The sequence below is a fragment of the Accipiter gentilis genome, chromosome 10 (assembly GCF_929443795.1).
Source record: "Accipiter gentilis chromosome 10, bAccGen1.1, whole genome shotgun sequence".
NCBI lineage: Eukaryota > Metazoa > Chordata > Aves > Accipitriformes > Accipitridae > Astur > Astur gentilis.
This window is the reverse complement of record NC_064889.1, coordinates 37,799,092-37,927,440: the sequence shown is the minus strand read 5'-3', so window position 1 is coordinate 37,927,440 and position 128,349 is coordinate 37,799,092. Positions and strand designations below refer to the sequence as shown.

The 128,349-nt window shown below is 45.8% G+C and overlaps 2 protein-coding genes across 3 annotated transcripts; one reads left to right on the top strand and one right to left on the bottom strand.

Annotated features, from left to right (window-relative positions):
- Positions 1-10,659: 10,659 nt before the first annotated feature.
- On the bottom strand, positions 10,660-36,316 carry GNA13 (G protein subunit alpha 13). Its single transcript, XM_049812221.1, has 4 exons — positions 35,959-36,316; positions 33,855-34,081; positions 16,216-16,266; positions 10,660-11,507 (listed from the first exon to the last, which is right to left on the bottom strand). The coding sequence occupies exons 1-4, from the start codon at positions 36,239-36,241 to the stop codon at positions 10,935-10,937; spliced, it is 1,134 nt and encodes a 377-aa protein (XP_049668178.1). The 5' UTR covers positions 36,242-36,316; the 3' UTR covers positions 10,660-10,934.
- Positions 36,317-43,235: 6,919 nt separating this feature from the next.
- On the top strand, positions 43,236-74,626 carry RGS9 (regulator of G protein signaling 9). 2 transcript variants are annotated; one of them, XM_049812447.1, is made up of 17 exons: positions 43,236-43,394; positions 49,890-49,986; positions 52,681-52,731; positions 52,902-53,008; positions 53,750-53,801; positions 54,864-54,922; positions 55,319-55,395; positions 57,173-57,254; positions 57,660-57,722; positions 63,861-63,890; positions 64,567-64,628; positions 66,970-67,083; positions 68,082-68,197; positions 68,688-68,775; positions 69,298-69,436; positions 70,475-70,560; positions 71,970-74,626. In XM_049812447.1, the coding sequence occupies exons 1-17, from the start codon at positions 43,332-43,334 to the stop codon at positions 72,139-72,141; spliced, it is 1,458 nt and encodes a 485-aa protein (XP_049668404.1). In that variant the 5' UTR covers positions 43,236-43,331; the 3' UTR covers positions 72,142-74,626. The 2 variants fall into 2 exon arrangements, with proteins under 2 accessions (XP_049668404.1, XP_049668405.1); XM_049812448.1 differs by lacking the exon at positions 43,236-43,394 and adding an exon at positions 48,843-48,989.
- Positions 74,627-128,349: the final 53,723 nt, after the last annotated feature.

Here is a 128,349-nt window from a genome sequence, read left to right as displayed (position 1 = left end):
GGGCTCTGCTTATTGCCATCATATCCAAGCAAGGAAATACATGAGGCCAAAAACACACGGACACAATGTCACCCACAACTGGCAGTACCAAAAAAACCCATCAGTGTGGGACAAAACCACGACACTGAGAAAGGAGCACTGCATCTCCCAAATGGCTGATCAAATATGAGGCAAATAGGTGCACCAGGACTTGGCATGCTGATCTGGTTTTTTTCCAGCGTGTATTTACAACAGGATTGCAATTATTAATTTGTGTGCATGAGAGAGATGGAGCATATTTTATGAATACAGCTAATTTAAAAGTTGCTAATTTAAAAGTTTTAAAAGACCTGTGTGAAAGCAGCAGCAAGCGAAGGAGACCTTCGTAATCTTTGGAATTAGAGCATCACCCTTTCTGGAGGAGAATTTGTGTAGAACTTGCAAAAACGGGAGAAAAAAGCATCGTGAGTGATGAGGCACTGTGACCACACTCTCCTCATGGAGTTGAAACCCCTCGGGGGATTGCCTGCCTCCACGCATGCAACCAGGAGACATTTTTTCTATGAAACATTATAGCAGGAGGTATTCCTGGGCTTACTGGTTTGTATAGGTGTGTCCTCTCTATTCCCCTGCCAGAAGTAGCATTTCCCCAACACACCTAATAGTCCTTTGGTGTTTTTATAAAACAAACAAACAAACAAAAGCTCTAATATTTTACGCTCGTGCGATGCTTTTTGTGTTCAGAAGGTTTTACAAACGTTAGTGAGGCTTGCTGGAAGATACTATGTTCAGACAGAGGAAGAGTTTAGCCCATGGTTCCAACATACATACATTAATGTTCTATTTTTCCCCCTGATAATTTCATTACTCTCTCAAGCATTTCAAAGAGACGCTGAACAGTGACAAGACAGGGATCCTGGGATTCCCGGAAAGCATTGCTGATGTGGTGCTAGAGATTGAATTTCACACCTCCCCTTAGGACGGCATGATTTCTCCTGTAGCCTTGTCCTGAAGCAGGATGTTATCTGCTGGACCCAAAGCCGCTGAGCAAGCACGGCTGCTATATTTAGTGCTCAGATGTTCCTGGAATCCAGTCCTGTGCTCAGATCACGGCAGTTCTCCCTCCGCCTCGCTGCTCCTCCGCAATGATTTGGTCTGAAGCAAGCAGAGACAGCTCAGATGTTCCCAACGCTTTTCAGGGCACATACGTGGCGTAACGCTGGCATCACGCTGCCTGCTTGCTTCAAAATGTTACAGGGCTCAAACAGAACTGCGTGCAGTGAATAATCTTGCCATTTAAGTCAAACAATCCAGCTGTACGTTGCAGATCTGCTGTTTCTCTTATAATATTTTCAGCTCTGGCCTATTTTTCGTAAGCATCGCATTAGGAGCTCTTCTTTTGCTTTTAAGGAACTGTAAAATATGTGGGGTTATTTCCTACACCACTGCCAAGATCTGGAGCTGTTTATTTGCAATGGCTTGCATCTGTTACAAAAGGGAATGTGGAGATGGGACGGGTGAAATCCTGGCACGAAGAGGTACTGGAGGACCCTGCATTGAAAACAATCCTCAGCAAGAAGATAGACTAGACCTTTCCTCCAAGGATCTCGAGAGTGCTCTACGCTAGCACGCTCACGCTGTACTGCCTTTCTTTATCAGGGCAATACAGCACAAAGGTGCTGGGGCAGAGGTGGTTTCATTTCACTGGAAGTATCTGAAAGTGCCATAACCAAGTCTGGGCTGGTCACTTCTGGGGAGTGACTCACCCGACTTACCTGGGACACCATTTCAGGCTGAGAATTGCTCTCTGGAGGTGCTTTTTCCTCCCTACTGATTATAGATGGCTCTTGAAGCTGCTAGCTCCGAGTAATGTTCTCGAAAGGTGGGCAGAGACTCTAATGCTCCCCGCCTGCCCAGGGAATCACTGACCTCCCCCAGGAGAGCCACGGCAGTAAGCGAAGGTGCCAGACTATGTTTTCTCTCTTTGCTCTCCTTACTTTGGCATCATCACAGACATTTGTCTCGCTGCAAACAAATGAGACGGGGTATGGAGACACGGAGTGGAAAGCCTGGCTCCAGCAAAACAGTTGGCTGTCTTCCAGACGCTTTCATATTCGATCGCTGCTTCTGTGAAGAGGGAAAACCAAAACACTTTACCTTGCTAGCCTCTTAGAGAGAAGCTACTTTAGCAATTAATTTGAGTATTAAATGTCCAAATACTCTCCGTGTATCTAACCTACCAGTTCAGACAACTGGGGTTGCCTTTCTAAAGGAAGAAATCTCGCAACAGTGTCAATCAGCGCTTTGGCACAACAAGGGAAAAGGTGACTTACTGCTGACGTCTGTACATGGAAAAATGTTCCCTAACCCCAGTGGCATCCCCAGATAAAAGATCGTAGAGATGATTGTGCACTATTTTATTACAAGTGCAATGAAAGGCAACGTTTCACTGGAAACGAGAGGAGGATTTAGGATTTGCTACATGCTGGGAAAAAGTATTTAGTAATATTTCTCCCTGAGTATTGCAGAGGTGGGAGAAGGAACAACAGAAATCTTTCCTGCTGTCAGCAGAGATGTAATGCCATCGGCAGGGAGAGACATCGGGAGCAAAGGGGGAAGGAGAGCTGGTATGGCTTTGGCTGCAGAGCTGGTGGAGTCATGTAAGGCTGGCATCCCCTTCCCAGGCAGCCACCGGGCTTGTGGAGCACAGTGGACGATAAAATAAACTCTGAGGTCGGTTTGGCTGCGGTTTTATAAATGGCATCACCGGTTTACATCAAGCAGGAATTCCCTGAGCGGTTGGTCCTGCACGGTCCTGGTGCATGCACTACAGCGCCTGCAGCCAGCCTGAGCACACCTGCCCCGCACCAGATCTGACGCCTGGCACTTTGCTGGGCATGGGCTGCATCACATCCCCTTTTCTCCTGAAGTTTTGTAAGTGGGGATGGGAGAGAGGGGGAAGGAGAGTCTGCCTGGGTCATCTGCATGAGTAAAAGAGGAAGTTTTCCCCTTTAGACAATTTTTAGCAAATGCCAGACATGATGTAAGAAGGTTGTTGCTGCTGAAGCCTTGCTCAACTTGCTCCCCTGCAAATCCTGGTGTTAACTCTTTGAAAATACTGGTTTCGCTGAAGTTTTTTTTGTTTGCTTTCTTTTCCTTCAGAGAAAATGGAGGCTACAGCAGGAAGCAGTAATCAATTCACAGCTGCTCCCACCGTTAGACTTTGGATTAACGTAAGAGGATCCAGCTCATACGGAAAAAGTGCAAAATGTTACGCCTAGGCAACCACATAAAGATCTGTTGAACCTCACGTCAGGGCTGGTGATCACACCTACTAACTGTGGAAGTGCTTACCGCCATAACAGCCTGATGTGGTGAGTTGCCAGAGAGAAATTATTCACGGTTGGTGTCATGCCACAAACATCGTTTGCATGGTATATGGTCAACATGGAAACAGTCATTCAGTCTCTCAATTAGCGCAGAAGGCTGTCTGGGGGAGTGTTAACGTTAACATACGTGCCCTTTTTTTTTTTCCCCCCACTACTGCTTCCCCTTTGAATCTGATAAAGGAGTGGCTTGCTTCTACGTAAGAGAAGTTGACTGTCTTCCAGGCTGCAGGTGAAATAGGAGAGAAAGAACATAGGACAGAGCTGCAACGTGGCTAAAAGCCATCCAGGGTTTGGCCTGATGCTGGACAGGAGAGAGAACTGGAAATCAGGCAGGGATTTTGGCTCTATGCATTGTTGCCCGTCAATGGGAAGAAGCCTGGGAAAAGAGTCACATCTTCTATACAGGCAAGATCTAAGATCCACTATATTGACTAGTGGAATAGGGAGTGGCAAAAAAATCACTTTTGCTACTGCTGAATGCACAGGGTCTTGTGCTTCCTCTTGCTCTGTAAGTCCTAAATTAATAAAAAGCAGTCTGCACAGATCAGCGTCATCTTACTGGGTGACCATGTTTCAAACCATCCAGGCAGAGAAATGATATTTATTCACTTACTGCATCAGCTGACAACCATGTTCCTACCTTATTCTCCAGAGCCGTACAGCCCTCATTGCGTGAGGAACAGCAAACGCGCAACTTGCTGCTGACAGCCGGTGGCTGGGACGACATAGGCTTTAAATATTAACCTTCGTATGAAGTCGCAAGCACTGAAGCGGACCTCTGCTCACAGCAGCCTACTCCAAAGCTAGGTTTGTCAGATCTAGTGCTCAGCGATTAATCAAACTCTTGGCTTCCGCAGAGCCCGGCAGAGGCGGTAGCTTGGCTGCACGCGCGGGTGGGGACAGCATCTCCTGTCTCAGCACACATCTCATTTCTGCTGGATGTTTTGATTCCTTATCTTCGACTCATCTGCGGCTTGTTTACTGAACTTGGGCATAAGGACCGACTGCCACAGTGTGCTTCACAAGCTGGAGCACGGCTCGCTCTGTAATCTTGCAGGAGCTTCTTTTGGGAGCAATAATGAGCGAGAATCCCAGAGCCCAGAAAGCTGCTGCTGCTTGATTGCACTCCAGCAGGAATAAACATCTTGCCCCTCATTTTCAAGCACGCATAGAAACACAAGGGAAAAAAAGCAGAGAAGAGAAATTCAGTACTATCTAAAGTTAGGCACAAACAAAACACTACTGCAGAACCTTGTGGCACTCGGTCTATCTGGACCCTTCTTATTAATTTGATCCAGTAATTCACATTTCACACACAGTGAAAACATTTCAGCTTGTGTGGAAAACACAGCTAAGCAGTACATTAAGTAACTTGATGCTATTAACTTTTTGTTTTGTTTTACAGAAAAAAACAGCAGGGTCTGGGCCAGCGCAGACTCTTGTCCTCTTTCCAGCCGCGTTCCCTGAAGGGCTCTGCTCACTTGGCACCCGCTCCTCCAGCACTTTGCCCTTCAGCTGCTGTACAGCTTAATAGTCAGGTCAGCTCCCCTGCAGGAAGGGGACTCCTTAGGTCAGCTCTGAAACCACTCCTGCTGCAGGCAGGGCAGCCAGGGAAGCTCTTTCGGCAAAGCTCTGCTCCATTTTCGTTCCCTTCTGTCAGTTATTGTGTAATCACCGAGTTACTTTAACAGGAAGGAAGAGGCTCGAAAACCCAGCCTACATTCAGTAGTACACGCAATGAGGTGTTCTGTTAAATCAAGAGCTTTGTGAAAGTGAAGAAACTTCCACTTGCTGACATAAATCCTGCAACACGCTCCTTCCCTGCCCCTCCTTCGGCTCTCCCCACCACCGTCAGCCCCCGGGCACATCAGTGCGGTGAAGTTATCAGAGTCTGCGAGTTACTGCTGCACGGACCACCACCACTAACCTATTTCCAATGACAGCTTTAGTCAACAAGAGCTTAACTAGAAGCCTAGGTGAACCTCGATGTAATTACACTTTTAATATCGGGCTTAAAAAAACCCCAAACAAACAGCATCTGTTAAGAAGAGTTCCAGGTGTTGTTAGTTTTACTCCTCAGGTGGCTGACTGCATCTCAGGAAATAAGATGCAAGAAAAAAAAAAAGCTTTCAAAAAACCCTACAGAGATTGGTTTTCAAAGTCAGAGCAACATCACAAATGGTGTTCATTTGATATAACTGTTTCAGTGCAAAAAAGTGGTCTAGAGACAAGGTTGCGATTTCTCAGAAACAACGCCCCTAGGAACAAGCAGGGCCTGGAATCAAAACTGCACTGCTGGGCTGGGTTAAGTTTGAGGGCATCTGACAGGTTTTTAACTCCTAATTTCAGTGAGCAGAGGTGGCTCCTTCCCACAGCGAACTCTGCTCTCCACAATGCGGAGGCTGGGGCAGAGCGTGCATCCACAGCAACATTCACGTACACTAAGACTTTTTACAGTTTTATGTATTCCGATTATCAAGACAAATACTAATGTTGAGCACTAACTCTATAAACAAGCATGACTTGGTCTGAGTATTTTCAGAGATTCAGTGTCCACAGCATGCCAGCCAAATCCAAGGGCTGTTGTGGAAAACGAAGCATCTCAGGCCTATAAAAACTGACATGGAGAAATTAATGTTTTTCTGCAAAACATTGCTTCATATTGCAGCTGATTACAAAAGAGCCAGTGATCCATTTCTAGAGGAGGCAGACGCTGGCTTATTCAGAAAACAGCTTAAAAAAAAAAAGAGTAAAATCTAACTCTGCAATACCGAGATACATAATTTATACAGAGACTTGCCACTTACGCCATAACACACACGGGTGTCATCAATATTTTAAATATTGAGTACCAAACTGGTTGTCAAATGCAAGTCAGCAATTTCCTTTTGCCTCTCTACTGGAGAGAAAGCAATCAGGCTGAACAAGAATCTGGATGAGCCCTTTTAGCACAGAGCTTGCTTGAGACCAGAGACTAACTCTATTACATATTTTATTTGAAACAAAAGAAGTAGCAGGAGCAAAACAGCTGGCCTTAGCCAACCAACAAAAAAAGTCAGTTGGCTGCCTCCACACATCATTAATTTGAAAAAATAATTTCATAATACCAACATGAGGCTGTATATGTTTATTCATCGTCAGTAATTTTTGTACACAAGGCAAATATTAATAGCTGAAAGGCAACACTTTTGGAGAGTATGTACAGAGCAATGTACAAGCAAGTGTAAGAGGTTTTAAACTATTAATCAATTTAACCATTTTATAAAAAGGAATTGATGCTTTTTCTTCTAAGACCTCCCTTAGAAATAATTTATTGCCAATCTTAAACTAAAGCAAGGAGGGAAAAAAAAATTTACAATAAAAAGTAGTCCCTGGAAAGTTTATAAAAAGTTAAACATATAAAATTGTAAGCCACAAACATTTATACAAAGCTAATACAAATCTTGGTTTTGTTAAAGATCTATGAGGTTGTTACAAAATATATTTTTACATAAAGGCTTCACGTAAGGTAAGCTCTCACTGCTACTGAAAGCGCAGGAAAGCAGTTTTAAATAGTCTGCAATTCAACTTATTTTCAAGTACAATGCAAAGAAATTGCAAAATGGCACTGTATTGCAATGCTGTGTAATTAAAAAAACTACGTTAATGGTACCATCAAATAGACAAGACCTGTAAAGTTAACTCGTGAACCATTTGGTATGGCATGAAACTTCTGATCATTTTGAAACAGGAAATGTTATTGTTGGAAAATGAACCTTCTGCAACCGTCCTTAAAGAGAAATAACCAGAGAAGTCTTCCAATGGCAATGGACATGTTAAAAACACACAGTTCTCAGTTTTTCAGCAGTGAGTTGCTCCCAAACATGGTGAGCAGATGCAGTTTGACTAAGCTATCTGGGACTGATCATAAATACTATTACTAGCCAAGTGTCATGAAGCTTGAAACACCTACCTGATCTGAGCAACTTGCTAGAATAATTCTGATGGGCAAAATTTAAAGCTACTTACTAGGCAAATGAGTCCAATACATAGCCTTTGAGATCAATGAACCCACCTGACTTTTTTTTTTTTTAAGAGCAGATATTCTAGAAGAAAGCTTAAGTTCTACACAAACTGATGGCTTACGCTCCCACACACAATATATTAAAAAAGTAAAATTTTTAAAGCCCTGATGAACAGCCACAGTTTTCAGGTATCAATCAACTCAGTTTAACACACTGCAGCAGGGAACAGTCGCTAAACCACCAATTTCACTTTCAAGTACAGGAAGGCTGTACAAGACAGTGGTATATCTCCATATGGTCAGTGATCTTTTTAACAGAGCTCACTCCATCAAAGAGAACTAAGAAAGTTTTGGGAAACTTGATTTTCTACCTGCTTTCCCACCTTCACTAGAAATATGTCCTGACCTTGTACCACAGACTGGTTTACATGAACAAACTTCACTCTTACTAGCCAACTGTGACTCATTTGTTTGCTTCAGGATAAAAATCAGTCTGTTCAAAACATCAATCCTTCAGCTCTTGTACCAAAATGATATCCTGCTATAAAGAAATAATATTTAGAAACCATTCTAAAAAGAAATACAACAGTAGATGCTGTGCTCCTTTTCAGGTAGTTGATGAAGAGTAAGTTTGAAGATGGAAAAGCCAAACGTTGATTCGGTTTGTTTAGCCAGTATGTTAACATAGGAACCATGTAAACAGTTACATCAAGGTTAGTTGCCTCACCCCATCTAAAGAAGTGGGAGTGGGAAACGCAAGTGATTTGACTCAGTCATTTCTTTAAAATAATTCATTTCTGCCTGAGATTCATATAGTGCTTTTCTACCAGGGCCTACTTTGTCAGAAGCGACCCAGCATTGCAGGGTCTACCTTGCTATTTTACAGGCTCTGGTGTTCACAGGGAAAGTGATCTGAAAGGATTAAAACCAGGTTTTTTGTGTTGGTGCAGGGGAGAAGCCTGCTGAATATTTCTCCTCCTTTAGCTAACATCAGAAGTGCCCAGCGCCTTAGTGATACTGACTATATCCTTAGACTGACACCAGTTTTGAGGATCTTTAGTAAATTAACAGGTCCCTTGACACAAAATTCATCAACATTTTACATAAATTTGTTTAGACAAATTCCTGGTAATCTTCATGTCATCCACTATCCAGTCTTTATTCTCTTCTGCAATCATCTAGTCTGACACCCTGCAAAACACATACTACAGACCCTCTCCAAATTAATTATTTTAATCAGAGCAGAGTTTTTATTTTAAAAACAACAACAACAACAAAAACCCAAAAAAACTTGTTCAGACAACTGTCAGCAAAGGAAAAAACCAAAGCTACTACTTCTCTTGTTGACTAACAAGGGCATGGATTTATTCAATTTCTGCTTTACAACACTGGACTTGGCGGCTACCAGACAGAGGTTTGTTGTCTGCTCATGTAGCATTTATAGCTCAACCAAATCAACCAGTCATCCTTCTCCAAAGAGGGAAATGGAAAACTTCCGGACTCCCGTTACAAGCATGTTGTCCCATCTTTAAAACAGCCTCACTATCCTTTTTTGAGGTCTCTAGCTCATCATCCTTCTTGAATTGCTGACATATACCTGAACACATCAAACCAGAAGTAATCATATCCACGTCCACTAAGGAGGCAAAATCTACATTAAACATCCCCATCTAAAGGTTATATTAATCCTCCTGACATCAGTGTTGTACCCAGACTTTATGTTCATGTTTAGATTATGCACTGTAACTTCTCCCAAGCTCTTTCAGAATTCTTTCCTCCCAAAATAGTGCCTTATCGCAGAAATCGCAGACTAATCTATGACTACTCATTGGATGATATAAAAAAATAGAGGTCTTTCAAAGCACCTAACTAAATAAAAATACACTATTCCCCTTCTACTGACAGGAGAATGAGGTACAGAGATGTTAATACAACTTACAATCACAGTAAGTAAAAGGCTAAGTTCAGAAGACAGGCAGCTTTCCTATGTTCTAACAGAGACACTGCTCCAAGCAGTGAGAATACTATGTCACACCGCTTGCCACATGTGCGGTATGTTAATAAAAATTCATTTAAGAAAGTATTGGCCAGCATCACCATCCACAGGAATTGGCCAGTTCCATGGGGCAAAGTGGCAAGCTGAACTGACTATGTGACACTACAGTCTGGGGGAAAGTTGGTAGCGGCAGTACTTTTTAAAACACAAGCTTACAAGCTTACTCTCATTTTGTAGTATGCTGTGTGGTGTATGAGGATTTCTGGGCAAGAAATATTTTTTATTATTTTTTTAATCACATGGCAATGGTAACAACCGCCCCTTAAAAAAAAAAAATATGTAACTGCAATGGAACTTTTGGTAAAATACTCTCAGTCACAAGCAGCACTCTAGAGTATGCTGTGCAACATATTTGGCTCAAGTACACTTAGGATTGCTAGACCCGATTGGTAAGTCTCAGAAAGAACCTCATCAGCTGAAACACGTTCTGCTGTGACATGTTCTTTTTTCAGAAGACAACATTCATCTTCATGGTGTCAGCTACACAAGGCCTCTGCTGGAACACATATGCTCACATAAGGCCACTGAAAATACCGTAAGAGGACAGAACACAAGGAGGCACTTAGGTTTGCAAGTACTTCTATCCGTCACCAAATGCTTACTGATTAAGATGAGGCACACTGTAAGAAGTCACGAAGAAAGTAAAAATAAACCGGTGCTATATGAAAGCGCTTCAAGAACAGGTAAGGTACCTACATGTAACATCTGGTTAGTGAAGATAAGAAATACAAGTTTAGCTTGCTCCCCCTTCCCACATCAGAATTTCAAGAGGACCATATCATAGTGCTCTGTGCTTTGCCATGGCTCTAAGACATACATACAATGCAATAGAGTGAAACTGTGTACTGTGCCATTCACTAATTCCTCGTCATTAGACTTCTGCCTGTGTTAGTACTTCCTGCCAGATATGTCTGAAGCTCCCAATCTAAGTATTTTTAAAGCACCTCCTAGTCAAACCCCATGCAAAGATTTATACTTGAACAGGAAGTATGTTACACGCAGGAATCCTAGCTTCAAACAGATGATTCCAGCAAGTGATTTATGGGATTTCTAACCAACAATAGACCTGAGAAATCGTAAGTCAGCTATGGTATCACAGTCTTCATTATGAAGTTAGATATGAAAAGTTTCTTCCCCCCTTAAATTACTGCCACAGTCTAACAATTGCAACAATTTCACTGAAGTTTGGACTTTGAATTCTGAAGGTGGAATGAATGTTCTAGGATAATATACATGTTTGTAAAAGGTCAAATTTATCACTTTACAGGTAACTTAGACATAGGTCTGCTATAAAATTACAACTCGAGTCAACTTGAAGCTACACTGGAAGAGATTAAGCCTGATTTCTGCAGAAATTGGCAATAATGTGTTCAGCAGCAGCTTTTAGCCACATATCAAGAAGTCTGACAGGATCTGGATTTCTCTACTCCTGCTGTAAACTTCTAGTTAAAAAAAAACAACAAAACAACACACAAAAGTTACTCAAATAAAAATGTCTTTTTGCACATCACTGTAACATAAGCTGCTTGAGGTTGTCGTGAAGGATGGTATCCTTAACATCACGGAAAACTAGCCGGATGTTTTCTGTGTTAATAGCAGTGGTGAAGTGGTGGTAGAGGGGCTTCTGCTGCTGGTCCCGGCGTTTAGTACGAAAACAATCCACCAGGAATTTTTGGACATCTGTTAAGCAGTGGGGATTCCCTTCAAACTCTGGAAAATAGTCTTTGATGCTCACTTTTTGTACTTTTTCCTCAAGCAAGTCCGTCTTATTTAAGAAGAGAATGATTGAGACGTTGCTGAAAACCCGGTTGTTGACTATTGTTTCAAAAATGTTCAGGGATTCTGTAAGGCGATTTGTTTGCCGATCCTCCATAAGCACTTGGTCAAATTCACTTGAGGAAACAAGGAAGAGTATTGATGTGACACTGTCGAAACATTCGAACCACCGTTTCCGTTCTGACCTTTGGCCACCTACATCAACCATTTTGAAAGGAACATTTTTTATTTCAAAGTCGTACTCATGAATCCCTTTTGTGGGTCTTCGTGCCAGCAGTATATCTTGCTGTGAGGGAAGATAATCCTAAGAAAAAAAGAAAGAAAAAGAAAAGGAGAGTTTGCCGATTAGGATAGAAGTCACAGGCATGGTGATCAGAGCTGACTTGCAATCAAGATAAAAGCTTGCAGAGGAATAGCACAAGGTTTTCAATAAACATACACATGTATGTATATTTATACGCTAACACTGAAGCATTTTGGAAAGATCTAGAGTCCAAGGCAGGAAACACACGCAATATTAAATCAAAACATGTATCCCAGAGAACTGAAGCTTTCCATTTGCCACATAACAAGGATCCATAAACAACCTGAGAGGTGTACCATCAATTCCTCATGCCAGTCTCCCTCATTCTGGATTACTTTATGCTTCATTCACCCTCTTCCCACAAAGCTGGGAAACACGCTGGCTGCCAACACTGCAATGCAGCAAACGGGGTCTAAAACAGGTTTCTCAAATCAGTAACCACGGTAGTATCCCATTCTAACTACGTGCACTCAGTTCCTCCCATGTTCTCCTGCATACTGCACAACTGCTCCTAGAAAAAAGAGCTGCTCCACTAAGTAATTTTAAAGGCAATCAGGTCTGCCAGAAAAGCAAAAGCTAAGCAACTTGCTGCGTTTGTGCCACGGATGTTTTGCACCCAGCTGTATCGGTCCAAAAAGTCTCTTCTATTATCTGCGTGCCACACCTGTGCAGCCTTATTTTGTCCAAAAACTTTCTGTGCAATTACTAGAACAGGAGAAGAAACAGGCAGCTGAGGACAGCACTGCCTTCCCAGTAGTACAGCCTAGGAGGGCACCCAAGACAGCTACACCCTGAAGCTCTCCAGGCTGCCTTTTGCCCCAGAATTAAATAAGCAGGGTAAGGGCGTTTTTACTATTTTTTTTGACTGTTACATGAACAGTCATCATCAACGGATGCAAATGCTACCAGGAAGACGAATTCTTATTAGTCAGCTTTCAACAGCATGAAATTCAAAACTCATATTGGGGATTCCTTAATTCTTAGAATTACACTTTTGCACATGGTCCAAGTCTTTCTGCTATTTAAAAAGTGCATCTATAACAGACAGCTGGCTGACGCTGAAGTTTAAAGCTTTGTTGTTCACTTATTATGGAAACTCTTACATTCTTCCAGCATTTCTCACAACTTCAGAGAGAACGACTTAGGTTTCAGAACTGGAATTTTAGTCTCCTCTTAGTGAATTATGTACAATCTTCCTTTAACAGTGCCAGCTACCAGACTTGGAGCTTTTATAAAGATGTACAAGACTACGGTCCAGAAAGTCTGATTCAACTAGTAAGCTGGGGCGGAGGGGACACAAAACCACAACTACATAGCTATTCAAATACTTATATTCCAAGTTTAAGGCAGCTGCAGAAGTTTGATCCACAGCCTTTAAGAAAGCAATTTTAAAAATGATGAAGTGAGCGTAATGTTCCAAAAACTCAAGGACCACTTTGCTTTACTATGCAAGCTCAAAAGTGAAACTAGCTAGAGAGAGACTGTTTTGTTTGAAGTTCCTGGTTTCTTTATTCGAGCTGCCCATGACTAAGGCATCGATTTTTATCATGGCACGAATTACAAAGCAGCTCTCTGAAGCACAGGCTCCCCACCCTGCACTTTTTGCTGCAGTACTATTACACATCCAAAACCTGCACCACCTAAATCTGCAGGGGAGTTGAACTGCTAAAGCAGTTCTCTTACGTTCTCTCCAAACTGAGCAACAGGCACGTGCTGCCACCCCCTTGTCTGATTAAAAGAAGCAACTTTAAAGGGTAATAAGATTTTGCTACATTTATCTTGGGTGTCTTCTACCAAAAATTGTTACAAGGAGAGCAACTGGAGGAATAGAGCACCGACTGTATCAAATGTCAGTGGGCACATGCAAAGGGATTTTGAGCAAATCTGACTGTTAACAATTAGGCAAAAGAATGTTGCAGATTTAACACTTATTCCATCTTTCAAACAGGAACGTATAAATTTCTGTTATTCAGGAAATTAGTCTCAAGTTCTCAGAACAAAATCAGAAAGTCTGCTAAAGTAAGTAAATAAATAAAATCAATTAATATAATAGGCAAAGCCATATATACCTTCAATATTGAAACAAGAGCACAAAGCAAACTCTTTTGGGAGTTCGCATTTAATGTTTATTCAGTAAAGCTTTCAAGAACAAGGAGCTCATCCGTAGAATTCCTGACAAATTCCCTCTCGAGTATTACTTATTTAAAATTCTTCTCACACTTGCAACCACAATTAAAATCCTTTCAAGTGCTTTCAAGTTCTACATGCACAGAAGACCTACCATGTTTTATACCAGATAATGGCTACCCTGATGCAACAGTCTGCAAATGAGCGCACTGGAAGTCAAGTGCTTGGTATACAGCCGTCATTTGGCTACAGGAAACTAAATACAATTCCTAAGAAATCTCCTGGTATTTTAGTTATCTTTTTGAAGGATGATTGTGTATTCTCCCTCATGCCCAGATCCTTGGAATACTAGCAGCTTGCCACTGTAGCAATTATGAGCTAACCCCTTTCTCACTGTTGATCCCATTCTCCATATCTGAAGACCACAGCATTAGGTGAATATTTTCCTTGGATAGTGCCGAGTATTATTTTCAAAGCCCTTTCAATGTTTCGCCATTGTCAATCAGTACTTTTCCTGCAAGCATCCCCAAGTACACTCTCCTTTTCTACACTTCGCCCAATCTTCCATGTTGGCCGTTTTCTTTTTCACCTTCTTCCTTTTTTTTTTTTTTTTTTTTTTTTGCGGGGGGGGGGGGGGGGGCGGGGGGGAAGCAGGCATGGAGCAGGGGGAAGGTTTGTTGTTTTTTTGGTTTATTTTCTGTGCAGCTCTTCCCAAGGATACATATTGACTCCGAAGACGTGCTTTCTTCCCGAATTATGTCCTTCCTCAAATTCACTACAGTCTGTTTTCTTTTAAAGGACTTCTGGTTACCAGGTAGCAACTTTGGCTATCACGTCACTGTTTGCCTAGTTAAAATTAGAATCTAAGGCATGAATAAGATCCAATCACAACATGGAAAGCAATGTCTCTCTGAGATATTTTGAATACATATAGTCTGCACTGGCAGTTGAAATAACAACAAACAGTTGCAAGGAATCCAGCTGATCCCACGTATATATGCCAGCCACCTACTCTTATTTGCCGATCTGATTAAATCTGAATGTTAAGTTCTTTTCCCTATGCACTATTATCATCAGCCTCCTTTTAGCAGGAGGCACATGAATGGCAGGTCTATTTGTTTATAAGCAATTTAGTTGCAGGCCAGCCCAGTTGTGTCAGATAACAGGTAAGAACAGTAAAATACTCCTATTAATACAGTTTGGGGAAACAATCATTAGACAAATCTTGCATGTAGATAAGAATAAACCAGAAGACCCTATCAAATCTTTCACTGAGTAACAAAACTTAGCTAGCACTTTTTCCACAAAGATCTAACATTTTCTGTGACAGCAGATCTTTAAGCATCCCTCTCTATCTCAACACCATTTGGTCTAACTTTAAACTGGAAAAGCTGTAATTCAGAGCTCAGCATTCCTACAGCAACATCAGACCTACAATATGTGTGTGTATGTATATAAAAATGTAAAAAAAAATTAGTGACTTCAAGTTTCACGCTTTAATCAAAGAATGGACCAAGGTTTCTAAATAAATAACTTTGAAAAGCAGCTGCAAATATCTTTACCCAAATGACTGAAAATGTGTGGGGGAAAAAACCCCACAAACACCTTCCAAACTAAAGCAGCATTGGATTCAAAGACCATGAGAAATCCACCATCAGCAGAAAGTTTGGCAGTTCATTAAAGTGAGTGCAGTTCTCATATTGCCTTACAATGCAAGACCAAATCAAAATTCAGAGAATGAGTGCTGGATTTCTCAAGCAAGATATCTGGGAAGCGTATGCATTCTGCAAGATGGTCACCAGCGCTCTACTTAGAAAAATGACAGTTCAAAGGAGAAAAATAGTGTGGCTTAAAATTAAATTTTTATCTGTTAAAGAGAAAAAGAAAAATTAAATTAAGCATGATGTAACAGGATTCAATTGAAGTGGTTTGGATTCCTTCATCATTTGTTAGCCACCAGCTGGAAATGACCATAGAGAAACTGCCTCCCCATGGAGTTGAAGCTAGCATCCCATTTTAAAGGCAGTTTTTCCACATGCCATTTCTGCAATACACGACTAATGAGCATCGGCATACAACTTCATTATTCAAGCAGTAACCAACATTTCTATCAAAAAGTATTCTACAGAAATTTCAGCTTTTTTCCCAGAGAAAACAGATTTTATTCTGTACCAAGTTCATTTATTTTGAAGTAGATACTACAGAAAAGTACCACTGATCTGCGCGCTGATTTAACTTAAGTCTTCCTAACTGAATATGTAAAACCAAAAGCAGTTATTTTTGGATATCAATTAGTGATGAAGTGCTACTTTAACAGTCTTCTGACTGGACAAGCATTTGTAACTTGTTTTTTTGCTCAATTTCTACAGGATTTCTATTTCCAGAAAGTCTCTTGGCCCTTGCATTGCCCTGTGTTTTTGACATGTCAGTGATGAACTGCTGAGATAGTGGGATAGTCAAAGTTAACTAAAGTTATTGGAGTAGACACTAATTACATTTCATCTGTTTAAAACCCAGAGATCACAAAGACTACTTAAAACTCAACAACAACAAATTAAAAAAAAAAGTAAAAAGAACTTACTTGTTCTCCAAGTTTATCCAAGTTGTCCAAGAAATACTTTACAGATTCCCCCTAAAAAAAAAAAAAAAGCAGTTATTTAAATAAGTGGCACGCTTGATCCCAATAGTTTACATTCTTAAGTCCACTTAATTTACCGAAATATAGATTTAAGTGTTTTAAGCATTAATCACTATCATTTCTTTAAGCAGCTATCCTACGAACAAAACTGATGTTTTATTTTAGGCCAGTTAATATTTAAGCATAAAAGCATAGGTAGGAACATTTATAATAGTTAAATTCTTTCCAAGTTTAGAACTGCTAAATAAACCCTACAGTGTTATCCACAGGGAGTATCAACGAAGCAACCACAGCTTCATTATGAAAAGATACATTCAATTCTTCTAACGTTTTGAAGAGTCTGCACATACAGGCATTCAGGTACAGGGAGTAATCACTGGAGATGAGTTAATTTATAACTGCATTGCCATACAATCCCATTCATACAGGTACTTTCCCTGAGCACAGCAAATGACTAGCAGAATGGAGGATGAGAAACCACAACAGATGAAGCATTTTACTGAAGTTTCCTATCAGAGACCAAGTTGGACAAGAACTCACTCTGGGAGTAACAAGAGCTATCTCCGTGCTGCCATACTCCATGATATCACATCTACTATACAGGTTATCTCCCAGATTCAAGCCATCACTGTCCTTGCAAATAGCAACTGCAGTTTTTAATCCCTCCAGTAATGCAGAACTAAAGATTTTATTGTAAACTTGAAATACAGTCAACTCTCCAGAACTCCGTTAGGGTGCTGGGATTAAGGAAGAACTCTTAAAAGGATGCTGCGGAACCTGAGTTCACATGCACAGGTAATGTACTGATTGAATTTATTGCAAAGGAGAGTAGTACGTTTTCTAGTATTCTCAGCATCATCACAGAAGCAGAAACATGCTTTCTTTTGAAAGCTCTTCATTATCAAGCTGTAACTTATTTATTTTATAGTAAATACAGAAAAGAAACCATCTGTGTTTTCTGTGGATGGAAGAGCAAGAATTGTGACTGTATTTTCTTGATGAGAAATTCAAGAAGCATCCAAGGCTGAGCATCTGCCTTATATCTAAGGCAGACAAGTGGATTAGGACAGGAGTTACACCCTGATAATAACCCCCCCCTCACTTGAATTTGAACTCTGCAAAGTTATCTAGGAAGAATATCAAACCTCAATACTAAACTGTGTCATCTAAGCAGCAGTAAAGTAGGGTAGGGTAAATAACAGTCCCAAAAGGGTTCCAACAGACACATAAACCAGGTACCTTTTCAAGTTTTCCAGGTACTAAAAAAAAGTTATGTAATACAAGTAGATACCGTACCTTTAAGTGTGCAATTTGAACATCAACTTTTAATTAGGCAAGAGTGGGACTCTGGTTGAAACATGCCTTGTGCTCGACACACCTGCAAAGAAAGGGTCCAGCACAGTTCTACTACCTTATTTTACCTTCCATTTGCCTTAACATTACCAATTTTCTCTAGGGTGACAAACTGCAACAGTAACACTAACCATTTTAAAGCCTGGCAGCACAGAGCAGCAACTGCTTGCAATGACATCAGTATTTTACACCTACATCTTTTTCAGCACTTCAGAAATCCATTCTTGCCTCAATCCTGTAAGAAAAGTGTATGGGGAAGAGCATTCCTATTTCACAGAAAATAAAATTACAAAACCTGGATACACAGATCCATCAAGCTTCACAAGCAGGAGTAACAGGATCAGAATTCAGGCCTTCCAAGTACTAAGACCACTGTCTGTAGCTGAATATTAAGACAAAATAAAGTTTAAGGTCAGACTTAGTTTCCTTTTCAGGTCCTAGTAGGAGCTGGCAACCCTCTGTCCCCCATAGGACTATGTAAATTTCAGCCAGATTTCAGACTCATTAAGTAGAGGTATTTATTCTAGAATACCTGGGCCTCAGAGGCTGTTAAGTATGCGTGTGTGTGTGTGTGTGTGTGTATGTGTGTGTGCGCATGCATACATGTATTTTAATCTTAGACAGCTCTTTTTTATACTACTTATGGCAATGCCTACTCCCTAAAGAAGCATTAACTCTGCAATACTGGAATGCATGAGTTACTACCTCTTCTTTAAGTCCCAGGGCTTATTGCTACTGCAATGGATTGAGCAGTTGGAGCAGACAAGTAAGCCACAGCCTGTAAAGGTCACAAAACACCCCCAGAAGCAGCTTCCCAAAAGAGGGGATTTCCTGAAAACATGAATACAAAATATATTGGTCTGCAGCAATAGCAACGCTCTAGAGCCACATATCCAACAGTAAAATAACTGCCAGAAAGCACACCAAGAAGACTGCTTAGCTTTCTGGGCTGCCGCGTATCAAAGTCAATGGCAGACAAATATCAAGATGGCTATTCTAAAACTCAAGAGATTGAACTATAAAAACAATCAGTTGCACGCATAATACAGTTAATAAAGCAGTGACATACCAGTTTCCCTCCTCCACATCTTTGGCTCAGTCGCTGGGTTCTTCCCTTATGAAAATCTATTTAGGCAACTAATACGACACCCCAAGCAAGTGCCATCAACATGACTCAACTCTGTGTTTAAGGATAGAAGTGGCTTAGTCATTGGCTTTTATCAATTTGCATGGCATCGAGAACTTACACCACCTTCAAATTCGTCATTTGTTCTTCCATCATGTTCCAGACAGCCCTCCACATCATACAGCTACAAGCCAGTGCCTCGACTAGCGGTAGTTTTCGATCTGACCTGGACATCTTCATTTTAGCAGGCTAAGCTCTGCGAACTACAGATACTCTTGAACAGCAAACTACCATGACTAACAGATTGTTATCAGAATGCACTACCGTAGAACTGAAGAGTTTTGACCCATTTTAAACAAGTGTCAAAAAGGCAGCAATTGTTAAAATTGAGTAAGAAAACAATCTATTCACAACCTTGTACAACAGCTCCAAAGACAGCTTCTGTGTTGGGCTACTTTTTCCTGATATTAGATACACAACTAGATCTCACTCTGTAAATCTATGACAGTGGCTATATTTAAATGGCTGTGTTCAACAGACAGTTGTTGCATTCTAAAATTTCCCTTTAGACAAACTGTAAACTCTCTGGTTTACCCGAGATGACTAGAAAAAAAAATCTGGGTTTCCCCACTCTGCCCCAGTAACTCCAGTGTGGCTCACCATGTCCAGGCCCTGCCACGTGGCTGTTACAGCAGTTAATCTGCTTGCCATCATGCCACAAAGGACCCATGTCAAGGACAAAATCAATAGCAGACTGAGAAACTGCAGGATCTGCCCCTACTAAAAAACTCTATCATTCTCCATTACACTCCCCTTTGTCTTCACACCCACGTTCTGTAAGCCCATACAATGGAAAATTAAATTAAAGGTCTAGTTAAAAAAAATATAATGATGTGAAGGTCTTAAATTAGTCACAGGTGAACTCTTGCATCTTTTTAAATGCAGGTAAACCCTTTAAAGTAATTTTTACGGTTGAGCTGTTCTGAACTGCAAACTTCTGAAGTGTGGTTGAAGGTCACCAATGATCTGTTACCCTGCAGGAACCATACCATTGAGCCTTACTGATCCACTGCTCACTTCCTTCTGCTTAACTTAAACCACAGGCCCAAAGATGCCAGTAGAAGTGACAAAGTCAAACGCAGGCTTGAGCGCATTTCTCATACGCGTGTTGACATACTGCAATAAAGAAAACTTCTTGAACGCACATTAGTACAACAGAATGAATGGCCTACACATTAGCTTCAAAGATCTTCCAGTGTTAGGTGACTGCACTTTTGCTCTTTTAACACAGTATTAAAATAAATCATATCAGAATATCAGATTTAAACAATCACTTTGATTCCATGTAGAAGATGCCCTTTTATTCAGATGGCATATACACATCTCAGCTGCAGCCCTTCAGCCTCCTCCTGATTCAGAAATGCATGTACACCACAGGAAGTTGACTGTTAAATAACTTTATTCATAACTGTCAAGTACTCCATTTTCAGAAAGGTTTGATTCAAAACAGCTTGTGTGCCTCCTGGAGTCTTGTGATCCTTACTGAAAAAAGCCAAACCAAGTCACTTCATCATGAACATATGAGTGATTTACAAGAAAACACAATTAAATCATATTCTTATCAAGGTACTTGATGTTACAACAACAGCTTCCCTTACAACACTGCATTTATTTTAACTAGTCTTGCTCATGCCTGGACAATGAAATATCTCAAGTTTTATGTAATGCACTCTTTCTGCAAAGACAGGATTACAGCACATATTGGTCATTTACCTGTAAGACAACAGTGTATTGTAGCTGCTCACGTGGCCTTCTGAAGTAAACCATATCAGTTATCTTTTATAAACAAAACATGGCACAAACATTACTGTCTAAAATGTTGCTAGTTAGTGCCTAAAGCAAAGTAACCACAAAAATATTTTTGGGGAGGAAAGGGAAAAAAAAAAAAAAAGACTACATGAAATACACAACAGATGAACACATCTTTTAAACCCAGGAAGTGGCATCAATTTATTTGGTTTCCATGAAAACAATGTCAGCAATCTAAATATGATTTGTTGAAACCTTAGCATAGCCAAATGGCTTTTTAGCTGTTCCAGGGGAACAGAGACACTACATTTTTTCCAATAGCAATCACTTAAAAAAATAAAAGAGAGAGAAAGCATCAAATAAAGATTTAGTCAACATAAGGTTTAAAGAAAGAAATTCATCAAACCATCTATATTTGGCTGCAAGTTCAGTGGAACATACTGAACTGACAAGACTTATTAAGTATCTGAAAGAATAAATCAGATGTTTAAAGAAAATATGAGATATAACTTAGTAACTCTAGGTTAGAATTATAGGAACTGCCAAACATTTTCCCTTCCTGACCTTACTTGAATTTCAGGGGGAAAAGAAACAAAGATTTCCTATTTTATTTAATAGAAAACCTACAAAACCACAAACAAACAAAAACAACAAAAAAGGTTTTTTTAAAAGCCTAGTTTAGAATAAGAACAGGTAACAAGAATGTTCTTGGGCTAGCATCTACATGCCTAAACAACGCAAAAAAACCCATCCATAACATGGGAAAAGCAGCTTGAAGGAAGAAAGATGATGGAGCCTTAATAACCAGAGCCTTAAAATTCTGCATCTTACAACACCCTAGTAAGCCTTATAGCATGCACTTCATTATGTATAGTTTTTTTTCCTGTTAGAGCCTTAGTCCAGATAAACCCATATCTGAGGATTCCGGCAAAGAATCCAGAGAAAATAATCTCTAACCTTTATTGACACCCCACCCCAAGCTGATTCAGAAGACTGACTGCAAATCAATACTGCTGCTACTCAAGTTTCACCAGACATCTTCTGAAATTTCAGTGGTAAGCACAGAGGTAATTAATGGAGAAATGTTTTAGTCAAATCAATGCAGATCTCCTAGTGGGAGAGGTATTAGAGAGCATTACAACCTCCTCCCTCTCCCACCCAAACGAGGGATGTCTGTGACATTACACAAAAGAGGAGATGATCCTGGTGATACATTTATGCCATGAATGCACCTAACCCTAATTATATTATTGAGCTCAAATCCACAATTGTCTTGATCATTAGACCAGAGAAGTTGAACCAAGTCTTTATGGAGAGATTGAATTGGTTTGGTTTCTTTTACTGGCCTCAGACTGGGAGGTAAATAAAATAATCTTGGTTCCTTCACAGCTTTCAATGTTCTACAAATTAGCTTCTCTTACCAGTCATTCCTCCCAGTGCTTTCTAATGAAGATTCCTCTTTCAAACATGCTCCAGTCAACAGAATAGGAAAAAACTTCTACACATTCATACCTGCACCTTGTTTATTCAAAAACTAAATTTAAAAAAAGACACCTTCCCTATTTTATAGCAGCAATTCAGCAACGTACTTGGTATCTCCTAAGGTGAGAGGAAACAATTTGTTTCCCAATTGCCACTCCTATGCTCTAATGCTTGATACAGTGCACTCTGTTTAAGCAGCAATTTTATTAGCAGTGTTTTGGGAGTCTACAATAAGCATGTACAGTAAATAATTTTTAATAAGGGTGCTAAAGGTATTTAGGGAGAAATGTCAAGGTAAGCAACAGTATATTTACTTACCACACTGCAAGTCTGGGTCAAAATATTTGAGAGTGTGCTAACACAAAACACATTTCCTGGAGAGAAGTATGTTTCCTTTCTCTCAAGTGTTAATTATGGCCAAAGTTATGTTAAAACCAGCATAAACTGGCACTCCCACCAAAACAGCAGTCCCAATTTATGCCCACATGAGCATTACTGCAGCCATGTGCAGACCAGCCAACTGCTCTGTGTTAAACTGATCCCTCCCTCCCCAAGAAGGAACAGCAAAGTGCTTTAAAATGGCACTGCTGCCAGTGGAAGCATTAATGGACCAACCTTAAAGGGGCTAAAGCACAGACACTGTACATCAAGATCAGACATTTCAGGATCTCCTACCCTCTTTCTCTCCAGCTCAACTATTTGAATAGTCATTTAAATCTGACCTGCCCATTTTCAAAGATAAAATTTAAGTACATTGGAATCAATTGCCACTTCTTTGTAAGACTGGGGAGTTTCAGACATAGGCTACGTTTGCTTATACAGGAGTACAAAATAATCCTGTTCTTCACCAGTACGCATCACAGATGCGTCACAGGTCATCCTACCTCTGAGAGCACTATCCTATTTCCTCTTTTCAGCACTTCCTGCATGCAGCTCGAGTTGTATTTGACTTTTCTCAAAGCAATCAGAACCTGCATCACAGGGTATAGAAGTGAAACCTGTCTTGCATTTGGTCACACAAACTGAGTATCTGTCCTAAAAAAAGGAAAGGTTGAAGTCCTGACTCACAGAAATAATCTTCTGTAAAACCTTTTGGTAGCAGAGCAGGATTTGTATTCAGAACAGCTGGATCACACCGGGTGGAGGGTGCTCAATAGCATGAAGCTACAAAGGCACCAAGAAAGGGAGGAGTCACACTAAGTTTATTTCATGACTGACATTTTTATCTTGCATAATGGCATTAACAAAGAACGGTGAAGAGGTTTAAGAAGGGTCTTAACCCAATAATATCCCTTTAATCTATTATCCCCTATTTACTACGTAATCCAATTAATCCACAATTGTCAAAATGTGGATAACAAATGGAGGAAGGCAGAGCAAGCCAACTTGAGCTCTTGCACTACACCTGGCAGCATCTGCAAGCTGCTGGGTACCAGGAGCATCTGCTACGGCTGCCATACCCAAACAGTTGTGCCGGAAAGAGGGGAGGTAAGCCAAGCCACACGCAAGTTGGTCTAGAACTAAATACGCCAAAGGAGGCTCCAGCCTCAGCCGTTTCTCCTTCTTGCACTGAATTCACTTTTGCACTACCCTTCAAAGTGCCTCATTCACTTACGCAATTCAGACTCAGATTTTCTCCTATCAGTAGACCATTTCCACTGGTTCAGATATAACATGCTATCCCAATAACCAAATGAAGACATGATTAAGCACTAAGAAGAACTTAATCTGCATACTAGTACACCACAGAGCAAACTGTTCTGGTTTTGAATTACTTTCCTAAGAGGGAAGAAATCCAACTTCATTTTTCTTTGCTAGGTATCCCTCCCCTCTCCTGATGAATGGATGCAATAGCCAGATTCTTAACAAAACTTGCTTAAAAATACAAAAACCCACTACAGCTTTTAGGCATGAAACAGCATTCCATTAAAGCCTACAGAACTACGATTTCTTCCGTGCAAGGCACTCTGTTATGATATTTCCAACTAATTCTGAAAGACCACTTGGAAACCAGGATGTGCCATATTCTATGAACAGCTGAGAATTTTAAGAAACTGCATAGCTTTGAGTAGTATGAAGTAATACTCCATTTGTACAACTCAAGAGCAAACCCCAAAAGTCTGCTGAGACTCTTCCCCACAATTAAAAACCCCAGGAATACACAGCATTTATCCTGGTGTGTCATTTCTCTTAGGATCATCAATGCTCCCAAACAGGAATTAAACTCAAGTCTACTGCAGCACCTTCTAAAGATCAGAGCCAGGTTAAGAAATGCAATAAATGGCATATGGGACACAACACAGGCAGAACCAGAGCATCTAATGAATATGCTTCTGTTTGCCAGAACCTGAACAGAAATTAATCCTTGAAATCAAATTAGGATATGCTGTCCACAAGATCAGGTGCACTTTCTTTCTTCAAAGATCTTTTTACTCTCTCCCTCAGTATTTACAGTTCAAAATCCTCTTCCAGAAAGTTTACTTAGGAAAGACACCAATACTTTGCAAAAGATTTTCAAATTTCATTGACAAAACAGATCTTCCAAGTCACGGAACACACGCAGACCTAGAAGTCATATGAAAACATGCACTGACCAAGACGAAAGAGCCACCTCCCAATTACTATTTACACTTTGGGAAGCATCTATATAAACTTCAGATGTTTTGCACACAAAACAGACTGGAACCAGACTGTAAACATTTGTTCTTCTTTCAGTGCACTGACCCACTGGCTCCATGACTTCATATGTTTGCAACTCAAACTGCATTTAATCTAACACTGGAGCAGTAGTGAGTCTGCAAATCTGCCATCCATCATTTAGAGCTTTACTTGCTTCCAAGTTGTACAAGGCCAGCAAAGGCTCCCAAAAACATCACAAATATTTGGCATGTAGAAACAAATCAGCACTAAAACTGGTCATATTAAACTTTTAAGATACTTGAAAAGCCCATTATTGCATAAACTGTAAACTAAATCACAACATTTCAAAAGCAGAACCCTAAACTACATACCAATGCATGCACTGAAATATCCCTAGGATTCAATTTTAAAGTACATTTGGTTTCTATTTCAGCCTCATGAGAAATCCAGATGACCAAAAGCTTTTTAGTTCCTTCCTCTGCCTCACCTAACAGAATCCATTTCAATTAAGTTCTCATACTGCTGTTTGCAAACAGTGACATACTAATATATCAGCTCTTGTTACAAGCTATCTGACAAGATTCAGTGGTAATTTACTAGATGTTCTGAAAGATTTACATGTATCATTAGATGAACATTAGTGTTTTTAAAAATTAGTAAAGGCTGTGTCTAAAGCACTCAAAGTAACTGTAAAGTACACAAGACTCCCTAAACAGCAGCAATATCCAAGAGGCTGCAAACATTTCACATCACTTCTAGAATTTCATACTAGAAATTAACTAAAAATGGAAAACCTATAAATTAATTACTAGAGCAACTATATAACTGTTTGCTAGTGAAAACAGTTAAAGGTCCCAATACCATCCACACGGCAAATTTTAGTAGCTCACCCTGCACTGAGGTTTTGTTGTTGGTGGGTTTTTTTGTTTGTTGGTTTTTTTGGTTGTTTTTTTTTTTTTTTTTTTTTTTTTTTTTTTTTTTTTTTTTTTTACACACTATTTTGTGTAGATATTTTGAATTACAGATGGTGTCAGCGGACTGTGTTTCCTTGCCTGGAAATTCTGCATCCTCTTTATCTGGTCACCAGCAGGTGATCAAATATCATCATGTGCCCAGTGACAAGCGCTTCCAGGCAGTCTGCCGAGACTCCCATCAGTTTGTTTAAATTGATTTCTCCGGCATCATTAAACAAAAGAAAAAGAGTGGGATTATGCATTCCTGTACCTCTCACCCATAAAAAGAATTTGGGGTCTTTTCAGTTCCTTGGTTAAGTCACTGAAGAGGAGCATGACATTCCACTTATTTTAACTGAGGAGACTATAAAGTACTGGGAAAACATTTAAGGCATGAATGACCATGATGGAGAAGTATGGTACAGTGAATTAAGTGCTGCAAAAAGGCAGCTCACTGCCTATTATAGTCCAAAAATTTTCTTCTCTGAATTAGTTGAGGTTGTCAGTTATTGTGATGATAAAGAATTTAGGGTGTTTTCTGTATTTAAAATTCCCCAACTTTTCCAGCTGTATTACCTGATGTTTCTTGTTAATACAGACATGCAAGTGGAAAAGATTTTGGAAATAATTTAGGATCTTCTTTAGCTGCTGACATAGTCTTAAACGTTTTCTTTACTTACCATTTAAATACAATCCATCAAACTACTTTGGTTGTAAAGTATCAGGGTTGTAGAATATAAGGGTTAGCCTCCAGGATTATTCAGAGATTTTTATTTGGATTAAATACATTTATTGTTTGAGGCTGCCAAGTTAACTAATATTGTGCTCTATGACCCATTTATTCACCTTTAAGTTACAAACAAAGGCTTCATATTCCAGAGCAATACAAGATACCACTTGGTATCAGCTAGACTCCATCAGCACTGTCAGTGATACAGCCTGCTGTTCTGCAAAAGGGCAGGCTCTGCACCTCCTGAATTTCTCAACTGACTTGTGGTAAATTTAGATACTTTAAAAAAAAAAGTGCCAGTACACACAATGCTGGTATGGAAATTATCTTGCTTTCTATGTGAAACACTAGTACAATTATTCTTTTGCTTTTCTTACGCAGTGAGGTCTGCTGCTCTTACATTTTCTTAAGCAACTTCCTCAGCTACCACAAGCTAAAGTTTCCTACCACTTTGCTAGTTCTGCATAAGAGGTACAGCATGAACTCAGAACATATAAATAGCATTTATGATTAACTGAAGCTTAGGTCAATAAAGACAGACAAAAGAGTCATCCAAATACAACCTGAGTGTAGTATGTGCTCACTGAGAGCAAACTTAACTAAACTGTAAGGCTGATGTCTTGCTACAGTAAACTCAAATTAGGGAACAGCAGCACAAATCAACACTGCCCCTGGCATCGCACCTTAATCCTAAAGGATCCCATATTTACATATGAAAAAGATCACTTCGTATTCTTTGCCTCAGGTGCAAAATTAATTTCACCTATATAGATGGAAGATCACAGCTGCATTCATACCACATGTTTTGCCAGCATGGAGATTTGCTGACAGCTATGAATACTGGGACTTTGTAGTGTAGATTGGGCTTATATTTAGTAAGGCATTCCTAAATGGACAGAGAATGGTGTAGCCACTGCTACATTTAAATTCTGTGAAGTAATGTAATGAGACAGTTCTACAGGTACTAACATGTAGTATCTTGCAGGTTAGTAGGCAGCAAGAAAATGGGCTCTGAATGAATGTTTGTACCAAAGTCTCACGTTACACTGTAAGCAGCAGAAGCAGCAAAAGCTCATCTAACACATTTGCGCCAATTTAAAAGAATCTGCTGAGAACAGGTTCACACATTGAAGATGTGTGAAAGGCTGAGAAAGTCTCTTCCTCTGAAGTCTTTAAAGGTTGTTGGCATGCACAGCATATTCAGAAGAGCACTTGTATTTTACCTTTTAATTGATGCTCAGTTACAGAAATCCAAATTTTTGCAACAAGTAGGTCACCTTTTAGTCTTCTGCAACAAAACGTTTAGGAAACTAAGGCACACAATTATCAACACGACATAGCTTGTTCAAGGATGAGTATGTATAGGAACACATTGCTCTGCTCCCACACTGCATTGTGAAAGTCTGCATTTTAAAAGCAGTGGTTCCCCATGAACAGATATCTGGATCAAGTTTGAATTAAGAATTCTATCCTCATACGTTGCTCTGAAACCACACCAAAAAGATACGCTTGTACAAGCTAAGTGTAGTGCACAAGACTGCAAAAAGTTGCTAGCATTCTTGGTTGGAAGAAACTCGTCATGCTTCTGCGCGGCCCGTGTGTGCTGGGATAACACATCCACATCAAGACAGCTCCCACTGAAAGAGCTCCCTCTCAATCCAGAGCCACATCTGTGCTTAAAAATAATAATAACAAAAAAAATATAAAAAAGAAACCCAGTAACATTCAGAAAAAAGTACGGCAAAGATGTTCTTTGGTAAAACCAGACCAGCCTGCACTACAACACCAATTGGCAGTACAAGACCACTCCTCTCCAAACACTTCATTATTTTACTGCTAACAAGAAAAGTCAGCAGGCAGGAAGGGAAGAACGGTGGAAAGGGAAGAAGTCAGTCCCACAGCCTTTCAAGACACAGTAACTCAGAGAGGCTGAAACAGAAATCCTAATCCCAATTTAGAAAATGATACAAAATAGCACTTTGTGTTAAATTAGGATAAAGGTTCACTTGATGATCATTCAGCTCAATTAAAATATTACAGTCAACCCCCATTATGAAAGCACTAGTACACACGTTGAAGGGTTTCTGGCCACAAACCAAGAATAAGGAAACTCAAGCCTCTTAATTGTTTGACTCTAGTGTTAATCCCTATACGGAGCCTTATCAATACAAACTCAAAGCCAGCATTATCTTGTCATTGGGGCAGGAAAAACAGCAAATCTTCAAGAACTCTTGAGTCTTTTCTGAGGATTTGAATGACTCATTGTTAAGTATTGTTAAGTATAAATCTGTAGAGCACTTTTCTTTCCATAGTTATAGCAAGAATCTTTGATAAATCCTTTTCACATAAAGACCAAAAGATGGCAAGTAGCTCTGACTTTTCCAAGGGCTTTAAGGAGTCATGCTCACTGTACACATGCCATCCTGTGATTTGATGTTTGGCAGACTTATTGATTAGGGAAAGAGGAGAAAATAGTTTATGTTTCAATGCATACAAAGCAGCAGCTTTTTGTTTTTCCCCACAAAAACTTAAGCAACATTCAGTGTAATTACAATACTGTATTTAAATAAAGTAACTCTGAATTATATAAGTGCCCAAATAGTCAGTGATCATGTTTACAGAAACGCCAGGTGATTGGGTCTCATATCTGTAATGAAGAAGATTCGTCTATCAGTCTGAGAAATTTCTATTGACAGTTTATGCACTCAAGCATGTTCTAGTAGAAGCACCACCTACACACTTCAAGCAGAAACAGAGCACGACAACCGAACACCCAATCCCAGAACCAAGAGGAGATCTGGGAAAGGGAGGGGAGAAAGACATCTCTGCCCCCCAACTTAAGGGTGTCGGGAGGTTGCAGAGGATGAATACTGGGAGGAATATCAACACATTACAAAGAGCACAAGTTGTTGAAAGGCTTCTGAAGTTCAGTGTCACAAATATGGTATAGACGCTTTTAATGAAGGACAGGTAAGATATTCTTTTTCCAGGTTCTACGCTTGTGATTTCAGAGACATTGAAGTACTGACGTCACAACTGCCACACATAAGATGGACATCCACACTTGAGAAAGAGGAAGACCTCAACATCTGGCAACCTAGTCTGGCTTCAAACACAACCAACCTCCACAGGATCTATCTCTATAATCAAACACATTTCAAGGACATGTTGCCTATGCACCCGAAAGAGTGGTAAATTTTGCTAATACTTTGCAGTGGCCATTTGAGAACTCATTATTTCCAGCAGAGCTAATTTAACGTTCTCATGCGTACAAGAGCCCCACCAACATTCATAGATAGAACCCAGAAAAGCCCAACTAGAATAAAACAGTCTTCCAGTAAACTAAACAACACTCTCCAAAAATACTACTCTGCAACAGAAAATGCTACAGAGAAGCTACAGCAAAACTAGCACTAGAACTTGAAGCTGAACACGCCTTTTCCTGTCTTCTATAATCTGATCTAGCACTTGCAGACATGTCACAGAAGTAAACAGGATCCAGAGGTAAATGCATATCCTATCATCCTTACTGTATCATCTATGTCTGCAGTTCTATGCAGATGCAGACAGAATGAAGCGTCATCACTGCCCCTGCACATTGCAGGTTCCTGGCATAAAAAAAACCCCCAACAGTCAGTGTAATTTGCAAGTAGGGTGAAAAGCATCTATCTAAAGTTCAACAATTGCTGGTAGCAAACATCCAAACCCATCCAAAAGTTATCTTTAACACGAACAAACCTTTAACACATTCAAAGCTTATCATGCATCTGAGCACTCGGCTCTCATCCCACTTTTCCATTCTCAGAGAACTAGAAGACTCCTGGAGACTACTTCAAAATGCTTCTCTGTTAATGAGTCTCACAGCAAGTGCAAGAAATGCAAGTTCACAGCAAACGCACTGAAGTGAGAGGCAGCATACAATGGTACTCTTGCTCAGAAGTACTTTCCTTGGTGTTACTAGATACACAGCACCAGCACTAGACACTCCTCAGCTGCCAGTGCCTCAAAGCAAATCTCAAAGAGAACGGCAAACCTTTACAACCACATAATTGAGTAGCTCACGAGTATAAATATAAAGGCTAGGAAATGTCTAGTTAAATTGGTTAGCGTGTTGTAGAATTAAGATAATGGGTATGTTTATCCAAGTAAGTTCAGAAGATTTTTACTGGAAATCAACTGGCAATGAGAAATCTGAAATGCTAATTAGATGTCAGAAAGCATTAGGCTGATTCAGACTAACTCTGTAACTAATCCATGTTAACCATCTCACTAGAGGCCGTAGGAGAAATGGTAGATGAAGGAGAGAAAGCTTCAGGATGACCAGAATCTTAAGTGTAAGTTACAGGAACTGACTTAGCTAGAGCCAAAACAGTCTTTAGTTAACCATGTTTGTGGAACTATCACCTGAACTATTTCAGTTTGTAATAAAATTTGAGGGATTATAATATTAACCACCTGTGAAGTATTGAAGTGGCATATATTGTACTAAGCTGTAATTAGCTCTTTCCAGTTTTAAAGCACTACACAAGCATGAACTAATGAATTTTCATAAATACTGTTGTTAGTGGCCAGAAGGCCCCTATTTTTATACCAAGGAAAATAAATCATATTGACTACCCTCATGATGACTTAACAAAATGAGGAAGAACACTCCAGTGAACTAGGCATGGAAATGCTGATTTCTAATTCCATTAAAATACAACCAAGTTCCGGTTTTTCCCTTCTCACACTGCTATAGAAAGACCACCTTGTTTCTTTAGGCTCCTAGCATCACCTCTGGCATTGTAAGTGAAAGATGATGGAGAAAAACAAAAAAAAAAAGCAAGAACAGCTCAATGATCTCTCACAAATGTACATACATCTTCAAGTTTTAACCATATACATGCAGAAACTTTCATCTTCAACCCCCTTTCTCTGTACCTCCTATCTGTCCAAGCTACAAATGGCTTCTAAACTACACACTCTTGCTTCCTTTCCTGCAGAATTTCTATCTTAATTTTGACAGTTTTCACTCCTTATCCATCACTGCTCTGTTCTTCATTTGCTCACTTCTACCTCTGCCCCAAAGTGTCCTATTCCCATGACAAACAATACTTTCCCAGCATTCCTGCCTGTGCTTTCTTAATATGAACCATGTTTTTCAGTGCGGTGTCAAACTCGGTCCCGTGAAAAAAGTTAAACTCACTCAACAGTCTGAAAAGGAGTATATACAGTCAAATAATACTCTTCTACCATGCTCAGTCCCAGCATTTTACACTTTTTTTTTTTTTTTATATGCTGCTTTTCCCTCTCTCCTATTCATCTAATGATTGCTGGTATCTCTCCTTTCATTACGTTTGTTGCCACAAGCAGCTGAACTGGAAGTAGAACAGTATTGTTTTCTTATTCCCCATTCTACAATGCTAACAATTTTCAGTCTTGAATCCTTACTTCAAGAGTCAGTACTTGACAGAACTGAACTGTCTGTTCAGTTGATCTCTTCCAACTTCCCCCTGCTCTATCTCCTGACTCGGGTATGCCTGTCACTCCCTCTTTAACCATTTGTGCCTTCCTTCCATTTTACAGCACATACCTAAACTCTCTGACCACTCTTCCACAAAGCCTGTCAGCAGGTACGGCAAAAATACATACTGCTTTCAGGAGTTTTCCACCATTCTGCCACTCACATGGAGCTCTGTCATGACTTCGCTGGAAGCCTATTGGGGTAAAACCAAGACTTCACGCTTGGCCAGCACTGATCACACTGCCTGTACCCAATACGACGACATCACTCAGCTTTTTTTTTTTCATGTTTATAACTTGGCATAAATATCTCAGGCTGAGATTTTGAAAGGATTTAGGAAATAAAGCAATGTAAGTATAAATAAAGCAGTTACCTTACTTTTAAAAATTAGCATGAGGACAGTACTCAACTATTAAGAGCACTTAAAAAAATATTCTCAAGTTCTGCCTAAAACACAAGCATGATCCATATGTATTTTTGCAGAGAACATTACACAGACTAAGGAATTTCCAAAAGAAAGCAATAGTTTTTTTTCTGTTGGATTCAGAAGAACACATTCTTCAAATCCTACTCAAAGCGAAACTCTGCACATGCTTCAGTTATGGAAAGAACCTACTTCTCAGAGACTCAAGATGACAGGATAGCAATAGCTCCCTTTGCTACTCAGCCTGAAGTCACTAAACACGCTTCATCAGAGAAAAAACAATTTTTTTTTTAACGGATTTTAAAACAAATCACTCCAGCACAGCAATTACGTCACTAGAAGTCACATCTGCACCAGAAGAGGATCTTGACTATAGCGGAGCAATTACCCTTTTATGATCACTTTGAAGGCAAAACGCAAGGAGCAACAGTCTCATTAGAAACTTAGTTACACAGCTCAGAACTAGGCTGGGCAGGTGACAGGCTACTCAAGCACCTGCCCATTCTGCAATCTCTAGAAGACATTCCGTGATCAGGGCAATACATATTTATAGAGTATTTACACAACCTATTTAAGTCAGAGTATTATGAATGGTTGTGTAATCATACTCAACAGGAGACACCATCAGCTATTGTTCAGATTCACACTAACACAAAGGTTATTTTTAAGACATAAAAACACAAAGCCACTTAGGTTTAAGAGACCTACAAGAACAGATTTAATCTATTTTAAGGTTCTCAGCCCCCACCCCCACAAAACCCTATGCCACTGGCATTTACTACAAAAGTCTATGAACCAATGAACAGCACATTTAATTTAAATCCTTGGTTTCCTTCTGCGACATTTGTGTGGAAACAGAATGAAGGGACTTCAGCTGTCACAGACAGTTAAAGCTCCAGCTCAAGAATCAAGACATGTTTCTTTTTCCTTTCCAACCCCACTATTGAATTGTATACTCCATCTCAAGCCCACTATTAAATTGTATACTCCATCTTCAGCTGAGAACTTCAATATAACAAAAATCTCATTACATGAGTATTAACACAGACATTCAAAATTAAACAGGAAGTATACAGAGGGAATGTTTGCTGGATTGCTCAAATTGGAATAGAGAAGGGAGTGGTTTTTAAATTCTTCTCATTAACCCATGCATATCTTTTCTTTAAAATCACATTACTATTAAATCTTCCTTTATTGCAAACCATTTTTTTGTTTGTTTTTTTAAGTCGATGCACTAGCTAACAAAGGGTGGAAATAATCATATGGTAAAAACACTACACAGCTACCAGCTTTGTTACAAAACATAAAAGCCCTCTATACCTCAGCTTTCTCACATATGAAATGAGGACAATTATGTCAGAAGCTCTTTATTAGTCTTGTTTTTTAAAAAAGGGAGGGAAAGAAGCTAAATGCATCTGTTTGCAATACCACAGTGTAACAGTCTACCATTCAAAAATGCTTAAGATCCACAAGGAGGCTGCTTGATCAGCATTTTACGGAAAAGCAACACAGGAACAAGAATCATACACGCTCAATTAAAAACACTGAAACACAAATCTTACCAGCTGGAATTCCCTGCGCCTGTCGTACGCGTGCTGGATACCACTATCCGCCCATAGAGCTCTTATGGCTGGAAGGTACTGCAAAAAAACTGCCGTCTCCACCATGCCTTGCACCACTGTGACTGACCGAGTATCAAAAGCCATCATCGTATCTCCATTACTCTGGTTAGCAGGATCTCCCCAAGGGATATGAAGTTTCTCTCTGGCATCGACGAGGACTCTCACACCTTTAACAACATGAAAGAGCACTGCAATTAGAGTTTCTCAGCATCTACTATTTCACTAGCCTACAAATCTGCAAAGATTCAAACAACGCACCTACTCTGTACAGTCAAAACTCAATAGGACTATCCACCCAGTAAGAAATCAGAGAGTTTCTGAAAAATTGACTCAAAGCACTACATTTTCAGGTAATATCAAAACGTGGATATTTGCTGTCAGAAAAACATGGCCATGATCAACAGTATAATATCCATAGTACAAGTTTAACTCTTGAAAAAGAGCTATTTTTAATTACTAAATCCCCAATCTGTGCTACCAAGCAAACTCTCTTACTTGGCACAAATACGAGACAAATGAAGTATGTTTAAAAGCTTATTTCAGAATACGTTAAACCATCTGACAGCTTAATTTAAGGTTCCCTAGTCTTTGTATTCTTATGAACTTGGTGTCTAGTTATATCAAATTGTAGAGAATTATCACTGCCTTTCACATTTGCAGAGATACAAAGACAACATTTACTAAAATCATAGCACTTTCTAAAAAATATGTTTTTACTGCTTAAGTGCAGAAGGAGTTGTATCACCTAGACCTCCCCCCACTTTTTTTGTTGTCGTTTTGGTAAATATTCTCTAGGAGAAACAGCATTTTAAACTTCTGTTATAAAGGACTTCAAAAAACGCCCACTGTGCTCATACTGATAAGGGAAATGCAGGGAAATTAATTCTAGCACTAAATTTACTCATGAAAAAATAAAAAGAATATTCCAGAAAGAATAAGCAACTGTAAAGCCATGGGGAGAGGTATAAGAAAATTAAGATGTAGTAACAAATGACTGTATAACAACATACTTGTTCAATGCCAAAGTATTTTTTCAAGCTTCATTCTCTTTCCATAGCTTTTCTCTGTCAAAAGAAACAACTGCAGGAAAGCTGCCTCCAAAAAAGATCTGCAGTTCCTACATGTATGCTTTCACAGAGCAGAAAGTACCTTACTTATGAGTAAGCTATAACCTGGTCAACGCACATGCTCGTGATTTCTACTGCTCTGCTATTTATAGTTTTTTCCAGGCTTGATCCGTAAACAGTTTTGTAAAACTATTCTCTTTGAGAACCACTGGACCTCAGCCTTCTTCAAGAGCGGGACCAAGGTCTGACACCGCTCCGCTGTTTTGAGAAACTTAGCTAAGACTTTGTCCAACTGTTACCCAGTCCAAACCGAAAATCTGACGAGCGATTTAGATAAGAGAGGAAATAAGTAAGGATGACAGCAGTGAAAATCAAGAGCCCGCTCCTAAACCGTGTGGGGAGGTTTTGGCAATGCATCTATGAAAAGTGGCTCTGGTTTCTGTTAATTGATGTCCAACACGACGGCAACGTTTCTTCCACCGAAGCGAAACGCAGAGCGCGCTTCCTCCTCGGGCACAGGACACGTCTCATCCTCACCCACTTTCAGGTGCATCTTCCCCCCCATCCACTGTCGCTCACGACTGCGATCGCGTTACCAGGAAATGGCAAAGCTCGGGACCTTACGGACTCAAACCGCCGCTCCCGGGGCGAGGGCTGAAGGCGCCCTCCGCAGCCCGGCGGGCCGCAGCCGGGCCAGCGCCCACCGCGGGGGACGCCCCGTCACGGCACGGGTGACATCCCACGGGCCCGGAGCGGCGGGCTGCTCCTCCTCGGCGGGAGGAAGGGTGAGGCGCCCGAAACGAAAGCGGGACGAGGCACCGACCCCGCGGCTCTCACCGGCCCGAGGGGAACCCACACACACCCCGACCTGAGGCGGCGGCGGCGGCCGCCGCCCCCCCCCCCCCGCCGCCCCGGGCGGGCCGGCCCGGTGTCTCGGGGGGACCGGCCGGTCGGCCCCGCCGCCGCCGCTCACTCACCCTTGATCACGTTGCTGTAGATGGTGGCGCGGAACTCCTCACGGGCCGCCCGGTCCCAGTCCTGCCCGTGGATGATCCGCATCTGCTTGAGGAAGGTGGACTTGCCGCTCTCGCCCGCGCCCAGCAGCAGGATCTTGACGAGGCGCTTCACGTACGTCTTCTCGCGGTTGAGGCACTTGTCGATCTCCTTGGACTTGCGCTGCTGCTCGGCCTCGCCGCTGGTGAGCAGGCAGCCGGGGAAGCAACCCGACAGCACGGAGCGCGACGGCAGGAAGTCCGCCATCTTAGCGAGCACTGCCAGCGAGGGGAGCGGCCGCCCGGCCCGGCCCGCACCAGCCCGCTCTCTGCCCGCGCATGCGCCCCCGGCGCCCCGCCCCACCCTGCTGTGTGACGCCCTCCCTCCCGCCTCACACGCCCGCTCACGTGACGGCGGGGCGCCGCTGCCCGCCGGCAGCCGCAGCCCGCGTCACGTGATGCTCCCATTTCCCCCCCCCCCCCCCCAATGCGGTCCGCCCTCGGAGGGGACGGGGGGTGTCACGTGATAGCGGCTGACGCCCGCCCTTGGCGGGAGCCCCGCCCACGAGCGGCGCCTCACAGGAAATGGCGGGAGGCGGCAGCCGCCCTTGGCTCCGTTACCGGCGGGGTCGCGTTCGCAGCCGTAACCGAAGCGAAGTGTGCGTTGTGTGAGGGGAAAGATGAGGCCCAGGCTCAGCAGGTCCTGGCGGCGGCACCTCTGCCGCGGCGCCGCTGCAGGGAAGCTGACAGGCGAGCGGCCCGGGAAGGTCAGCCCATGGTCGGGGAGAGGAGGGGGGGGGAGCAGGATGAAGCTTGCCACCTAAGCAGTTTTTGTTCTCGGTACAAAAAGAAAATAGTTTCGTTAAAACGCTTTGAACAATTTGGCACGTACTTCCTCTTTGGTCTTCTGAGAAGAGCTTTCCAGTACTGCTGGGATACGGCACCGGGCTGAACAAACACACCGGTTCTGGGCCTCACGCGGGGGCTGTGCGCAGGCAGAGTGATAAAAAGCGAGTGGAACTTTTTATCCGTTACTAAGTTAAAAGAAACAAAGACGGTATTTTCAGCTGCTTAATAGTAAAACTTTCCTGAAAGTTGGCAACGCTGCATCTGAGCGGTACGGCATGTAACAGGCTGAGGGACATGCAAGGATTTAAAATCCCGCTCTTCGTGCGAACCATCCCTGAGCACAATTGTTCTGTTCGTCATTTGTGCAAAAAATTAACTTAGCATCAATTACACCAGCATAGTGCAAGGTGATGCAACTGCTGCCTGCGCAGAAATACGCTGACTGAAGATGTGGTCCATAAGATGAAAGGCAAAAAGATGTAGTAACATTTTGTGTTACTTTGCTTATTGATGCAATTTTTCAAAACTACCCAGAGAAGCCTTACATTGTGCATGTTGGTCAGATCAGCAAGTCTGTGGTCTCACACCCGCTCACTGACACATTGGTTACATCCTGTAGGCTTAAGGATGGAGATAAAATACATCCGACTGAAAAGCAAGCACACGTGTGCATGTGGTGTAACTCACTTGAAAGCAGATACATCCGTGTCATGCTTTTCTGACATGGCTATTTATGGACTATAGTACAGAAATCATACAGAAGCAAGCACATATGTAAAGATTACATTAAATGTTTATCTCTCATCTTAACTTTGATACCTGCTGACTTTTTCTTTCAATGTTTCCCTGCTTTTTCTAACAATAATCTTACATTACAAAAAGGAAGAAGTGACCGAGAAAACTGTGAGATGAGTTTAGCACAAGGAAATGACACTGCCCCCACTGGAAGGACCTCCTTCATCAAAATACACCATGAGTATCAGTGTTCATTCTTTAATCAGGGGATGGCCCCACATGGAGATAAATTCCACTTTAATTATTCCATATGGCCTTACAAAAAAAACCCATTTCTTGTAGGAGAGCAGGATGTGGTATAAAATTCATATAGGCATCCAAGAAGCACATCCTGGTGGTCTTGGTACCGATGTGGAAGCCAGTCAGTCCTGAGCTCTAGTCCAAATTTTAAAACTAAGTGATCTTTGCTGGTTTGACACAGCTCTCATCTCACCTTCAGAAATGCAGAAGACTCCTGAGGTTCTACAATTCCTCTTGGAGTTAAGTGGTTTTCAGTGAATGAAAATCCTACCAATGTTTCTCCTTTTGTGCTTCTTGTCCGCAAAGTGAAACTGGCAACAGCACTTGTGCTTTCCTTCAAAAAGTTTGATGTTCTTGCTAAGGGAGAGTGAACATTTATTGCCTGTTAGTGAAGGAAAGAGTTAAAAACAAGGAAGCCAAGAACAAAACATAGAAACAATATTTGTTGCCTACTTTTTGAGAAGCTAATTAACACCTACCAGTGAAGTATGACCAAAAAAACATATGCTGTAAGCAGTAGAGGCAGATTAAGAAAATCATAGTTGTGCAGCAGAGGAGATAAGAAACAGCCCAGCTTGTGCAAGGGTGGCATAATGAGTCCTTGCCTTCCAGGCCAGCAGCGAGATGCACCTAAAATGTGGGCTGTGTCAATAAAGGATGAATGAAGAGTAAAAGCTGTTTTCTGGTGTCTGCCAACAGCAGTATCACCTTCCTAACCTGGGGCATCCCTCACCAGAGGCCAAAGCTGCTTCAGGACAGACAGGTGTTGCCTAGGGCTACCTGTGCTTCCTTTCAAGGCAGCTTCTGTCTCTCGTTGGTCTCCTTGGTAGTCTCAGTTTTGCCCTTGTGCCTCCTCTTTTTCCTCCTTTCACTTTGCTTTCCCCCAGGAACTCACCTACTCGGTGACTTTGCTAAAGCCTCCCTTTGCTCTGGCCTTTCCCTCCAGCTGCCCAGCATAACCATCACGCTCCAGGCATCTGCTTTCTGCTGTCCCTCTCGCCGCAGGTCCCTGCCCCTCCTGCCTGCTGCCACCCCTCTCTCCGAAATTTGTCTCCTCATTCTCAAATACTGTCATTCCACATTTCCAGCTGCCCAAATCAACTAAGTCTTGGGTAGTCCCTGGCCTCCGCCCAGTGCTGCCCTATCTCCTCTACCCTTCATGTTCCCAGTGGCTGCCAAGTCCTCCAAAACCTCCGAGGTACACCACTCCCAATCTCCTGGCACAAGGGCACAGCTTTCACCATCCTACAGCGCGGGAAGGGCTGTTCCTGCACTGAGGATGACGGTGTTCCCTGGAGAGGACACTGAAGTGGGCTCAGCGTCATCCAGCTCAGCAGAGGAAGCCAAATAGCTCAGTCCTGGGTCAGGTGTTAACCCAGCTGCATCCTCTCGCCCCAGCAGCCAGGCTTCATTTCTTAGGCAGGGTGCATAAGGTCTTTCTCCGTTTTGCTTTTTTCCTTCCTCTTTGCCACTTCTTTCCTCAGCTTTCCTGTCCCTGGAAAGTCCAGGAGTGACGGGAAGCAAATGCTGCCCATTCGTGCTCACAGCTCTTCCCATGTGGCTGCTAAGGAAGCTCCTCATTTTGAAGTGCTCATGCCCTACCAGACAGGACAATGGACTCTGGAGATACTGCTTTAACTATTGCCTTCCTGGGAGACCTGAAATTAAGTCATGTCTCTCTCTATGCCACAGTTTGCACTATTTTTGTTTTGTTTTGTTTTGGTAAACTGCTTTCACATCTTACTGGAAGGAACCGTGTACTGAAATTCAGCCTCTGCTTTGCCACACTTGCAGTACCATTCTCATTGCTTCACTTACGTTACCCCTTCCTCCCTCAGGGCTGTCCCCAGTTTCCTTAGATAGAAAGGTAGTTTACTCACCACATGCCTTTTGTGTTGCATGATGCAACTTCTGATGTGTGAAGACGGGCCAACCACGTAGGAAATGTGATCTTTAAAAAAAGGGGGGATTCCCTCTGCAGTGCTTTCCACAAGAGAAACCGTTGAGAATTGTGAGCAGGTCCGTTGAGAACGATCACAGCTCATGGGGGCTTCACGAGGAGAACAGAGGGACAAAATTTGACTGTCACCAGACCTTTCCCCGGCTGGGACACACTCCATGGCCTCGGGTGCAGGCTGAGAGAGATCTGTGGGCTCTGGAGAGCACACAAGCATGCACTGTTGTGCTGTAATGCATTGACCACAAGTGTATTTTCACTATAGCATCATGTACCTCCTGTGCGGGGCGTGAACGTCCACGTAAACTTACGTAATATGTAGTTACATAAATAGCACTGCATTTACTGTAGAAAGCAGGCACTGGGAAGTAAAGTGGACTCCCCAGGAAACCTCATCATTATTTGGGGTGCAAAAAGGCCAGGACTAACTTGTGGAACCAGAAATCAGCAGGGAGTCTGCACAGCTGCTGCTGGTGCTCTCTGCTGCTGTCCCCCACCATTCGAGTCCCTTGCTTTCTTGACCGACAAATTCACACAAAAAATGGCCAGACTCTGTCAGGGACTTTAGAATTGTTTGCTTTCCACAAGGACAGGTTTTATGATTAGAGGCCCAGGAGCGTCTGCCCTTTACAAGCTTGTGTAATCTGATTTAAATGCCTCGTGCTTCACGTGGCAGATCTGCAGCAGCGCATTAACTGCTGGGGTAGTTCACCTGGGCAACAGGTGAAATGCAGTTCATCTCTGATCTTGTGTTTGGTGTTTTGGGTCATTTACGGATGTTAACAAAGCTGAATTTACACTGGACATCTTCTATAGCAAAGACACGACGTAGCTTTGTAATGGAGAGAGAAATATCCATAGGCTTTATTTTAGCTTGTCAGAGAAGGCTAGAAATAGAAAAAAATCCACACCTGATCTATGAGGGGATGTCTGTGGTGGATCAGCAGGATTTTAAATTACCAGGAGCTTTGGAGCTCAGCAAGGTTGAAGAGCTCACACCTCAGCTTAAGCTCTTCAGAGCTATTTCTCCTGGATCTCCTGCAAGGAAATTTTGTTCTTTATGAATTCATTTGTAGACCCAGTTTTCAAATGCTTCTCATGAATAAAACACTTGTGTTCCTCAGTGGAACTTTTAAAGTCAGTGTGTTGGGATGAAATGACCATTTCCACTCCTCTAAGTATGTGGGGCACATGCAGTTGGTGGTGAATGATCCTTTACTTAGGCCCATGTTTGCACCTCACCTAGAGTACTTCCAAGTCCCTCCACCACCCAGGAGGGGGAAAGAAAATAGCTGTTCAGAGGAACCACTTGTAGTTTATAACAAGTTTTCCCGGTTTGCCTACCAAGCCAAGAAACAGAGCTACATCTTTTTGTGTGCTATTTACCCTGATATTATGTCTAAAATAATTACTTATGTGTACAGAGATCCCATTCCCCTGCCAATATCTGTCTGCCTCAAACAGAGACAGAATCACTTTCGTTAGCTAGCATCGCCAAAACACCTGCATGCCTTCACTGTCGTTTCCCTTGCTTCCTCTGACTCCACTCTGAATTCCCTCTCTCCTGCTGTTTGCCTCTAGGACCGTCCATGCTGCTGGAGTTTGTGTCACCTTTGCCATTTCAGAGGGCCACCAGGGTCTGAGCTTGGTTTTGAAGAACCAAACAGCACCTCAACACTTGAATTATGAGACACTGCAAACGTGTGAAGAACTCTCCTCCTGCTCCTTTTGGCCATCAGCTAACGCCTTGAAGCATGAGGTGTGATAACTTTGATACTGGCATGTGGAATGACAGAGGTTACTTGTAATCGTTTAGTCACCTAGCAGCATGGAGCGGAGAGTGGTGGAAAAGCTTTCTGGGAAGTAAGGAGTGTCTGATCCAGCAGCTGCTGTGACTCATGGGGGGGATTTCACATGGGAATGACTGAGCAGACACAGAAGAAAGGCCTTCCAAAGCACTGGCTTGCACAGATACTGTAAAAGAGCAGAGATAAAACACTTCCATGAGGGCAGCAAAGCAACTGGGAAAGCAGCCTGTGCCTTCAGGGTATTACTATGAATGGAAAAAGCGCTCTGCTCCAAGTTCAGAGCCAATGTACTTTCCTCAAGCGTGCGAACCACAGATGGTAACGTCAGAACAGTCACAAACACCATGGTGGGGAAGGCACTGTCCCAAGAAACAGCTATGCACATGTGTGGGAAGCATGGGGCGCTCCCTGTGTGACATGCATGTGGATGAGGTATAAAAGTGCCTGCATGACCCGTGCCCGTGTGTCCAAGGGACACATGGGAGCATGCTGGCAGCGTTGGGTGGGATCTGCTCACGGAGAGTGCGGTGTGAGCGCCTGCTCAGTACGGCGACTCATGGCACTCCGTGCACTCCGAGGTGTGAGCACGCACTCCCATGCACGCATGTTCTCTGTGCGGTGTGTGGGGAGGTAGGAACACACCATGTGTAGGTGCATGACGTGCAAAAAGCAACGCGCCCACATGGCTGGCAGGAATTCCTGAGAATGCTTCCTACAAGCCCTGGCACAACTAGATTCTGCCCGAGTGAGGACCCGGCCCTCTCCTCCTGCCCGGCTGTGCTGGCAGGCCAAGCCCTGGGCAGCAGGAGGAAATTCCACCCTTTTCTGAACAAAACAGAAAAACAGAGCTCTTGGTTTCCAGCACTGCCAGTCAGGTACTGTTCCCCCACCCACTGGCATGAGACAGTTCCATCGTGAGGAAGCACTCTGTAACCCTGTGGTCTTCCTCTGGTCACCGTTAGTCACAATTTCCCCACACAGCAAAGCCACCGACTGCCCAAAAAACACCCGCCTGGCTCCTGCATCCATCCACAGCTGAGCTGACCGAGGCTGGTGGCATTCGAGGAGCAGATTCCCGAAGCACTGCCTACCTCTTGCACACCCAAGTTGCAACAGCTTGGTCTTAGGCACCCTCGTTTTACCCTGGCTCCACTCTAGGAGCGCTTCGGAGAGGGATTCACCCCTCTCCGGAGGAATGAGCGGCGTGTGGGGGCTTCGCCACCTCCTGCCTCCCCCTCCCTAACGCCACCAGCACTGCCCAAATCCCCTCCTTTCGTAAGGACTGCTTCCAGCGTGACTACCAAGCTCGCCTCACGCGGGCGGCTGCAGACACCCAGCACCTTCCAGAACCGTGCCGGACCTCCATCAGCCCCCTCCCCTGCGCCCGGCCATGGCCACGCCCCCTGCCGCGCCTACCTATGCCCCGCCCCCTGCCGCGCCTACTCAGGCCCCGCCCCCGCCGCGGGGCCGAACGGGCTCCCGCTAGCGCCCCAAGGCGGCAGCGGCGCCGCCCCACCTCTTCATGTAAATAAGCGTGCGGCGGCGGGTGCTGATTGGCTGCGACGCGCAGCACGGGTGCCGCCCTCGGCAGGGAGAGGAGGCGGGTGGCCGTAGCGAGGTGCGTTCGGTCGGGGTCGCCGCTCCGCCAGCCCGCTCCGCCCGCCGCACCGCACCGCACCGCGCTGTCCGGCCCGGCCCGGCCCGGCACCATGACCGTCACACGGCTCGACCAGGGGCAGCGCTACCGGCCGCGGATGGCCTTCTTGAAAAAGGTGAGGGCTGAGCAGCGCCGGGAGACAGCCGCACCGTTATGGGCATCAGCACGCCACCTCGGGACCGCGGCCGGGCGGGGTGATGCGCTGCCCGGTGCTCCAGGCTGGGGGGGGGGGGGGACGACGACGACACCCGTGTTCGTAGCATCCTGCCCGGCCAAGGCTCCCCGGGGCTCCTCTGGGTGTGTGGAGTCCGAGGGGTGACAGCCCCATCCGTGGGGATTTGGGGCCATGACCTGTTGCGGAGCCCTGTGGATCCCAGCTGGCTCCGGGGTTTCAGCTGGGGGGCCGAGGAGCAATGTGTGCTGGAGTCCTGGAGGAAATAAAGCAGTAATTTTGTTTATTTTTTGTAGCTTAGCCTCAGCTGAATTATTCTCCTGACACATTTTCTCCCTATCCCATCTTTTTTCCCAAAGACCTGCAAAACTGTGTCATTGCCAGGGGCAAACCCATCATCTGCGGTGCCAGGCCACTCAGTTGAGCTCTGGGCCAGAGTTGGTCCAGCGTGTGCGTTCCCAGTGCTTCCAGCTGATGTCCGCTTTCAGAGGATGTATCATGGCCAACTGTCTGTTCTCTGCTTCTTTCCACTTTTTCAGAAACGAGCGTATTTGTGACCAGAAACAGTTGAAAGAGTTGCAAGATGTACACCTACGCTTTTGGATGTGATGCGTAATTTCGTAAAGCATTTGATGGGGTTTTTTCTGTAGCATTCATTCAAAAGTGTAGCCAGCTTTAGTATAACTGGTATCTGCAGATTTTAAAAAGCAGAGTGTTAAGCTAGCTTTTCTCCCACCCACCTCTCCTGCCTGTGGCTTATCCTGTTGAGTGGAATTAACTGAATTTCCAGTGACAAGTACAGCCAGACAGTTTGAGTTGTAGTTAGCTCTCCTGCAACACCCACAACCTAAGGAGGGTTCTGGGGGGAAATTTGGGGCTATTCAGTGCTAAGGTATGAGCCTAGCAATACAAATACCATACTTTTTATGCCAGAGGAAGTAAAAAAGGTATTTTCTTTGGTGCGGTGCCTTCCAAGGTAAATTTGACTGGGGAACCCTGCCAAAGGAAATACTCTGGGCCAAATTCTGCACTGCGTAATACTCCGTGGAGTCATGCGTGGGGGTGGAGAGGAGAAGCTGTGTGCTTTGAGAGAACAACCACCAGCAATTGTGCTTTAGCTGCTCTGTAGGAGCATAGCAATCTTTGCAAAGTGCTCTGAGTTCCTCAGGTGGGAAGATCCGTTAAAATACAGTGAACTGCTGTTACAGAGCATGTGCCACTCCCACTGTGAGGAATGAGAGGGTTTGAGTAATTACAGCACTTTGCAAGTCAAAGACCTGTTAGCACTAGGAAAGGAAGGTCCCAGAAAAAGGCTTTGACTCTCATCTCTGCTTTCATTCCTCCTCTATTTTTTCCAGACCTTGGGGAAGCTGTGTACGGAGCCTCAGCTGTTACATGGCAGTGTGGTCCGTACGTGGATGGCCGCATCCTCAGAGCTGCCCTGAAATACAGAGCACCTTTACTTGTTCCCTGTGGTGGGAGCTGAGGATGCTCAGCATGCATCCAGCAAGCACCTTGCAGGCTTAGGTGCACGAGGAGCTAAGATCCTAGAGAGAAGCTTTCTTAATTGCTTAAGTCTGTGCTCAAGCTTTGCCACCAGCTGGCACATAGGCTGTAACCGTGGGTTTGGTCTGGCTGCATGGAGGGATTCCTGCTGTGCTGTCAGGCTGCTGGCCCTGTTGTGCCTTTGCAGCTACGACGCATCTCTGTGCGCTCGTTCTCCAGCAGGCAGCCTGTGACCGCAGCAATCCTGCCATCGGACAGGGGGAGAGGAAAGGGGGTTGCTTTGGGGGCAGTGGGCAGTGCCATGTACTTGCTGTGAGGCTGCTTTGCATGACTTGGACTGGATGTAGAGCTTGGTCTTCATGGGTGAACCATGGGGGAATCGGAGAGCCCCCTCCAAGGGCCTGCAACACCTGCTAGTCCATGAAATACTCATGACTAATGCTTAGGTTGTTTTATTCTATTTTCTTCCCCTCCTAAACTGTCTTGATAGGAAGAATATTGGTGCAAAAGTCTCTTGGGACAGGAAGGAAGACTCTGAAATGTGTTTTGACTGTGTGCGCTTGGCCAGATTCTTGAACCAGCTTGAAGCAAGGGAGAACTTGAACCAGCTCAAGCTGTTGGTGCCTATGCCTGCCCCAGCAGCCCGGATCTGGCCTCCGCTGGGCATCAGGAGGCAGCGCCGGGCAGGATTGTACTCCCTAGGAGCTGCTGGGCTGTGTATTTTTCCTTGCTGTGCTACATAAGCTGCATCGTGACTCATAGCTCGTGGGTAGGACTGATGGATGCCGCTTGCTGTTTTCGTCTGCCTCCTCCTTCCTCTGGTCCCCGATGGCTCCTCCTGAGGCAGTGCTGCAATTGGGGAGGGATTGGCCTGGGGTCCGCAGCATGGCTGGGGACTTCTCCAGCCTGGCTTCGATTCTCCAGCAGCTGCTGGCCCTCATCTGCCTGGGCCTTGCTCGAGGTGTGTGAGTGTCTGAATTGTGTTTTTGCTGGAAGGAGCTATCCGTCAGACTCCTGCTCTCTGTTTAAGTCAGGTCCTGGACATGGCCAAAGCTGAGCCTTAGGCTAAGCTCAGCCTCATCCCATCCTCCCTTTCCCTGTCCCAGTCAGGGAGATGCAGGTGCTACACATTTCTGTGGAGTGTCATGCTGAGTGCAACATGCTCCGAGCAGCCCTGGTGAGAGGTGGTGTGCTCAGCCAGGTGGGACTGTGCTTCGGTTTTGGTTTTGTTGCCATGTGGGTTTAAGTAGGAGGCTTGGCCGGAGTGATGGCAGCATAGTGAGGGAAGAGGGAGCATGTGGAAAGAGCCAGCTATAGCCCTGCCATCCCCATTCACAGATTTGCTCCCTTTGGGCCTGGGATTGCTGTGCACTGGGTGGGAACAGGCCTCCTGCTCTCGGCTTTAATTAAGAAAAAGCAGGAAGTTTTAGGTGGTCAGCAATTGATTATTTTTTTTTCTCATTTCTTCTTTTTTTCTGATCATCCATGAATGTGCAAAACAGGATTGTTAGTTGTAGACCTAGAAAATAACTGAATTAGCCTTCTGAGGCCAGAGCTGTGATGAAGGACTGTATTGCTACCTTGGAGATCAGAGCAAGGAGGGATGATCTTTGCAAACAGTACCAGGCAGTGAGGGGGGCTAGAACTGGGCAAATACTCAGGATGGAGAAAGCAGCAGATGTTTAATTATAGCACCACGAGTGGGCATTCAGCTGTGAGCCGGAGCCTGCCGGGAAAATTTTTCTTGCTTACATCTGAAGCAAAGATGCCTCTGTCTGGGTTGATGCTGAGAGGGGCTGAACTCCTCCCCTTGGAAGTGTTTTGCTGTTGCATGTCAGAGTTTCAGCAGCTGGAGCCTGATGCTTCTGCGGTGCAGATACCCTGACCCAGGTGCCCAAAGGGTAAAACTCAGAGAAACAAAGGTGAGAAACACACCTGGGGTAACTTACCCAAGCAATCCATCAGTGCTCATCTGCCCCCACTTCTCCCTCCTGTGGGAAAGCATCTGTGCTGGATCCATCCTCCTCCAGAATCCTGGGCAACCCATCAATTGCTGATCATTTGCAGAGAGGACCCTCACTCTCCCTGGGGCTTCCCATGTGCTCTTGAAATGCAGTGATGCTTTTTCTTATCATTTATCAACTTGAGTTTTGCTTTGCACTCAGTGAGTCCGGTGACTTCTTGCAATCAGATGGGGGCAGACAGTTTTCCTGTTGTCTCCTCTGTGGCTTTCAGGGTGAGGTCACCTCTGTGCAGAGTTTCCAGTGATCTGAAGGGAGACCTCAATGGGGCTTGTGCCTCATGGTGTCTCTGTGCTTGAGGTGAGCTCATCCCAGAGCCTGGCTCCTTTAGCAGTGCTTCTGCTGATATTTACCTCTGCATGGATCTCCACCCATCAACCAGCATCAGGAAGTGGCTTCTGGCTCTACAAAATTCAAACCAGACAGCACTTCCCTGGCTGAAAGTGTGACAAAATGTGCTAGAGCCCTTAGCAAAGCAAGCAAATGTTCCCACTGTATTTTAACCAGTCCTCCTGGCCTCTTGCCGGCAGGCTGGTGCTGATAGCATCTCCTGATTGCCAGCAACCCATAATCAGCAGTGTTCTCTTGGGAGAGGAGGAAGAGACAGGCTGAGTTTTGATCAGCAAAGTGCATGGTTTGCAGCCAGAGCAGCGGGCACCCCCCAACAGCAGCTCCCTGGCTCATCTCGCTTGTTTCTTTTTAATATATATATTATTTCTCCAGTGACGAGAGGGAGCACGGCAGGGTATGAACACGACAAGAGTCTGGAGCTCTTTGCTGGTGGAAGAAAGGGAACATGCTGTGCTGGGAAGCAGTGGGTTTCTGAGCCAATTCCTCCCTCTCAGCTGGTAAAAACCCATCTTGAGCCCACCGGGGAGCAAATGGCAGCCCCACACTGGGGCAGGGTGTGCTGTACTGCTTGCAGGGAACAAGTCCTGCTCGAGCTTGGTGGGACCTGCCCGATGATCGTGGCACTGTGGTACGATGGCGATGAGCAGCGCTATGTTTACCCCCGGTATCCCTGTGTGCTGAAGAAGTGCTGTCTGCAGAGCAGACACGTAGTTACAGAGAGAGTAAGTGACTTCCCCAAGATACCAGTGTTTGCTTAGAGGGAACTGAATCTGAGTTTCCTAAATTAGTGCCCTGCCTTCTTCATCTCGCACAGCTACACTGGCATCTCTCCATGCCCAACCTTGAACCTGCTGAGGCCAAAATTGGGGGTTCAGTTAAAAGGTCTAAAAAAGTCTTCATATTCCGTTGCTTTGGCTCTGGTTTTGGTATTTAAAAAAAAAAAATTATGTAAGTATTTATACAAATATTTGTGTGAAATTTTACCAGTGTTCTCTGTTTTAGTATTAATTTGACACTGCCTTTAAAAACAGTTGAAAATCCATTTTTACTGTCAAGCTCAGAGTGCATCCTGTCACTACAGGCTTAAATCCTCACTGAACTTGGCAAGATGTAGGACCAAAGTCACTGTGGTGCCTGTGAAGACAATACCCTTCATTATGCGTGAGTGTCATCAAGTCACACTCGTTAAATCCTCTAATCCTAGCTAAAAAGCTACAGCCTCACCCTAAATGAATGTGCAGAGAGACCAAATTGGTCCTGTTGGACCAGTTTTGATTTAATATCTCTGGAAGCAGAAGACAAAAAGAAGAACATCTTCCACAAAGCCAACGCTCTCACAGCACACGGATAATCTAAAATGAGAAGATGAGGAGTGTGCCCCAACTCCACCCGCCTAAGCAGAGGATCCCAAGTGCGAGCAGGAGGCTCTTGTGCTTTTGGGATGGTGCTAGTAGGAACTCGAATATAAAAGGAGGAAAATACCTTTGCAAATCTTGATTATTTTTTTTATTTATTTTTTTTTTTAAAAGATAATTGGGAACCAGAAATAAAAGAAATCTGGCCCTGAGGGTGAGACTCGTCCTCTGTAACATGATCTGTTACAAATGAGTCATCAGCATCTCTCAGGAATCACAGGCAGGAGATGCTGCTGGATAGGAGGGTGAGTTGCTCCGGATGGTGTGTCTCTGCCCTGTCCCTGGGGTGACTGAGCTTTGCTGCCCACAGATGGGGCTGAGACGCCAGGTGGGTGGGTGCAGAAGTCCACAGGAATGTCTGGAGAGTCCCTTGTACACCTCCATCCTACGAGCTGGGCTCTTCCAGCGTTTGCACTCTGCTTTCCCGCATGTAAATTCTGTTCCCTGCTGTAATCCGTCCATGGGCAACTTTTCAAAGATTTGGCTCAGGTGGTGGCTGTGTTTCCTCAAAGGATGGACCGTTCTCATCTCCCCCGGGTTTGAACTTTTTGCTCAGCCCCAGAGCAAACTGGTGTGCTTTTCCTGTTGCTCTCCTAAAGTCCTGTCTGGTTATTATCTGCAGACCAGAAACACAACCTTTGCTGTTTGGTCTCCAGGCAAAATATTGCTTATTTTCTTGGCATGTGGTGCAATGCCTACAAGTCTGTGCACAGCTGGTGTATTTGTGCAATAGAAGCACAGATTTTATTTCCTCCCCTTTTTTCTTTCTTATTGCCCACTGAGCCAGAGAAGAGCATTTATGGGTAGCAGAGATATTTTTTTTTTCATTCTTATTTTTTTTATTTATTTTTTTTTTAAGTTCAGCTCTCATGGAGTGGTTATGTCCTGTCCCTCGTCTGCTAACCCTGGCTGTGCATGTTCTTCTGTAGGAGGGAGTGACACTGAGAGTCAGTGTGAGAGCTGACATGATTTGGAGGTGGCATCTCTAATGGCAAGCGGAGGTTTGGACAGGACTGTGACCATTGCATCCATTCCTGTGGCACACCACTGCACACCTCTCTGGGATGCTGCCCAGAGCTGTGGTGGTCCTGGGGCTCCTTCCTGTCCACTCCTGTAATACATCCCATCCCTGCCATGCTTTGCAGATTGAAGCACTTATGATGGAGATGCAGAATCCAGACGCGGGCATCAAGACACAGACACAGAAGGTGATGATCACAGACATCCCACATGCTGTGGCAGGTAAGAGCTTCACTGGGGAAAGGGACTGGGCCAAAGAAGTTCATCAAAGAAAAGGTGTGTGTGGACCCCATGGCCACCCCAGGGTTACCACTGCCTGGCTGCATACTGGAGCCTGTGTTCCCAATAAATATTTGCTGTACATCCTTTGAGACTTACCTGCTTCCTTTATCTCATTGTCACTTGTGTCTCACTTAAGTCCGAGCTCTTTGAATAAGAGACGCAAAGATTGATAATCATGCGCTTGTGGTTCTCGTGAGTTTAACTCAAGTGACTTTGCTTTCTCTTAGTGTAGAGGTGAGTAGGTGCTTCAGCCTCCAGACCTGTCATATTCCCAGTGAGGCTGGATCACAAATAAAGATAAAGATTAAAATCCAATTAAAATAGGCAGCCTGGAGTCAGATTGAAAGGTGGTACTTCAGAAATGAGCAATAAACAAATAGTGTCGCTTTTGATGTTTTCTGCTAATAGTAATTTTTCTTCAGTATGTAGGAAAAGAACAAAATATTCAACCCACTTCTCTGCCTCTAAATGACAGCTTTTCCTCCTTCAAGTGGGCTGAAGAACAAACAGATGGGGAGCTGTGCTGTGTCACGTATGACATTAGAGGCAGGTTTTATCGCAGTCTCCTTTGTGCCTGCCTGCTAAGTCCTGTCACAGGGCACTGTCAGTACCTCTGCTTCCCTGTTCTCCAAGCCTCCACAAAAGCTCTTGTGAGGGATCCTTCACTATAAATATTCACACATACTGTACTGAAGTTTCCTCCTCCTGCTTTGGTCTTTCTGCAGCACTTTGAAATTCAGAACAAAAACTCCCACTGAAACCAGTGAGCTTGCTCCAGGCAACTTGGGAGACAACTTAGCCAAATAGATTAAGTTTTCCCCACTGTATTTGCAAAGCCTGGTAGGTCCTGTGTGTTGTTTGCCCCAATATTTTTTTTAATTTTTTTTTTTTAAATGAAGCAGAGGCACTGAGATGAAGTCGCTTGCCCATGGATACAGTCAGTCAGTGAAAGGCTAGGGAGAACTTGGACAACATCTGAAGCTTGTTCTTGGCAGCACTCTCCGTGCATTACAGTATAAACTATATCCTGGCTTACATAGGTATTATGCAGCTGAATTTGGTGGAGTGCTTTGCATTTGCAAAGGAGATGGCCTTGCTTCCCCTAGCTGTTAGTGAACAGTTAAAGCAGCACTGCAGAAAAGATTCCCCTGTACTGAAGATGATGTGCCACTTAGATTAAGTGCAGGGGGAACAAGTACTTCTCTTGATGTCTGACCAATGTAAAATACCACTTCCTAAAAGTCCATGGCTAGATGATGTAGAGGGAAGATGTCAGTTGATGCTCATCCTCTTTGCGTGCTGTCTACTTTATTCTGGTTCCTTAACCAGAATAGCTACAAGTTCCCTCTTGCATAAGTCATAAATTGTAGTCAACTTCTGATAGGCAAGTGAGTTCCAGTCTCCTTGCGTGATGGTCATCACTCTCTAAACTATGATATTTTTAGTGCTGCACAAGTTGCATTTATACTGATCGGCTTCTGGGTGTTGCAAAAGAGACTGACTCATGTTTAGTGAAGGCATGGTGGAGGCATTAGAGCGGTGGACACAGATCCACTGAAGAGAGCTTGGCTCTTCGCGTGCAGGAAGTGAACTAGTTAAATTCAGTGTCAGTAAAATGGCTCACAACAGAAAAGGCAAATAAACCTCCATCTTAAAAGCGCACCTTTGGGGGAAAATGCTTACAGAGAGAGCTGTCTAGAAATGAGTGATGAGATAATCCTTTAATTTCATCTATTTCAGGAAGCAGGCAGTAGGATAAGAGCTCTGAGCCCCTATTAGAAAGTTAAGTCATCACTGCAATGTCAAGAAAGGTCAACACCTCAATCTGCAATCCTGGGGGATGTTTGGAGGAAAAGACCAATAATTGATCAGGGAATGAGTGCATTTTTGCCCTGTTTAAATGGAAGGAGGTTCATGAAATTTCCCCCCCAGAACATAAACTGCTGGAGGTATATGCTGACTATGGGTGTGACTGGTCACACTCCAACAAAAGAACTGGGAGAGATGAAGTGCTTGTGAATGCAGAAATCTTGTTTCCCTTTGGATAAGTCTTACTGCCGCTGCAGCTTGGATCTGAGACTCAGGCATTCCTTTTGCACTGAAAGTTGTATTTCTTGAAGGACTCGAGAGTACCAGTCACTGGTCTCTTACTAAAACTGAGACAGGACTGTGCTCTGTGAATCTGGAGATACTTTGCAGTGAATCTTTCAAGACGAGATGTGCAAAACAAGGGGTACTTCACCTTCCCTGGGTGTGGAAGCTGTTGCATTGCTGAAGTCCTTTTTAAGCCAATGATGAGAACTTTCAGTGTTGCTCAGACCATGTGTGCTTCTGCACACTCATGCTGTCCCATCCTGAGGTCACTGCCTGCCTCAGGCTCCCTCTGCCAGGGACTGATGCCTGCTTGGTCGGGAGAAAGCCTTAACGACAGCGTGACCGGTGAGAGACCAGCAGTGCATTTTATCTCCGCTTCTCTTGCGTGGTGCGTGTGAAAGCATGTTTGCAAGAAGGGGTCTGTGCACTTGGTGGGATCCAGGGCACAGTGAGGGGTGAGGACTGGAGAGGTCTCATTTTCGACCATGGATTTTGGCACGCTCCTGATTTCAAGCACCTGACGCTTCCTTTGCTTTACAGGTAATGATATATTGCAGTGGATTCTCCAGCGCTTGCAGATCACTGAGGAAGGTGGGTAGAAATGTAAAAATGGAGGCTTTTTCAGTTTTGAGTTGTAAAATTTTATGGTCTCTATAAACAAAGCCTTTTGGATGAATTCTTCTCTCCTGAGTAGCAGCTCACTTTTAAGTTCTGCTTCAGTGTTTCTGTGCAATCAAAACATCTGCCTTCTCCATTTTCAGAGGCACTGCACCTGGGAGACCTGTTTGTCAAATATGGATACATCTACCCTCTTCAGGAGCCAAAGAATCTCACTCTTAGGAGAGATGGCAGCCTGTACAGGTTTCAAGTGAGTTGCATCTTCTCTAAAGCCACTGAGAAGGAGTTCAGCACTAGTTTTAAAAACAGGCAGCTGGGACAGTTCCCCATGAGCTGTAGCTGTGAGGCCATGCTGTGTAGCTGTGCTAGTCATTCAGTGTGCAGGAGGGAGGAAGGGATCCACAGAGAAGACTCAGGCCAGTTCCCCCAGTTCTGTGTTTACAGGGAAACTGTGATGCTTCCTTCAACTAAATTAGCGTACTTGTTCAGCTTCAAAATATCTGTGCTTTCTTCCAAATGTGCGTTCCCTTCCAGGTCTTAAAGTAGCAAATGGAATCGCTGGTTGAAAGTAGAATGATCTGGGGAGACTGAATAATTAATATACAAAAAGCACAGTAATAACGGGATGTTATCAAGGTTCATGGTTGAACTGTTTCCACTACGATGGGAAATTAGGGTACCCACGTTGGTACTTTGAATGAGGAGTCTGGTTCCCACGTGGTACCATATCAGGCTCCAGCATCAGTCTGAATGCTCAGGCAGCAGTGAGAGGTTGGACATATTAACCGATTCCAGAGGAGGAGTGCGTTTGATATCGGTGGTCTGCTGACCTTGATTCTTCTGATGTAGCTGGCCTGCACCACTGTGCGAGCTGATGCTCTGAGTATAGCAGAGGAGAACTTTCCTCTCCCTCCAGTGGGGGTGGTGCTGCATGCCTCTTGGCATGAGTTCAAGGCTACTGCGCACTAATGAAAGGCTTGTTTTTCTGCAGACCCCCTATTTCTGGCCGGCGCAGAGCTGGCCTGCTGATGACACTGACTATGGTAAGTGATAGCATTGTACATGTTCAGGAGGCGCAGTGCGAGCCCACGTGTTTGTGCATGCAGTCCTGCACCGTGTTTGTTGTTCATCTTTTTCTGCTGTGTGTCCACATGCGATGACCAGCCCTTGCATTTTCTTCCGTGCTATTTTGTGAATAATTCTCAGTAATGCTGAATTGAGGGAATGGTCTGGATGTGACCACCTTGTGGTGGCCTTGATGAGAGAAAGTGCTTAAGCTTCTCTGATGTTCCACTAAGATCCATCAGACTGGAACACATCTAAAATACTCTGCTGGGTAGGGAAGACTTTAAAAGCGAGGTTAGATTTCCCTGAGTAGTTAAGTGTATTCCTGGATCTGAGCCCAAGGCTGTCTTCCCATAGATTTGGATCAAGCCCTGCGCTGAGAGATGGTTCTTTCTTTATGTAATGCACAGTGGCTTCCAATATCTCCTGATGGCTCTTTCCATATCAATCATTTGTTGCCTTTATAATGCTTTTTATTATAGTGCTCATCATGAAACTGGGGCTGATCAGCTTGGTTTGCTCCTGTGGGCTGTGCAGTTCGCAGACTGATTTGTTTATACCAAGATTGTCTTCTGTGGCTTTTATCTACATTATGCTGTAGATCTTCTGGGGAAATAAAAAAGCCCATTTTAGATTGGAATTTTTTTAATAGAACTTGGAGGAAAACACTGACCTGTGTTTAGAAAACTCGGAGGACAAATTCTGAAGAAACTCAACATCTTAAAGATTTGGTCCAGTATCCTTCCACCTGTGAAACCCTCGCTGAGTTCCTAAAGGAGGAGTGACTTCTGGCAGAAGGCACACACCGCCTGTTCTGCATGGCTGCTCCCAGCCTGGGCACTGGCTCACGAAGTATCAGCAACAACCTGAAAGCACCAAATTCATTTTTCTTCAGTGAGCTTTTATGAGCTTGGAGCTGATGCCTGGGAAGATATTGTAACAGACAGATCTCTGTGTTTGTCATCTGGGTAAATTTTTAATTATTCTTGGATTTGTTGGTCTAAGTATAACTGACTGCTTATTTGCTTCTCCCTCCACAGCAATTTACCTAGCAAAGAAGAACATTAAGAGGAAAGGGATTTTAGAAGAATATGAAAAGGTAAGGGAGATGCTGTTCTTGTTCCATTGCCATGTTTGCTATAGCTTTAGCCCTCTGTTGCTAATGAATGGAGCATGGCAAAGTCACCTCTTCAATTCCATGAGGTGTTACTCCAGCAGTGTCAAAAGTGTCAAAAGCCAAAATTTTAGAACTGAAAAAATGTCCAGTACAGGAAAATACTCTGAAGTCAATGATAATTTTGGTGGGGATAATTGCTCTCCTTGCAGTGGTATTTTTGAACTGTTGCAATTCATGTAATTACGTTCAGAACAATCCAGATTTCTTGGCTTGGTTGCTAGCCTGGCCTAGTTGAGCTATGGAGAGTCAAGAAAACCCTAGCATGGGAGTGCCTTGTCCAGAATTTTCACACTAACTGCTTTTTTATTTTTATTCCAGGAACATTACAACATGCTCAATCAAAAAATAAACTACAAGTGGGATTTTGTTATTATGCAGGCCAAAGAGCAGTATAAGTGAGTTGACTTGCGTTCCTTTATTTGCATAATCGGGGAGGGTATGAGGAGGCAGGGCTTCACTGTCTTGGTACACAGTTAAGTTGAAGTTTGAAAACATAAACTGCAGCTTTAAAATAACTTGCAAGATTGTGAAACAAACCTGCCTTTCTTATCAGCTTGGGGTTCCTCCATTTAACAAGTAAACTTTGTTCACTTTGCACTTTGCGAGTGAAGGATTTCAGTCGTTTTCAAATGACTGGATGCCCACTTGCAAAGCCTCACCCTTGCCTGCTGCACCTGTGTTTCTCTCCCCGCCTGGCATTTGTCCGCCAAAAATGTGGAACTGGTGTGGTTTGTGAGAACACAGGTGGGGGTGGGTGCCTTTCCCCCCCAATAAATCCACATGCCTATCGGCAAATGATTTTTGCACATGCGTAAGTGTGCAAGGGGAGGTTTAGATTTTGCACCTGATGTGACTCCCTGAAGAAGCCAGGGTCTGATGCTGCAGCTTGCAAGCCCTCATTAGAGACAGCTTCTTTTATCTCAGAGTTGCCCATGAGAATTTGTGGATCAGGATACTGAATTTAGGGCCTGTTATTAGTCTGGTTCAATTATTGCTTGCACATGTCTCACAGCTGAACTGAATGGCCTGAATCAAGAAGCAGTAAATGTTCCCAGCAGGGACTTCTGGAGAAAACTCTGAAGTGCATACTTAGGCACCTAGCCAAAATGACTTGATTTTAGGAGCTGAATCCTTCAAATTCCCAGGAAAGTTAGTGAACGTGAGATGGGGTTACTCCTCTGGAGATAGGATCTTTCCTCCATCTGTGGATTCCTCTTACCTTTTTTACCTCCCAGCACGGCAGGCACTGCCTCTGCTGTTCAGCAGCATTTCTGTCTTCACTGGGATGGTAGCCAAGTCGTCAGAATACAGCTCATCAGATAACTGTCTCATTAAACGCGAGGCTGTTGTTCTTGTAAATTGAGGTCAGACTTGGGCTAAGAGATGCCAAATGCAGTTTTAAAGTTAGATACCGAGACTGTGTCTGAACTAGTAGATTAAACATGTCTGAGGCTGTTTAATGATGATGCTGGGGCAGACTGGTGCAGAACAGCCCGCATCTACCCTGTTAACCACAGCAGGGCGGCCACATGCAAACAGCCTTTTGGGAATGCTTCCCTGCCCATGCTAAGTCCCAAATTGTGCCCAGGACATGTCTGGGAAAGAATTAGTTGGTCCAAGCCCAAACCATGCTAGTCCCTCTTCTATTTAATAGTAGAGGTGATTTGGGTTTTAGTGCCTGGGAACACTGCTTGGTACCATTTCCAAATAATTTCTGTGAGAAATGCCCCCCTTTATTATGAGACAGGGATGAGACGTGTCCAGGATGTGTCTCTCCGTGGCAGTCTTCAGATACTGCCTGGGGACATCGGAGATGGATAAACATGAGGCAGCAGGACTGACCGCAAGTAGCGGGTAGTTAGCATAAAACTACCAAAGGGCTGTCTGCCTAATCAAAAGAGGATGTGTCTGCTCCCAGCTGAGCTCAGGAAGATGATGATTTCTCAAAAGCTGCAGTCATGCGTGGCCACGTGAACAGCATGATCTGCAGCCCAGAATTAGCCGGGGTAAGGTGTGGTGAGGAGGCTGCATCAGAGCATCACGCAGTCAGGCTGGGACCCAAGGGGGTTAGAGGAGACTGGAGGTGTGCCACCTTTCTTATCCCGGTGGTTTTAGGAGAGCAAAAGTCCTGAGTTCCCCTGGTAGAGTCAAATTCTGTTCTTGGCTTTGCAGGGCAGGGAAGGAGCGGAAGAAGGCAGACAGGTACGCTCTGGACTGCCAGGAGAGAGCCTACTGGCTTGTGAACCGAACTCCTGTAAGTAGAATATGATGGTGTGTGGCTTTAGTGGCTCAGCGGTGCCCTCCCTGCAGCCACCTGGGACAAAATTCCCCAGGCTAAGGACATGGCCATGGTCGTGGCCTCTGGGCTGTGCACCCTTGTTGCTTCCCATCAGGGAAGAGGTCAGCCCAGGCCTGCCCTGAGCCCACACCACCTTTCTCCTTGGTTGTTCTCAAAGGTGCAGGGGAGGGAGGTCCAACTGCAGCACCGGTGCTCAGAGGGGAGCATTCCCAGATTCGGGGGGCAGAGCTCCCCCAGGACATTGCTGGCCGGGAGGTGCTGGCAGTGGAGCCTTTCAGGGTTCAGGGGTCTCCTCATGCATTTGCACAGACTTTAAAACAAATGTATTACAAAGCTATTGACGTTTCTTGTTCATAACAGCCCGGCATGCTAAACGTCCTTGAGTATGGATTAGACCGTGCAACGGATCCCAATGAAAATAAGGTAAACCAGGTGAGACAGTTGGTTTGTTGTTTCTTTTTTTTATTTTATTTTATTTTTTTTCCACACCTCCTGAATTTGTTTGGGAGGACCCAGACAATGTCCCTGGGATTGTCTTTTTTTGGGCACCACAGGCTGAGCGAGTTAGCTCAGCTGTGACAGCCAAACAGGCCAGAGGTTGAAGCTGTCTCATTGTCCTGGGGGTGGGGCCCTCAAAATAAGCTTTGGCAGCTTCTTTTGGCTTGAAAATACTTTGTCAGCTTTCTTGCCACACCAGTTAGTGCGCGGTCTTAGCTACAGGACATGTTTTCTTTGCTGGTGAAACTGAATTAAGGAATCCTCTACCTCCAGATGATCATTGCTGCCTTTTTATTAGTGCTGAATGAACTGTGTGGGGTTGTGGGGTGTAAAGGATTAGAGGAAAGATCCAGGTTTAAAATAAAATGACAGAATGCCTCCAAAAGGGTAAGGAGATGGAAAAGTTGGTGTGGTAGATAGGAGACAAAATGTTGCCTAAAAATGCATAATGTATAGCTAGACAATAAAGAAACAGAATTAATGAACTTAGACCATGGAGGCTGTAACTGGGTGGGACTGGTTCAGAGTCTACAATAAGACAGATGCAGTCAGTGGATGATGAGCTGGAGCTGCTCCTCTCTTTCCCCATCAGTCCTGTGATCCTGTGTTTGTGCACTTAACAGTGTTCATTTGGAAGTGAAGTCAAAGTGTCTCTGAGCAATCAAATGCAAATGTTACTGCGATCACACTCACTGTATTCCCACAACTTCTCATTTTTGTAACAGCCTTTAAACATCTCAACAGCCAGAGGCAGGATAATCGCTTTGGCCAACTGTGTTCTGTTGCTATAGAGACTGAAAACGAGCAAAATGCAGGGTTGGGGTGTATTTTATTTTTTCCTGCTGTAAGTAGCAGCTGCTGACAGCCTTTATTTATTTACTTATTTATTTTTAAGAGAAAAGGAGTGGTGGAAAGGGAGAGGGATAGAAAAGAGGAGTAAGCCAACTTCTCACCCACAGTTTTTACAGCTGAGATGGAAGGAGATTTTAGGTTTGCAAGCAGTCTGAAAGCCCGTAGCCATCTGCCAGCTGCTTGGTAGCACAGAGGAAGCGAGCTGATGGATCCCTGTTCAGTTCCCACCCTGAACATAAGAGAGGTGGTCAGTTCCCCCCGTCAGTGGCGACTGAGCAGGGCGTGAGCCAGAGGACGCCAGCTTTGGGGTAACTTCACTGCCTTTCTCCTTTAAGCTGGTTGCTGAGCTGTGCCTCCTCTCTGGAGGCTCAGCAGAAGAGGGAAGGTTCTTGCTCCTCTTTTTGCTTTTGAAAGAGCAACTGACAATACACGAGACAGCCAGAAGCCCACACAAAGCCACCTTTGGAATAGTAGCTTTTTTTATTATTATTATTCCTGCAGGCTGCTCTCACAAACACCTGTGGCTCAACAGACCTTGGTGAGCAGAAAGGATGGCCTAAGCTCTGCTGGTAAATGCTGAGCCGGACTGTACTTTGTTGGCCATATCTTACCCCTGCTGAAGGCAATGCGGAGTTTTATTGATGTTTTCTGTGGGCTCAGCCTCTGGCTCTGACATAGGTGAAATGGTGAGAGCAGAAAATGAGTGCGCGAATCCAGTGCCCATTTATTTCATTTGTGTCTCTGTTCCCACTCAGTCTAACTTCACTTTGTTGGCCAATTAGTTGTCTTTTATCTTGACAGCTGAGAAAGAAAATATTCCTGGTGATAATTAATTTCTGACATCGGACTGACTTCTTTGAAGCTGATACTGGCACGGAACGTCTCTCTCTCACTTGCCTCAGACCCTTTGGTGGGCTGCTCCCTCCCTAACTGATAGAGTCCTCTGGGGATAAACAGGTGCTTGCACTCCTTTGAAAGGGACTTTTTTTACTGACCCATGGGCATCCCTCCAGGTTATGAGTTAGGAGTTGTAGTCAGGGAGAAGGAGTAAGGCAGAAGTAGCCATCCATTGAAGAGCTAATTAAGGGATGCTTTAGCCTTTTGTTACCCAGGTCTCAGACTTCATCCAGCCTCGCTGCTCAGTGAGTTACCAGGCAACTGACTCACCTGCAGGTACACACTCAGCTTTTGCCTTCTGAGAGTCTTTCTGAAAGGTGCTTTAGCTTAGCCAAATATCACTGTGCTAGATTCAGGGACTACTGAATGAAATGTCCTGGCTTGTTGTATGCATCAAATCAGCCACAGATCATCGCGGTCATTGCTGGCCTTTCATTTCATAAGTCTCTGTCAGTTTGGCTGCCTGATAAACATGTAACTTCTGCTGCATCCATCACATCTTTTGAAGCAAGAGATTCAGAAGCAAATAAACAAGATAGAGGAAAACCGGCAATTTGAATGAAACCAGGCGTATGGACTGTTACAGATCTGATTTCCAGATGTTGGGCTGGAAGCACCAGCACAGTGGCGATGCATGTTGAGATGATCTTATGCTCGACTCAGAATTCACCTCTGGCATGCAGGGCTCCCAGCTGGCTGCATGAAGGGACAGGCTCACCTCTGCACCCGAGAAGAGGTGTTGGCGTGTGCAGAAACAGAGCTGTGTGCATGGCGGAGTGCTGTTTGCTCTTGCAGTGTCAGAGAGGCCATGCCCACAGGTTTTTTGCTCTGGCTGCCAGAAAGCGAGATCTGGAGGGAGGCTGAGCTGCACAGCGCAGGATCCCCGTGGTTGTCCTCGCAGCTTGCCAAGCTGTGTGCGTGGACAGAGAGCACTGCGGCATTCAAGGCAGAATGCGGGCATGATTTGCAGTGCCCTGGCCCCAAATGAGCTCTGGATAACAGTGGCCTTGTTCTTCGCTCCAAGCTCCATCTGGGCACACACACAAAAGCTGTTGTCCAGCTGTTTATGGCCTCTGTAAACACTGAATGGTGGCCAGCCAGGCAAAAACATAATGACCATTATCTCCACAATGCGGTCAGGAAGACCCACACGGAGAGCAGAGGAGGTCCGTGCGAATGGTTAGCTGGAAATTAGCAGATGTCCCAGCTCTTGTAGGCGCTCTTGGCTTCAGCCGTGTGGATCGGCTCCAGACACGGGGCTCTTGAGCAGGTCCTGGCTGGCTCCCAGCTGAGCGTCGCAGCTGCAGCCTGCGTGCATGGGGAGCGCTCAGCTGGCGGCAGCGGGATGCGATGAGGCTGTGCGGGGTGTCCGAGTGCTGCTGCGCGTCTCAGGGAGGAGGGTGTTTTAACAGCACACGGCACTCACCCGAGACAGACTGAGGTCTTTCGCTAATTGCCATTTTGATTTGAAGCCTGCAGGGCTGGGGAGCTTATCTGTGGTAATTGCGATAAGTCAGTCGTTAAGGGCATTGCAAAATTAATCTCATTATGAGAAATGACTCTTTTGTTCCAAATATTACTTCCCTCCAAACAAGGGAGGGTGGATGGGTGGTGCAGCACACTTTGGCATTGATGCTGTCAGTAGCAGGGGGTAAGGATGTGTAGGGTGGTGGGGACAACTGGCAGTGCTCAATAGGACACGGAGAGTGTTCAGTGACCCTTGTATGAGCAGCAAAGCTGGAAACTGGTCATGGGAGCACTGTGGGAGAAAGGGAAATGAAATGATGTGCAGCTCTGGGGTGAAATAGCTGAGATCCTTCCCAGTTACTGTGAATTTGAGAACTGGAAAGGGCTGAGCACAGACAGCCCTCAATAGGTTGTTCAGTGCTGGGCTCCTCTTTGGTTCTCCAGTTCGGTGTGTGCCACTACTCAGTGATGCTCTTTCCTTGTCATGCCAGAGTCCCCTTTTCTGTGTGAGCCTTGGCAAGTCCCTCCCCACCCTGGAGCACCCCACCAAAGCCCCCCCTGGTTTTCCCAGGACCAGCTCTCCAGAGGGATGACCTACATGCTCAGGCTGTGGCAGGAGGGGATCCTGGGTGTAGGATGCACTTTAAAACAAAAATCTTTCCTGTTTTGCAGACATGGCATTAGCTTTGATTTTTACTCACCCACATACAATTTTTCAGTTGTGGTGGCATTTTAATTTGCGCCTTTCTTGGTCCATAGAACATTTAACTTACTGTGTTCTTTATCTTTTTCCCACCAGCTGTTTGTCTCGTGTGTGTGTGGTGTGCTGCCTGCCTCTAAGACCCCTGTAGAAGGTAACACAACTTTACTACCACGTGAGCTGCCTTCAAGCCAGTATGCCAGCATCTACCTCTCCTCGCCCACTGCACCAGGCCTGTCTGAGGCACCCACTTGACAAAACAGACGAAGAAATTAGGGGACTTTTAAAACCATCCAATGATTTTAACGTGTTGATTTTCCTAAAGTAAATGCTCTAGCCACACCTAAGTTCCATCAAATGGAACAGTTCAGCTGGCACTTGTAAATCTGATGGGGCGTGGTTTGCATCTCGGGTTTGCCATGGGGATAGTGAACTCCTATTGTGCAGGAAATAGCTGGCCTGAAAAAGAAACAAAGCTCTTTAGAGAGGACACTTCCAGACCAGTAAATGCAGTGAATTTCTTTGCGCAAGCAGGTGATTTTTTTTTTTTTTTTTTTTTTTTGCCTTCCATTTCTACAGTCTATCTGAAACAATAATGCCACTGTAGAAATAGGGGAAAGAAATGGTGTCTACGTGGAAGCTGGCCTCGCATCAGGGATGCAGCTAAGAGCAGAGAAGGGTGAAAAGCTGTTCCTTAGTCCATGCGTCCTCCATCATTTATAAAATGTCCCAGGAGCCTTTGAATCAGCAAGGGATGCTGTACAGGCTGTGACCAACGACTCTGTTGTCCAAGAGCTTTTTCTCCCCCTTGATGCGTCAGCCCTTGCCCCCTCACACGCAGTTCCTTGTGCGTGGCCAGCAGAGCATCACTGCTGGTGCAGCTACTGTTTGCTTTCCTGTTTGTCCCTGCTGAGATTACGTGCACTGCAATCATTCAGAGCTGGTCATGGTACTACCAGCAGAAAAAGCTTCCTCCTCTTGCAATGCCACAGTGAGGATTTCTGTTAGTACTACACTGGCCAGGTTAGGTTTGTGTTAGGATCAGATGAACTGGCTTCGTGGTAGTGCTGTACAGATTGGCTGATCTGCTGCATGTCTGGCTCCTGCTGCTGAACTGGTGAGTGTGCCCTCCCAAAACCAACCAAGTTTCAGCAAAATGTGCATATTTTTCTTCCATATAGCGAATAGTTTCTGCCTTCTGAGCAGGACTAGTGACGATGGTTAAAATGCAAGAGCAGATCTCCGCCAGTGTCCCCACAATGGTCCCTTCACAAAGCAGCCCTGGGAGAGCATCTTGCTTTTCCCAAAACAGGGGCAGCTCAGGGTGCAGGTTCTCTGGTGAGAAGGTGGGAGAAGCAGGCTGCCTGTGGCATTTGATACCAGCTGCTTCATCCCTCGTTGCTCACAAACTGCACTTCACTAAGGCACTCTGCAGACCCATGTCTGCCACAGGGTTAGTTTGATAGAATAATTCTGGGATGCAGATCTTGTTGGCTAAAATGGGAGATGAAGAACTGAAACACTGCATAAGCCTTTAAAGGCTTGCTGGGAGCATCCCTGACTTAGCCTGTCTTTACTTCTCCCTCCTCAAGTTTATTTCACACAAGGTAACTGTGCTTCAAAGGAAGCTGTGTGAATAAACACCCTGCAGTTAATTTCTTGCCTTCAATTCCTTGCTCATTTGTGGATGACATGTAACATAGTCCGAGTTATTCAAATCACAACGTAAGCACCCTTTGCACAGCAGATACTGCTTCTGAGGCTTTTAATTGTGGTGTTTATATTTTGCAATGTGTTGGTTCCTGTCTCCTTTAGCTAATATTGAATGATCTAATCTGTGTCTCGTAAACGAATCTATTTTAGCTCCATTAGAATAACCCCTTAATTGAAGGCATACAGGCAGCCTGTGATGGAAGAAGCGATGCTAAACAGTAAATACAGCTAATGGAACAATTTATGGTGTGTGGATGCTCTTAGCTTTGATGATACCCTGATTAGCTGAGCTGCTGTGTTTGATTTTAATTGTAATGAGAATTAATTGGAGAGCGCTGCACAACGGCAGCCCTGCAACGGTGTTTTCATGTCTTAAAAAAGGCGAGTGAAAGCACCCACCCCAATTTAATGGGTTTTGTTTCTTTATTTTACAGAAAACAACTATGGAGTTTTATAGGAGAGAGGTAAGTGGCCCTTGCCTCACTTCTAGGTGTTCATCCTGTATGTATTGCTTACATCAGTGTTGCACGGGGGCTCAAAGCCCCCTTTGCAGGGGATGAGCAGTTTTAAAAAAGCCCGGGTTTGACTGGCAGAGGCTCTGCCCCATGGAGCTTTGGGTCAATGTGCTTTTGGGAGATTGCCTGCCTCTGCCCCTCCCACTGCAGGCAGCCAGCAGCTCTCCCAGTGACGGGAAGGCTCAAGCAAGGACAGACACCAGGGCTAAAATCTAATAGATCAAAATTAGTGGTGGGGAAATCATAGGAGATACATCCAGTGGCGCCAGTGTAGAGACAGCCAAGGATCAATGATAATTACATGCTAAATCATCCAGAGTATTTGTAGGTGCCTAGAATGGTAGCTATTATCCAATTTTTATATAGCATGGGGAGTGCTTTTTAATTACTTGCACATTGCAAAATGCTCTTCTGACATTTACAATAAGCTCAGTGACAACAGCCATTTTACTAAGACAGTTTAGGGATTCTCTAATTCCTTGGACATCCAGTAATTAGGGAAGAAGCAGTCCCTGTTGTAGTTAGCCTCACTGCTTGGGAGAGGGCATGTTTGAGGTTCAGGTAGAGACAGCTTTGTCTTCACATGACCGTACTCCTAACCATGGACATGTCTGATCCCTCTCAGATCATGTACTGCCAGCAGGCCATCATGAAGTCAAGAGTGAAATCTTCTGTCTCTCTCGGAGGGTAAGTCCCGATTTCCTTCTGTCCACACGTTAATTAGTCTTCGGCGCTTATCTCTGAATGAGATGATGCAGCTATCTGTTCTGGCAGCTGGTGACTCAGTCAGGGGAATCGATGTGGCGGCCACACGCAGTGTTGTTTGTGCTGTCTGAGCTGTGTGTTGCCTGGGCCAGGAGGCACAAGGCAGAGGTGGGATCAGAGTCCCAATCATGATGAAGAGGCTCCCTTGGAGCTAAGGAGAGCTTTGCTATGAATGTCTGCAGAGCAGTTCCAGACTCTTGGTTGACATTCCCTCTGAAATCAAGAGGTGTTCAGACTGGTCAGGGCTGGGCTGTGATGCCTGGGACTCAGCACAGCTCTGCAGTCTGGAAAGGCAGCTGCGTGGAGGCTGCCTTGTGAGGATGCAGCAGTGTGCGAGTCCTGTGCCTGTTCCTGTGCGGCATTGAGTAACCAGCAGAGACAGACGGACCCTCCTGTCCCTGGTCCCCAGCCTGCTGGGCTGGATTCAGCCCCAGTGAGTCTTCTTGCTCGTAGGGTGATGCTCACCAGAAGGCAGCAGAGCTGGGGAAGTCTCTGGTTATTCTGTATTACAAAGGAACACATGCCTCTCCATGAATGTCCAAGCAATTAATTAGCAATTCCTCTTCTCAGGGGGAGCGTTTCCTGATCAGATTCTTGATGAAGCCGATTAAGTGCAAAGCTCCCAGTTCTAGCATAAGCCATTAGCGTGTTTGCCACAGGCATTTCTTACCTGGAATCTTACGTGCTGGCCAGTTGCCTAGAGGTGCAGTCCATACCACCAGTCTGTTTTACATAGTCATTGCCACCCAGAGATTCATATCGAATCTAAAATAAACAAGGTGCTCAGGCCTGTTCCCTGGGAGAAGACAGTTGTGGATGAAAGAAATGGGAGGAAGAGTCTGGGAAGCAGTGCTGTCTTCCGAGAACCACAACTTGCAAAGCACCAGCAGTTCTACTCATTTCATCTGTCACTGACTCCCAGGTCACTTAAAACTCTCCTGCCTCAATTTTCCAAACTAAGCTGGAGCTGGGGACACCTGGCTACCTTCCAGGAATTTTGTGGTGCTTAAGTGTTTGGCAATGGAGCTTTTCACTCACTAGTTCTAGTCTTCTGATGGGATAATGCCTATCGCCTAGATCAAAAAATCCTCAGGAAATTTGGATCTCCATCTCAGCTGCAGGATTGGGTCCAAATCAAATTATTATTGATGAGGATGTGAGCAGCAACTAGATAGCATGTGTGCATCAGAGCATGGCATTGATTTAGGAGGTGCTTCAAAGCATTAATCATTAAAAGGACAGAGCAACGTTACCTGAGTTGACAGGTTTAGATTTGTAGCTTGATTAGAATGTATGGATTGGAGTGAATTATGCAGGTGCTGAATGCCTTGGCATTTCCAGTGAGAAGATAGGATCGAGCACTTTGTGCCAAACCTGTGGTATGCTTTGTGCAGTAGCATTGTATAATTGCAGGATCTATGCCAATGTGGCTGTTAGCAACGGGCCCTTGGACAGTGCACTCCCAGCTTTGAGCACATGAAAGCAGTTTGGCCTGGAAGGAATTTTAAATGCAGAAACCAGATCATTTTTTCAAGAATGAAAAAGGGAGGAGAAAGCTAAAATTCCAGGACATTAGTGAAATCGGTTGTAATTACAAGTCTGGCCAACTTAGAAGGTAGGAGAAGTGTTTGTCTGGTTCCTGCTAGCATAGAGACATTTTTGCTTTGTGCCAAGCCCTCAGAGTTATTTGCAGAGGAATGAGCCATGCGGTAGGTGAGCGTAGGAAAGGAGAAGCCGGGATGTGCCCTCAGCACTCCCTCACCTCTTGCGGAGCTCCTGGGCTCTCCCACACCCCATGGGAAGGCTGCAGAGAACCCACCCTGAGCGAATACAGTACCTGCTTTTCTCTTCTCTGGCCCTTTCCTCTCTCTAAAGTGTGGCATAGAACAGCGCAGGATCAGGCCTTTGTCCGTTGGCTGGAGAAGGAGACGGAAGCCGTTTGGGGGCTTATTCCCACTTCCTTGAAATGAAGAGGCAAAAGAAGGCGATGGAAGAGAGTCTTCTATCTCCCTGCACTTGAGCTGGCAAAATCACTGCTTTGAAAGACAACCAGGATGTTACTGTTTGGGAAATGGAAGAGATTAACTGAGCTAATGAATCAATTTTTCTAGTAATGCAGGGGCCACATTCCAGATCCCCATGCTGGTAGGGCTGGACCTCTGAATATATCTATAGCCTATACAACCATTTATTTGTTTGTAATGGGGGTGGCTTCAATGCTGCTTACAGATTAATATTTTGGTTTTATTGGATTTACTTGCAGGCTTGTGAAGTACTCTGAACAGTTCCTCTCCAATGATCCCATCCTGTCTGGATGTCTCCCCAGCAACCCGTGGGTAACAGATGACCCTGAGTTCTGGGATCTCAATGCAAAACTGTATGTATTTATATTCTCTTGCCAGCTTGTGGTTTATACTGACTTTTATGCTGATAGAAATCAGAAAAGGGGACCATTGATTTCATCATGATATCTGGTCTCTGATTGTGAGCAGGGAAGTGTTCCCTTTCTGACACAGCTTGGCCACGCTAAAGAAACTGTCTCTTGGGAATACTCCATGCTGAACTTCCAGCATTTTCTTCTTCAAGCGGAGCTTTCCTTAAAATTACAGAAGTTGCTAAACTGATGATGAGAGTATGCACTCAGCCCCTGCTGAATGGGCCTAATCCTGCTCTTGGCTGAGTGAAGTCCACTTTTACAAGCACAGGAATGGAATATGAGCAGTTATACCAGGTATAGCACTTGGTTTAGCGTTAACCTTGCTAAATCAGGTGCTGCCAATGGTGTAGCAATTCAGGGTTCAACTACTGGCCCTTGGTCTTTCCACACACCTCGGGCTGCTTTCTTCGGAGAGGGTTTGGGTTGAAGGCACATACTGGCAGTCCATCCCTTCTCTGAGGTCTCCCTTGGTTTTCCATTCAGATAGTATTTGCTAATTATACATTGGCATCTCTGGGCTTGAAGCATACAACATATTACTGGTTCTCATTTGAGACCAGCAATCCTGTTAGAGTGATAATATCCCATTAGACAGCCCCAAAGGATACCTTCACAGAATGCCTTTACGAGAAGCAAAGCTTTGGGCAACAACCAGTGCCTCCTCCAGAACAGGACTGAGTCAAACCTCTTGCAAAGCTGGGCCATCACTGTGAGAGCAGTATAAATCCGAGATAAATCCTCATCCCACTGCGTACCAAGTTGTTTAATTACGGCTTACTTAGTGGGCTGACTTTAGGAGCTCAGCACTCTGTGTTTTCCAGAATGCTGTAATGAGAAGTCTCTTGGCATTCCAGCAAAGGGCATTTTGGTTTTAATTAATCTGCCAATTAGATGGGCCACATGAAACTGGCAGCGCTGTTTGTTTTCAACCCGTGCAGAGTGGAAGTCCCCACCAAAATGCGTGTGGAGCGATGGGCCTTCAATTTCAGTGAGCTGATGCGGGACCCAAAAGGCCGGCAGAACTTCCAGCTCTTCCTGAAGAAGGAGTTCAGTGGTGGGTCTGTTGTGCCTCTACCTTTGTCCCTGCCTAGGGCACACAGCAGGACGCTGCACAGCTGAGACAGAGCAGGGCTGGAAATCCATGCCTTTGCAGTACGTACTGTGAGCTGAGACAATGACAAAGTCACCAAGTAAAGGCAGTAGAAGTGACTTTGGAGGCAATGGCTGTAGCAGCCAGTGCATGCAATACCATCTAGTGGCACAGGACACAAAATACAGTCCAGGGCGCTCCCTGTGCAGGGGGACGGCTCCCAGGCAAGCTGGAGCTGGCTGAATTCACAAGCTCTTACAGGTGTCAGTGAGCAGAGAGCAGGGGAAAGCTGTTTTCTTCTTTCAGTCCCAAGGGGATTTTCAAGGTGGCTGTAAGAATTGGAGAGTCTGAATTGGGGCGAACACGTACCAAGTCAAACGAATTCAGTTTAGGAGTTAATAAATGGGATTGCTTTTTCCTCAGCCTCCCTCACCGCTGACTCCTTATTATGCAGGAGAGAATCTGAGTTTCTGGGAAGCCTGTGAGGATCTCAAGTATGGAGACCAATCCAAGGTCAAAGAAAAAGCAGAAGAAATTTACAAGTGAGTGTGATAATTTTGCATTCTTAAACTTTTTGTACAAGTCCCATCACCTTCTTCCACATGTTGTCCTTCTCCAAAAGATTTATTCCTGAGACTGACTTTTTTTTGTACGCTGTCATCAAATGTGGTTGTCCCCACGTAGGAAAGGAGCTTTTGAAGATGAAAGCATACGTATTTTTTGGTCATATAGTTACTTTTCCTCTCTGTTCTCCACTATTACATTTAGGGCTTAGCATGTATTTTAAATAGAGGTGTGGGATAGCAAAGATCTTGGGGCTGCCATGAGGAGAGTGGAGAGACCCTTTGTGCTTCCAGTGGGCTAAAATTTGCGTTATATCGTGTGTTAACAGTGCAAGAGGAAGTGTCTGCATGTCATACGGTTGAAGAGGAGATTGACTGCCTGAGATCAGGACAGCAAATTGTAGTGGAGAGCTGAAGGGACTTTTCCTTTCATGCACAGACAGAGGAATCTGCAGGAATTCTCCAGTTGTTAATGGCACTGTTGATTCCTCCTCCTTGCAGGCTCTTCCTGGCTCCAGGAGCAAGGCGCTGGATTAACATTGATGGCACAACAATGGGTATCACAGTCAAAGGCCTCAAGCACCCTCATCGTTATGTTTTAGATGCTGCTCAGACCCACATTTACATGCTGATGAAAAAGGTTTGTTATTTGTTTCCAAAGCCTTAGGGGGATTCCAGTTCTCTGGGCCTTTCCATGCCTTTGTGTGCTATCAGCTGTCACTTTCAAGTGGCCTTTGTTTGAAAATCCCTCGAATTTGCTGACTTAAGCAAGCATTGGTTCAGGCCTTTGTATTTTGCTGCTGCTTCTTCCCTCCAAGGCAGCATGTCCCCAAGGTGTGGAGGTCAGGTGTCTGCTGGAAGTCCTGCTTTCTAAGAGCAGCTTGGTCACCAACTCATTCAAAGCTTGGGCAAGTCTTTTAAATTCACTCAGTACCACTCTGTGTGCCGCATCAGGTATCCCTGTGGTGGGATGCTTGTATCCAACTGGATTTCAGCAATGGATGGGAAAGGTAGTAGTAATTGTGATATAACTGCATGAGTTTAGTACCAAGAGCATAACCAGACATGGCCCATCAGAAGTTTTACTGAGTTTTTTCGCACATTTTTCTGTGGTTATGTTGATGGACACCCTTTTTTTTTATGTCTAACTGATGCAGCAGGCTGTGGGCTGACATCAGCCCACAATATGTCGTGGCTTTCATTAGATCATGGTGACTACAAAAACTTGTAACTCCTCCTTATGAGCAATACAAAGTACACATAGCAGGAAGAAGCGTTGTGGGCCAGAGCAGCAGCTAATGCACATTGACACTGAAAGCAGCAGAACTGATTTTCACCAGTTGTTGAAAAGTTCGGCTCCTGGAAATATGAGCACTTCACCCTGCAATGTCTGTGAGACTCCACTGGCCTGGGCTAAGCTCAGTTCAGACCTTTTGGTCTGGATCTTACCTGGGAAGCTTTATTGTGAGATGGAAAATCCTGGGAATTTTACACCAAGATGAAAGGCTGTTTGTTTAAATGGCTACATTTGCCTGAAAGATGCAAAGTCCCTTGGGCTGCTGGGGGAGATTATCTAGTTCCCAGCCTCCCTGGCTCCTGAGCAGCTGTATTTGGTGGTGATTTTAATAAGGGTGTTTGCAGGCCATAACTACCAGTTTCTCTTTTTTCTTCCTAGTAGGACTCCTATGGCCGCTATTTAAAGTCTCCAGTATACAAGGAAATGCTGGCCAAGGCTGTTGTGCCACAAGAGACTGTCAAAAAAAGGCAAGTGAAACTGGATGTAATTGTGGGTTTTGTTTTTCTTGTTGTAGCAAGGGTAGAAAAAGCCTGAGCTGCAGCAAAATTACTATGATTTAGATGTTCACTTAATTAAATAAAGTTTTTCACTAGAAAGATGCTTTGCTATGAGACCGATTGTGCTGTTTATTTGTGAGCCTTTTGGAAGTGGCTTGTGCGTAGTCAGAATCGACTTGAGGATTGCTTGGCTGCCTTGTCTGTTGGGTCTGTTTAGAAAGGCCGCGATAGTTGAACTAATCACGGTTCCTGTCCTGGAAGGAGAGAGCGCTGTGTACAGGCCATGGGAGAACTCCCTCCCACGAAACATGGGCTGCCAGAGGAGACGCAGAGCCACTGCAGGGTCCTCTGTGGATTCTGCTCAGCCCTACCTGGACAGAGCCGCTTAACCCCTGCAGAGTGAAGGTGACGGGCAACCACATGGGAACAAACAGCATCTTACTTGTGAGTGACTGCTGGCACAAGGTAGACGGCCTTAGAAGAGGCAGGCTTGAAATGGCTTTCTCCAGACCAAGATGAAGGTTGCGTAGCAAATTTAGGCCATTTGAACTGCAGTTGCTTCTTAAAGCTGAGCGTGCAAGGTCAGAGCCAGACTGGGTGGTGTGCTTCTTTCTCTGTTCCTCTTCCACTCGTCAACCTAGCAAGCAAGAAAGAGGAATCATGGACTTTCACACTATTGTTTCATCTAAAGCCTTTTTCAAGTCAGTGGAAAAAACCTTCCTGCTGACTTGCCCAGGGTTTGGTTAGGTTTTCCCTGAGCCACACATCACAAGGTCACTGGCAGATGCTGGTTGACCCCTGGTGACTACTTTCATGTTTATCAGTGCCTGTTCCAGAGACACAATACTCAGCATCCTGGGTAAGCTAAAGAGCTAGTACCTCATCCAGAGGTGGCTTAATACTTGTTTCCACTGCTGCTGGTAATGGCTTTGCTGAAGCAGGTAGTGGGTGCTTTTTGGGGGTATCACAGACACCAGAAACACCCATACTAGTCCCTATCTTGATCTTACTGAGGGCACTAGAAAAAATTCCACTGATGCCAGTTGTCTGGGTTCACACCGAGTGTTAGTTACGTGCAAATGCTTGTGAGAAAGGGAGTAATGTACTGGTCATCTCCTGGCCCTGGAGTCCCTCACGAGGACCAGGAACAGGACTGACTTTATACTTTTAGCAGTTCTGTAGCTGATGCGTGACACTGAGTCCTGCTTTAAACCACCTCGTCCGCATTTGTGTTTCCTTCTTGTTGTGCGGGTGACAGTGGCACATCCATCTCTATGTCTGAGCTTGCCCTCCTGGTAAATTTGCTTACCAGGGGCAAGTTTTCGGTGCCCTTCTACTTTTCAGTAACACCCTGCTTCTTTCTCTCACTCTCTGCCCAGCTCCAATTTCCCATTCGGACGCCGTCACCTCCGCTCCAGCCCCAGCCCCATCATCCTGAGGCAGCAGGAAGAAGAGGCCAAAGCCAAAGAAGCCGCCACGACCGTGGACATCACGCAGGTCATGAGCAAGCTGGATCGCAGGAGCCAGCTCCCGAAGGAACCTCCCAAGTAGGCTCTGAGCCCTGCAGGGCACAGCGCAGGGAAAAGACAAGCCGAGGCTGGTGTTGAGCTTCGTCTCCCCTTCCTGAAGGTGTCAGTGCTGCTTTAGGTTTCCCAGGCCGGCTTACCCAACAGCCTGCTTTTCCTGCATCTTGCCTTGGCTTCTGGAGCTGTAGATGTCATTTCCTAGGCATGTCAGGCATGGGAGTGCTGGCGGAGCCAGGCCGATGGCTGTAAGGGACTTGGGGTGCAGTGCCTCGGCTCCCTCCCCGCACACCTCGGGCTGGGGAGGGGGGGGGGGGGCACCGAATGGCTGCCCTGAGCTCCCCCCAGAGGTTGGGCAACCCAGCCACCTCTCCCTGCCTCCTGCTCCTCCAGGAGGTGGGATGGCACAAGGCAGAGTAAAGCTCTGCCGTCCCAATCCTTTGGGTTCAAGTCAGCTGCCTTTGGAGCAGAGGTGGATGACTCCGCAGGGAGCAGGGTGAGGTGGCCCACCTCAGAGTGCATCCAACCCCTCGGGGGATGTGCACCCTGCCAAGGGGTGCATCCTGGGCACCCCCTGAGAGGAGTGCACCCCTCGCTTCAAGTATCTTGCGCCTCCTAGCCCGTACAACAGAGCCACAGGCAGAAGAGCAGGGTAGACTTCTTGTGAGAAAGGTAGGATGAGCGTTTCTGAAGGTTTAGTTGACCCTCTGAATTTTAATGGCACTCCCAAGCCCCCCCCCCCAGCACGTTGGAGATGATGGTTGCAAAACTCTGCTCTCCCCCGTGACTCACGATGGGCTATGTGTGCAGGTGTAGGGAGCCGTCTCTCGCAAGAGCCTGCAGGAGGGCTTGCGAGATGCAGCCATGGCTTTGTGTTTCTCTTATCAAATCCTTCCTACCTCTCGTCTTGTCTTTTTCCTGCTTTTCTATTTTCTGTTGTTAAAAAAAAAACTAACAGGAGGTAGTTCCAGTTGTCACTGGCTTGTAGCCCAGAGTCAAGGAAGAACCAGGGTAGAGGTCTTAAGTGCTGATTTCAACTTTTAAGTAGTGGCGTTTTTTGTTGTTGGTTTTTTTTTTTTTTTTTCTCATTTGCTCTGTCTCTTCTGCCCTTTAGAATGAGGCAACCTAAAATACTACGGTGGTGCTAAAGAGTCGGGGAGATTCCAGGCTTTGCTGGGAAACCCCAGCGTGTCTGGACCAGGCCAATGATTACCAGAAGTGGGAAGATTCCTGCAAAGTCCAGTAAAGGGAATTGAGGGGGCAGAAAAGCTTCCTTATTAGATAAAATTTAGGGGAAGCAGAGGGACTGGGTGGGAAGCACTGAGGTCCAGGAAGTTTCTTTGCTCCGGTGCATATTATTCATCTGGTTTTACTACTGGTATGATTTTTACAGGAAATGGAAGCTGGAGAAAGCTGGATGTGGGTGGGAGCCCTCAGGTACCAGGGTGTGTGCAGACCAGTGCCTTGTGAACAGGGAGATAGTCAGGCGATAGCTGTGTCCCGAACAGCTTTGAACAGCGATTCTTGCCCTCCCTGTGTGTGTTATCAGAATCAGGGCTATGTGGTCCGACCTGGTATCACTGCAGAACTAGTCTCCTTCGCTTTGCTGCTGAGCTAGGGAGATTTTCATGACCTGCATTAACCTAATGGTGATAAACCTTCTTAGAGGAATTGAAACCAAGTTACATGAGTCTTTTTGCTCTGATGTCAAGGTCTGCTTGCTAAGTCTCTGCTCTTATTCCCAGTGGAAGCAATGGCAGATTTTGCAATGCTGTAAGGGTAAGCAGGCTCAGACTGTAGTTTTTTTTGTTAATTCTGCTTAAAACCACAAGGCTTTTTTATGTCAGGTACTGAGCACTGTCAGCCCACCTTGACATAAGAGCACTGAAAGATACTCAAGAACTTGGCAGCGTTGGTCCAAAGCTACTTGGATGCAATGAGCTCTACAGTCTCTTCAGAGTTTGTATAACATGGAGCACTGAGCATGTTGGGATTGCCAGTATGTAGTAACATGTGGAAGATCAAGTCAGGGTATAAATAATAAATAACAAATCTGTGTGTTCCAGTCAGTCCCTCTGATTCTACTTCTATTTTGTCTGCAGCTTTGCTTTTCATGTTTTCTCTATCCATTCCTTTCTCTGATTTTTCATCATCTCGGCTTTGCCTCGCTGTCCCCCGACATGGGTTAATGCCGCATGCTCTGGAGTCACTGTGCTTGTGAAACACCAGTCCTACACTTGCAGGCAGAAGCTGGCTCTGTTCTGCTTAGAGGCTGAATAAGCTGGCATGACCCAGTGTACTGCTCCTCGGTCCCTTGCTGTTCAGTCCCTGAAGAGGAAGGTCGCCTGGTACAAAGTGTGACCGTGGTACAAACTGAACTTCACTTTGCGCCAGCCAAGAAGTTGTTTGCTTCCACTGGAAATCAGAGCAATATGTTGTTTCATTTCTTGGCCATTGCTTCCATGCATTCATCTGTCTAATAAAATAAATGTAGAAAATGAAAAAAGAACCGAGTTCATCCTTCTCTGTCTTGTCTCAGTGTGTTCCTCCTTCGCTGTGTCATCGCTCTGCCACGCGTGCAAGCATTTTCTGTATGTGCCTCTGCTCTCAGCACTTCTCTCTGGACACTTGAGCTGCATTTCATTTCTGCTGGGAGTGAGTCCTCGGGAAACGGCGGGGGGGGGGGGGATGCTGGCATGCAGCATGTCCTCTGCTGATGAATCTGTGTACTTGGGCTTGTCCTGAGGGCTGAATTAGCTGAGCTGGAGACTTCACAGCACCAGCCAGGGACACTGGGGGCTTCAGCACAAGATGTGGCTTCTTGTATGATCAGTCATCAGGGTTTTACAGCTCAGTGTCCTATTTCTTGGCCACCACAGCAGCCAGCACATTGGTGCTTTGGGTGTGACACGGTTATGCCGCTCATAACCAAGATCACATTCTCGGGATAACGGACTCCTCCATGCCTGCAGCTAATCGTTGTAAGGAATGAGACAAGCTGGTGTTTCCTACAACATCCCAGCGGGTGTGGGGCCGGATCTGTCAGCACCCGCTGAGGCTGGTAGCGATGACCCTGTTGCTTTCCATGGGCAAATTGCAACACCTCCGCTCTCCCGCTGCGGGAGGGCAGGGAAAGGGATGGAGTTGCCGGAGAGGGGGACAACATCCCAGGTTTGACTGGGGTGGTCAGCTGTCTCCCAGCTGAGCCCTGTCTCTCCTGGCAACACCACTGGCACCCGGCCTTTCTCCTCCAAAGGAGGAGAGGGCTTCTCCTCCTGACGGGGCCTTGCTGCCCCATGCCAGGAGAACTTTGTGCTATTCGGTTATTTTCGTTGGCTTTGGAGGCAAAGCTCGAGGTCTTTGCGCCAGCAAAGACAGCGAGGCGTTGGGGTACTTTGGGGTAGGGGCCCCGTATATCCCCTGCAGGCCTCGGTTGCCTTTCCTGCAATTGCATCCAAAAACCACCACTGGCATTTGTGCTGCCTGCCCGAAATCACAGCCAGGCCTCTAAAAGTATCTCCTTCCCCTTAGCTCCTCGCACTTGCTTTCTGTGTTAGATGTGTTTTCTGATGAGAAACGGGCAAGAGGCTGTGCTGGCGGTTCGTCCCTGCTGCGCTTACGCCTCCTGTTCGTGGTGTAAAGCCCCCAGGTTTTACTTTTGATCCTTGAATTTGGAAAACCGTTTGTATATTTGTGTGTGTTCTCGAGCGTTGGTTCAGGTTTCGTTTAATGATTTGAAAGGCAAAGGAGACCCAGAAGTAACAAGGGAGGAGAAATCTTGAGGGAGAGTCACGAAATGTTTGTCAATCTGGAGCAGGATGTGTAAGAACGGGGATTTTTTTGCCTGGAGAGGCTGTCACTGTCGAAACCAAATCCTGGCCATGTCCCTCACTAAGAGTAACGTGTCCTCAACCTCTTTTAATCCACCTCTGCTGCTGACCGAGTGGATGAGTCCACATTATAAATTCAAAAGCACAAATCTGAGGGCTCCTTCTCCACCTGGCTCTGTGCTCTGGCTGTGCAGTTTTGCTTCGAGGGGGTGGGAGTGCACATTTCCTTCCTTTTCCATCTCTGTGGGCTTGTGCCCGGGAGTTTTGCTTTGGGATTTGGGGTTTGAACAGTGGAAAACACAAAGCCAGACTCTGTGCTGCATCTTCGCTGTCTCAGAGGGCACATCAAAAAGTGCCGTATGCATGATGAGTTTTTATTTCACAACACAGCTTCTTCCAAATAAAAATGGATGCTCCTTTGGAGAGCTGAGTCTACCCCATAGACTCTGAAGAAGGAGAGGACAACCGCCACCGAGCTTGTAAGGACTCTGCGAAGGAGGTGATCTGCCCTTGGGAGAACCCCATGGAGGAGGGGAAAGCTGGGTAACAAGCAGCCCCGACACGGACGCTCCCTTTCCAGGCATGAGACCACAAGGTTTGCCGCGTATGGTTCACTACCCGGGCCGTGCTGTTGAAGAAGCGCATTAAAGCCATCCTTCAGCATCAAGGAAGCTCAGACTACCACAGCTATGAATAGCGGACCCTGGCGTACCCATCTGTTTGTAATTCAAGAATTTGAAGCATTTCTGGACTGGTTTTCTCTCCTATCTTTGGTATATTCAGATCTATTCATTACAAACTTCTTGATAAATGAACCTCGTTTCTTGCCTTATAGCAGATGGAGAATTTATGTGAGAGATATATATATATATATCCTGGGAAACGTCTTATCTGAATTACTTGCTTGGCCATGAGGTGTCAGCACACTGTACACAACACAGCTGGAGCAGAGCTTGCAGGCATTTTTCAGAGTAGGAGTCAGACTTCAATGCCAAGATTGGAGTATGTTTGTGTCCCCAGCTTGGGTCCACCTCTTAATAAGAATTCTTTAATTTTAAGGCAAGTTCATTAAGAGTCAGCTGATTGCTGGGGAAAATAAAGTAAACCCCTCATGAGAAGCTGAGTACTGTATGGCATAGCATCATTCCTTAATCCAAACCAAAAACGATCCCGAAGAGCAAGCAGCGCGGGAGAAGAGCAAAGGCTCCAGAGCACTTCTGCATTAGCTGCAGTTTCGCTTTTGTGGCCTCTCAGTGCCAGGATGGGTTTTGAAACCATGACTTGAACTGCACCTCAGCAACACTTGGGAAGATCCAAAACAAATCTGTGTTTTGGGCCTCTCCAAACTTAGATTGATGCATTGCCACAGTCTTTAACTGTGGTGTTATGGAGAGTGTTAGAACGTTGCTTTCCTTACGTCATGTCAGTGTTTGAAGATGGTTTTTTTGTTCAAGTGTGGAGGGGTTTCCTAGATGTGTGTGATGTGGGTCATTATTCTGTAATTTGGCCACGTGGCCTGTGAATTTTGATGTTGCTATTTTGTACTTTGTAATTGTAAAGGGAACTTTGCCTGCCTGGCTGACGTGGTTCATCATGCTGACTTCTCCAGTGGGATTTAAAGTCTCTCCTCACACATCCTCAATGGCCCCCATTTCCCCCAGGTCCGGGACAACGCTTCCAATCACAGGGCAGTTTGGGAAAATCCAGAGGCTATTCCTGTTTCCAAAGACTCTTTCCCAGGGGAGCAGAAAGGTCGAGCAGGAGAGTGCTGCCCCACGCTGCCCGTGGTGCTTCTCTTTGTATGAATGCACGTTTGCTCTTGCTGGCTTTGCTTTGTCGGGAGGGTCTGGTTCTGCTCTGGCTGTCACTAGTGGTGGCCATCTAGTATTCCCGAGAGACAAATGTGGTGTCTTTAGCGATTGTTTTTGTTAATATTGTTACTCAGCCGCTCCTGATGGGACACTGGTAATGTACAATGCAGGAAACACGTCAGGAAGACATTGTGATGTGTAAGAGTTAATAATATATTTAATATTATGTACCTATTATCAGAGCTAGTCTACAATTAATATTTCTCTCATTGGTTTGGGGTTCCCCTTGTGCCCCTCCTTGCCTTCTACTCCAGAAGCCAAGGATCAGCCGTGTGTGTCTGGGGCTGGGACGTGGGTCCCGCTCTATGGAGACAGTAAACTCCGTCACGTGGAACCCGGTCGTCTGTGCTTTCCTCCTCTTCAGCGTTCCTGGCGTGCGTGGAGCCAGGCTGGGCGCTCAACCCCGGCTCCCCAGGCTGGCATCCTCACCGCCTCGGCTCCGCATGTCCTCAGCTTGCTGAGGAAGACGCACGCCTTGTCCCAGTTTCACGAGCTGAAGAACGCATGCGTTCACGATGAACTCGGGCACCGCTCTTATTTGGAACGCGCTTAGCAAGAGCAACGTCACCGGTGCTATATAATTAATACCTGGCTACCATGAGAACCTCTTGGTAGCTGTGTGCAGTTCACTAGCCACAGGGAAGAGGCGACTCCCCAAGACAAACTCGTCCAAGAGGTCGATCGCACCCATGCTGGCCCCAGCGAGGGGTGGCACTTCCTTCGCCGCAAAGAGGCGCAGAGGGAAAGATTTGCAGAAATACCACTGGGTTTATTTCCAGTGACCTGGGGCAATCGGCGTTTCATCGCCAGGCTTGGTGGTTGCTGAGCGGGGACCGGGCTGCGGCCGTGCTGGCTCTCCCGTGGTGCACAGGACGGTGACGGAAAGCTCACGCTCTCCAGTGACCCATTCTGCTCCTTAGGGAACGGACTGTGAAGATTTCCCCTTCTTTGCCAAGGAATTAAATAGCTCCTTGGCCTCGTGCTCATCTTCTAACCCAGAGGAAGGACTTCAGGATCCAAAACCGGCTGCTTGGACACCCTGATGCAATGACATCCAGACAGACAGGTACATACGTGTCCCAGAGGTCAGCACTGGGGCTCCCCAACATTTATCCCTTCAGGGCGCTGCTTTTCATCCCCAATCTCTTTCAACTTGAGGACTCCGATGGTTTTTTTCCCCCTGGGCGGGGGGACAGTCCCCCACGTCGTGCATCTGAAGCGCCGTGCCTCGCTTTCCTCCCTTCACCCGCGGACCCCCCCGGGTGCCTGCCGACTAGCAGGTTGAAAACGGCTGCTCCGGCGGCCCCGGATCCCTCCTGCCACCGCGCTGTGCTCGCACGGTGACATCTGAGGATCTCGCCCCCGCTGGAGGCCTGGCGTGCTGGAGTCGGGAGCGCTTTCAGCTCTCGCAGTTCAAATCCCCTTGCTGTGCAGGAGCCCATTTAACGCTGCCTGGAGTCACCTGGAAGAATTAGCTCGCTGCAGCAACTTAGACATCCAAGGTATTCCGATAATGCGAGGGATGTGTAAGGTTAATGACTGGAAAAAGTGATCGCTCCCTGTGGGCAGTTTCTCAGAAAACTCCCCTGCTGCTTGGCTGACAGAAGAAAGGAGACTCCAGCGGCAGCGAGGAAGCCCCGTGCCCTCGCTGCAGCGGCTCCGCTCTCCTGCCTCCCACGGCTCCGAGGGCTCGCGGCTGGCACAGACCCACGGAGCGGCCGCGGCCCCCGCTCCGGCTCGTCGCCGCTGGAAGAGCTCCTCGCGCTCCAGGTCTGAGCTGCTGGGCTGCAGGAGGGGCCGCAACGGTCTGACTTTGGATATTGGGTTGAACGAACTTGGAAGGAAGCTGTTTAATGAGCCACGTGGTTCTCCAACGTGCTCCACTCTCACCTGTGGAGGTCCCACACCCCACGTCAGCGTGGGCTCCTCCAGCATCCTTTGCCGGGGCTCAGGCTGACCCACGGCTGCTGGGATTTGTCCGCGTGCTCGCTCTGCAGTGGTGGGCCACCCTGAAAAGCAAAAGCATCATCTTGGGTTCCCCCAAACCTCCACGAGGGCTCTTCCCAGGCTGCCTCAGCCAGCAACCTCAAGGGGACACTGTTGGGATAGGATGGGAGCGAGTCCCACGCTCCTGAACCTCAGCTTCTTGCTGGAGCGATGGGCAGGAGGTGGATCCTGGCGTGGGCTGCCAGCTTTGGGGCGAATCCTGCTCCGGCTCTGCTGCTCAACGGTGGCTGGGGCTGCTCTGCAGTTGTGCCGTGGGGCTGGGGTACACGCCGTGCCGTGGGGCTGGGGTACACGCCACACCATGCCTGGCCTGCAGGGTGGAAGGAGAGGCGTACGGCCGGCTTGGTGAACCCGATTAAAACGTTCGAATTAGAGGTCTGTTTTGCAGGCAATCGGCATCTCTCAAATCTCCCTTCAAATCTGACGTTTCACTCTCTCCTCTCCAGCTGGGACGGACGCCCAAAGTGCCGAAACCACCGAGGGCCTGTTTTTTTTCTCTGAAGTCTTGGACTGCGCGTTGCTCAAGCCTCGTTAATTTAAAAATGGAACAAAGAATGCTCAGCATCCAGCAGGATCAGGCCTCCAAAGCAGGAAGTACCAGCTGGCTCAGGAGAGGGGCTTGTTCCCATGAGATTCCCAGTGTGGTTTTGGCAGGCGGCGTGGTTGGGATAACTCTCCCTGCCCGAAATGCCAGCCACGGCAGAACAGCTGACTCAGAGCATGACAGCTCTTCACAGCATCCCCTTGTGAAAGGAACCGTCAGAAACGTTCCTGACGCCGCTGCCTTTACGTTTTATGAGGGTGGCTTGATAAGCCGAGATGTAAGGCGAGCCCACGCCGCGATGCTCTTGGAGACGGTGCTCTGGGGGTGGAATTCACCTCCGCGCAGGGGCCGCATCGCATTGCATCCTACTCGGGTCCCGGAATAGGACGCCGGTCGAACTGAAGTGGTTCGTGGTACATTCACCCCAACATCTGACTATCTGAATTACGATAAATATATTATGAAAGAGTCATCGTGACTTGGCTTTTTGGGGCACAGGAGCCTCAGGGATGCAGGAAGAAACCCAGTCACTGGGGTGATTTTCCCCTTGCCGCGAGGGATATATTTTATGCATTTTGCAATACGCCTGGCCCCGAAGCAGAGGTGAGCACCTCACAGGATCCTTTTTAGGGCAGAGGTTCCCAGATCTGTTCTGCACCACACTAAAGAGAAAAAGATAAGCTCTTGCAAGTCAGTTTACTTTTTAAAATTCACGTTGCCATAGCAGCTTAGCACACTGTCTCAAGTCCTCCTTCTTGCAAAACTTTGATCACCATGAAAACAGAATTATGTTGTTCTCCAACATGTTCTACATATAAATATATCGAAGTTCCCATAGTTCATGCTTCAACATCTCTGCAAAGACCTCTTTTTATTTTTCTTGCTCACAAAAAATTTCTCTGGCCAAAGGACAGTATTTTAAATCCTTGAGCTGCATCGGGCTCAGTCTTGATGTAAAGCCGGCTCCTCAGCATCTCCGCGGTCCTGCTGCTCGTGTTCCCAGCTGAGGTTCTGGTTCCAGTGGTTTCTAACACACTCTGGTACACCGCAGCCCTGTAGCCCAGCCACCAACTGCTGTCCCCAAAATTGCAGGAATACCCTCCTCCCTTGGCTCTGCTTTCTGGCCATCAGCCTAGTCTCTTCCCTGAAGTATTGAAAGAACACAAATTCCCGTGAAACGTCTACCCATTTGTTGTTATCCAGCAGAAGCACCGAGCTATATGATCCTGACCCACCTCTAGTCCTATCGTGCTGGATTCCCTCTGTCCCCAGGGAAGCAGTTGGTCACCCCGCTTAGGATGGGATGAATCAACTTTGGAAATGGCTTATTCCCTCCATTGGCTATAGGAGACTAACACAAGACTGGACACAACTTCCATATGGTTAGGTTTTGGTGACAACTTAAATATGGCTGGGATTTGGTGACAGCTTATCTGTAGGTTGGATTACGTGACACCAGTGGCTTTAATGACAGTTGGTGCATCCAACATGTAGCACGCAGGCACCTGCTGCAGCCCCAGGTACAGTGGTTTGGCTTTTTGCAAGCTCTGCTGTAAGCCTTAGGAGACCGGCATTTATTCTCGTCGTTACCCAAGATAGGGCTGCCTTATTCTTGCTCCTAAACTTTCCTTCTGTTGCATTGTGCTGGGAGCGATGGAAGGAACTTTAATAAACACTAACACTTTAAATCATGCTTAAAGCAATCCTTTTGTTTCCGTCAGTTGTCCCATTCTTCTGGCTGCATTCATGCTAGCAATATTGGAAAAGACCAAAAAAAAAAAAAAAAGAAATTAGGCTAGACATAGACAAATTTGCAATAACAACCTACGCAGTCATTTGGTTAAACAACACATTACCCCAAGCTACCCTTTGCTGTTGTTCACATGAATCCATCTCCTCACCCCAGAGAAGACTCTTCCAGACCAGGACTGGGAAAGGTCAGTGGGATTTTTATTAATGTTCACAGCCAGACTTCTTCCAGTCAGCGCTTTTTTTTTTCCCAATCAACTGAAGGGAAAAAAAAAAAGAAAAAAAAAAAAGAAGAAAAAATTGGGGTAAAAGTTGAAGAACACTTTAATTTATAAGAAAAAGAACTAAATAATTGATGTAGTCATGGTGCCAAAGGTAATTTCTGCTGCTCCCTCTATCTCACAAAGACATTTAGCATTGATTGAGATCAAAGTATCAAAAACCCCTGCTGCTGAGCTGAAAGGCAAAACTTTCGGCTGCCTTTCTCCGCTCTAATAATATCGTCTTTATGTAGTTAATAAACTGCACACTTCAGTCAAACTATATCATTACAGAAGACTTAGGGAGCTAATAATTTAAAAGCAAAGAATTGCCTCTGTTCTTCGCTTTGAACTAAACAACATTCTGTTGAATGAGGGGGACATCAAAGCTTTGTTACTATTACCAATGTGGCTGGAGCATAGGGCCGCACAGAGTGTGTACTTCAGTCATCAAGAGAAAAAAAAAAGAGATTAAAGATATTGGCTTATCAACCCACAGGCAGAACCAGGTGTTTTCTTTTCTGCTGTGCAAGCATCAGGTGGTTTGCTTATCAATGAGTTTTCTTGTTAAATAGATGTACATGACTTAGGTTGATCCCCCCGGTCCTGTGGCCCTTTTATTTTCTGAGCAATCTTTGAAAAAGTTAGGATGAGGGGCTGTTTATTTGCGGGAGGACGGCTAATTGGGCTTTGTGTCGAGGGCCAGCTCCCGTTTTCGCTCCGCTGACGCTCGCCCGTTGTGCCGTGCTCCACCGCAGCAGGTCTCCTCCCGGCTCCCCACCTTCCTCCCGCACGCGTGCCGTGGGCCATCCTCATCCTCTGATGGATGCGCCTTTGTCCTCCGCCTGCCATCTCATTCCTGCCGCTTCGGTATCTCCGTGCTCTCGGCGGAGCAGGGACAGCTCTCCCAGGTCGAGAGATGTGTGTCCGCACGAAGAAGATGCTCTGGCGTGGCTGGGAGCGGAGGAGGCACCACGCTGCTCCACTTCTCTCTGCGTGGGGAATAAAGAGAGGATCTGCTGTCCCGCTGCTGCCTTCTCCGGCTGCACCGTAGCCGAGAACTGCTTCTTTCCCCTCTCAGCCACCACAGAAATGTCTGCAAAGATCTGGCCGGTGCCAGGAGCGTGTGTCCATGGAGGGTCTCAAGCATGAAGATCCTAAACTTGTTCAAGGGTTTGTGAATCGCTCACGCTCATGCCAGCGATGCTTCCTGGCCAGACGGTTTTTCACCAAGTATGGCACTGTGGGAGAGAAAGGCTTGCTTTCCTAAATTCCAGTAAAACACAAAGTTTTTCCTGGGACATTGGACAGGGGACAGGATCAGTGAAAATGGTCCAAGGGCACTTCAGGAGCTCTTCTCCCATCCCCTCCCTGCCTTGGCAAGACCTGCCCACGTTGTGTGTCTGGGTCTGACTCCAGGTTAGACCTGCCACACTCTTTGGCTTTGGAGACCTTTGAATATGGGGCTGTGGTGTGAGCCCCAGGGTCTCACCAGCAGAAACCAGTTGAATCACGCGGGCAGCTCTTGAGAGGATGGGGCCTCTAAACCCTCCTGCTCTGATCTCCCGGGCTGGATGGACCCCTGGATGTTCCAGGCAGGTCTGGGAGCTGGCAAGTTGGTGTGGGCTCTATTACGGGATACTTGCACTTCTTAAATGCTGCTTTTCATTTGCATCAAAAACTCTCCTTGGTTCTTGGCGGTCTGGATCTCATCCCCTATTAAAGACTGGAATTTAAAAAAGCAGAAAATAATGGCTCATTTCAAAGTAACAACTCGACTGCTTTTTGAAATGCTGTCCTTATTCAAAACCACTTAAATTTATACATATTTCTAAGTCTTTATTATCCTCAGAGGCTGAACCAATTTTGGATCTTGATTTCTGCAAGTGTTCTCCTTGATTTCTGTGTCAGAAAGTTGAGATGTAACGTGAACAGATTGGATATTAACCATAGGTAACAAATGGTTTCCTGGGAATTATTGCTTAAGTTATTCTTTAAAATACTTTGCAAAGCCTATTACTACAGGGAGAAAATTCATAGCAAAAAGACTTTCAGAAAGGGGTGATCTTCTGCTTTTCATCCTGTCAAGCTGCAGGCTGGAGCGTGTGCCTAAGCACACGTGTAGGCATGTGTGCACGCGTGTGCTTTGTTCTTTTTTCGGTGGAAGTGGCTTTACCATGCACCAAGAGTGATATTCTAGCCCTGCTGAAGTGTTCTTTTTGCCTTTCATTTCAGTGAGACTAAAATTTTCATTTCTGAAATGGAAGAGGGTCTTCTAACAGGTACACACACGGCCGACACACATCTTACGACCAGAATAATGTAAACTGCCCTATGAACAGAGAGGGACTTGTCCATCGCTCCTTTTGCAGATTGATGGATGACCTGCAGATGCCACGTGCTGGTGGTGCCTGTTGTTTGAGGACAGTAATAATCAAACGAGGAGGTGGGAGAAGGTCTTCTGCCCGCTGTGGCTCAGACAGCACGCGATTCACATGCAGACGTAATGCCAGAGTTTTAAGAAACATTTTTCTGGAATGTTGGCCTTATCTGCCAGGAAGGTTTTGAGTTTGTCTGAGCTCATCAGACAGCCGCCATCCTGGGAGGGCGAAGTGTGTGTCACGGTTAAGTCAACCTGGTGGGTTGTCTCTCAGAGACAACCATCAAGCCAAAGAAGACCCCGATGTATTCTGCTTCACTTGGTTGGACTTCCACTGACAGGATCTATTGTACACAATACCCAAGGTCTGCACCCAGAAATCAGAACGCACTGGGTAGTATTTAACACAACCTCTACAGCAAAGTACCTAATGCAAATTCTAGAGCACGGTATCTGCCCGCCCATCTGTCTGTCTGTCTCTCTACTTGCTTACTACAGGCAGACTCATTCATGGAATGACTATTTCTGCAGCATTTAGAAACGCTCCCATGTTCAAAACAGCGCCGCGAGCCAGCGCGATGCTAAGAGAGGCTTTCTAGCTGGACGGAGACGCAGAGCTAAAGGCTCTTGAGCCAACCTTTGCAAGATCCGGTAATACAAAGATAATAAAGTGACTCTGATGGGAGTGCAAGGCAGAGTGAAGCTGTCTTTAGCCTTTACCAAAACCACTGTCAGTGCCTTTGCCTTTTCACAGCACAGCTCTTTGCAAAGCTAATTGGGTTAGTGCCTTGCAGGGGGTTTTCAGTGTCTGCAGGAGATGGGCTGCTGCAAACACCTTCCCCTTCAAGGCACACAGCGTTGCCTTTTTCACACCACAGCTCTCTCCCTGGCTTCTGTTCTCGAAAAGCAAAAGTCCCAGGCTGTTCTTCAGTATCAGCCATTACAGTGTTTCAGTTCTTTCCTCCCAGCCATTTTCAAATGTTCAACTTAAAAGGAAAATGTTTCATTTTAGGCCAAATTCCCTCCTCCTCTCCCTTTCCCCTCTCTTCTCCTTCGTCCCCCCCCTTTCTCTGGAAGAAGAACAAAGTCATTCAAATCAGGAAGCTGAGGAACTCCATGTATACTTTCCACTGGGACCTCGATCCCTACTGGTTTGGCTTGATTTGATTGAAGTGTAATTTAATCCTTCATCATTTGTCATAATGTCATTTATATATAAAAACAACACTGCATCCAAACTTCAGATCAGCACCGAGGAGCTCTCCAGGAGGCCTGAAAACGGAGCGGAGGAGCAGGCTTTGCTGATTGCGAGGAGGGTGTGAAGCTGGCAGGCGGCGTGACTGCCTCCCTACTCGCTGGGAAAGCACTCGGATGAAGCGTGTCATAGTTAAGTCGGGTTGCATTATGTTATTGAGGATGGGTCTGGATTCACAGCCAAACGAAGGCGGGGCTGTGAGCACATCTATGCAGAATAATTCAGGTTGTGTAGGTGAAATACCTGGGAGGAGGTGAACAACCTGGATTTCAGCGTGGGCTAGAAACTGGAGTATGTCTGCAGGTGCATTAGTAAGCATAGCAATGATAATGTCACTGCCCTCTCTTACCAGCCGGAGCAAGGCAGACCTGGAGTCTGCATACTTCAAACCACATCTTTATTTGTCGTAGAGGAAGGGGAGGGAAGGGAAGGGCATTTCACGGTAGGAAGTGTCTTCCTAGCTCCGCTCCGCCATCACGTGCAGGTTTCCTCCATCCCCTCTTCTTCAGAGTGACCTCTACGTTGGTCATGCTCACCTTCAAGTGTTGGGGCTGCCGCAACACTTTTTTTTGACACCGAGTCTCATGGAGCCTGCAGGTGAGGTAGCAGAAGTCACCAGACATTTAATTCAAAGCTGTAGGAAGCTGACTCTTCACCCTTTGCCTCAAGCACCTCATGTTTAGCTACGCACAGCCAAAATATTAAACATCTGAACTCTGGCGTCTCTCTGCTCCTTCATTCGAGTGGTATAAGGCATTGAGAGGGCACGTGGTCCAAACCCTGTCTGGACTCCTCTGTGAAGCCTCTTCTCGACTCCAGCTCTCAGTGTCCCCATCTGCGAAATGGGAGCTTGTCGATCTGCAGCGAGGTTTGCGAAGAGGCACTTACAAACATAGCCCCGCGTTACTGCTCCCGGTCCTCACCGCAGCTCTCAAACGACTCAGACTAAAAACAGCTTCTGAAGCTTTGGTGCAGCTTGGTACAGACCGAAAACCAGTCTGGCACAGGAGTAACTGAGACGTGTTGGGAAAACTCTGCGCTGGAAAGCCCTGGGGCTTTCGTTTTCACCTCTGTGCTCTGCTCAGGCAGGGTTTGCTCCCCGTGGCGCAATCGAACACGCATCAGAGGCACCGACCTGCCTCGGCACCCGAGCGAGGTTGTTTCTCATCCTCTTTCAAGCTTGCTGGCTCACTGCTCCTTGCCTGAGCATTTTTGGCACGGTCTGGCCTCCCAGCCAGGCATGTCCTGGAATGCACCGTGGCACGTCCCGCGGAGAGCCACCGCAGAACAGGAAGGTTACGGCTAATCCGCGGATGTCGCGTGAGGTGGTTTTACCCGAGGATTTTTTTTGACAGAGATGCCGAACATCTTTACTTTCCCCTTCCTATCCCTTCGCTGAACACCCTAAAAGGAAGTATGACCAAGAGGAACCGATAAGCCTTATCCCTCAGGAAGAAAACATTCCTGCAGTCGGGGTGTATAAGCCAGATACCGCCTGCTTTTCTTCAGCCCGAGCCATGCGGGTATCCCAGCAGCCGGAGCCTGGCTCTCTGCTGGGGCTTAGGACGAGAGCCAGAGGTGGCAGGGCCGGGGGGTGACAGTGCCCGGCACAGCCCTCCCCGAGGGACCAGGTCGCCTGCGATCCGCTCCCGGGAGCTGGGAGGACCTGCTGGAAAACACCGACCAGAAAGATAAGCAGAGAGGGTTGTTTGAGGGCCCCCGCTCCCCCTCCTCCCCGGCTCTCCGTTGCACTGCGGTCGGGGCTCTGCTCCGTCCCTTCCCTCTAAAAGCAGAGCAGAGTATCTATTCAGAGCACTTGTCAAAAATTAAAGCAGAACCTTCTTTCAAATGTTCTGTCTGTACTTGACTGCCAGAAAAGCGATTCTTCCTCCAAAAAAATTTGCATTTAAAATTCCAAATACGCACTTTTGCTCAGACGAAAGAATGTGTGTTCCCGCTTTCAAGTCGGGTTCTCTGTGACCTCTAGGTTTTAATAATTTCAGCAAAGTGTCATTTGACAATTCAAATACAGCCGGTAAGCACAGGAAAGTAAATGTCCTTTAAGATAAGCGCATATTATATTGAGAGTTGATGATGAGAAGATTTCACCTACAGCTAGAAACTTCAGAGTAATATGTACGACACTTCTGCATATTAAAAAACTGCTTTGGTGAAACATTGGCATTTCCAGATTCCAGCTTTACCAGCGCTAAAATAGTTCCACTGTTTAATTCATAAGACAGTGTGATGGCCTTCTGTGTAGAGGTTTCACTGTTTAGCTTTTGCTTTCCAATTAAAAATAAATCAGCGGTCAAATCCTGATCCGAGGGGGTGAAGGACCACGATCTGGATGACCGCGATCTGCTCTTCCAACCCACTCCCACTGCGACGCTGCAGCCAGGAGATGCTGCAGTGGGGTCGGGGGGGACCGCTCCTGGTCCAGGGATGCACGGGAGCCTGGGGCTGACCCCACCACCTCTCAGCCCCGGGTGGACGTTGTGCTCGTTCAGCTTTGAGTTCCTCCCTCATGCTCCGGTTTCCTCAGATCCTTTCGATTTTCTTGCGCCCTCCCGAAATCCTTGCCCAGAGAGGGCCGTTATCGCGCGGACGTCCACCTCTCCGCGTGCGACTCGAGCCACCAGGCAGCGAGCGGATCGGCTTGTCACAATAATTAATAGGCCTCCCTGTGGTCCCTGGTAATCCATCCCAGGACTGCACAGCACTGGCTCTGTTTTACTTAGGTATATGTAAGCCTTAGAACTGCCCCAAACAGAGCCTTTTTCATGAAACTGCTTCATTCAACACCTTATAAGGGCTGCGGGCGCAGGGAGGGGGCAAGTTTACACAGATGCTAGTGTCTCAGGACTTGCTAGCAGGTGTCTCCTAACTTTACACAGACCACCCTCACACTAAAGGGACTCTTTTGCTTTGAGCCTGTTTGAGTTACATGGCTTTGGTCTTTGAGTTCCTGTTCGGCGGGCAATTTATGACTTTCCTTATTGATAATGCTCCGGTAAGCAGAGGGATGGATTGTTAGCCGGCGGTGTGGGTTTCATGGCATCTTCGAATAGCTGAAGTTCCCTGACCATGCAATTCCTCAGGCTTTCTAGGGAAAGGAAAACAACGACAACACCCGTACGGGCTGTGGGGTTTTTCATTTGTTTGTTTGCTTATTTAAAACGGGGAGGGGGGGAAGAGCTAATGGTAGGTTTAAGCAGTTTCTTCTGAATTTGGCCATTTTCTCTCGCTGAGGTCATATGACAGCTGAGATTACACAATTAGAAATGTTTTAAGGCATTCCTTCAGCCTCAAGAGGGGAGGAGGGAAAATATTTAGGGTTTGCTGTCTGTAGTTCAGGGAACAAACATCTGAAGAGCTCTCCTACGTAGGGGTGACGGTGGAGGGCGTTCCCTCTTTCTCAAGGGATGAAGCTGGGAGGCACTGGTGAGCTCAAGCTGCCGTTCCCGACAGAGAATTCAAGGCCCCTCAGGCTTTGGGAAGTTTGGGTTGGGACAGGCTGTTGCAAAATTTGGGTCCTTTTTTTGCAGTTGTCTGAAACGTCTCCAATTCTCGTTAGGAGTTAATGGGGAGGAAGCGTTATTGGGGTGACTGTAGTGCCCAGGAATCCCACAGCAAAGAGTTGATCCCTCCCTCAAACCTCTGTTTTCCACAGGCAGCCTCTCCTTCACCTCCACCGTGTTGTTCATCGCCGGTGCTACTGCTCCTCGTCACCCCCCGCAGCCCTCACAGTTGTTCCCTCACACTGGGAGCAAGAAATTAGTCTGTAAGGGCCCGAAAGCAAAGATTATTTCTCTTGCACATCAATGTGCAACACAGGATGGTAAAGAGGATTTAGACCTGGACGCGCTCCACGATGGATCCATCGCCATTACAGCTGAACACTTTGGCCAGACTCTACCACCTCTCATCTCTCTGAGTCACACCTTTACTCTGTTAAAAATCCCACTAAAATTAGCAAAATGTCCTCTTACAGAGGTGAGAAATGGGCACATTACCTGGGCTTTGTGTGACCTTCTGGAGATTATGTAAAAATTGCTGGTTTGTTGCTGGCCAAGATTTCTTCCTATTTTTCTGTGCTAGCTCTCTGAACACGAAAATACCCCTGCAAAGCGAAGTGGGGAGTGTGTTATTGCAGGTTGCAAGCCAATTACTATCAGTTAAAGAATGAAAACGTAATTGGTAGTCTCTGAAGCGAGCCCACCTCTTGCAAATATTTCAGCGTAGCATGGTACATTTCTGCTGAGTTCAATTTGTCAGCACATTGCAAGGTCACACTGCTGAACAGTTTAACCCTGCCATGCAAGGGTGGGTTTCCCAACAATTTCACACTGACTTACTAGGTCAATGAAAAAGTCCTGTTGGCTTCCCAGTCTGTACAGTTTTCCCCCTACTTGTATTTAACCACTGAATTTCTAATACTTGCCTGGACGCACCTGTACTCCACAAAGGGAACTAAGTATTAAAATATGCACCTATATCTCCCTGCGGTGGTATTTGGGAATTACTCCCTCTGCCACTGTTTTGATCCTGGTGAAGGTTTCTTGATGGTCAACAGCTGTTTCCATGGCATGACCGCTCATTGGGCTATCTGAAATAAGCTGTAAGTCTCAGTCCTTGCAGACAAACGTCTCCAGTCAACCCTAACGTTACAGCTGTGCCTCACCAACTGGTTCAGAAGCAACGATAGGTGCTCAGCGATATATAAATGATATTTCTGGCTCAAGTCCTTAGCTGGTGCAACGAGGAGTAACCACAGGATTCATCTCCTTCTCTTGCTTTGTCAGCTTTCACTAGAAAGGAGAGGGGAAGGTCTCCTGCTGATCATAGGGAGGTTATGAGCTGAGTTCATTCTTGGCTGCTTGAAACTTCATGCTTCCGCCCTCTTCCTTAGGTCATTTAATATTTTGCTCCTGACAGAGCTGTAGAAGCACCAGTTAAAGCCCAGACTGTGTGTCAGGTCCTGGATGGCCTCTCGAAAGGCAGCTGGTGCCATTTGTGAACGGTCCCAGGGAGCTCTAAGGATGTCTTCCCATGCCCCTAGCCCCCTGCCTTACACACACATGCTTCATAAAAGCTGTAAGGGGTTGGTTTGGATAGACATGATAAAAAATAAATGAGTTTGTTGTGCTTTTGGAACCAAATAATGCTTTAATAGCAGAATCCTTTTTCAAAGTTAGTAGTTAAGACTAAGCAGTACTTTAGGCAATCCAGGCATCTGCTGCAGGGACTTTCCCTCGTAATTAGTTAATGAGCTTGATGTATTTTTCCCATCTAATTAAGATGCCATATTTTTAGCCTTGTTAGGAAAGGTAAACTTTTGAGACATATTGGAGACAGGTTCCCTACCGGACCCTTGCCTGTGCACTCTGGTGAGCTGGCAGCACTCCTGGCTGGAAGCCCTGGGTGGGTGAGGAAGACGTCTGTAGGTCTCTGTGTACGGAGCTGAAGCAAGGTACGAAATACTCGCCATGCAGAGGGTAGCTGGGAGACTAAAGGAGAAAAGCAGGTGAGAAAAACAGGCAAGAAAATGTTCATGTGATTCTTTTCTGGGTGTGCAGTGAGTTAGTCCTCCTTTCCACGGTTGAAAGTTTTGGCCACCTGAACAGGGTCCCCGTTCCCAAAACTTTTTATCTGAGGGGCAGAGTGCTGCTTGTTCTGCATGGTAACTGGAGTGATCAGCTCACCAGGACATCTCTCCTTCCTTAGGAGTAGTGGCTGTGGTATTCAGTGACAGAGCTGGCCTTCCTAAAGCCCAGTATTGAGGATTTACAACAAAACTGTCTTTGAGAAACTTGATCTTGATGAATAGATGCAAGCTTGCTTCTCTCAAGAGCTCCCCAGTTCCTGAAGCTGGAGGAGGCTGCGTCACCACAGTCCCACATCCATCACTGATACCTTCTGCTTGTATATTCTGTCCTGCAAGGGGTGTTTGCAGGCGGATAGTACCTATCCCAGTCATTTCTCTGGTGGGTCTATTCAACTGCTCAATTAAAAATTAGTTTAGAAACGCTAAAATGGAATAATTTCATAAACTGCAATTTCCCTTGTGGTGTCCTTTTCTGCCTCCCTTGCTGCCAATGCACTTTGGGAGCTCCCTGGTTGCTGCGTACCTGGACTCAGATCCCAACCAAACCTACCAGGACTGGGACTTGCAGAGCTTCAGGGAGGTGGATTTCCAGACCCAATTCCCAGCTTTGACTCCACTTGAGGACTAAATATGTGTTCATCTTCATTCTGAGCATTATCCTTACTGTGATTCACGGCATGAAGGCACGCAAGAGGGTCCAAGTGCAGGACTGGGAGGTAAGACACCCTCCTCCCACCTGCCTGCACGCTAATGGGTGATTTACTGATTTGTGACCACCAGCTGCATGAGCAGAGGGAGTCACGTTTATTTGAGGAGGTACCCCGGATCCAAAGAGAAGCAGCCGATCTCACCAAAGCACCAACCTCAAAAGAAAGAGCTACTTGGAAAGACCTCCGAGAGCTGGGAAGCTGCAAGCCCGATGGTTGGTCAGAGCTGTGGGCTGAGAGTTTTCTCTGGCAGCAAATGAAAGTAGTATTAGCTACAGTAGCTGGAAGCTGCCTGTGTGCTGGAGTGCCAAAATATAGGAGAGAGCATCGCGAGCACGAATCCAAAAGGAGAAAGGCTGGAGTGCTTGGCAGAGGGACTGCTAAGCAAGGAACCTGCCAGCTCCTGTGCTGGGACTGCATGAGCAGCATCGCCAGGGTGGAAGGCTGCAGGAGAGAGCGGCGCTGGCAGTCAGAGGCAGCTCAGGGAACCACGGCCACCCTTGTCCGCTCTGCCCAGCGCAAAAGTCACTTTGGCTGACATGGGAGGGAACAGGCTCGGACCTACCCGACCTCCCATCACCATTACGGCTCCGTTCCGTTCTGTTACAAACCATCGTAAAGCACAGGGGTCCTGGGCATAAGTGTCCCCCGCTAATGGCAGGTGGGGGAGCAGCTGCTGCTGGTGCACTAGATCCACATTAGGATGAAGGAGACGCGGTAGAACAGAGTTAACTTACTGCCTTTCAAAACCAGAAAGTGAACTGGTGGCCACACTGGGGTTTCTGTCAGCTTCTTTTTCCAGCTGACCCCATTTTTATATGTTCCCCCTTCATAGCTGGGCTCCAAAGCCCAGATATATTTCCTCCTGGCCTGCCATCGTGCTGATGGGATTTAAATATGAAAAGCATTGCTCTCTCTGCAAGTTAAGCCTTTGGTTAAAAGTGCAGGATGTTAAGAGGTGCAGGATTTTTTTAGTCTCTTGTAAGGTCTTTTTCAGTGTCTCCTTATGAGACGGCGTTGGAAGTCTCTGTAATATAATGATCTCACACGCTGTATATGCAATATCTCTCCTCCCTTTATGTAGAGTTTTCCTAGCTAATTTCACAGTATACTCCATTAAATCGCCATCCTTTGCCGTGAATTCTGGAGGTCCTTGCTGCCACATGGTACATGTGGCTGTTGCTTGTGTATCTGCCTCGAATTAATGCGGACGGGCTTCATCTCCTGCAGCCTTTTTGCAAAGATCAATGGGCTTAATCCTTGGCCTCCAGAATCAGGCCCCAGAGCCACACAAATCCCCTCGGGTGAGCTGTCTCTGCCTCTTACCCTGTGGTCCGACTTTTTCTCAGCAGCCTTTGAGCAAAAGTTTGACCTCCTCCAGTTTGGGAAATGCAAAATCCTAGAGACTCAAGACGAATGAACCAGGAGGTGTCCCTCAGCCAGCTTAGGATCCTCTCCCTGATCCACAGCCTGCTTGGGTCGGCGAGGCTCGCATCGCTCCCGAGTAGCTGCAGTTAGCGATTATCCCACACCTTTGCCATTGCTCATCTGTGCCCAGGTTTGGAGGATTGGGGTTGCAGAAAGCTCTCCATTCCCCCAAGAAGCTTCAGAACAAGGGTCAAAAGAAAGAAAAAGGGAACAATCATGGATTCAGGATGGCCAGCAGCGCTTTTACAGCTAAGATAATTGCTCCTCCAAACCTTCGTTTATATTTTCCTGAATCGGTCAGCCCAAGGCTTTATCCACAGCCCAGGTCTGTCAGGGGTGGTCCTCCCATTGTCTTCAGTGGGCCATAAATCCAAGTCCCTGAAGGTGACCCTCAGCTGCCCCCCACCTCAGTGCCAGACACCTCTCCGTGCCCTTTGGGATGGCAGTTCTTGGCATAGGAGCCCTGGCTATAAGGCAGGGACAAAAAGGGACTGTAGGTCAAGCTGCAGACTTTTACATTCACATGGCTTCCTCTTGCCCAGCCAAAAAAAAAAAAAAAAAGGATAAAGCAGGGATGAGAAGACAAAGAAAGAACAAGCAGGGCAGAAAAACAACAGGACGAGAAGGTTATGGCTATAAAACACACTTCAGCATAAGCTTCTCCTATAAACTGCAGATGCGATGCACCGGGGTGAGCAAGGAGGCAAATTTTCTTCTTTCTCCCCAAACCGTGAGCACCTCGCTCCTTGCGGTGACACTGCTGCCACCTCAGTCCCCCCAGGAGGGCAGCCAGAAGGGAGGCTGCCAGTCATTCGGTGGTGCTTTGATGCGGGCACAAAAGAGCAAGTCATTTGAGACGCTTCCTGACTGGTGGCCTGTATCAGCTTGTGAATCATCTGAACGCTTCTGCTTAATCCGCTTGTGTATCTTTGAAGCCTTTTCTGTCTTGCAAACAAATGATCAACTGCAACTTATTTTTAATCCATTAAAAGGTTCCAGATATTCCCCTGTAAAAACAAAATACCTGGCCTCGGTACCTTGGGGAGGAGTGAATTTTGTAAGTATTGATTCGCTCTCCACTGAGCACAGTGAAATATTAGCATCAATTTGTGAGTTACTTGCTAGGAAGAGGTGTCAAAGATTGAGCTTTTACTGTGATCTAATCCTAGCTATTAAAATACTGGGATCTCAAGGAAAGTAGCTGCAAGACAGTGTCAAAATGGCTTGGGCTACAGTGTCGTGTATGGCACGCTTGATCTGAGCGGGCTACAAAGTCAGGTCTGGTGTGTGGAAAGAAATCCTGGCCACGCAGTACAGGGACAAGCTCAAACCACCACTTCTACTCTGGTATTTCATTTGCAGTTGGATGTACATGGAAGGACACCACTCTGTTGCAAGACATTCATATATCTACCCTTCCATTAAGTTTTATGTGAATTAATTGCTGCTTTCCATTCCTTCTTCCATGTTTTGCTCTAACTCTCTGTTTGAACAAAAACCTAAAATTACAAAATCCAGCTGAAACTTAATTGAAAACACCAAGTTCCATCTGGCCTCACATAAATTATGCTCAAAGTTGCCATTTTAAAGAACAGTTGTTGTTGTTGTTGTTGTTTTTTTAATGCCAAACTATAAATCAGCTCAAATTGAGTTCAAACCAGCTCAAAATTGAGACCAGGTTTGCTCAAGGAGTTTGCAAACTTGAGCAAAAAGCTTTGGGCAAAGCTCAGCTGAACGCTGAACTTCCAACGAGCCAAGCGAGCGTGGGGTTTTGTACTGGACGTTTCCCAGAGTTGTGCTTTTAAAAAAACTGCACTTGGAGCTGATTTATGGCCGCTGGACGGTGAGGAGGACGGTGGGGGTAGGGATGCCCTTCCCTGTGCAGAGGAGAGGGAAAAGGAGCTCAGGTGGGCACATTAAGTGAGGAGGGGAGGGCAGCGCAGGTGCCTCTTGTTTTCCCTTAATGGGATGTGCCCATATGTCCCAGCCTTCCCCCGCTTTTAAAAGCGGCTGCAGCACTACCTAGCTCCTTTCCTGGGACACGGGGAGGGCTGAGAATCCCGATATCCTAGCCTTCCACTTCCCTGCTGAGCTGTGACGATGGTTGTAGGGAGTCCTGTGCTGTCGCTGCTCCGGCGAGCATCCCTTACGAAGCCAAAGGATGACGGAGGACCGGTCCGATGTCAGGCTAAAGGCAACCGTATGGCCGTGCAGGTGAGCTGCGTGCGAGGGCTTGCTGCAAAGGCTTGTGGCAGAGGGCGAGTGGTTTGCATCCAGGCTGGCATCCCCTTGCAGCGCAGGGAAAGCCCGGCCGCTGCCGTGTACAGAGCGTGTCTTGTGTCCTGGTACCTGCGTGAGAGTGGGCAGAGGGCTCTGCCCTCCTCTGAGCCATCTGCTGCTTTGTTTAACCTTAAAAAGATGTTGGTCTGAGGGTGTTTTTAATGATGTAGTCTAAAAATCCCTCAGGTGGCACTCGCTTTTGATGGCGTAAGCTAAGCAAGTCTGTATTTTGTCGCTCTTCCTTGGCTTTCCTGATGCTGAAGAGGTGTCAGAAAGCTTTTTTTCCGCAGCCCCAGCCTGGTTTGTGTGCTGTGGTGCCAGCCTGGCACCAGCACCCTGCTGTCCCATGAGCTACAGGCGGTCGTGCTGCTGAAGCATGGTCTGAATGGTGAAAATAAGGCCTCTAGACACAAAATGTGTCTCTGCAGCACTGTCCTGCCATCCGGCTATAGAGCAGCTCTTGAGAGGCTGTAAATAATGCAGCGGAGTTCCTGCAGGATGATTTTGTAAGAGGAATTGGAAGTGAGATTACTCTGTGACATTAGGAATGAAAACACCTCTTAACTCTTTGCTGAGCAGTAGAGTTAATAGTTGTGTAAAACACGCGTAAGCTGTCTGAGTGCAAGATGCCACTGCCCTTCACAGGTTGACTAAGTTATTTTTTTGGTATTTATTTAGTGGCTGCACATCTTCAAGGCACAAATACTCAGCTGATAGTTCTTTCTTTTTGGCTGACTGTGCCTTCTGGAGTTGAGCATCCTCCTGTGATGTGCAAATGATGAGTGATTTTTGATGATCAAAGAGTACTGGCTTGATAGACATATTTCAGCTTCCTATTTGATACCCAGACGGCATTTCGTATCAGCCCTCGCATCCAAACGTATCTTTTTCAGAGCACGCATTTACTAGACTAATTCTCTTCAGACAACAAGCTAAATGGGAGCCGTTCCTTCTTCTGGCCCTGCTTCTGCCAGACTTGCGATGGCAAGTACTTTTGCTTCTGTGAGTAACTGTAGGCACCCGCGGGGTCCCCCGGGATGCAATTCAGATGTGCAAATTCCGTTCGGAGCAGGAGTTGGGGATTAGGATCAAGTTACTGGGAAAAGCGTTAGTCCTGTGTCGCGGTAGCACGAACAGAGCAAAATGCAAATCTCCTGCCGTGTGGAGAATAGGATGGGGTAAACGCCTGGCAAATTTTCCGTCCCATCTCTGTGCGTGCGGTCCCTGTGTGATGGTGCGGTGCTGGGGGAGCAGCCGCCTGCCCTGGCAAAGGGTTTGTGCAGATGGAAGCCACGTTTTCAAGCAAGCTGGTGCCTGGCTGTCCCTTACGCCAGAGGAGTTGGTACCTGCAAATCCTTCGGTGGGATTGTCAGAGGACTCTGGGGGAGTAAGTGCTTTGACTCAAAGCTTTGCTCTCAATGTAAATTCCAGGTGTGAATCGGAGCTTTTTTGCTGTAGCTGGTTGGGAAGCACATGGTAAATTCATGTCAGAGGGAGAAAGAAATTGTATTTTATTTTTTCATTTTTAAAAAGGCATAGTTAATGTTCTCCTTACTTTGTCAAAGGAAGACACCAGTCCACAGTGCGTGGGGAAATGCTTTAGCCTCTTCCCTTTCTGATGTTTCCTTTTGTCTTTAGTCAGAAAGGAAAAGAAAACCAGCATTGCACCTGCCACACCCTGGAGGAAGTTTCTGCAAAGAAAATGGTATCTGCGTGCAAACCCATATTAAAAAGGGGAATTTTAGGTGTTTTGTATTTGGATCCAAAAGGCATTTTCTGCTGAGAGGGGATTGACCTGCAAGAACACCCCCCAGCTTCACTTTGCATGTATTCCAGCCCACGGGAGTGTAACTGGTGTGGTCAGGACCTGGCTCTGAGGTCCGAGGGATGGACGCAGCCTCTTCCATCAATGTTGCCGCTAAGAGTATCAAGAGCTCCAAAATGTGACAGGCAAAAACCAAGCTAGAGGCAAGTGGTGGTTAGAAATGGTGTCCTCAACCCAGAGAGATGTGTCCTTCTCAAAATGACAATATGGTGTGTGCTTTGGAACTCAGTGGCTCGAATTTTTTTGTCCCCTGGGAACCAAAGGGGTTTTTTTCCACTCTCTTGGAGTGGGGGACAGAGCAGCGAGACTGGCGCCAGCCGAAGCGGACACTGCTTTCTGTAGAAATGTTGTGGTTATATGGCTGGTTGCTATCGTCCCACTGTTTAACCTTCCGAAGTGAGGAAAAATACTTCAGGCTGCTGAAAGCAGCAGTAAATGGCTAGCATTGGCTCCAAAACATTATAGGAATCGCAGGGACTTTGATCCCCCGTCACTCCACCCCCTTCTACTTTCTGTTGTTTAAGATTTACCAAACATTGCATCTCCTCACATAAAAATTCACCTTTGTGTTGCTACATATAATCACTGAATAGTGATAATAACAATAAAACTCCTAGGAAATCTCCCTGTGGCAACAAGTAATTGACCCAAGAATTTTCACTACAAGGAATTTTTTTTTAATAACCACACAGCACTAGAGATGCTCGTTCATCGGGGGATACACCGCTATTGTTCTCATCAGTCCTGATGCTTTGCCTTCACCCTTTGAGTTTTCTCAAAGGATTGAGATTATTTGGTTTCTTTGAAGAACAAAGGATAAAGAATTTTTTTTAGATGACTGGCTATTTTGATCTGCAGGGTCTGTGCGCAGTGTGAGGGAACAAACATCACTAAATCATTAAGGGAAAAGGGAAGGGTATGCATAATGGAAAGGAGAAACACAAAAGCCACCGAGTCCAGTGGTTAAGGAAGGTGCTGGCAGCCGGTGCCTGGGTGTTGTTTTCTGCCCTGCCGCTGATCCGACACGAGGTTTGCTGCCTTGCTTCTCCGGACCTTGGGTTCTCTTACCTATAATTTGGCAGGATAACTCCGACTTTGTCAGGTTAAGTTAGTTACAATTCTTAATTCCTTGGGCCTTTAGAGAAATAACAGGCATTAAGTAGGATGTCTTATTTAACCAACCCCAGCACCCATCTTCCAATGCAGCCAACGTTGTCATGAATGTGTCCATGGAAATCCTACTGAGGCTGCGGTGAGCGCTGCCGTAAGGGATGTTCGCTCGGTCCCCGCTGCTGCAGCAGCGCGTGGTCCTCGGCGCATTTCTCCCGAAATCTGTCGTTCCCTTCTTGGTGGCAGGGACTGAGGTTTTGCAGCATAAGGGTCCGCGCGTCAACCGTTCAGATAACGGCCAAAGTATCTGATTTAGGAGGTGTCATCCCCAGGTTTGCTGATGGTTAGTGTCATGTAGGAGGCCTTGAAGGGGCTGTAAGGCAGACCCAGGAGACTTGAGCAAGGACTGGCCAAACCAAGGTGCTTCCTTTGCTCCCTGGGCTGCAAGGCTCTTGCCTTGCTGTTTTTCAGCAGCTCTGCAGAAAATCGAGATCCCTCTGTGAATCTGTATGTCATAGGATAACACACAAATGTACTTCCCTGTTGAAATGTGCCTTTTCCATTTTGGGAGATAAGAAAATATCACATATACTGAGGAAATAGGATTAGCCTGTAATTAAGCAAAAATCCTTCTATTTAGCATAACAATTTTTTTACAGTTAGAGTGAATATTACCTGCTAATTATGGGGTACACAATATACATAGAGCAATGTCTAATTTGTATATGAGTGTCTATTTTTATTCTATTTGAAAAAAATTAAATGTTAATAGTCATTCACCCAGATGCATAAGTAAAAGACATCTTTTAGACTTCCAGCTAAACAAACAGCAGCCTGCTGAGCGGAGTCCATCGTGCTCCTGCCAGCTGGAATACAGCAGATGATGCTGTAGCTGACTTAAAAATACAGTGTCTGTGCTCAGCTCTTGGTGGGGGTGAGCACGCACCACGAGGCTGTCGTGGACTGTCCTTGGGTTGAGCAAGGTCTGTGCGAGGGTGTCATGGAGGTGGAGGCCATAAACCATGGAGGACAGAAAAGTCCTGAACTTTGGAGAAGTTTTGGTCTGGATCCAAGCTCTGCAGCATGATCCTTGGCCAGGGCCTGGAGCTGTGCTGGGCTTGTCCTGGTTTTGTGGGGAAAAAACCAACCCCAAAACAACAAAACAAAAAACCCCAACATCCCCTCGACCCCTCCCAAAACTGTAAAAAACTAGTGTAGTTTTGACAAAGTTTGGACTTGTACAAGTGAGCTTGGACTATGTTGTGGTTGAACTTTGCCCTTTCTTAGCGGATTTTGGGAAATGGTTTGCTTGAAGCCGTGGAGGGCAAGCGAACTTATTCTCATCAAATTTTAATCCTCCTCTTACCCATCAGTTTTAGATTTAGTCCTGAATTCTGCAAACACTTAAGCACATGTTTTGCTTCACACACTTAACAGGAGTGCTCGCTTATAGGTGGTTAAACACATGTACCGGTTTTCACAGGATCCAAGAGTCTGCCACAAATATTTCAGGTTCAACTTCCATTTCACATCGCTCGAATGGGAGTTGGTCTTGTTTCAGAAACAACCCGCTACCCTAATTAGTCACTTTGATGCGCTAATCCCCTTGCTGCCCTTTGGACATATCGACGCGAGCGTGTCCCTAATCTTCAGTGGGGATTTTTTCCGGTGACTTCACGTTCCATATGGCTCCTTGAGATGAGCGAGTGCTCTTGACACACGAGATGGTAGTAGCTGTGGTGGTCATGGGGTTAACCAGAACAAATTCCAAAAACACTTGAAGGGAACAAGCATCATGTTTGCCAAAGTGCCGCTGCCTGGATGAGAAGTTTCCCAGCTTTAGCTGTCTGCCCTTGAAAAATGAATCGTGCCAGCGTGCTGCACTGATATATTGACTGCTAATATTGTGCAGCATGGTAATGGGGCGAAGAGGGTAGTGGCTGAAGGAAGGCGATGCCAGATGACAAATGATACTTGTTTTTTCAGGAATATGGACCGTTTTCCAAATTTCAGTGGTGCTGTTTAGCTAGCATCTGAGCAGCTTGGCTTCAAGCCTGCTCTCGGACATGGGCTTTGGGTGCAGACTGCAGGGTGCTTGCTTCCATTTGGGGGGAGCGGGGCAGTAGCCCTACTCCCCATCGCAGGAGGTTGATGCTGCGCTGTGATGGTGCTGGGCTTGGGGCCAGGTTGTGCTGTGCCCCTGCCCGGGCTGCGCTCAGCGAGCAGCACCGTCCCTGTGCCTTGGTTTCCCGGGTGTAGAAAGGAAATACTAAAATCTACCTTGCAGAAAAGTGAGGCTTCCTCAATTAATAAACGTGCTCGCAGGCTTGCCAGATGAAAGAAATGCAAAATACCTTGATAGCTTCTTTTATGATCATTAATAATAGTATAACTTACCTGAAAGGCACAGTGCGTGTCCCCAGTGAGTTTTGATCTCTTGTCACGCCTGGGTATGTGGGATGGGTAAGGCTCTGTCTCTTTGGGGAGTTGTTAGATGAGAAAACAAGCAGCAGATATTTCTCCACCCCCTGCTTCGCTCTATTCCCAACACTGCTTCACTCCCAAGGATCAATATCTGAACTGAGAAATTATATTATTAAGCTGCATATTGTAATCATACATCAAGTCGAGTCCACTTCCCCCCCTTGGCACGCATTAGCATGCCCTGGCGGAGTGGTGTTTCTTTTGAAAAGATTAAGAGCATCAGCCATGTAAAATATGTGGGCTATAGGAGTGGGACAGTCCTTTCGCAGAGCATGTCTGACTACTTTGTGTGGATTGCTCCTTCTCAATTTGCATTACAGAAAAACAATCTTTTATTTATTTAAGTTGGAAATCCCTTTGCATCTGAACTTCAAGTGTGCAGCAAACACACTTTGATCATTTTAATGCAGAAGTCACTGATTTACAATAAATATTGTGTTTTCTTTTCATACTTCTTTTTGTTCTTTGAGGAGATTAGAGCAAAGGAAGGAAAATAATTTTGACCTCATTAGAATTGCCAGGCGAAAGAAATGTGCAGAATGAGGAAGATGCTGGGCTTCAAATTGTCCCAAACTAAGGACAGAAATTACAGCATTGATCTATTGGTTGCTGATTCCTGTGGTGGTTTATGAGGACTGGGAGAAGTGACTTTACTCACAGTGCCTTCAAATGGGATTTGGGGGAGTCTAGTTGTTTGCTGTAAAGCATCAGGAGGAAACGATCCAGCCTGAGATGCATCACGGCTTTGGGTGGGAGGTTGAGGTAGCAGAGGAAGAGCCCAGACCTCCTCCCTGCAGAGGGAGGGGGTGCATGCGTGGGGTACACTCCATCAGAGAATCATAGAATGGTTTGGGTTGGAAGGGACCTTGAAGATCACCCAGTCCCAAACCCCCTGCCATGGGCAGGGACACCTTCTGCTAGACCAGGTTGCCATCCAACCTGCCCTTGAGGGGTTCCAGACTTGTGGGTACCTGACAGTCCCATGACAGCCAAAATCCACGAAGATGTAACAACGCTAAGATATCAAAACAGCTTGATAAGAGCTTTGACATGGATCCTCCGAAGTGTTTCCACAGAGCTGTGTTAGGACCATCTGCCTCCCGCTGCGGATGAGCGCATGGGCGAGAAAAACCTCTACCCAGCGTGAGCATCGGCGCCTGGCACGGTCACTGCGTGGCTGCGCGCTGGTCTCGTGGGTTCCTGGCTATGGGGATGGGTAGGATCAGCACCCAAATGCAGATTTTATAAACGCACCAGCTGCTCCAACCCTGTTCCCCAGAGCCGGGGTGCCACGTGGGGTGAGAGTCCCTTGCCGTGGACCCCTGCGCTCGTTGGGTCAGCTCTGTCGGGGGGGGGGGGGGGGGGGGGCGTTACAGGAGAACAGTGCAGCACTGCAGGCATTACTGCTTTCCTCTTCCCTGCAATTATCAGGTGGTATTAATTGCACATTTTCACTGCGTCAGGGTCGGAGCTTGCACTGCCAAGCTGAGAAGGGGACCAGGATTAGGCCCAAAAGGGGCAGTGGAATGTTAGAAAAGCAGCAGCTTTTCTGCAACATTAGATGGACGTGATGCCATCCCCAGGTTAGAAATTGTTTCTAGTGAACAGATTTGGTGGTGTTTGTGTGAGATCAATAAATGGCGTTTGGGAGCGATCAGTCAGCAGCTGATCCATTGTGACCTGTTAAAGCTGGTTCTTGGGGACGGGTGGTTTGCTGGAGCGTCGTGGTGGGTTGGGCCCCCACCGACAGCCCAAGGAAGCTTTAATGTGGATTTTCAGAACTCCTCTCGCTTTTAGGGATAGAAATAGATACAAAGTGGATACTTTAAAAAAAAAAACCCAACCAAAACAAAACAAAAAAACCCCTAAACCAAAACCTAAACAAAAAACTCTGTTAACCCCCCCAACAAAACCAAGCCACAAAAACCCAAAACCCAAACAAAAAAAACCCCAAAACCTCCCCCCAAAGCCTATTCAGCCCACCTCAAACAAATGCAGCTTTCTTCTGGAGTAATCCAGTGTAAAGGGAAGGGCTCAGCTCCCTTTATGCACCCGCTGCACTGACACTGATCCAAGCTGACTTGGGTCTTTGTGGCCAACCCGATGCCAGGAGCAGCAGGTCCAGCTTACAGGTGTGAATTCCAGCTCTGCACCCTTCTAAAAGGGGGGATTTTCATGCTGGGCAGGGATGGACAGAAAACAGTTAAACAAAAAGAGCAGTTTACTTTGCCTGTGGTGGGCTCCTGCCTTCCCCTTCTGTCCTTTGCTGCTCTTTTTATTTCCTTAATCAATGTGGGTTCCCTGTGCTTAGTTCAATGCTTTTTCTTCCCTTTTTTCATCTTGGAGCAAATCTATGAAATTGTATTCCTGGTCTAATTTTCTAAAGAAAAGACCATAAGGAAACTCGGGTTCCTTGATCTTTCCTCAAGGTTGTAACTGGAACCAGCAAGGGCAGTAGGTATATTGGTTTCACCAGGTAGATTGTTTACTTCAGGCCATAAAAGGTTATTTTGTATTTGGTCAGAAGCTCCCAACTGCTTAATCCGTTGTGTATGTTAGGTTTTCAGTTCTGAGCAGCAGGAACAGATGTGGTGGAGGAGAAGGATGGGTTTACTTCTTACGGGGAGGGCTGTGAGTAAAGAAACCTGAGGCATCTTTGGGTTCTCCCAAATCAGGCTTTCCTCTGGTGCGGTGGAGCTCAGAATCCAGCCCATCATCTTCTCTTTTTCTCCACAATAATTTATTGTTACATAGGACTGTAACCAGAACAGTTTAGCCTAAAAGTGATCCACCCTCAATTAAATGCTACTGTGTTGTTTCAGATACAAAGAGGCCAGAGACACATCCCTTTATCCTGAGCATCTTAAACAAACAAAGCAGGGGGGTTAGTGGCAGTGTAAACACATTTAAATTACCCTCTTTGGAAAACCCTGATCACTCATTATGGTCAAATCCAGCTGGATGGAGCCAGAATGACACTTTAAGGTTTTTGTCTGCTGGGAAAATGTATGTTGGAGACCGTGTGAACAAACACACACACGAAGTCACCGTGCCATCTCGTGCGGAGAAAGATTTTCCTGTTGAAGAAATTCTGGACCGGTTGACAGTTGTCCTCATCCATCCTGACGCTCACCAGGGCCTTCTGATGTGCCTTGAGATGCGACTCGCCTTGTTCACACCAGAGATGAAGCTTTGCACAAAATCGTTACCGGTACTGCAGCTCACGGGAAGCTTTTTCTAACGAAGGCAAATCTGGGGAGGGATAGAACTGCAGAGATAATTTGTGACCCCATTTTGTACCGAAATGCATCCCCTCCTTCAACCCTCAGCAGGTGGGACAGACCAAGAAGGAAATCCTGGGAACAAGTTCCCAGCCTTTTCCCACTGCTTTCCATCTCCGTGGAGAGACTGGCATTGCGATGGCCCCATGAACTAATGGCCAGGCTGATGGTTGGGACCTTGCAGGTGTCCCAGGGCACGTGGATGGTGCAGGACACCTCGCTCCTATCCAGTAAACCTGGGCTGGGGAGCTGAAGCACCAGAAGCATGAGAGAGGCAGTGGAGAAAATCAGTCCCACCATCTCTGGTGGAAAATCAATTGTCCCTGGCTATTGCTTTATCCCCTCCATCCTGAAAATACATCTGACCTCGTTCCCCCGCTGCAAAGCGGTGGGTGCTGTGCAGGGGGCTGGTTTCCCTGCAGGTACCCCCTCCTTATCCATGCCTCGTTTTTGTCTGCCAGCTGGGAAGATGCTGGGTTTCACTTTGTCCCAAGCTAGGGACAGAAATCACAGCATCCCAGGGAGAAGCCTGCCTTAGTTAGTGCCAAACAGGGAGGGTCCTGGAGCCCAAAATGAAGAAGTTGGCATGAAGCGGTGCATGCCCTGGTGATTGCAATGGGAGCATCAGAAGGGCTCACGGGGGACAGGGCTCCGTCGCTCACCCCATGTCTCTCTGTATGGGAAACAAAGCCTGAGGTCCTCCCTTTTCTCTGCAGTGCAGGCTGAGATGTTTAAAAAGGAACACTAGTTTTCACTTAAGTCTCATTTCCTGCCAATTTAGTGGGATTTGATGATGTGATTCCCCTTCATACACAATTTGCAGTGAGCAAGTTTTGCTGGGAAAACTCTCTGGATCTTGGTAGTGTTACAGTGGGTCTGAATTCCTCCTTTCCTGTAAGTGGGTTTAGCAAGACTGTTTCCATGGACAGCACCAGCATGTCCTGAGAAAACTCCGTCAAAGTCCAGACAACATTTTCCAGTTATTATCCAGTGACTGACTGAGTTTAGGTTTCCCGTTGACAATAAAACAGTGGGTAAAAGGAAGCGATTAACAGCTTACAACTATATCTAGTTCCTTCTGAGTTAAGCTCTTTGCTTCATTTTGAGACTTGGAAGATGAACTGTACAGTATATTGTTTGAGAATGCGTCCTCTGTTTTGGAAAATCTCCATATATTTTGTTTCCATGTTATCTGCATGGTTGTAATTAGAAAATGATGTGTCTGCTACATGACCTCCTCATAAAGAACATATTTAAAGCGAGACAATAACATTCAATTCCCTTTCTAAACCATCAAAAAGAAAATGGTTTTCAAGGCATTTCTTCCTCCTTCCCAATTCCCTCCCTTCAGCCGCTTGGGTGGTCTCATTTGACAAGTTTTACAATAGGGGACTTTTTTTTTCATGGACAAACATGTAAGTGTAGGAGAAAATCTGGAACTGGGAAACAAATTCTCTCTCCCCTTGCCCCCCCGCCCCAGACTTTCCCAAAGGAAAACTCAAAGAGGCTGAATATCAGCAGATCCTTGCCTGGCTCCTGGCAAAGGCAGGCTGAGAGAGAGAGACCTTCTTGCAAAGGGAAATCTGCTCAGCCCCCCTTTTTTACCACTTTACCTACATTAGTGCTACAAAATTCCATAGTCTGTGCCCATAGGACCTCAGCTTGTCCTTGCTCCAGAGCAAGATGAAATGCACGGAGATGGTCACCGACATGATAACCAGAGACTGCGTGTTTGTTGGTAAAATTGCATTGCAGAGGCAGGTTGGACCACTGCGTGTCTAAATATTTCTCAGAGGCAGTAAGGAGCAGATTTGGAGATGATACTGAAATTAAAGAGGAGGTAGCAGAGCTTCTGTGAGGGTGCTGGAAATGTGAGAAAAAGCTATTTTGCATATATTAAGGATATGGAAGATGAATTGGGATAAATAGGTCCATAGTGCCTGGTTTTCATCAGTGAAAATCCTCTAGTCCACAAAATCAGCTGGTTCCTAGGTGTTTACTGTGCTCTTGCAGTCGGACTGGTTTAGTACCGTTGGTTTTGCTGCCGTGATTTCAGGTTGACACCGGTGTGACTTGTGTCTGCATCATGCAAGGCACAACTCAGCTGGCTTTTCAACCCGCACTGGAGCGGCTTGCTGGTTTTATCGCACTGGGTTACCAGAATAGCGTGTTTCCCTTTGCATGTAAAGGTTGACTGTTACATGCAAGAGGAGCACTTAGGAGACCTAGGGAGAAAGGCAGAGGGAGAAGAGATAGCAAAGCCAGCTCTGATATCATATAGAGATTCAGAGCACAGATGCACCAAGAGAGTCAAGGGGAAAAAAAAAATGCTTCTATAGAGTAAAATAAAATGGATCCACCAGTGGAAAATACAAATCCTATCTGTCTAGGTATGGGTAGATGCCTCTAGTTTGGAGGAGACCAAAATGAGTATTGCTTCTGAATGCTGCTCTGGGAGAATGATGTTCCTGTAATTAGCTATCTACATCATATCTTAGAAAATGGCTATCGGAGCATTAACAGAAAAATAGTTGGAAATTCCCAGCATTTAATGGTCCTACTTTAGTAGCCTCCATAGGGTCAGAGCCCTGAGGACAAAAAGCGTGCTACCAGCTCACTTTTGTTGATCAGCAAAAATATCACGAGCATGTTTATCACTTCCACTGCTGCCCTTTTAAATCACTTTGCCAACCTAAAGAGGCTTTAATATAAATGAGAATTTACATTCATGGCAACGAGCATCAAATCTGGAATGTGTTTGCAGCCTCCACCTCTCCTTTCTGCCTGTTCAGCTCAGCTATCTACCATGACCCTGCCAGGCCACGATGCACGCGGGGACAGCGTCTATATACCCCAGGCTGGCGTCCTTTTTGGATGTGGATGTGCAAACAGTAGAGTGTTTAACTCCTATGGTTTTTTAATGATCTCTTTGTTAATCAGCTCGTGTGCTTTTGCAGAAGAGGCCCCACAAGCAGAAACCAGACAGAGCGGGTCTTACAAGACCGACTTTGTGCCTTGGGAATTTTCCACGTTGCAATGCCAAGAGGGCACAGGTGCAAAGCAAGTGAGCAGGGGAAACGTCTGGGCTGATGACAGTTCAGTGGCTGCAATATGCTCCCACCAAATGTGCGTCTGTGCACCTGGTATATGTTTGAGGGGTGGATGTGAGCTAGTCTTTCAAACAGGTGAGCAGCAGCGTTGCCTAAAAGCCCATAAAATAATAATAATAAAAAAAATCATGAAGCTATAAAATGTATTAAGCGGCTTCCCGCTTGGATTCTGGAGAGGGGGAGCTGTACTAAGCTGTGCCCTGTGAGAGGCAGAGCTGTCACTGGGTACCTCTCTTTAAAGCTTGGAGAACTTGCATATGCATTTCTTTGATTAAACCTACCTAGCTGTAAGAGCACGGCAGCAGAACCAGAGCCAAGAGCTCTCTGCAGTCCCCAGACCAGCCTTGCAAAGTGCAAAATAACATTTGCCCTGGCACTGTTGTGCATCCCCCTCCACGCGGAGCAGTACGAGGAGGAAAGGGTGGGCAACGGCTCACGGGGAGAGATGGAGCGCATCACTGGGCTCGTGGCTTTTGGGGCTCCCGTGGGAGCACGATATTGCTCCATGGTATTGCACCGAGCCCCCAGAGATGGGCAAACGCAACGGAGCGTTTCCCAGTCTACCATCTACGCGTATTTCTAAACTGACCTCTCTGTGTTTGCTCCCCTTTGCTTTTTTTCCTGCGAATATAACTGTCGTGGCCCTATTTGCAGGAGTGACTCAGTAAATGGATCATGTGGAACAAGGTCTGGGAAAGAATCGCGTCCAGCTACAGATGCTGAAAGCCTGGGACTGAGTCACTCGCTCAGTAGGAATGTGTCTCCGGACTGAAGTGCCCAGTCACACTTACCTACATGATACGAATTTCAAATACGGTACACTATTTATGTCAAGCCTCTTCTGTAGCTAGTCATAGCTTAGTAGCTGCGGAAGCAGATCAAATACCATTATAAAAACATGGAAATTAGAAAAAAAAAGTGCCAGGTTCTTTTACAGCTTTGTGTACTGTATGTCTGTCTATCTGGGCTTACAATCTTTGACACTGGAATGACAGCGGGGATATTGTGAATATTTAAAGCCAAAGCTAGCATCAGCATTTCCATTTAGGTTATCGCTTTATGTTGTCTCTGGCACGTTAGCTTCACTGCAAATGAGGTTTGAGATCTCCATCTGGTCCTGGTGGACAAAAGCTTTCTTAGAGAAAGGAAACATAGCCCCAGTGGCAGCTTCAAAGCTGTTGGAGTCTCATGTGAAGATGGGAAAGCGGCTCTGAACCTATTGGATTTTATATCTCATAAAATACAAATTGGACCATAATTTTCATGTCACCAAGTCATTCTACTGCATCCGGCCACTCAAAGCGTCATTTTTTCTTTCTCCAGCTTTTTTCCCCCCTTATTGCTTATAAAGCAATGGGATCAAATCCACCAGCTAGGCATCAAATGTATGTCAAAATTCTGAATTCAAAAGGGGCATGTGGGATCCCGCTCACGAGTGCGGGCGCACAAAATACCCAAGTCTCTCTCCGTGAAGGAGCTGGATTAGGACTGCTCTGTGTCCGTGGAACAGGAATAGCACAAGATTTTTTTCCCCCTCGGGTTTGCGTACCCCTGGTCAGTTAAATGTGCCAGGTGCTCAGGCAGAAGCTGGGCATTTGGAAGATTACCTGTTAGCTGTAAAATGCTGTGAAACAAAGAAAAGGGCAAACGATGGAGATTATCTCTTTCCCATGGCAGTCCTGGTACCAGTGCTGATTGTGTGGACTAGTTTAGACAGTCTGCCTCAGACTGGGATCATTCCAGTATCTATGGCCAGATTTAGCGCCGTATAAATCCTTGATGTAGCCTGTGTTTATCTGCTTGATTTTTTTCCAGCTGTAGCTGAAGTTTTTTAGTACCTGGGGGTGGGGGAAGGCACAGCGCAGGGTACGGCACCTGGATGCCAAGGGGGTTCCAAGGTGAAGGCACCGTAAAGTTGCACTGTCTCTCTCTCCGCCTACTTGAGACTTTGAATGGCAATCGTTTTATATTGTATGTGTAAGAAAATAATCTGTCCTATATCTGTGGCAGATCTAAAAATAGTTTTCCTCTCAGTCATTTTCAAGATTTTTTTCCTGCAGAAGGTGAGCTCTTAGTCCTCCTCCTGGAAAAAAAGCACTGCACAGAGGTGCACTGGTGGAGAACGCACATCCTAACAGCCCTGTTTGCTTAGGATGCTGCCATTCTTTTTATGGTCTTCTGTGGAATCAAAACTATGGGGTGTTTTTATTTACATGGAGGACAGACTGTGAGTGACAGATCAAATGACCGGATTTTAGTGTGAGTTAGGAAAATTAGTTAATTTGGCTAGAGAAATCAAGGATCCCCATGGAGTTTGCAGGGTAAAACTTGCTTCAGATGGTTCATAAACAAAGGGATGTGTTGCTAGGATTGTTAAGTTCAATGGATTTTGCTTTTGCAACCCACTGTTGCAGCTTTACTTTTTCCCTTTCTGTCTGGGAGATATTTAGTTGCCTCTCAGTTTTATGTTTTCCTTCTGATTTCTCTTTTTTAAAAATTTTTTATTGTTTTCAACAATCCTAACAGCAGGATTTGCATTTGCAGTCTGTTTCAGGGGACAGAAGAAAATCAGATGATAAATAGCAAAAAATATCAAGTGAATATTAGCAAAAGAAGCGTGTTGGGGGAGCCTGGCCGAACGAAAGCATCTCTGCAGGCGGCTGGGCCAGGCATGTGCATCAGCGTGCAGGTAGCAGGGGGGACATAGGCAAGCAAAGGAGCATGAAGCTGTGAGAAGTGAGGATGGGGAGGTTCTGTGCCACAGCATTCTCTCTTTCACAGTTGCCCTTAGGCATGGTTAAGCTTCTATATCAGGATATCTTGGCGTATCTCCCAATGCCATGATGTTCCTTAGTGACTCTTTATATTTGTTCTTTGTCTGATGTTGCACAACAGATCAGGATTCCTTGATCTTGCCTTGTTTGGATTCTTTCATGAATTGCGACTGTGTCCAAGGCAGAGAGGCCTTTCACATAACTGGGCAATATTTGCATTAAGCCGAACAGCTCTTTCCTAAACGAGTGCAAGTGGTTGCTCCTTCCAGTCCCAGAAGTGCCGACGTGAAGTACAGGACTTTGGATCCAGGTGCAGGGCTGTAAGTCTGGGACGTAGGGCTACAGGATAACATTTGTTCCTTGTGTTTTTTCCCTGGAAGCAGCTGTTTTTCCCTTTTGGGCAGGACATTGGCTATGCCTGAAAGTCATTTAGAAATTGCAGGGAGTGCAGGATTCAGTAGCCTGCCTATTAAGTGGGGTTTCTTGCCAAAAGGCATTATTCTTAAGAACGCTGCACTTGCAGTCAATTCTCATGTAAGGTTAAAGGTTGAAAGCTCAATCCGAGCCAGTTTGGACATGAGAACATACAGAACCGCTCCTGTTGTAGTGGATAACGTGGTGGCTGCCACCAGACGATGCATGTGAGCTAACAGCCCCTCTTGTGTGGGACAGAAGAGGAATGATGGCTAAAGCTGCATGGGGAAGGCTCTTTCCATCCTTTCTGATGTGTATGTGTGCGATTCGCTAACTACTTTTGTCCAGCTGGAATTATCACTGAAAGCTCATTCCAATAAAATTCTGATTTCCTGACTATTCCCAGAGGTGGTATCTCAAGAGGTTAGAAATTGAGGCTGGTGTCAGCTGGGACATGGGTGTCATTTATGTGTTTGTGCTGCTGTCTGCAGACAAGTGTATGAGAATGATCTACAACAATGTCCTAAGATGACTGGGTTTTCATACAGCTTACCTAGAGAACAGTGCTTTTAATCTCATTCACAGTTCTCGTCCTTTCTCCTGCTGTATGTCTGATTTATCAGGGTGCCTTAACATGTGCTTCTTCCTCCCTTCCTCCTCTTCTTTCTCTTGCTGATATTAGTAAGAAAATCGCTCCTGTTTCGTGGGAAGTGAAAGATACAAAAAGTGAGGTTCTTGTATGCCTTGTGCAATGGAGATGATGACTGAAGCAGCTATTAATGATTGCTCTCTGCATGCCCAGGCAGTGACTCTGATTTCTTAGTAATTCCAACTGTGGCAATGTTCACTAATAGCGTAGTCCGCAGCTTCGCTTTTTCTAGAATCAGCCTAAAAGCAGGTGGTGGTGTCACTGAGCTGTTGATACAATGGCAGAATCAGGCCCTTGGTTAGTGTATAACAGTAGCTGTTGGCATGGATTTCCAAATGCAGACTTGATTGTTTAGATTTGGGGCCCTGGTTTTCACAGGGGTTACTCAAAGCTTACTGAAAATGTTAGGTGTCTGACATTTGCATGACCAAAAATTGAGACTTTTAAAACCGACAGTTGTGTTTGACAGTCATTAAATAAGTGATTAGTTCGTCTATGAGAGTGTTGAGGCATGAAGATGCCAGAATTTTGGGTGCAGACGGGCTCTGTCGTGCAGGGTAGGCATGCCCAGGAGAACCATGGGTTTTGTCTGTCTTCAGTAGTCTCCTTGAAGTAACTTTGTTTTTTTATATTCATAACAACTGGCTCCTGTTTTTTCTCTACCAGGGAGGCACTATCAGAGCTAACTAGCACTAATTGGAGAGGGGGAGGTGAGGGGAAAGGGCATAAAACCCAGGAAGAAGAGGGGGGAGCGTAGATCCCAGAGTCTAAGTTTATACCATGAAACTCGGATGGAAATAATACTCCTGCAGACCACAGAAACATGCCTTTTACTGTGGGAGTGTGGAGCGAAAAAGGAGGAGAGATACGATAAGGCTGGTGAAGTCAATGCAGTTGGTGCAACGAACCCTGGGACGTTTCACTGGATGGGCTGCCTTACAGAAGTTTCCTTCTGTGGGAAAAATCAACGACTGGAATGGGTCGGTCTTTTTTGCCGCAGCAAACCTATACTTAAGTGTGATTAAAATGCTTTCGGCAAAGGAAATACCCTGTAGTTTGAGCCAAACATGGGGACATCCTTTCTCCCTCTGATTGATGTTATGGTGGTTTATGTGGCGTACTATATTCTGAACCAGACCCAAGTCAATTAGGCACCATTTCAAAGTATTTTCTCATGCAGGCCAAGGTTTTTGCTCATGCCAACGAAACCCGAAACTCAGGGAAACGATAGCAGAAATGAATTCTGTGAACGAGCACAGCCAGGCCATCGGGTTAGCAGGCAGCAAGCGCTGCAGGATTCCCTGCTTCAAGGATCAAGCTGCCTTTTTCAAGTTGCGAGATTTAATGGCCTTTTTGCTGAGATCAAGTGTAGTATTGGTTTAATATCCGATACAAGCTCTATCAGGAAGGTATATCCTACCTTTGCAAAGGGACAAGACGATCTGACTATAAAATGATCAGATCCTTGTAGTTCTTTCCTACCCTCAGACCAGGTGGGATTTCTGTCCTAGAGACACCATCTAAAACACGTTTACTCTCAGCCTTTGACTATTTGAAGCTTTCAGACAATCACAGTGTGGGAAAGGACAGTCCTTACAATCTTTCGCCCTTTCGGTCCCAAAATATCATTCCTTGTGATGGAAGAGAGTAATAACATGTGAGAGCACCATCACAAGCCAGCCAGCAAAGGAAATAACAGAGTGACCTTATAAAATCAGTGCCGAAAAAAACCACCCAATTATAGGGTTAAATGCCACTGAAGTAATGATTCTCCTGGTTTATCTCACTCATGATACACTGCATTTTAAACCCAGCCACTGGGGACATGTGAAATGGTGCTTAAACCATGAGTGGAAGGTCCCTTCGTATAACAGACATATTTCCATGTATTCCAAAACAGCCCTGGAGCCTGGGCAGGCGACGAGTGAACTTAATGCCTGCCTTTGTAGTAGGAGATCTTTGAAACTCTTATTTGATCGTTTCCCTAGATTAGGATGATTCTGCGCTGCTTTGGAGAAATGTGTTCCCCCTGCCCACCAACCTCCTCTCCCAAAGTGATAAGGCATCTGTAAACACTCTCTGAAACTCTGTACAGAACCTCCTCTGTACGCCGCTTTGAAGCAGAGCTGCATGAAGACCTCTGTACCGGCTGAAAATATCTTGCAAACTGATAAAGAAGTGCAGGTACAGCTAAAATCCACTGTGTAATAAGGATTAGCGAGCCTAAGGAGGTTTGTTTGGATTGAAGATTGAGTTGAAATGTGAGGCTTGGATTCGACCAGAATGAAACTGAATTTGGATTTCATCAGATGCTGCACGGCCCCCCTCCTGTCCTGCTCCTCCTCGCCCCACTCCATGTTTAGAGTAAATACTAAGAGCTCATCGTTTTAAAAGGAGCGGTTTAATTTTCCCACTGGTCCAGGTTCTCATTAAATCCGCTGTGCTTCAGTCCAATTCTCGACTTTCCCAACCAGCCCTCATCTCTCTGCATCTGTCTACCTGTGTGCTGGTCTGTATTGATCTCAGATATGTGGGCAATTGCTCTGCCGAATATAGCCTGAAAGAACCCCATTTGATCCGATGATGATACTATAGCATATATTCCGACTAATTGTATCCATGGAAATCAAGTGCACTTTAACTAATGAAAAAAAAGGTAGTGTGGTCAAAGCTTATTTGAAGAAATGACATGTTTTAAAACCTGACATGACTTAAAACAGAATCATATAAGTTCCTTTGCTAAAACACTTTCAGGATATATTAGGTATAACAATAGTTTTCTACATGAAAATGGCTTTGAAATCTTAAAAGAAAAGTATTTTAAAAGAAAAGAATTTTTGCGGTGCATTAAATTGGACGTGAATATGACAGATTTCAAAGACTGTCAAAATAACGAATTTACATCATAAATGCACAGGCTCCCTTTTTAAAGGCCTCTTCAACAACTCAGGAAGGCGTTTAATGGTGAGCAAGTTCAAAGTGTCATGGACTCCCACTGGTATAAAAAGGAGGCAATACCCACTATACTCTCTGTGTTTCAGATAATGTATCTGTCTCTTTTCAAGTTAATAAACTGCACTCCTGTCAAATTGCAGATAAATGAAAGCGACCAAGACATTGTTTTCCCCACATATTGCTAAGAAAGATATCTCCCAATATTTCTAAACGACCAGTATGCTAAAAAGAACTTGAAATGAATCCACCCTGCAGTTATTTTACAGCATCAAAGACAATGAAATTTCCACAGAGGCACTTTCTGAAGTTTTAAATGCTTTATTTCTGATAGCTGCTCATTAAGAAGCTTCGAAAGCTTTTTATTGTTTCAAAGGCAGTCATCTAAATTTTTAATCATTCACTAGTGCTATATGGTCACGATGTTACTCTCTAGCTTTAAAAACCCTTTTTTATTTTCTAAACAGTAATGTCAACATAATGTTTCCCTGAATAATTGTGAGGTACGGCCTTACTCAAAGAGCAAGTGTGAGAAGGAGAGAAAGAGAGAAAGAGGATTTTTCTAGTTCCCTTTTGCAAGGGGGAGAAATGAGATGCTTCAGGAAATTAAAACCCAGGACCAGCAGTTTACAGAGCTGGCCACCAACTTAAAATGCTGGTCTTTTGGGATGGTTTCAGCTCTTTTTTTTTTTTTTTTTTTTACAGCAGTGGAAGTTGGCGGCGGGTATTTTTTAAGCTAACAATGATGCTCTACAGGCTGATTCTTGCTCTGTGCCACATGAGTGTCCTTGGGGATTAAAGAGGATTTAGGGAAATTTCCTGTCCCTGCCCCTCCGAGCTGCCTCCCACCCCACCCACGGTGGGGACCGGGGCCAGGTCCCTCTCGACGGGGGACGATGGAGGAGGCAGCATCCCCATGGCCAGCCAGTGAGCCGCTGCCTGCGGTTAGCAGCGTTCTCCAGCCACGAGCGCACGCTGGCTCCTCGTGAAGGAGCAGCAAAAACGCACGGGAGGTTGGCCCGCCGTGCCCGGTTGGGCTAATCCTGGCCTCGCATCTGGTTTTGCTTTGCTCTTCGCTCCGGCACCCGTTAAAGAGAGGATTTCTTTCTCGCTGCCTGGGACCGTAGATCTCACGCGCTAGACGTAGGGATGAGATTGCAGTTTATTTACTCTACAAGCTTGTATTAAATTTCTCCCTCTAGAAACCACAATCCAGCCTCTCTCCTCTTCAGGGACTGTGAGTTTTCCATTCTCAGGATCTAAGCATTGGACTGAACCCATGTTCCAGCTCAAGCCTCTTCCCTTTCTTGTGCCGATATTAAAGTAGGTTCAGTTCACTGATAAGCGAGCAGCAAGGAGATATGGGGGCAAGTCTAGGCTGCTTCTGCTTAGCAAGAAAGTGGATCCCTCTGAATGCAGGCACTTGGCATCTCCACCTTCCAGTTTTCAGTTAGGGTAAACGCAAAAAAAAGCAAGATACTGACCTGCAGGAACAGCCCATGCATGATGCAGTGTTTGGATATCACTTGTGAGAGATCTCGGGAGAGGAGAATAACAGCTGGCTCTTGCTAATATAATGCTTTGCCCTCCTCTAGTGGTACTTGTGATCTGAGAATCTCAAAGGAATTACAGATATTAATACAATAACCTTCTACTGCCAGTTGTAGCAGTTCCCCCTTGCGCAGCCGAGGTGACCGAAGCATGGGTTGGGTGATCTCCCCTTGCAATCCAACGGGACGGGGGCACCCGCTTTAACCGGCACCGCTTCTTTTGTCCCTTGGGTGATGGAGATGTAATCCAAGTCTTCAAAGTCTTTTTTTCATGCCAAACGTGTAACTGTTGAATAGACCTCATCAGTTTTATACGTTGTATGCAAGCTTATGCCTGCCATAGATGTATGCTGACACTTTTATCTGTCCCTCCCCAGCCTGGGTTTGGGTGGTTTCGAGCACGCTGAACGCAGCTTTCTGGCTTTTCCTTGTGACCACGCCAAGACTTCCTTCCTCTGTCTGCTTTGGACCCAGGGTTTCTGTCAACTGATCTCATCGCTAGAAAAAAAGCAATTTGCCTGAGCGTAGAAGTTTTGAAATGCAAATAGTTTCAAAGGCACGTTGGCTAACACGGAGCCAAGAGAGACGAGCACGTTCGCTGCCCCCGGGCCGGCTCCGGCCCTCGGAGGCACAGCGAGAGGAATTTTGCTGGTTACAATTAACTAGTGATATCATGGGAACAATAAAATAAAATGAAGCCTTTGCTCCACTTGTACCAAAGGCCTGGGAAAAGACAAGTTGCCAGCCGTTCCTGTTGGGAGCGGAGCGAGAGCTGGCCGGCTGTGGAGCCCGTGGGTGTCGGTGCCAGATTTTGGGAAGTGGGAGATGCTGCGTGCGCTCTGCAGCACAGCCCGTGCTGCAGCAAATGCTCTTGGCCTCTTCGTGCCGTGCCAGGCTCCCAGACGGTGTGGGCTTTTCTTTAGTGTCTGCATTAAGGCTGTGTCCTGGGATCTCCATTTGTTTTCTTGGCCAGCCGGAGCCCAGATTACTTTTCCTCATCTGCTTTGGGGTTTGTTCTGCCTGGTGTAGTCACTGCTGTAATTCCAGCACACCCCTGAGCCGTGCATCTGCCCAGCCTGGGGCTCATCTTGACGGACCTGGGCAAGCTGCCATGGACACTTAGTGCTGGACCTCTCCCCTTCTCCAAGAAGCCTTTTGAGCTGCCTTGCCTCTCTTTGGGAAGCTTTGTGGACCTTTGTCAAGGTTATACTTTGCTCCGAGGAGTCAAAGTGTTTGTGATGCTGGTACTGGAAAAATCAAAAGAGAACTGGGAATAGAAGTGATGTCCTTAGCTGGTATTTGACAAGGCTTACTGTGCTTCCCAGCCACCCTGGAAGTCATCAGTATGTCGGGCAGATACTTACAGTGATCAAGGCCACTGGATAAGCCACGATCTTGCCAAAACAGGCAAGTCATGAATAGTGAAGCTGCAGTTAAAGTTACGTAAACTTAGAAGTCCTGATGAAAACCAAAGATAACGTGACAGTTACTGTAAGAAATGTGTGTTGGAGATGTAGACTATATCCTGTGTGGACTGACTAGCATCCGTTTGTCCGCAGCTGTGTTGCGCACTGGTGTGAAGGACCTGATCTCAGAGCTGGTGGGCTCTGCAGAGCCTGTCTCACCACAGAAATCACTGCAGAGTCCGAGTTGGGCAGGTACTAAGGTTTCGTTCCTTTACACTGAGGAGCTGCTGCTTACGTTGGCTCCCACTGCATTGAATGCCAGTGGTGCCTTGGGAAGCCTCCGCATCATCTTTCCAAACCTTACATTTGCAGAACACGCTTTTTCTGTAATGATAAAAGACTAATTACAGCTACCCAGAATCTTGTCTGAAAGTAATTCCCATCCTATGTCTAGGGTGACCAAGGAAAACAAATGAGATGAATAAATAATAAAACTTGCAGAACATGTATTTTGCCAGAGACAAACCAGATTCAGATCTGTATGTGCTATGTTTGGAGCTAAGTTTAGAACTTGGGATTTTGGACAGACTTCTAAATGTTGACATGCAGGGTCTCAGGCCCTTCTCACAGATTGCAAACATCCTGCGTTCTCGTCTATTTTCATGTCGGGATCCATGCTCTGTTACCTTTCCAGGGAAAATTTAACTTGGGCCTTTATGCAGAAAGAGCTAAGGGCTTTGGGAATAATTAGAAGCTGATAGCTTCATATGCTACCAGATCATCTGGCCTATCTTTGAAGCATAAAAGGAGGGCATGGAGTAAGACACAGCTCTTGCATCTGTGAAATTCTTTCCCATTGGCAACCTCCCTACGAAGTCATAATTAACGAGGATCTTCCAATTCAAGCTGTAAGTACTGTCACAGGCATTGGCTTTCCCAGACTCTGTAGACCCCTGCACACGAACGGAGATCCCCAAACAGCCTCCTGGGGCCAGGGCTGGATTTAAAGCAGCCACTCTGCTCAGAGCAGGGCATGGGGTGTAAACAAGCATTGCCAGCAGCAGAGCTAAAAGCAGACCATTTCCATTTGCTTTTCCTGGCCCAGGGCATGCTTAGCGTCGCAGGGTGAGGCAGAGGTCCCCCAAGTCCCCATCCCACGACGCTGCCTCCAGCACGGTGTGATGCTTTGCTCCCAGCCAACTGTTGGGGAGCAGTTTCCGTACGGTACAGCAAGTCACAGGGAAGCGCCTTTGATTTTTTTTTTTTAGCGTGCAGGCTTTCTCAGCCCACATCTTTTGCCCCTTGTAGTAAGCGCAGCTGCATCGACTTCGGCCGAACAACTCCAGAGCTAGACCAGCGAAAGAGCAGAACCAGCCCCTGCTCGCATCGAAGATGGAAATGCAAATGCCTGCCCACAGGCTGCTGGCTCCCCGTGCCATTTGGTCTCCGAATACTCTGCGTGCTATATTTCTGTGTTGTAATTACCAGTCTGGTTCCTAACGGCTATAAAGCTGTCCTCGGGAGGGCGTGATGGATGATGTTGTGTTGTTAGAGTGGCCTTTTCTGGGGAGTGTTGCTAACTTGCTGGCATGTTCCTTGAGGTGATCCTCTGCTGCTCCGTTGCTTCAGAGTGAGCCACAATTCCCCACTGCTTTCACTTCCCAGTCAAACTCGTTACTCTGGGGCTGCAGCTGATATTTTCAATGCTGGTGTCTAAAGAAAAGAAGCTGAACTTTTTCCTTGAAGCAGAGAGTTTACCAGAATGACTCAGCAGAGGCAACATAGCTCCAGATGGTCAGTTACAGAGACTACCACCTCTATTTATTATTCCAAAGCTTTTGCACATCTTTGTACCTTATTTCCTCTCTCTGGTTATTCTGAAAGAGTTAAACTTCGTTGTTCCATCAATGTTGGCAAATTAACTCTGTTGTTATGGTATGGTATCGTTTCCCTTTCCTCCTGAATGACTTAGATGATTGACTAACAAAATACTTAAAATACTTGATCTGAAATTTGCTTTTGGGTAATGTTCAAGGGTTTAAATGTCAAGCTTCATTACTGGAGAGCCTGCCTGCTGATAAACTGAGCATTCCTGCAACAAACTAACCCAAAGTGTGCTCGCTTTCCTATTTGCAAATTCAGAAAAAGCTTTGCCGTACCTTGCCAGCGCCACTTACTCATCTCTACAATGTAGTTGTGGAGGGTGGGATCTGTCTCATTTAACTTAGACAGAACCTGTCTTTTAAGCAGATGAAATTAGACATCTCGGCTCCCTCTGCAATGAACAGACAGAGATAGTGCCCCAAAGGGAGAGCACTTCAGTCCTTAGATTGATGTCCAAAGGAGGATTGAGGAGATGCCCACTCTCTCTGCTGATTATAGGAGCTGCCTACGTGACTGGCTAAGACCGTACACCTGACTTGCATGCGGCAAGATGGATCCTAGCCGCAGGCACACATTTTTAAAGGTATTTATGTGCCTAAACAATCAGAAGACGCCTTGCAGGATTTACAGAAAGGTTCTTTGGTTCTACTGAAATAAATGGGATTTAGTTTAGATAAGGCAGACATTTGGGAAATCTGATGTCTCACGTATTCGTCTAAACACTTCAGAAGAATGTGTGCCTGAATGTTCTCTCAAAGTAAGGTCAGATTTGGCCGACAGACATTTAATACGTTTGATCTTAACGTGACCCTCAGGAAATAACAAACTTTTATTTCAAAATAAATGCTTTATTCAGAAGAATTGAAAATAGAACCTTTCCCACTGCTTCTTTCGAGTGATGCATTCCTTCCCACCGAGGTTTTGACTGCACCATCCTGCCCTGCGGTACCGTCCCTTGATGGTAAGGGGGAAGGCAGCCATGGTCTGAGTCCAATTTTACCTTGGGATGTGCAGGGCTAGAATAACTCTCCTATTCCCTGTATAGACTCTACATATTTCTTTCTGTTCCTAAAACACTAGGAAAAGGCACTGTCAGCCTTGACTTCCAGCTTTCATCATGTCCCTTGACTGCTAAGCCTGGTTTCAGAAAGGAGGCAACTTCATGCTAGCGCATAAAAAAAGTCCAAAACAGTAACAAGAAAAAAAACCCCAAACAAAACCCCTTGTGTGCTCAGGTCCAGACATCCCTTCTTGAGTTGCAATTTGTGGCTGTCTGATCACTTCAGAGTTGTAGCACTGATTTCGTCACTCCTCCTGAACTCCTGCCATCTCTCCCCAGGCCTGGAGAGGGGCTGCTCTTGGAAATGGTGCTCCTTTCTTGAGAGCTGGAGGGGGAATAAATCACTGGCAACCTGGCAAACCTGCATGAAATTCAGACACGGTAAAACCAAATGCAGTGGCTAAATGCAGCTCCTCTTTCCTCTGCTCATGGTTTTTCGTGCCTGTGCTTAAGCTCGTGAAAGCTGTGCTACATCAGCAGGTGTGTGTGTTTGGATCCAGCTGTGTTCCTTTTGCAAGATGGCAACTAGTCACATCTGGTTCCCCTTGATTATGCTGCTGAGAAATCACCTTGTTCTCATTTTGAAGTAGCAAAGATGGCAGAAGGTCCCTTTATTCACAGTAATCAATTCTAGTTGGAGGGTCCTTTAAACTTGCAGACAAAAGAATAGCAAGATTCAGTAAGCTGGAGCTACCAAAGGTCAAAGCAGAAATAAGTCGGGAAGCTTTTGTACAGAGCATAATTAATCGCCACAACATCCTTTTCAGATGTATTGTAGATTTTCTATCATTTTAAAGCCTTTAAATAATGACTGAATGTTTCTCAAAGTTGGATTCAAGACAATCAACAAGTTACTGGGCAAAGTATAAGAATCATTGCAAGAAATTCATAGCAAAACACAACACAGGTTACCTATACTTCAGCTTTTATTAAACATTGCTGTCTGCCTGTAGGATCCCACTACCGATGAGTCAAACTCACTGTCTTACTCAGCACCCAAGGGCTGATGTTCCCATCTGCGAGGAGGCTCAGCTTGCTGGTCCCAGTGCAGGAGCCCGCAGACCATGTGTGACGAATCCTCGCCAGGCTTCCAGCCGTGTCTGTCCAAGGTTTTCACTCCCCCCCACCCCCCCCACCCCCCCGAGGTAAAATCTTTCTCCCCAGCACCCTTTTCCCAGCTCTGAACTTCATCCCAGGAGACAGCATCGCTTCCTAACCATGCGCCACAGCAGAGCAAAGAGCTGCTCGCTCCTACAGTGGGATGTATACATCAAACTAGAAGATGGAGCTGATGTTGTGGTAGTTTATTGGATTTGTGCATCACTTACGATGAAGTACATCCGTGATTTCTGCATTTGGCTAAGCATTTTGTAGGGAAAGTTACTTTAAGCTGAAGTTCAAAGTTCTAGGGTGCTGATCCAGGCCTGATCTTCTGTGTAGGCAGTCTTGAGTCCGGCTTAGCTCTTTGAAGGTCACCCAAGCCCCTGAGCTATCGGTTATCTATTAAATAGACACCTCCGAGGGTCTCAAGGGGGCTGGTAGGAAATAGTAGACCAAGTGGCTTAAACAGAAATGAAATCTCTGGATTCTGGCCTTGCTGCACTCCAAGCAGAGCACAAGGTGGCCAAGTGATTAAGACTGAAGGAAGAGGAGGCAAAGTGGGTGTGGGAGTGGGATGAAGAAATGTGTTATTTTTGTAAATAGGGCTCAGCCATGGACTAGACGCATAACTTGGGCCAGCTGCTGTACTGACCTCCCTCTGGAGAGCCACAGGTTTGGGCTCTTTTGTTTTCCTTGTTTCTTGGAAAAAAAAAATAATAAAAATGCTGGAACAGCCTCACTGGAAAACTAGATGCGGCATCTTGGAGCCGAGTTTTCTCTGGTAAATAAATTTCAAGATGAAATCAAACTAAACAAAGCTGCTAACTAACCCGGCCCTGCTGCTGAAGTGTTTTGTTGGGTTTTCAAATGTCTTTGTGATGATTCTGTTCTTTCCCTGTTCTCCCAGTGCCATGTCAAAACATTACATGACTTGAAAGCCTGAAAGTCATGGAAGGGGGTAGGGAGAGGAGGAAAATACAAAGTAAGTTGTACAGACGGCTATCGGGGGGAGGGGGATTTTTTTTCATAAGCCCCAGTAACCACATGAAAGCTCTTTAAAAAATAACAAAACCGTCTTCTCCATAGCAGTTCTAGTAGTGCAGGTAGTAAAGGCTGGTATTAATTACCTGATTGAGCTTATTGCTGCAGGTGGAAGCTAGTCAGAAGCTAAAGTGCTTGGGTGGCCGGTCGCACTGGCTTCCGTAAAGCTAATGGGACACCTTGTCAACCCCAGCCTCCTCCCCGGAGCCCTGGGAGGAGACAAAGAGCAGGTTTCTGGAAGACATTGTGCTGAGAAATCTCCCAAAGGAGCCTAGCCTGGCTTTCTGGAGCCACCTGGATCCAAATATGTGCAGACGTGCGTGTCTGTCTGTAAACCAAACCTGCTGGAAGAAGAAACGCTTGTGTGACACAAACAACCGCCTTTCAGAAGCCGGCACGGTGGGTGCTCCAATTAACAGTGCCACGATGATCGCTGTTGCTCATGAGTTCATTACAAAAGACAGACAGACATCTGCAGGGGTCTTAAAATAATGACTCCTTTTATCTGGTGATTGGCAGAGGTGGGGTGACAAGGATGTGCTGCTTAGCATAAACTGACTTTTTCTTCTCTTTTTTGGATACCAACAGAAAATACAATGTGGGCACTCAAAACCAGCAGCGCGGTGGATGATGACAGGGCTGCAGCGATCCTTTGCTTCACTCGCCCCGTGTTAGCAAGGTCTTCCCAAAACGCTCGCCCTTAGGCTTGAGGAGGGAGTAAGCCTTCTGGTCTCCACCGCTCCAGAAGGCGCCTGGTGCTTTCCGAGGACACGTTTTCCCACAGTACCGGTGTGTCCTCGGCACAGACGAGGACCCTGGGCTTACCTGAGTGCCTTGTGCTGAGCTGTTTTGGTCTCACTGGTCAGGTCTCTCACCATCACTGCCAAGGCATTGCTCGAACCATGAACTAATGGCAGAAGTACCCTTTGAATTTGTCCTTTCTTCCCAGGGCTGTACAGCTCTGCCACTGCTGGCCGCTTTCCTAAAGGCAAAGCGACTTTGCATCACTTTCAGCCTCTTTAGTCTCTCTGACTTGAGAAAGATCCTGAAACTCTCAAAGGAGATGACAATTTCAGGGTTGCTCCCGTCCAAATCAGTCACTGGGACATCCATATGGGAAAGACTTGTGCCAGTTCAGGTTTCTCATGAGTCTTCTGAGATTCCTGAGGCTTTAGACTAATTTATTTTTCTTAAGCTAGGCCCAGCAATAGAAAATAAGAGGAGGTTATTAGCTATTTTATAATTATAGTCTGACCTTTTACAGTACTTTTCAGTTAGGGACTTCAAAGCCATTTGCAAACTTTCCTGAACTAAGTCTCAGCATGAAGAAGTGCCACCTTATTTTTCAGGTCAGAAAAGTAAAGTGTTTTCCCAAAACATATGAGGAGCTGAGCTGGGATTAAACCCCAGCCCCCCAGCTCACAATCCCTTGCTTTAACTGCTAGCTCAGCCTTTGCTCATTCTGGCATGGGAAAAGCAATTGGGAATAAGAAGCTATTACTGGGGCAGGCAGTCTATAGGGGATAGAGTTACAGTTTTTACAATAATGTATTATTTAGGACTGGGTTGCGATTTCAGATGGACTCAAGCTGCAAATTCAGAGCCACTGCTAGGATTGAATACTGAAAAGCCCAGAGTGGAGAAGTATTTGAGTGTGAGATTTGGGATCTATTACTGTGGATTTCCAGAGATGTCCATTCCAGAGGTCTACGGCACATCTTCTGCAAAACTTATCTCTTGCCCTCAGTACTTTGCCACACAGGAGAGGAGACAGGAGAGTTTTCTGTGCCATGCTCTTATGATTCCTCTCTTATTGACCAACTCAAGCAATTTTATTTATGGAACTAATAGAAGTGGCAAGATTTTCTCATTAAAATATTTTTCTTTTCTGCCTCCTATCGCATTGCTGAGTATTTGGAATGTGTGTCAAAACAGGAAAAAAAGGGGATGCTGATGTGTTTTGTTTAGTCTTTCATTTGAGGATTGCTGGCTATTTTCAAACTTAACTTAAACAGAGGCTACAAGAATTTAAACCTGATTAAAAGGATGCAGGAGAACATGAAATGCTGCTCTCCAGAAGCTAACAGACTCCCTGTTAATCTGTGCTGACACCTTTTGAGCATCAGGGTTAAGAGACAATAAAGAACATGGGGCAAATGGGATCAAGACAAAAAAAGTGAATTAGTGAATTAATGAAGAAAGATCTTGAGAAAAATGTCTTTGATATCTAAAAATAACCAATAGTGTGTATTAGTTTAAAAGCATATTTTCAATGCAGGGATAAGTGCACGCAGCAGGGAAGGAAACACAAGAGAGAGGCTGTAGTAGAGAGTGTAGAGGATGAATTTAACTGACAATAGATCACTAGAGCCTGTGGTATCGTGTTTAGAGGGTTAAAAGGCTAAACATCTTTGTATTTAATGGAAGATGCTCCTAGAATTCTCAAAAGCAAAAGATGGAGAGAAAATCTGCTGCCTGGGAACTTGAAAGAGACGCACTTCTGAGCCCCGAGCCCGGAAAGCTGCAAACCTATTCAATGGGGAGACCCAACAGATCCATTTCTTCTCTTCAGCACTGCAGGGAACAGCTTCTGTCCCGGGGGATTTGCCATCCCCGTGACCATTCCCAGGTGTGCTACTCACCCTGCACTCAGGCTGCAGGTCCTGCCCCATGTCCGGGTTGCTCCAGGATTAATTCACTTGCAACTTGGGTTTCAAGGAAAAGTTTTGTAGGAAAATGCTCTTCTTGATCAAGGGATGAGGCGGAACATCAGCCAAGAAAGGTTCGCTTTGCCGCCAGCACGGCAGGCAAACGCTGCGGTGTGTCTTTGGTTTCATAGTGAGATACTTTATACTGCTTTGCTGAAAATTGCTCTTGGGTATTAATCAGACTGGAGTTTGCAGGGCCAGGACCGAACTGAATGATTATAATTCAGAAAACTACTATAATTTGCTAATTGTTGTCTTTGCTAGAATTTTACCACACAATATTTGAATCAAAAAGTCACCCTTTTTTTGTAGGGAAGGCATACTCTGTAGGTAACCTGCCCTCTCTAAAAACCAATAAATGATGTTCTTGGAGAACAAAGATCTAAGGATGCTCTATAGAAAGGAATAACACGAACAAAGCTGTACCATACATTAAAATTGGCAAAACTGCTTAAGGCAATCCAATTTCATTTTTTTATTAGTATTGTGTTGTGATGCTAAACAGAAAATGACAGCTGTGAATAAGATAAAGGTCTTCATTGTGCATGAAAAATTTAAATTGTTACTTTAAGGAAAGATTTTTTTTTTTTTAAACACCATAAAACATTTATGATAACATTTTATGAAATTAAGAAAGGGAGAATTGGCTTGAAGTCTTCTAAATCCATTAAATTTGCATGTTGTTGTTCAAAGCAATGGTTAAAAAAGCAAGAAAAGGAAAAGGTCTAGAAGGCATGAATATATATATTTGACAGCTTTATCTGAGAATCAGAAACCTGGTACTTGAACTAGTTTAGGGCTGAAAAAAAGTTTTATCTGTGGGTTAGGATGAGATTTTCTGAACAATTAACGACTATGGTGGAGCACGAACTTTCCATGCTATGTAGGGGAGAAGAGGTTTGTTCCCAGTAGATACTGGATGCAGCCCTGGCCAGAGACAAGGCTGCTCTGTGGAACCAGTTGCTGAATGTTCAGGAAAAAGCTTTGCGTCTCATTAGAAACTGCAGGTTTCTCACTCTACATGTCTTTAGGCACCTTTGCAATACGTTTTGCCTCTCTTTGAGACAAGCAGAGCAAGAATTAAGCTCTGGAGAAAGGAGAGGGAGGTGGTAAACCTGCTGGCGCCGAGGTCTCTGCCGCATCATGGAGACGCCCAAACTCAAAGGACTTGATAACCATTTTCTGGCAGATGCTGTTACGGGCTTTTGGGGTGCATGTGGCTAAGAAGGGGTTCTCCCAGGGCAGGGTCAGTGCAGTAAACCCACAGCACAACCACGACGGGGAACTGCCCCCGCTGAGCCGTGCTGGAGATGGCATTAGGTGAAACTACAGCATGGTTTTATCAGAAAATTTGGAAATAACTGCTCATGCGAGCGAGGGGAGTGGAGCAAGGAGGAGCCAGGGTGCAGGGAAAACCATGTGTCTGCCAAGCACACGCCGTGAATATCACCTCTCCCACTATACTGGGGGGGGGGACAGGTCCCCATCACCCCCACCTGCCCAGGGAACCCAGGCGTGCTGGCCCCGTCCTCCTCCTCGGCTGCTGGGAGAAGCTCTCCCTGCTGCTCTGAAGGCAATCAACTCCCACACAGCCCACCCAACAGGAACAACAATTTGTTCCCTTTTTAAGAAAAATTAATTGTGGCACAGGAGTAAATGCGAGGACTTCAAACGAACCAGTGACTCCGACTGGAAAAGTTGGCACTTGGAAAACAAACACGAGCAGCAGCAACATCATTGCGTGTCATGCTGCACTCGGAGAGAGACTTTTGAAATCCCGATTCTCTGCACACTCTGGTCGGCGGAGCGGTGGGAAACCCGCTCGCTGTATTTTGCTGGTTAGTAATTACATTTTTCATATTTTATTTATTTCCTCAAAAGAAACAAGTAATTATTACACAATCCTTTCCCCATACCACTTTGGAAGATTTATCAATTATAATCTAGGAGAACGGCCCCATGTTAGACTTCAAATGCGTCTCATTAAAGATATTTTTTAGGAAGAGTGGTGGAAAAACAAAGAACTGCTGTGCTGTTGTCTTTTACTTCTCTTTAATGTCGGGTTCAGAAGTAATGATGTTGGGAACAATCATTCTTCAAGCCTCTGTTTCCTTGTGTTTACTCATTAAACACGAGAACCAGGTGCTCTCACGGGGAAATGCACATTCTAACACTGGCTTTAGAAATCAAAAGTCTCTTCACTTTCACTAACAAGCAGAGCTTCGCAGGGAAGGGACCAGGGAAAAAAGCAAGCAGGACCTGCTTTAAAAATGAAATATTAGTACCCAGCCCTGCAATATTAGCTCATAGAAGTTGTCCTGATTTTAGCGAGATATTGGTGGGAGGCATATGATTACAGGGTATTCGCTCTGCCTAATATTCGGTCTCGGTGTTCAGGGCTCCTTTAGGAGCTGCTCAGAGCAGCGGAGGTCAGCTCCTGCTCTCGTCCTCCTCCGGAGGTACCTGCCCAGCGCCACTGATAAGCCGGGATAACCAGCCCCCTTGCTTATGCAGAGCACATATCGCCGTGGAAGATATCTCAAGCTGCGTGATGTCTCGGGAACAGTTCAGTAATCTGAGTGTAGGCATCTCGTGCCGCTTTGGACTCCTTAGGGCGTGCAGGAGATCTGCGCGGGCTGGTGGGTATGATCCTAGCCCGTGGGAGACTTGTGCCTGCTGGCGGAGCGTGCAGAGGTGGGCAAGGTGCCCCAGGGCACCGAAAATCTCCATCTACCCACCCGTGTTTAAGCACGGCTCTGGCCCAGATGTGACGTGCTGCCGGGATGTGATGGGGTCACATCAGGGCTCGAGAAAGAGAAAAGCTCTAGCTTCTGGGGGAAGTTTGCTCAGTTTTCTTGAAGTTTCTGTTGGCAGAAATTAGGAGCCCAGAGTACAGGTCCAAGCTGTGAAATCGCCTTGACTCTGAAAGCTTCTCTGTTGTCTGTGCCCAGATTATTCACAATTTGGT

What these genes read in the sequence shown, in the direction of transcription:
- RGS9 (XM_049812447.1), top strand. Translation starts at nt 43,332, where the DNA reads ATGACCGTCACACGGCTCGACCAGGGGCAGCGCTACCGGCCGCGGATG. An exon ending in CAGGCCAAAGAGCAGTATAA is followed by an intron (nt 55,396 to 57,172) that starts GTGAGTTGACTT and finishes TTGGCTTTGCAG; the next exon opens with GGCAGGGAAGGAGCGGAAGA. An exon ending in TTTACATGCTGATGAAAAAG is followed by an intron (nt 69,437 to 70,474) that starts GTTTGTTATTTG and finishes TCTTCCTAGTAG; the next exon opens with GACTCCTATGGCCGCTATTT.
- GNA13 (XM_049812221.1), bottom strand. Translation starts at nt 36,241, where the DNA reads ATGGCGGACTTCCTGCCGTCGCGCTCCGTGCTGTCGGGTTGCTTCCCC. An exon ending in CTACAGCAACGTGATCAAGG is followed by an intron (nt 34,082 to 35,958) that starts GTGAGTGAGCGG and finishes ATGTTGTTAAAG; the next exon opens with GTGTGAGAGTCCTCGTCGAT. An exon ending in GGCGCAGGGAATTCCAGCTG is followed by an intron (nt 16,267 to 33,854) that starts GTAAGATTTGTG and finishes TTTTTTTTTTAG; the next exon opens with GGGGAATCTGTAAAGTATTT.